At 41.9% G+C, this 144,179-nt stretch overlaps 9 protein-coding genes across 9 annotated transcripts; 4 read left to right on the top strand and 5 right to left on the bottom strand.

Moving 5' to 3' along the window:
• Positions 1-3,504: 3,504 nt before the first annotated feature.
• Positions 3,505-25,798, bottom strand: shdb (Src homology 2 domain containing transforming protein D, b; the record flags this gene model as incomplete). Its single annotated transcript, XM_083888414.1, is given in 8 exon segments — positions 3,505-3,707; positions 6,001-6,120; positions 7,432-7,606; positions 8,972-8,989; positions 8,992-9,042; positions 18,525-18,746; positions 23,280-23,430; positions 25,466-25,798. Coding segments are annotated over 8 exon segments (1,257 nt in total). The 3' UTR covers positions 3,505-3,520.
• Positions 25,799-30,871: 5,073 nt separating this feature from the next.
• Positions 30,872-44,508, top strand: ankrd24 (ankyrin repeat domain 24; the record flags this gene model as incomplete). Its single annotated transcript, XM_083888188.1, has 21 exons — positions 30,872-30,907; positions 32,947-33,077; positions 33,188-33,276; positions 33,375-33,439; positions 33,561-33,618; positions 34,141-34,211; positions 34,397-34,503; positions 35,254-35,426; positions 36,005-36,027; positions 36,568-36,690; positions 36,782-36,901; positions 37,025-37,154; positions 37,315-37,478; positions 38,203-38,363; positions 39,494-40,287; positions 40,375-40,691; positions 41,201-41,422; positions 42,579-42,755; positions 42,837-43,004; positions 44,021-44,086; positions 44,440-44,508. The coding sequence occupies 21 exons, from the start codon at positions 30,872-30,874 to the stop codon at positions 44,506-44,508; spliced, it is 3,264 nt and encodes a 1,087-aa protein (XP_083744314.1).
• A 2,617-nt stretch (positions 44,509-47,125) lies between these two features.
• shc2 (SHC (Src homology 2 domain containing) transforming protein 2) lies at positions 47,126-58,598 on the bottom strand (the record flags this gene model as incomplete). The annotated part of the gene is made up of 12 exons (XM_083887519.1): positions 47,126-47,254; positions 47,362-47,711; positions 47,812-47,991; positions 48,536-48,626; positions 49,440-49,617; positions 50,791-50,917; positions 51,049-51,100; positions 51,264-51,317; positions 51,730-51,849; positions 52,105-52,165; positions 54,031-54,101; positions 57,831-58,598. The coding sequence occupies 12 exons, from the start codon at positions 58,596-58,598 to the stop codon at positions 47,126-47,128; spliced, it is 2,181 nt and encodes a 726-aa protein (XP_083743645.1).
• Positions 58,599-62,519: 3,921 nt separating this feature from the next.
• Positions 62,520-64,387, top strand: cks2 (CDC28 protein kinase regulatory subunit 2; the record flags this gene model as incomplete). Its single annotated transcript, XM_083888415.1, has 3 exons — positions 62,520-62,578; positions 63,308-63,435; positions 64,251-64,387. The coding sequence occupies 3 exons, from the start codon at positions 62,520-62,522 to the stop codon at positions 64,292-64,294; spliced, it is 231 nt and encodes a 76-aa protein (XP_083744541.1). The 3' UTR covers positions 64,295-64,387.
• A 443-nt stretch (positions 64,388-64,830) lies between these two features.
• Positions 64,831-66,667, bottom strand: cimap1d (CIMAP1 family member D; the record flags this gene model as incomplete). The annotated part of the gene is made up of 4 exons (XM_083888149.1): positions 64,831-65,318; positions 65,570-65,683; positions 65,948-66,058; positions 66,628-66,667. 4 exons carry the CDS (start codon positions 66,665-66,667, stop codon positions 64,831-64,833), a joined length of 753 nt encoding a protein of 250 aa, XP_083744275.1.
• A 3,243-nt stretch (positions 66,668-69,910) lies between these two features.
• cpamd8 (C3 and PZP like alpha-2-macroglobulin domain containing 8) lies at positions 69,911-111,945 on the bottom strand (the record flags this gene model as incomplete). Its single annotated transcript, XM_083887618.1, is given in 46 exon segments — positions 69,911-70,468; positions 70,913-71,114; positions 74,188-74,262; positions 74,468-74,494; positions 74,497-74,562; positions 75,692-75,904; positions 75,988-76,098; positions 76,305-76,410; positions 76,530-76,604; positions 78,760-78,847; positions 78,929-79,191; positions 80,634-80,696; positions 81,275-81,430; positions 81,924-82,060; positions 82,156-82,242; positions 82,830-82,995; positions 84,231-84,305; positions 85,167-85,323; positions 92,776-92,857; positions 95,124-95,300; positions 95,404-95,560; positions 95,637-95,705; positions 96,362-96,660; positions 97,186-97,237; positions 97,391-97,518; positions 98,963-99,116; positions 100,597-100,828; positions 101,643-101,705; positions 102,252-102,394; positions 102,500-102,661; positions 103,438-103,587; positions 104,432-104,607; positions 104,705-104,903; positions 105,040-105,168; positions 105,261-105,431; positions 105,571-105,798; positions 105,901-106,009; positions 106,111-106,195; positions 106,525-106,638; positions 106,759-106,813; positions 107,276-107,293; positions 107,725-107,777; positions 108,017-108,182; positions 108,779-108,801; positions 109,353-109,504; positions 111,860-111,945. Coding segments are annotated over 46 exon segments (5,700 nt in total). The 3' UTR covers positions 69,911-70,467.
• Positions 111,946-114,244: 2,299 nt separating this feature from the next.
• sac3d1 (SAC3 domain containing 1) lies at positions 114,245-119,184 on the bottom strand (the record flags this gene model as incomplete). Its single annotated transcript, XM_083888187.1, has 9 exons — positions 119,087-119,184; positions 118,748-118,906; positions 118,436-118,577; positions 117,993-118,134; positions 117,658-117,780; positions 116,897-116,947; positions 115,746-116,157; positions 114,962-115,244; positions 114,245-114,711 (listed from the first exon to the last, which is right to left on the bottom strand). The coding sequence occupies exons 1-9, from the start codon at positions 119,120-119,122 to the stop codon at positions 114,245-114,247; spliced, it is 1,815 nt and encodes a 604-aa protein (XP_083744313.1). The 5' UTR covers positions 119,123-119,184.
• Positions 119,185-129,374: 10,190 nt separating this feature from the next.
• Positions 129,375-130,646, top strand: foxe3 (forkhead box E3; the record flags this gene model as incomplete). The annotated part of the gene is made up of 1 exon (XM_083888583.1): positions 129,375-130,646. The coding sequence occupies one exon, from the start codon at positions 129,375-129,377 to the stop codon at positions 130,644-130,646; it is 1,272 nt and encodes a 423-aa protein (XP_083744709.1).
• Positions 130,647-134,857: 4,211 nt separating this feature from the next.
• On the top strand, positions 134,858-136,689 carry foxd2 (forkhead box D2). The gene has a single exon (XM_083887533.1). It carries the CDS (start codon positions 135,275-135,277, stop codon positions 136,376-136,378), a length of 1,104 nt encoding a protein of 367 aa, XP_083743659.1. The 5' UTR covers positions 134,858-135,274; the 3' UTR covers positions 136,379-136,689.
• Positions 136,690-144,179: the final 7,490 nt, after the last annotated feature.

The raw sequence follows: 144,179 nt of genomic DNA, 5'->3' as shown, positions 1-144,179 counted from the left end.
CTGATCCTAATGAGGAAGAACCTCATTTCTGAGGAACTGGTTAAGTTTAGGGCTACGACTTGAATCGTGGTAAGGCTAAGCATTTACTGGTACATTTAAATTAGGGATAATGCTTTGTTTAGGCTGTCCAAATGAATGGAAGTCAATGCATGTCCTAAGAAGAATGGCTGCACAAAACTGTGTGTGTGTTGAAATATCACCTGGAAGTGGAGAATGATAGACGACTGGCCTTTCCCAAGTGTTCCAGGGAACTACAGTGGACTTCCCATTAAAGAAAAGACTGTTTACGTAGTGAGCTTCCACTTCAAAACGCAAAAACATACACTCTGGCAGGATTGTCCATTTGGGCAGTGTAAATGTACAAAAACATTCAAAGGCTATGGGAAAGGGTTAAGGCAAACTATTTGTATTTTAAAGTGATAATTCAGCAATGTCATGACTAACGGAGCAACAATAACAGATGTAATAGTTGGGCTGTGTAGGTGTGTAATTCGACTGTTCTGAGGGCAGAGGTCAACAAACACATCATCAGATTCTGCTTCAAATTCTGCTCAACTCTGACTCAGACGTGACTCTGATCTAATCTGGGACAAGCACAGATTTATAGACAACTCTCATGAAAAACACACAATTGTTCCACTTACGGAAAACTATGGTGTACTCGCAGGATCTCATCATTCAGAGAAAGAAGCTGATAGAGAATATATGGATATAGTTCCTTAAAAAGACCAACGTGTGTAATTGAACACCGTGTATTAAACACATTTGGAGGACAGTATTAAAGAGCCACTACGTTTTACACGTTGAGTGCTTGTATATGGACTTTGTCACTCTTCTATCTCTCCCTTTACTAACCAATGTGGCAAACTCCTTTACTGTGCTACAGCCCTTTTGTGGTCAAAATGAGTATTACAAAAACAAGAGTGGAATAAAAAATACTGCTGCAAAAGAATATAAATAGACCAAAAATGCCATTCATAACATAATGGATTATGTTTTCAAATGGAACTCAGGCCTGATTGAATTCATTATTTCCATATATAAGTGCAAACGTCCACCAAATGCCACTCAGTTTCATAAGATTTAAATATTGTCTCAGATCCGGATCACCACCAAAATAACCATGCTTTCCTTGAGCCATACCCTAGATTCCCATAATTTGTCATAAAAATCTAATCTTTTACTTTTTGAGTAATGCTGCTTCACAATCCGACAACAAAAATGCAGCCAAAAACATAACCACTGTGCTGGATGTTTCCTCTGGGAAAATGGCATGTATCCATTGCTCACCTTCATTTATATGTACTCCTCATACACATATGTATCATGACTCCGTCAGTCCATGTATGCGTGTTTGTGCATGTATGCGTGTGTGTTCTGTGGTTTCCGACACACTGGTTGGCTCAGTGCTGATCACAGGTGTTCATTCCTCAGAGCCTGTCTGGTGGATTAAAACCTGCCATCACTGAGTTATTGCCGACACCCTCCTCGTATGATTTTGCACACATTCTCAAGTGACAGCTGCGCACATGCACACATGCCACAATTAACACACAAAATGTGTGTAATGAAGCCATTTGTTTCAATATACACAGATGCGTGTACCAGGCAGGCATTTAGTGCTTTTATAGGAATGAGTGAATCAAAAATAGTGCCAACTTTTCATCAAAAAGTGAGCGGTAGACAACAGTCTGAGAGATGTGAGCACGGTATTTGTTTGATTTTTTTTTTTACACGTTGCAGTGCCGCAGACATTATTATTATTCATATCCCTCCCTGGGGAACCATGTTTGAAAAATGGGACGATAGCAGAACCCCCCCCCCCCCCCTATGTCATCTTCTCACTCACATACACACTTGTTTTTGGAGTCTTGTTGGGGAGGTAGTGCCTCGTCTTTTACTCTCCTCCCTTCCCTTTCCCCCCTCCTTTATTCACTCTTTCACTCCCAATAGAGCCTGATCCAGCTCGTCTTCTCTCCCCGTCACACGGGTAATCAGCCTGTGCTTTTTCATTTGGCCCAGTAATGAAAGCAATCCCTACGCTTCCACTGCAGCACAGGCCCATATAATGAGGGTTGCCTTAGCCCTCCTCAGCCACACCCCCCCCCCCCCCCCCCCCCCCCCCCCCCCTCAGTCCTCACCCTCTCCCTCCCAACCCTACTGTTGATGGATAGAGAGGAGCAAATGTGTGTTTGGATATGTGAAGCAGGCAATCTATCCAAGTCCTTTGTCTCCTTTCTTTTTTTCCTGACCAGCAATCCTTGCAATGGATATATTTCAGGTGGCTTTTTAACATATATTCCCAAACTTGTACTGCATGTGAGAAAAAAACTTGTTTTGGGTACATAGGAGATTCTACTGCTTCTACTGCTGACAGAAACTAGAATAACTAAACGTAACACAGGCAGTATAGTCTAGTTTGTTTTCCTTGTGGTCATAAATGCGTGTTTTGTGGAAACTGGCCATCATCTAAAATCAGTTTTCGCCACACAACGCTGCAACCAGGCAACAGACGTGGAAAGCCGTTCCAGATGGCAAACATTTAAGTCAAATACGACTCCGCAACCAAACAGCGTTCTGGCCAGCCAAAATATCTGCGATCATATCTGTGAAAATGTAGGAAGTGTGAGAATGAGTTTGTCGAGCATTCTCAATTCAGGATATCAGCTTCAAATGTAGCCTCCAGCTCAGCTCAGCTTCAAATGAGTGAAAAGACAATGAAAGCAGTGAGTCTTTTTTTAAACAAACATATAATTGTCTACCTAATGCAACGTAGGCAACCAGCAAGAGATACAAGTCAGTCCGGTCAGCACAAGAACCAACGCAACAAAGCAGCTTATGATAAACTATCAATTAACATGAAGACGTGCCAAGCAAATCATTGACATACAGCAGCATGACAGCACAGACGAGGCTGGATGAAAGTCTACAAGTGAGGCTTTGTGTAGAAAAGCATTTGACATAATATCACTGCTGTGGGTAAAAACCTTTTTTTTTTTTTTTTTTTTTTAAACCTTAAAAAATAGCTTCTTTTTTTTAACATTAATAAAAGGGTTTACTGACCCAATGGATGCTGGCATTTTCTCTCCCTAGTTATCGAATGGTATAAATATTAAAATGAAGCAATAATATAACTTAAAACAACAACGTTTTCACCTGACAACAGCAATATTTTTTTTTAACCAGTGTTAAAGGGGTGGTTTTTTTTTTGGTTTTTTTTACAGATTTTGTGTGCGAAATGTCATAAGAAAAGAGACAATATCCCATCAGTTTTAGCAAAAGATGTGGAGATATAACAAAAGTAGCAAACAAAGGTTTAGGTATTGCTTTTCATCTGAATCCATCCAGCACATGTTAGACACACAAGTACAACAGCAGTGTTGGGTGAGGGCATTTGTCTCTAAGTGTGTTTAGTGAGATCGGACCTTTGATGGAACTCCTGTCAAACATTCAAGCTTTAAGTGACCAAAACTCAATGAAAATCCTTGAGATCCAGTGGGGGAGCACTTCCAGGTGTGAGTCAGAGTGTCTGCACCAGCACAGGGAAGAGCAGTGACAGGTGCTCGGCACCACGGATGGGGAGTTTGTGCGTGGTGTAGAAGTTCACCACCTCTGGAATGGTGTCAAAGGGAGGGCTGTTCTGTCCCAGCACATACTTGCCGTCTTTATACTGAGTGAACTTTATGTGCATGAAACCCTGGCAGCTCCTGAGAGACGGGGGAAAACAGGAAGAATTTTTGTGAAAGAAAGAAGAGTGATCCCATATAAAAGAGTGTGGGGGAGGAAAAACAAAGAGGGGGGGGGTGACATGGATATAAAACAAGAAGCTTCCACAGGTTTCGTGACATAAAGACATGGCGGAAATGACAGTTGGGATTTATGTTTGTCTCTTTTTTCAGCACTTTGGGAACATGGTTCTCACTAAGATTTAACACCAAGTCACACATTAGGAGAAAGAGGGACGTGTTGATGGATGGATGGAAGGATGGATGGAAGGGTGGTGTATAGACAACACCAGAGTTCAGAGAAACAAGAGAAAGAAGCCAGAAGAACCACGTTAGTTCCTCCCCTTTAAAAATCCAGGCAGCCACAATTACTTCCCCTTTAAGAGCCAGCCACCCAGCCATGATGTCTGTCTAATTATAGAAACAGAGGGAAAGACAAGGGCTGAAACCTGTCACCATAACTGTCACTGTTCTATTCAACCATATCAAAATTGGGAGGAGGAGGAGAGAAACTCTGTGAACATTAACAGCCAAACAACAGGCAGTCCATGATCATCCCGTGGTCTCTGGAGCACAGAGATCGCGCTGCATGATCACATCAGTGCTCAGAGTTGGCAGCAGCATGCTTTCATCCAGTCCCGTTTGTTTAGAGGGAACTCATTGCATCTCATGCTACATTAGAACTTAGCAGTGCTCTTTCATAAATCTTCATGGTGGTTTAATTCAAGCAGGTCTTTTTCAGTGCACTTTTTGTCATTCCTCCCACTGTTGACATTCACAATGTAATCTTTAAATCTATATGGTAGATTATGGTTTCATAATCGATTGATCTGTTGATTATTTTCTCTATTAATCTATGAATTGTTTAGTCCATTACATGTCAAAAAACACTGATCAGTGTTTGTCAAACCTGGAAAATGACGATGTTCTCGAATGTCTTGTTCTGTCCACAAACCAAAATGATTCAGTTCTACTGATTCCTTTGTTATGTGGAGAAACGAAGAAAATATTCACATTTAAGGAGCTAAAACAATTAGAAATTTTGTTTTAATAATGAAAAAAGCTTCTAAATAGTTGACAATTCATTTAGTAATTGATTAATAATCAATGAATTGTTTCAGCTCTACTCTATGGTTTAATTAGTTTCAATGAGGCAGAGATTCTACCACACAGACAAACCAACCTCGGTCCTCCAGTGTTTCATTTACAACATTTAGCTGATAAGCGTTTGCTTTGGGGTGGATGGATGTTCTGAAGATTGGATTAGGTAAAAATGTGGAATATATTTAGCTAACTAGATTTCTTCCTGTATGCTCATCGCCTTCCTTTTTTTGCGATGTCATGTTCCAAGATCCAAATTAAACCCGTGAATATATTCAAATGATTACTGAAATGAAGAAAATCTCTGTTATTTTCATCTGAATTAAGGTCTTATCTATCCAACTTTAAACTTAGCTGTGGAAGCCGTTTTTTCTGAAAATCAACGAAGGTCAGCTGATCTGTCCAAACTATCTAGAGAATGTAATGTTGACAGACTCTGTAGTTTAATAAGGAACATTTTCTTCCCAAACTCTCATGTATTGGCTGGGAAAACAGTGTTAGTAGTGACCTTGTTGCTTCAGCGAATATGCAGACGTGCGTGCGAGCGTGCATGTGTGTGTGTGTGTGAGAATGTGTCAAAGCCACTCTACTCATGTAAATGAGTAATGCCCGAGATTGTTTATATGTCAGCACAACACGGTGACACTCTGTGCCTCCCCCTCCCCTCACTGATTTCCTCCTTGTGTGGCCCACAGAAGGTAATTCATATTCATTAGTGATTATGGTGAGGATGATGTGTGCGCTGAAGTGTGCTCTACCTGCCTGATTACCACTTAGAGGGCCCAATGGGGCCAAAGACTGGGGCCAAGGACAGAGGGATGGTGGGAAAACGGTTTGAGGCGGGGACAATGGATCGTGGTCGTAATTAAAAGGGAGAGATTTGACCAGATAAGCAGTATCATGCCCTACAGATGAGTATCGGGAAAGAAATCAGCATGGCAGTGATCTTAAATGGGGTTGATGGTGGAGGGGATGAGACAGATGGAGAGGTGTGGGTAAGCGTGATACGAGAATGGGAGCTCAGCTGGCTTCACAGATACTTCCCACACACTCGTCAGTCACAGAGTAGAAAATACGAGAAGTGTGCAATTAAACTGTGACGCTGAATATCCCATGAGCTCAAATATCTTAAAATCAACTGGAGTACGTCAGTGTGTCTGTGTGCCACTCTTACCGCAGGGAAAGGGAGAAGTCGGAGCGGTTGTTCTGACTGTTCCTCACGAGGTAGCTGCACTCTTTACACAGCGTCAGTAGTGACTCGGCCTCAGAACGAGAAAGAGATCCGTGGTACCACCTGACACGCACACAAACACACAAAATAAGCTCAGTGTAACATGTTGGAGTGTGTTGTACCATCTGGACTGGTTCTGGGAAAATGAACCAAATTCTAGGACAATCCAGCCAGGTGGTTCAATTCATGAGTGCCAGTAATTCATTTCATTATTCACGCTTGTGCTTTTCAGACTGTGTCACGCCAAAATGTCTGCCATGAAAAAAGACTGTGGACCATTTGCTAAAAGACCCAAATTTCCACTGCAAAATACAACATTTTGTCAAGTAGTAGTAGCATTACAGAATAATCAACCATCACAACCTGTAAGTAAATATATTCTTCTTTTCTGCCTCAATACGTAGATGATCTAGGTCGACAACAATGCTGTTTGTTTGTTTAAAACAAGGGGAAGCCACAAAACCTCGTGACACGCTCCTTCAGACACCACCAGGGAGTAATGGGGCATAATAATTAACTACCAACCTTCAGTGAATTTGTGCACATCTCTGCATTTGTGACGACCACATAGTGTGTCTTGTGTGTATGTGTGCTTAAACATGTGTCATGTGCTGGGATTTCATTAGCGAAACAGCCCTGAAAGAGCACATAATTTACACCAGTGATGTCTGAAATTACGAGACCAAAGTAAATGTGTGTTTTTTCAATGTTCTGACTTAATTAGCTCACATTCTAACCCTTCGCAGCTCTGTGAGCTCCAATAAGCGCTGCTTAGCCGAAACACACAACTGTTTCTTTGTCTCGGAAATGCACTAAATCCCATTTAACTACTTCATTTCATGACTGAGATTTGATAGATTAGACAGATTCAGACAGACCATGTGCTCATATTCAGGGGATGGAGATATTGCATTAAAAAAATTATTTGTATATATTGCAGAGGGAACAGGAGTCATATATAGTACAACTGATATATTTTCATGAATAAATATATCAAAATTAAGAGGGAAAAAAAAGATTGTCTGATATGATTTTGGAGTCATTAAATCCCTGAAGCACTGCAGAATTTCATCACTGTGATTATTTTGTGATTAACTGTGCAGCTCTAATTGTAGCTAATATTAATGTATCATGACTTCATAAGCTGCTTTTTTTTTTACTTCAATAACAGTCATTTCTCTATCCCTTATCATTTTCAAGGTGATAAAATTCATGGCAACGGGGGAAATTTGATCATTAACGAGCAAGGTCATTGAGTACTGAAGCATGAAAGCCTTTTAATCTGATTAAACCCTTAAAATTATGAATTACAGCATGTGATGTATGTTTATATATACACAGCTCCAAAGGGCTGAACAGACATTGCATACATACACCTGCTTCTCCAGAGGAACAGAAGGATCCACTCTCTCCCCCATCATCGTGAGGCCCTCTTGAGGCATTCGAAACTTCATTCCGCCTCCGGCCAGCGGGCTGGACCTGGGCCCCGGGGGACGCAACCGTTCCGTGGGCGAGGAAGAGCGGTCCCACTCTGCACCATCAAACTGCACTGTTGGCACACAGAGATAAGAAAAAGTGAGTCACCATATTTACACAGTGCTGTGATCATGAGGGATTAAACCGCACAGTCAGATTTGGGTAAACATCAAATACACGTCGATTGGAAAACCAACGCGCTCAGCAGGGAGTCCTCGTTACAGAGTACAGCAGGTCCCAGTCTAACAGACTGTATCAGCATCATCACGTTTCCTATCATCAACATTTTTATGACTCCCCCTGGAAGAGAGCGGCCTGAAGTTGGCTTCTTCTCTGTCTGACTCTGGCACACGGGTCTTTGTCTTCCTCTGCTTGACGGTTCAAATTACGAGATACTGACTATACTAATTCCACTCTGAGGCAAATTACATGTACAAATTGAAGTGTTATTTCTTTTGTGCCCGGGTTTTGGTGACATCCAATCTACAGTACTGGTAATTAAACATTAAGTGCACCGCGGCTCCACTGAGCTTGCTGATATGAACAAGGCAGACATTTCAATTTGCAGGGAGCCATTCGTGCACGGCTGATGGAAGGAGGAGAGAGGTGTGGTATGAAGGGGAAGCTTCAAACCCAGGCTGCACTCACACACATGTACTTATCGCTTTAACACTTGGCAGTGGCTGGATCTGATGCTTGGTGCTGGAGGTTGCTATCAAAGGTTAGCAGACCAGTGTTTGTCATTACTAACTGTGTAGCAAGAGTTGCTAATGTTAAGTGATGGTGATGTTTGCCATGTCTGTCAGTAGTTGCACAAAACATAAATATTACAATAAAAACTGGTAATGGAAACACCCAAATTTCATAAATATAACTAAAACATTTTTATGCTCTCATGAGGTGGTTTTCCAGACGTGTCAATATAAAAGTTTATTGCATAAGTGTAATGGAAATAGGGGAGTCACAAGGGGTGAGATGTTTATGAGAAAAATGGAATGTCGTGAGACTGGGATTATGGTTTATATGCCATTGTACATTGTTGAAATTTTAGAAATGTTATTTTATTATGGGAAAAAACTGTAATGGAAACACAACAACTGTTGGTTTGTCTGACAAAAAACATCGGCAGTGACCAAAACAACCTTGTGCGAGAGCTCCATTTGAGCCACTCAGCGTTTGCGCTAAACTAATCAAAGTGATGAGACTTGTGCTGCATGCCACTATGCACCAGGTCCATGTGGATCAGCAGTAAGGACTGCAACAGGCATGGACGGATACAGGTGGTGCAGATGAATGCTGCTGGGAGTCCAGGGTGGAGGAAGAGCAGATGTTGAACAGCTAGGGTCACGGAGGTCAGCGAGACTCCATATGTGTGCGTTTGGGGCGATAAAGGATGGCAAGGCAGGGGGTGGTGGTGGTGACCAGGGTTAAAGGTCACCTTGCTCTCTGACGGGGGCTCCAGCTGACCCACAGGGGCAGGCCAGGGCAAATCCGACAACTCCCTCATTTCTAATTGAGGGGGGAGAGTGGGGAGGAGGAAGGAGAAACCAGCAGATGGTTTGAACAAAGTTAAACAAAGAGAAGATATGTGAGAGACGTGGTGATGAGTAAGAGATGAGACAACTCGGGTGCAAGACTTAAATATGAGGACGAGAGAGTGACTGACAAGTGCAATGTGGAAAAGATGGAAGTCAGGGAAGCCCCTGCTGAGAGTGCGAGAGGCAGTGTGTGTGTGTGTGTGTGTGTGTGTATGTGTGTGTGAAGATGACAGGGAAGTGGTGTCACGAAATGTGGTTAACTATGCCTTCTGCCGCTGAGAGAAGTAATACACTCTGCCACCTGTCTGCTTGCTTCACCACACATGTGAAAAACACAATCTCCTGTGTTTCAGATCCTATATTTACAATAATGCATCATGTGACATGAGGTAGCCACGGTGTTCAGGTGCTTTGGGAAACAGACACACAGCTGTAGGTGCTTTAAAATCAGAACAGGACTTCATGTGGAACGCGACCCACAGCTCTGTGCGACAGCGGAACTGAGGATCTTGGGGGCAGAGAAGTGCTGCATTCACTGACCTGCCTACAGTAGGAGAGCAGCATTGTGAAAATAGCTCGTTTTCTACCATGGAAGGTCACCACCTACTGTAATACTCAATGGAGCAGCTAAACATGCACTCATGCACAAATATACAGCACATGGGGATTACAAAACAAATAAAGGCAAAACGGGGGTGAGGTCTTAATGAGCCGACAAGTCCAAAGACCCCCGAAGCCCACAGCATCAAAGGCCATTTGAATGGGTGTTTGGAGAGAGACCCAGGCTGTACATACATGCCTTTCTCTAGCCCTGGTTAATTATTGAGCAGGCAGACACTCTGCCACTTTCACTGGGTCTGCATGAATTATTGATACATGGCGCAGTACAATGGCCCCATCTGGAGCTTGGTGCACCTCTGCTGAAGCCAGGATTAAAGTGTAGCCTGGCATCCCTCAATGGCAAACATGCACGTAAAGGCACCAAGACACACACACACAATCGACACCCCGAAACACCATCACCGCCACACTCTGCTGCCTGTCCATTCATCACCACATCCCATTTCACACCTTTAATTCTCAAACAAAGCTGAGAAAGAAGCATGGGAAGAAAGAGGTGTAAATGAGGCACAAGAAAGGAGAAAGTGGAGAGAGCCCAGGCAATTTATCACAGATCAGAAATGTGCTCAGCCACCTACGGGAGAGATGTGTTCAGGTAGGGGAGAACTGAAGACTGAGAAAAACTCTTTTAAGATTAAGGGTAACTGGTGTGCCTCCTAACAAGTCACTTTGTATTGTACTCTTGAGTGAAACAAGGAAAAGAAAAAATCAACCAAGTCCCGATGTTTTTGGAATTAGAGTTAGATTTGAATTTGATTTTTTTATTTCATTTTTCTTTACAAAGTGAGAATAAAAAATCTGAGATAAAGGAAAAGGTCTAGAGATGTCGCTGTTCCGGCTTGAGCACTGCAAGAGAAACAATGCTATAAGTTTGTGTTTAGATGTAGAGTAAAGTCAGTTTTTGATCATCATAAGCAGCTTCATCTCAAAAATCTCAATCATCAACGCTGCTAACAATAATTGACTGACAGGTGATCACAGCAACGACACCAAAAGAGGTAAAGATTTAAACTCATTGCCCTTAATTGACTTAAGTCTATATGCGTTTACAGCACTCAGCGGCGTCTCCAGACCAATAAGAAAACCTAAGCCCAGCATCGGAGAGAATGAGTGACAGGACAGAGTATAGGACTATTACCTGGATCACAGTATTCTTTAAGCGACTGCTACACTACCTCCTGCTCTTCCTCTCAACTCCTGACACAAAATACAGCATCTCTCTGGGCAATGACAATACAACTCTCAGTCAGATGTTTGTCCATGTCTCAGTCTGAACAACTAGAGTAGGTTGGAGGTCAGACCTCAGTGTGAAGGACTTTCTATACCGAAGGCAGCTGTAGATCAACCTCTAAAGGCTTACAGTTCATGTAGTAGCTGTGTTCACAGCTCTTCCAGTGGATCCAGACAGATTGGACAGCAGGTCATTCCCACATTATACAGTATTATAATCAGACCTATAATATGCCGTCATATACACTGATAAGAAATACCAAGCTTTGTGACACCGATTCAAAAATATCTGTGTGAGCGAACGTCACACCGCGTCACTCATTCAATAAGGGAGTATCTGGTGTTTGCCATTACAAGACAGTGAGACGTGTTTTACAGCTTACATCGACAGTCAGTCTATTTTTTATTATTTCTTCTTGAAATGAAGTACCAATCATAAATTGGATCTGGGAAGAAATGTGTATTTTTCAATCGTGTTCAAGGGTGAGAAAACATTCTCAAGTGATGCAACTCAACTCAAGTGATGAAACAGACGAGAACAATTCAGTGGTTTCATGCGTCTCAACTGCCTGCTAACAATTATCAGAGGGGAAAGGCCAGACCAAGTTTTCCTCTCCGTGATGCAGAAAGCACCAACTTTTCAAGCACATCAGGTGATTTCCTCATAATATAGGAGGGGCAGACAGAAGAGATGAAAGAGCTTCATGAGCACCATTAATGAGAAAATCCGTTTTTGGAACTGCCCTGACGTCTTTTTTTCTTCGTGCACACAAAAGGATCTCTGCAAAAATGGCCTCCAATTAAGATCTTACGCCATTATGCCACGTAGTACAGCTACAGGGGAATAAAACACACATTTCCTCTTTCAAGTTCCAAGCAAGTCCCTCTATCAATACAAACTTTCACACCATTTTGATTTTAATTTGAATTCATTACATTCACTCCCTGGAGGCTTCAAGCTGCTCTCCGTGTCTCTCTCCCTGAATTGAACATCCTCCTTTCTTCACCTCCCCCTTTTCACCTACCTTCCTCTAAGTGGAGCGTTATCTCTCTTTTCATATTCCCCTACCTCGCTCCTTTGTAACCCTACTCTACTTCCATCATCTTTCCTCGCTGTCTCTCATATTGGTTGGTGAGTGGAAACCACAAAGGACATGGCTTTTCATTAATGTCAGCAAAGGCTCATGTTGAAGGAGGAAGAAAATCCGTGAAGAGGGAAGAAGCGCGCGAGAGAGAAAAGGTGACGCAATAAACGGAGACGAGAGAGAGGGAGAGAGAAAGAGAGGGAGCAAGAGTCCCTCCACTGTGCCTGTAAATTGATGAAGAGAGTGGTCAGATGCCCCCTGGGCCTGCTTAGAGCAACAGAGAACAGCATCACACCACAAATGGAAATTCCTTTTGCCTTCTTCTCTCTTGCATGTTTGTCTGCACACACACACACACACACACATACATTTATAAGGCTCCTAGTGGACTCTCAGAAGGAAGGAAACCTTATCGTGTAGCCAGACATCCAGATATAGCACAAACAATCTGTAAACCATCTGCCTGTGCAAGTTAACTGGACCAGGTTTGATGCTTTCAAGACATTTTTGAGAACGACTTAGCATCACGCTAACAGAGATTCTTTCACAAGAAGGAAATAAAGCATGGTCTGGATGGATAATCAAAATATCATGATATTATCTTCTCATTTGAGGACTGATAAAAAGACAGGCTTGAGTCTTTGTGAGGCTACTAAGGTACAGTTGTGCTTGGAGCAAAATATCAGCGCATGTTTATCATGTAGCACAGGGGTCACCAACGTGGTGCCCGCGGGCACCTGGTAGCCCGCAGGCAGCCAATACGGTGCCCGTGGGCTCACTTCACTTCACCTCACTTGCATGTATCCGTATGATCGCGCAGTAAAATATCTTTGATATTGTTTATAAAAACTGGTTATCGTTAGGAGTAAGCACTGGAATTAATGTGTATGCAGTTGAATGCATAATATTAATCATTTAAATGGTAAACAAAAAAAAAATGTTAATGTGGTAGCCCTCCATATTATTCTTTACCCTTAAGGTAGCTCTCTGTCTCAAAAAGGTTGGTGACCCCTGATGTAGCATCTTCAATGCTTGCATGTACCATTTAGCACAAACTAAAATATAAAGAGACATTTCAATATTCACCTGATGTTTCTACATGGAAGCTTTTGATCAGCACAGACGGAACTCAAAATTAATGTTAGGGTAGGCAAATGGATGTATCCACTCATGACCATTTAAAGAGGACATATTATGCAAAATCAACTTTTTATTCATTTTAATACTTATAATTAAACTCTGGAGGCCCTAGGCTAAAGGCCACATTATACTTCTCCGACTGCATATGCGTTATCCGTCTGCGTCACCACGGAGACGCCTCAAGCCTTTATACTTCTGTGTCGTGGTGACGGACACACGCTGCAATTTCCCGCCCCATCAGTAGGGGTCGATGCGCAAGGTTGTTCTGCTTCAGGCTACAGCGAGCAACGGCGTCCGAGAAAGAAAGAGAGAGAAAGACTGTTGTTGTTGAAACAGTAGCCGTTTCTCACTTTTCTGTGTGACGGAACGCAGTTTTAAGATCATTTGAGGCGAGAAATTGGCCATTTAGAGTCTAAACATGTGCTGTGTGTGTTAAGATATGACGCATTTATAGTTCGGCAGCGGCGTTATCGGCAGGGATCAGCTCAGCGTCTGTGGACGCTCGGTGCTCGCTGTGAGCCAGCACAGAGCAGCTTAGCTCGGCTTGTCCTGAGGACCAATCGCAGCTCTTGCCGTCTCCGTTGTCCCTTGACGGAGTGACGGACACTTAAAAAATATTTCGTGCAGTCGGAGACGACGCAGAGGCTCTTCGACAGGTTCTGCGTCGACGCAGAGTCTCTGCGTAACCTACGCAGAGCACTTTACGCAGAAGTATAAATTGGGCTTCAGTGTGAAAAAAAGATGACCGAGTCAAGTTTTTGTGGTCCACCTCAGTCTAAGTACAGGAGATAAAACATGTGATGTTGACTTCCGCACGCAATCTGATGTCAGACTAATAAATTCCTGGAATTGTTGTCTCGTGGAGCTCCGCTTTGTCCCTAAAAAACGCGAGAGTGAAGGCGAAGGCAATAGTATCCGGAAGAGTGGAAGCATGCAAAGTGTTCTATTCTTGGCTGCACAGTGCAGCAAATTATCACTTTTCCAAATGCTAACTGCTGTTAGTTGCCGGAGCCTCAGTGACGCTGATGTAGTTTCCTGTGTCTCATTTGCATTTAAAGAGACAGGCACTCAAAACCGAGTGTTCTGAACAGGGCTGTTTTGGCAGGGTGATTGAACTGCTGTGGTGCTTCATCCTTAAGGTATTTTGACCAAAGCATGTCACAGACATGTTCATTAGGACACCAGGGAACTAGGTTAACTTGTAGAAATAGGGTATAATATGAGTCCTTTAATATCTAAAAACTATGTTTTCAATAGCTTTTGAATAAAAAGAAGTGACAGAATTTCTTGAGCCGTTCCTTCAGCATCATGACTAAAAACAATGACGGCTCAAGCTGTTCAACACAACCTCTGCTTATACCTGCAGATGACAGCATCTTTCTGCAGCAATAAAGAATATAATACAAAATGAAAAGGAAAAACAGGATCAGATTTTTAAAATAATCCATACCTAAGTGTACACTTTTGTATTGCTATTTAGGATGAATTCACATTCACAGTCATTTGCTCTTACTTAAGGAGCAGCTGCACTGAGGTAAATGGAGAATAAGTGCTCAGCTCAATGGCACCATAATGGTAATTGGTGGAGGCGGAGGTTTTTTATTCATTCACCTTCCCCTTTCAAATTTCCAGCTGATTGCAGCTCTCTCATGTGTCCACTCTTACCGTATTTAAGTCTAGTTCTAACTCGAAGCTCCAGCTGTTGACTTTAAAACTATTTTATAAACACTACATACCTGAAACTGAGACATATAATTAATATGCAGGATTGGGCGTCTTCATTAATGAGATGCAGCCTTTCATTAGTACACTAGTTGCTGCTGAATGGCTACAAGGCCAGTCTTTCTCTCTCCCTCCCTGCGGGACTGTCTATTGACTTCCAGGAAATAATGACGGCTGCAATTCAAGATGGCGGTGAGAGGTGACAGCCTTTAAACTGTGTAATTAAAATCCACAGGGAGACCCAGTCACATTTAACCCCTTATGGATGCTTATGAAAACATGCAGCCATTTTATCATATTTAATAGCATCAGCTTGCTATCCGATTACCTGATGGATAATCTGAGAAGATTATAATCAGTCATTGTTACAGCGGCTGGCCTGTGCCCTCCCCATGGCTTTAACCCTCTGGGCTTGTTTGCGATGAGATGCAAAGTAAGCTCTGTGGTTCTATTGGACCCAGTGGAATCTTGGCGGAATCTTGGTGTGAAAAAGGACTGTGATTGGTGTGCAACACACCACACATCCCTGGGCCCTGGGGGCCTCTCAGAGTTGGAGCATCTCGTAAATCTGTGACATGGATTTGTGGCACTTGAATTTATGGCTTGGGAAATCGAGCACAGGGTTTTTTTGTTTTTTTGTTCGTTTCAAAAACTGATTCTGTGCATGCACCATGACAGGTTATTTTCTGTGTTAAGAAACATTAGGTGAGGAGGTGCTGTTCCTTTATGTATTTTGGTTTTCTTTAAAGTTGAATAGAGCTATTTTAGGCAGACAATGATAGCTTAGCTCTTTCTTCTGAATAGTGATTTTTTTTTGGTTTAACAGCATGCACTGCCCCGTTTTCCATTTTAAGCCACAGTTTATTTTTGTAATTCACACCATTCACTTCTTTGTTGAACACATTAATTTTACAAATTACCATCTTGCTACATACTCTGTATGTAATGTACACAAACCCAGATGTTCCAGCAGTTCTCCCTAAACCTCTAACACCCTCATTTATGCTAACATGCACACAATGTTTTCTCACCCTTGAATTAGGATTATCGTGACACGAGCATGTGGGTCTGTGGAGGTGACGATGAGGGGTTGCTGGCAGCTCGTGATGTCCCACTTTGCCCTCTGTCGCAGGTTATCTGCGTGAGCGTGTCACATCCGCGGGGAGGGAAGGAGGGCTGCGGGGGGGAAGCCCCGTCACCACTACTGTGTTGGTGTGTAGATGTGTGAGAGAGTGTGTGCTTGTGTTAGCAGATGACTGATGGCACCCTGCTACAATGGCCCTGACTCCCCCCCCCTCCTCTCAGTTCACCTCACCTCACAACAGCCCCCGACCATTAATTCTCCTCAACACCCTTCCACTCTGGGGCTCCGGGCCTCCGCAAACATCCACTGAGCTGCCACCAAATACACAATAACCTTGGACAGCCCTATTCTATTTCTCTACAGCATATCTATCCATTTACCATCTCTCTCTCCCTTCCTTTTTATCTCCTTTGCTCCACTGTCCATCTTTTCCACCCCCTTTATTGTTCTGCTCTGTCCTTGTCCTTCCCATCTCTTCCCTCCTCACTCATGTTGATTGTGCCTAGCAACGCTGAGAAGGCTTGGGAATATGGATTAAATGTGAGAATGAAAAACACTGTTTGTGTATTTACACTTCACCGCCCCGGCCTGCAAGACTGACAGCAAGCTGAGCTTATAGTGCCCACTGCGAATGGACAGAAAACAACACATGAGGTCAGAGGCACTGAGCCTCACAAGTGTTTTCCTCCACTGTGTTCACTAATGGTGCAGGTCCTGCAAGTCCTTTTTTACATACTGTATGAGCAGTATCCAATCCAATAAAAAACAGCCCAAACCACGTTGCCAGACACCCGTGTAAACCCGTAAAATCATAACACATGCAATAGAAAACAGAGCTTCATATCTGCATCAAATAACCACACATAAATGATAGATTAATAGGTTTTTCGCATATTGCAACCAACAAGAGCACAGTAAATCAACCATAGGCTACACAAATTGCAAAATGAACATCTGGAATCCTAGTGCCAGTCCCAGATTCGTAATAATGCCAGCTGCACGTAAAAAGGTGCACTTTTAAGTCACGTAGGCCTAACAAATTTTATTATTTACATCACAAATTACCTCTATGAGGACTACCGCCCAATGTCATTTTTGGGCGGAAAAGCGCCCAATCTGGTAACACTGTATGAGGCACAAAGAGGAGGAGTCTGATCACAAGATAACAATAGATAAAGGAGGAGTAAGTGCAAAGTAGGTTAGAGGTGATATTGACTTTTAAATTAACTGCCACGCACCTCATTTTTAAACACCTGAATAAGTTATGGTGCCTTTTTGCTGCTCCTGAGGTTGAAAGCGATTAATGATGAACGTGATGTTTATGTGTGTACGCGCTCACGTGCATGCGTGCATTCAGATAACCGAGTGCTGACCGTGACTCTTTTATTTGCACTGGGGCAGTTATGCACACGTAGGCATGTAATTAACTGAGAAAAAAAGGAGGAGTGGACGGACACAGGGAAGGAGAGAGGGGATGGAAGGGGGTGCACACAAAAGCAAGGGGTGATTTATTATCCCATCACCATGACCTTGGTGACTTGGAGATGCAGCTCAATTAAGCAGAGTTGGCCTGGCATGTCTTATACTGATCCACTACTAAATGACCTATCAGTCTCTTTCTGTTTCTCGTCCGTTACCTCTCTGCCTCTATTACTTCCACCTTGCTCTCTCCCTCCAATTATATTCAGAAGATGGAATGTAACAGGATGGGATCTGACATGTACTCCGAGTGCAACTTTAAAAATGATAACTATGCACTGTGAACTGAAAGTACTCCAGATTAAAGGTTTTTTGTGTTCTTCTCTCTGCCAACCTTCTCTTCATAACATCAACTATGTCTCGGCCACACCAAAACAAAACAAGACATCGGTGTTGACTCTGATGAGTATGTCAGTGGATGTTGTGAGTCGTGACAGTGGTTTAAAAAAAAAAAATCAATATTCACCAGAAGGTGTTGGTATTGATGTAAATAGTAAAAAAAGACAAGATATGTGTCGATCGTGCTGAGACTGTGAAGGTCACGTTAGTCACAATTTCCAGCACAAAAAAAGGGGCTTTAGAGATGTAATGATGAAGGGGAAGATGCTACAGTAAAGGTCAGGACAGTTAGCAGCACAGCTCTCCGAGTTAACTGGAAGGGCTTTGGCATATAAAAAGAACATGTCTGAGCCTGGTATTAACAATTTCCACAAATTCCATCAAGAGATTCCATTTCAAAAAGCTGCAATATGTGGAATACCTTAACATTTATGCTTTAGGTGCCAGGTGGTGCCTGACCATTTGCGCAGATTCATAGACAATCTGCACCAATGGATAATTGTCAGCATGGGGCTTTAAACGGAGTGTTGAACATGTTTCCTACACGCTGCTTAGCCCTTTTAAATGTCACATGCCAAATATGAAGCAGTTCACTGTGTTATAAAGATCATTAACTGCTAAATAAACACATTTTTGGAAAGCTTATAAATAATAAATGCACCCCTTTCATAAATTCGTAGTTCATGTTTGTCAAAACTATTCTACATCTCGATTCCTCACTCACTTGGTTATCACCACAGTAGCTCCGATTACCTGCAAAAGCTTTGGAGATGTTGTCCTTTTTCCATTCCCAGGGCTGGTCGTACTCGTCGGCTGGTCTCTCATCATCTTGTGGCAGCCTGCTGCTCTCCCTGCCCTCCTCCTGTGGTTCTCCGTACACAAAGCCCAGGTGCTTTCCTCTCTCATCTTCATAGGGGGTGTCGTAGAGCTGCACCCCGCCACGCACCCGTCCTCCTGCTGGTCCACGCTGCAGTTCTATGAGACCAGATGCAAAACAACACTGATTAATACGCAAACTCTCTTTTAACTACTCTGAAAGCAAAACAGACAACAAAAATAAAAACATTTGCCAGCCATCAACACAGCCCTGATATTTTTCCTGCACTACAAAAGAAACCAAAAATCCTGTTGAGCTCTGACATGACAAGAATTAGAGTAGGGAGACAAATGATGTTTGCACAGCTTGCCGTGGGCTCAGAATCTCATATGGAGAGGCTTAACGAGACCTGGGGCTATATGCTGAGTGGCAACATGGCAGCCCCCCCCCCCCATCTCGCATCCATCCTGAATCCCAGCAGCAAACTTACACGGCTCACAACATCATCCATGTTCCCTTGTTAACATTTTCATCACTTTCACAGTGGGTCACAACCGAGAAATGCTTCTCTGCACTCGAGTCTGTTTTACGGAGTCAAATATGGTCACGAGATAAAAGGATTTCAGATTATTGACGCCAGCGAGAAAATGAAATTAGATTTGTGAATGCATCAACAGGAGTCTGTAAGCTGCGGCAGCAATCAGCAGTAGTGCTTTGACACGCTGACCTTCAAAACATACCATCTAAAAAAAAAAAAAACAGGCATATTTTGTGTGTCCTCAGCCAGTAGCTCTACTCAAATGAGATTTTGAATAGGACTAAATGAAAAGATTCACTGGTTTAAAGCAGAGGAAAACTTTACCCTTCACACGACAAGACAATGCTATTTGGTGGCCTGGTAGTAACCATGGCGACCAAGCAGAGGCCCTGGGGAAAGTCCCGGAGGTTAGACGGTAGAGGGTGGAGGGGAAATGAAGAGAGAGGAGGAGCGTAGAACGGAGGAGGGAAAGAGGAGGAGACGGTGTGGTGAGGTGAGGAGCAGGTGGAGAAGAAGGAGAGAGATGCAGGGAGGAAAGAAGGGGAGAAGGAGGGGAAGGGAGGGCAAAGCCTGTCAGCGTTTGATGTTAAGCTATGGAGACGGAAGCACAGTGGGACTGAATGCTCCTCTACCTGGGAACCAAGAGTGTGTCAGCGGTAGCCCGGAGATGGAAAAGATGAAGGCAGAGAGATGAAAACAGGCCGAGACAGGAATAAAATGAGAAGCTCGGAAAACATAATGGAGGGAAAAACAGATGGGCAAACGTGAGCAGCTCGTGAGGTGTTAACATTCAAACACTCTCAAAATCACACAAGTGTCTTTTCAGGACAGTCAATTGTTATTCTGAGCTCACATTTGTCAAAGCAGGTCGACTGTGTTTATTAATGAGCAAAAACAGAGACGGGAAGAAGAGAGCATTGGCCATTGATTCATTGATGGAGCATTACCACATAGGACCATCAAAGTATTAACTACTATTTGTTAATCACTCTATTGTAGAGTTGAAACAATTAATTGATATTATATATCAACTATTTTGATAATCGATTAATCGTTTGAAGCATTTTTCATAATTAAAACAAGATTTCTGATTGTTTTAACTTCTTAAATATGAATATATTCTTCATTTCTTTGCTCCACATAACAAAGAAATCATTAAAACCGAATCATTTTGTTTTGTGGATAAAACAAGACATTCGACATCATAATTTCCAGGTTTGACAAACACCTATCAATGTTTTTTTTTTTTTACATTTTCTGACATTTTATGGACCAAACTATTAATCAAGAAAATAATCGACAGATTAATCGATGACGAAAATAATCATTAGTTACAGCTGTACTCTATTGCAAGGATGACAATTAAGAGTTATAAACTATTTCAAACATGTATGAATTCCTTTTTTTTTTTTTTTTTTAAATTGGCATAGATCATAGTAGAATAATAAACAAAAATGGTCTCATTAAAATGCAGGCTTGACAATTTGCTCATTATGTGGTTTCAAATTGCCATTTTCAATTTGAAAACCAGTGACTGCTCAGTCGCCCCTAGACTGACAGGCTCAATTCATAGTCAATGAGCGAACTGTGACAATGCCTTGCCAAACACTCTGGCATCGCCAGTGTGAATCTAATATTTCCAATGGATCCATCCAGCTGCGGCTAAAAAAAAATAATATTTTTTTTCTTCAAGGTTTCTCGGGTTGAGCAGAGGAAGAGGCGCTCCGCTCATTTATGCCTGAGATAATGGGCTTAACGTGACGTCCCGAACAGGTAGCACAAGCAACAACAGCGAGGGAACAGGACATAAAATTTGCTAAACGACAAATTAGCCAGACAGCTAGACTCCCCTCAGGGCCAAGGAGAGCCCTCCAGATGAAGAGAGACAGAGAGATGGAGAAGGGGGGGGGAGGCTTTTATACAAAATGATTGAGGCAGATTGGGGAGAGAATGAGGGGAAAGGGGGCAGACAGAGATGTTACAGCAGAAGAGACAAATGGAAAATGATAGATGTGGGCAAGATGATGTAGACAAAAATATCAAGGGAGGGTTTTAGTCTGGATAGGCTTTTCCAAAGGGCATATTCATCCGTGATGGACTACTCCATATAACACGGGGGGGGGGGGGCACACTTACAAGGCTCAACAGCAGGACTGGTGGCTAAAAATGAGGCAATTAAAAAAGGAAATAGTGGACAACACCTCATTCAGTATTGCAGTGTCTTTAGGACAAAGAAGTGGAAAATGAAGAAATGAAGACACCTACTGCAGAATTACGTCACAACAGTGAGGCACCCATCATCTCAGTGGTGCTTATTAAAAAAAGACTGCTGACAGATTATTGATCAACAGTGATATTACTTCATGCTACAATAACATGTGTAACTCATGATTTGGAGACTGAAATATAATAAAGGACCTAGCAGTGATATTACTGATGAAATGTGAATTTAATCCTTCCACCTAATCTAATAATACAAGGGCAATTTTGGTAATTATTGTGGAACTGTGAGTTCACTGCATGTGAAGATAAACGTCTGAATAAAAACGACTGATACTGAAACACAAAAAGGACACGATGAAAGGAAAAGGAATGAAAGTGTCTCAGGGAACGGCTTTCAGTGAAGTCCAGGCGTTCCTCAGAGATTTATTTAACCTTTATTTGATTATCATATGAGTCACACTGAGATTGGTATCTTTGACAATTGAGACCTGGTCTTCGTCACTGCATGTTATTGTTCAGTGGGCACACAGAGAGAACCCATGTGCGCAGGGGGGAGAATATGCAACATCCACACAGAAAGGCCTATAGTCACCTTCACGTGACAAGGCATGTGTACCAAATGTTGGTTTAGTCTACCTGGATTCAAACCGTTGACATTTTTACTGTGAGGCAATAATGCTTACCACCATTCCACTGTGTGGCCCAGATGGACCTAAGGGCCTGTATATGAGAATGCATATGTACGCAGAAGTCATAGTCCACACATTCTCATACAAATTATCCAGAAAACCACAGATAATACTGAGTGAGACTGTCCTGCCCTCTGCAAGCTCAAACCAAACATCACCCTCTGCACCTGAATAACTTGGATACCAAACTGTGTGCAACTGTGCTGTTTGCAAAAAGCACTGTTTGAATGGAAGCCAATGACAAAATGAGTCTACTTCTCACTTGCACATTTTTTAAATGATTTTCCTCTAAATTACCCATTTAGAGAAAAACGGATGATTAAGTATGGCACACACCAGCTTGACTGACAGCTGGCATTGTCCAATACGCGCCTAGTTCCAGGTGAAGACTGTGCTAAACATGGTTAACAAAAAAAACATGGTGCTCAGGGTATCTGCAGGTTTCTGCAAGTCAAATGTAAGATTTTTAAGCCCTTTTTAATGCCACCTTGAATGAAATTTAAGACCGCAAAAACAGTATAAATATAGGCGATAGTTAGACTTCTTTTACTTTCGAAAGCGGACGTCAACCAGCCAACTCTCAATAAATGTGCATTTACCCATAGTCGCAGACACACTCTTAGAAATAAGAGTTCCAAAAGGGTTCTTCTACAAGGGCTGAGGTTCCACCTGGAACCATTTACTTCTGAAAAACCCTTTCCCAAAAAAGGTTTTTTCAAGGGTTCTAAGAACCATTTTGATCCGTTAAAAACCCCTTTCCTGAATAAAGGGTTTTAAAAGGGTTCTTGGTGGAACCCTCCAAAAGGGTTCTCTTATGAGGACAAGCCGAAGAACCTTATATGGTTCTGCTTAGCATTTTTATTTCTAAGAGTGTAGCTAGCAAGCATGCAGATAACCATTAATGGCAGCACCTTTCTACATCTCCTTCTCGAAGTCCAGTGAGAAAAAGAAAAACATCAAATATAATATCAAATAATTCTGCCTCGAAAAATGTAAGACCTTTGAGTAATGTATTTAAGAGCAGCATATAACATGTTTAATGAATTTAAGACATGTCAAGGCCTTAATTTTAGATACATGACTTTTTTAAGGATGCGTGGACACCCTGGTGCTAGTCAAATTACAAATCTCAACGCATCAAAGAGTCTCCTGCTGCATTTGTCCTATGTGAATGGTGAACTCCAGAGAATGTCTGGACCCTATGGTCATAAGATACTGCGTGATGATGAGCAGTAACTGACCTGTTATGACCCTCTGGGCCTCATATGGTTCCATGTAGCCGTTGTTCTCACACGGAACAGGTCCATGATCCTGCTCTAGTCGGTGGTCTAACCGAACATCGAATGGGTCTGAATAGTCCGTGTCCCCTGCCAGCGGAGCAGAAGGCACCACCTGAAGGACAAACACACACATAAAGAAAAATTACTTCTGTTACAGAACATTAAACTTGTCCCCTCAGAGAAACAACGGCCATATTGACTTTTTCTCTTAATACAGAAATTACATTTAAAAAAAAAAAAAAAACATTAAAAAGGTTTTGCCTGGCAGGCACATGTCCATAAAAGAGCTGAAATCCCAGGCTACAACGACTTTCATCCAACATTTACATATCAACATTTGATAAAAGCTTTGGAATCAAACACTTGCATAAAAAACACCTTCGGGCAACGACTGGTTTTCTGATTATTTTGTATGAATTCGGAAAAAGGAGGGAGTGTTGCACAAACAATACCTCATCAAGACCTGAGATGTGGGGAAAGCAGCTTTTAACAAGCAATCAGATCCTCGCTGGAGTGGCACCTAAAATATACGTCTGGCTACAGAGAAAAAAATGCTTCTGGAGTTTCATCAAGATGCTAATTTGCACCTTTGGGAGCAAAAATCCCAGCGCCACACCAATACTGTGTATATTTAGAAGCTGCACAATGTGCACGTTGAGTCTTTTGCAGCCACATTTATAGAAAATGCAACACTCTGACCACAACTGTCCTGTCTGAGGATGATCCTGTTTTTAGGGTGGAGGAAGAGAGAGAGATGATTGGTTTGTCAGGAGCATTTGCTGTCAGTTGGCACACTGACAGCTACAAAGACAGCCATATGGTCTCTCTCTCTCTCGCACATGCACATACACACAAACACACACACATCCCTTGGCTCTCTTGTCCTTTTGCTCTCTCTCTCCCTCTCTGACAAAGACAAATCACAGTAGCAGGAGCTCACTTCTCAATTCCCTGCTAAAACACGCACGCTTGGTGAAATTACATCCTAATCCCAGGTTGATTCTGTAACAGGTTATCAGTCGATTCACGGGAATCTGCAATGTTAATTAGAGTGCGGATTTTCCCACAAAACCCTGGGAAATTAATGAGTGGAGAGTTGGGTAGAAAAGGAGAGATATTGACTGCAGTTACTTCAATCTACTTCAGGGCTTTTCACACTTGTAGCATTTTTCATGAGTGGATCTAACGGCAGGGATTTTAAAAAAAAAATAAAAAAAGAAGTGAAATACCCCTCAAGTTACTCAGCCTACAGTATGTGAACTGAATCAATCTGCAAACCATTTCCTTTTGAAACCTTAGCTTCTGCTCCTTGTGCTCTCTCAACATCTGTTGGCCTTTTGCTGTGTATGTTTTCTACAACATGCTTTGCTCTGCAGTTCCGACGACACAGGCGACATCAAAGCATAAATTACACTTCCCCACGGCCTGGGACAGGTCTGTATATATGACATACAGATGTATGGCGCTGTATCTGACCCCTAACATGTGCTCATGCGCGGTTCCCTCAGCGTGCAAAGCCAAACCCCATTTATTATTAATGGAAGGACATAAACTCAGGGGACTGTGACCCTCTCTCCACGACTCAATGGTCCACTCAAGCCATCAATTACACTTTGCCTCCGTCTATGGCAGCGAATTTATGTGGTGCTAGGGGATGTAATGTGATTTACGTAAACAAACGCGTGTTTGGGACACACATTTCCCGTCTCTTGATTATTAAATCTGATCAATACAGCCGTCACATTAATGGATATTGAATAAGTAGATATGTGGGTTTCTTTTCTGCCTTCCTTTCATCCCTCTCTCTCTCTCTCTCTCTCTACACTTTATCTGTTAATAATAAAAATCTTAATTCAAAATCGCTCTCCAATAGGACTAGGCAATAAAACAATAATATCAATATATTAATATATATTATATATTGCAATCTTCAATTGCAATGAAAGAAATGATCGATATATCGATATGCAGTAATGTTCATGTATTGTGTAAACAGATTGCTTTGGATGATTTACATCAGATGTGTGAAATATATCAGTGTTCAACAAGATATATAAGTATAAAATCACATTTATTCAACTTTCACTCAGGAGAAAAAAAAATATCTTTAATTATCAAGCAACAAAGACATGAAGAGAGGCTCTTACTGGCTCTTGCTGGTCTTCTATAGAGAGGGCACTGAGGAGGATTTTGGTACGCCCAAGCTCCTGTGAGTCCACTTTGATCAGTCTATGTTTAGGAGACCTCCCGTCCACACTGGATGACTTCATGGGAGACCCGTACACCGGTGTGGCAGGGTCAGAGGTTCCAGACTCGGCCCTGGACCTGCTCTCGGATTCCTCATAGGGGTCCTCAAAGTCCAGGTCCCTCTGGAGTCTGTACGCTTTGAGGATCTCACTCTCACTGTAGTCTGGCGTCGGTGGCTGTGGAGGCACTTTCCTGCTGCCAAAGCTCAGGTAGTCTTTCAGCCACTTGGCCATTGCAGCTCTGCTTCCAAAAGGTGCTGATGTGTGGCAGAGAGAGAGAAAGAGCAGGAGGCTGCAGGAGAGAAGACAGGGCCAAAAACAAAGGGGTTAAGACCAAACTGCATGACCTCCTTTCTGCTTTGACCTGTGGATTTGATTTGCTCTATGGGTTTGAATCCGTTTAAAGATTAAAAAAAACAATTATTTTTTGTTTCAAAAACAGATCCTGATCCTCTTATAATCTTTGTGTGAGACAACTTTTAGTGTGGCCACATAGCCACAATCAAAGGTGCCTCTGCAATGCATGCACACAAGTGACATTTAAGTGCAGCACCAACAGATGGGGCTTTATACGCACTCCTTTTGTTTTACACAGGCATCGTAACGTGGAGCATCTGGACTTTGCCCAAAGGCTGGCATTACATTTCACACCCCTGCAATAAAATCCGATTACACGTTGATAAAAACAAAAAGAACGCAGAGATTAAAAAGTAAAAGAGGGATTAAATGAATCAAATCTGTGATAATCTCAAATATGTGTCTTTGTTTTTAAATACATTTATAGTAGACGCAAATTGAACTTTGATATAAAGTGCATTTAAACACCAGAGTGATCTCTGCGCTCTGGTGCCACACTCACTCACCAAACCTACTGCCACTTTGGATGCTTTACTCCGCGTTTCTTCATGGCAATGACAAGAAAACCACACACGAGAGGAGACGAAACCTTCACCGTCGCGGTTTTTAATCCTCAAAAAAAACAAAACAGCAAGAAACAGAAAAAAGCACTTTTCCACGGACAACCACGAGAGCGCTAACACGCGCCCGAGATCCTCAACCCACTGACGGCGAATGTGCGAGTGAAGAGCGACAACAGCTCCAGCTCCAGCAGCAGCAGCAAGTCAACCGAGCGATTAAAGGGGAGGTGCTTCATTCCCACAGGATCATCCTTCTATTCCCTTTCGCAGTCAGCCGATCGTTCATTCACTGAAATATCTACACACACAGACACGCACACTCTGCTGGAATCAGAAGAAGTGCGTGGGGAAAACAAACTAAGAGCAGAAGAGGGTGGAGGAGGTGGTGACTGTGGGGGATGAGCTTCCACGAGTGTGCTCTAAAGATGTACATTATTTATTTGCATGACATCACTGGGTGACGGGTTTTATTTAGTAGCCTGAAAGTTTAAAATGTTATTTTCAAAGGGCCCTGAAGGTTGAACAAAATGGTTTTCTGCAACAACAAAAAAAGGGTTTTGGTGGAATTTGGACGTCCAATCCAGTACAGTGTTTTCTTGAATGCAGTCCTCATCACGTAATATATATATATATATATATATATAAACACCCTGGAGGCTGTCAACTCTGAACAGCATTCTGTTGAGTTTCATTCATGTTGCTTCATGCGCTCTCTCCGAGCGTCTATGATCCTGTTAGATGTGCCATAATCCAGGGTCCAGACTGACAAATGGATTATGTGCTACAGTGAGTGAGAGGCCCCATCTAAATCTGTTAAAAATACCGTAAATGCCTCTTTCTTTACAACACTCATGAGCTCACTTTCTCCCAGGGGTGGGGAGTGTCCGTCCGTCTGTCCGTCTGACCGGATGAGGTCATGCAGCTAGAATCCACCCATGTGTACACAGACCACCACGACCCATCAAGACCTTCACATGCGATCTTCTTCCTCTGCCATGAGCAAATGAGCAAATTAGTTACAGTGCTGGAGCAGTTAACTTGACGACAGGATCAATTTCATGACAGTGGGCCAATAAAAAAAGCATGTCAAATTACCTCTCTCTACAAGTGGGAAAGAATCTCTCAGCAGATGTGACAGACTTCTCACTTCATCAGTTCCCCCTTTCCGCCCATTAAATGTGTTTCTTTTTTAACCAGATGGAGTAATACGACTAACTCTTGCGGGAACCAGTCATTATCATGTGGTAACACGATCAATATGCGCTGATGAAGGTCTTATATTCTGGGAATGAGATCCATTCTTTCAGTGAGTTGATAGACATCTCGTTGGCAACAACACGCAGACCTTGATCACTCACGATATTCTGTTTGCACAATGGATTTCGATGATAACCTCAAATGACAAAATACCATCTTCCTCCATCCCTGCTTCCCTCTGCCGTTTTCCTTTTTTACCTTTGCATTTTTTATCTCCTCGGATCTCTGAATGTAATCTTTTCGCCTCCTCTTGCTCATCACAGCCATACATTCTCTCATTTTCATCTGCTCAGTCCAGCATCTCCCCTGAAAAAAGTGACAAACCAGTGACATATAGAAACAGACATTTCACTTTTCTTTCCATTCATATAGAGCAGGGTGAGAGCCAGAGTGGTATGGGAAGAAAGGCAGAGAAATGGGGGAAAAAAGAGAAGAAGAAACAGGTGAGTTGACAGAGGGATGCTTGAATAAAAGAGGAAAACTGAAATGTAAAATGGTGTTCTCTCAGTGACAGACAGCCATCAACAAAGCCATTATTTTTCTCCCAATTTTCATGCAAAATAATCACTGTTGTGTGGGAGCCTGAGATTTAATTGACTCCCACGGAAACAAGAAAGCACTGTAGAATAGTTAATTAAAAGAGACTAAATATGGACGTGAGATTTTTCTCTGAAATTCATTGCTTCACCCAGATGTTGTTTGTGTCCTGGCTCAATACAAATTTTAATTTTAAGAAGTGTACAAACAGACTCTTCTTTCTGGAGCATATCAGTAACTGTAGATAATCTTATGCAACCTGACAAACACACACACACCAACAGGGATTACCATCAAAAATCAGACTTAATCACAATGTAATTATCAGTCTTAGATGTTGATTAAATGACTGGAAAAGAGGCAACACAGGCCTGAATGAATAATTGTTTTTCCAAGTAATAATTTATTTTTGCCTTACATCTACTGCCCTCATCTGGTGCTTTGGGTGTACTGCACATCTCCGTTAGAAATGGACTCGATTTCACTTCATAGTCTGAAAAAAAACATCCATTCGTGACCAAAACCTTTGAAAAACAAATGTATTCATCTGTCACTGTTTGTACTTTTCATTTTCATTCACTTTACATGTTTTATCTAACTTTACCCACAAAAAGTCTGGCACTTTCTGAAATTAGCAATGAAATATGAACATAATGTACAAATTGACTGAGCACAAGTAAGTCATTCAATAGGTAATTGCAACTAAGGTAACTGTCAAATAAGTAAAGTATGTAAATAAGTAAGAAACTAAGTCAGTAAGTAAGTGATTAAGTCATAAAGAAATTAAGTTAGCACATAAGTGAGTAAGTTGTGGAAGAGGCTTAGGGCCACATGTGAAATAACATTTGGAAACAAAATAAATAAATAAAACAGCCAGACTTCTGAGACTGAAGTCATAATTCTGAGATTTCATTCTAACTTTAATCTCAGAAGTCTGAGATTTTACCTTTTTCTCACAATGAGAAATGGATGAGAAACACTCTTTTTCTTTAAAAAAAATAAATAATAATAATAATAATAATAATAATAATAATAAAGAAAGAAAAAACGGTTTTATTTCTATTTCATTTTGAATAATAATATCCACATGTGGCATGTTAGTAATTAAGAATTAAACAATTAGTTAAGTATGAGGTGAGCACGTGAGTAAGTACACAGCATGAGCTAGTATAAGCCTGTAAGTAAGTAGTAAGCACGTTAGTATGTCAGTAAGTGAGAAAATAAGTGAGTAAATGACGAAGTCCACAGGTAAAGTAGAGTGAGTATATAAGTGTTTTTGTTTTGTTTATGTATGTATCTAGGTAGTTAGCCTAAATAAGCAAGCACATTAATAAGTAGCTAAACGCCAGTATTATATGGCATAAAGAGTATATTTCGTACCTAAACAATGTCTATCTCATTCATGCATTAATTAACCCTCTTATATTGACATAATTTACAGAATTACTAAACTTACTTTTCTGTTAGTGTGGACTTCCGGGTTGAGCTCCTCCTGCATCGTCATTGGTCAAATGTGTTCAAACTTGCTTGTAGTAAAACAAACAAACACGAGCTGGAGTTAAAGCTGAGGTGAAGAACACTTTACAGCACATTAGCGCACATTTCCGTCAACACACAGCAGCTTGTTATTGACGAAAAATGTCCCACACACTGCGTAGGCTGCGCTGCACGCGACAAAACAAACACACAGACGTTAACGTTAACCGTCACTGCCAATCAAACGCTGATCCGGCGCTTTGCGCATTGCTGATTGGTTGATTTACGACGGAGGCGGGACCGTCGCCTGGTGTCCGCCAGGCAGCAGCAGTGACGAGAGTGTTTTCACTGTGTGTGAGCAGCAGCTAATGGACAGAGGAGACACTCACCTGGAGCAGGACTGTCCTCCACAGGTAGGCTGCAAGTCCCTCTTCTGTTTGTGTGTACACTCTATCAGCTGTGTAGTCCCTTTAGGAGACACGAGAGAACAGTGTTAAAGTTCAATAAATAACAGGTGACATTATATTGCCTTGATATGGTGAGGAAGGAAAGGAGACATCAAAGATGACAATCCTGGTTTTAAAGGCTGCTGTAGTGCTGATATTTAGTTATTTTTGTCAAAATATTATTCTATTTATGATATTTAATTAAATATGAATCAAAAATATACATGGAACTTGCAATTTAAATGATTCTTACACTTGTAAATACCCTCTATTCTAAAAACCAAAACATATACTGGATTGAAAATACAGTGTTTTTGAAAGGTAAACATTTTCTTTTATTAATTACAGCACTTAAAATGTAATGCCACTGTCCTGTTACCACAAACCTCTAAACATCTCAGAGACACAGCTTGTGTCAAACTTTATTGATATATATGTTGTATATTTGGAAAATTCCTTCATATATTGAGATATCATTAATAAGCCAAATTGTCCTAGCAACCATAATTAAAAGGATGTTCATGCCAGCATATTTACAAAGTGCATCCATAAGGGCATTGTTGCCAGAGTGAAGTGTCCATGTAAAGTGCAAACAGTGTGTGTGTGAGGCACAGGGGATAAACAATAATAATAATCTTATTTATTCCAGTGTATCTGCTGAGACTGAGGCTATCATGAAGAGTCTGAAGGCAAAGTTTAAAAAGAACGAGGTAAGAGACATCTGTTGAGCTGCACACTTCGGGGGATTTAAAAGCTAATACACCTGCTTTTTTTTGCGCCGTGTGCAAGTTATTTAGAGATATTTTGCCATACATGCTGTGTTTTAACCTAATTTTGAATGACTCAGGTGCTTCTTGCATAAAATAGGGTTAACGTGCACATGTTGTGGATGGAGGAAGGGACTGGTATACAGTGTCAATGAGCAGCAGGACAGCAGCTCTGTCTCCAGACTGCTGCTATGACCAGAGAGCTCAGGTAGCCTTCAATTATTCACATGTATGTGCACACACACACACATTAAATAGCCACTTTCCTGCTGTTATCGCTACTTTACCTTGAAGTGCTTTATAATGCAGGCTTGTTCTCTTATGTTGCTGCATTTTTATGATCCTACTCATCTGTCTGATGCTTTTTTTGCTGTCACTGACTGAGCTCACACACTCACAGCATGTGGGCACAACAACCAAATTAATTAGCAACTGCTGGCTCTACGATGCGGTCTGAGCATTTAAGACAGTTACCCAAAGGAGGAATTCTACCTCTCTGTCATCTTTGAGTGCACACACTTAAGTCCTCGCCACAACACAGGTCACAAAGCTGAGTGGTTTGGATGATGCTGATGAGGGATGGAGCTTGTTCCTCGTGTTAGGTTTTTATTTTATTTGAAGTTTTAATCCTATACGGCACCTTAGCACACCTTCAGCTTTGCAACCATTTATTTTTAAGGTTTTGATTTAGGGTTAGGGTTAAAACTTTGTAGTTTGAATGGAAATACTGCATTTCGGTTTTCTATGACGACATTAACACCTTGTTTATTGCAAGTCACATTGCATCACAATATTCTATATGTCTGTGGGTGTGCAGCCCTTGGATGGATGGATGGATGGATGGATGGATGGATGGATGGATGATAGATAGATAGATAGATAGATAGATAGATAGATAGATAGATAGATAGATAGATAGATAGATAGATAGATAGATAGATAGATAGATAGATAGATAGATAGATAGATAGATAGATAGAGTACAGTCAGATGCACAAATAGACTCTGTCCCATAAATGTCCATTTAAACCCAGCACAGCAGAATGCAGCTTATCCAGCTCTGCTCCCCTCATTTTGTTTTTTTGCTGAGTCGTCACATCACACAGGCCCTGCTCTGTAACTGCAGAGGAACACAGCCACAGTATGATGTTGCTGCCAGGAGGGGGGTACCGTGCAGGATGTGACACAAAACTTATGGAGAGGGAGAGAGAGAGAGAAAAGGGGGGGACTGCTGCTACAGAGAAGATGGCAGCAGCAGCAGAGGAATTATTTTAGAGTGGGGAGAACAGTGAAGAAACAAATGAGGAGGCAGAGTGTTTGTGTGTGTGTGTGTGTGTGTGTGTGTGTGTGTGTGTGTGTGTGTGTGTGTGTGTGTGTGTGTGTGTGTGAGCTGCAATGGTATAGGACTGTGTCACTGTTAGCAGCTGGAGCAGGACGAAAGGATGCTGTTTTGAATTGCGAGCAGGAAGGCTGATGCATAGGGAGACGTCACGAGGACAGAATAGCACTGTTAATGTTTGCTTATCAGAGTTAATTTGTGATGAGGTGAATCTCGTCTGCAATGCTGTCACCTCGATAGAGTATATCATAGAAACTTATGGATAACTTAGTTCTCTTGTGTTTAGTGCAATTCTGGTCTTGACTCACAGTCGTATAGCTTGGTGCACTGTAGCTGTATTTACGAGCTGCTAGCCCACATGGATCCCGAGCAGCCGGTTTTTAGCCTGATGAAGAGGTTTTGTACTTGTGTCAACCTGCTGCCGCTGCCAGTAGGTATCTTTTCTTGATATTCAATAAACCTAGAAGTAAGAGAGACAATTGATTGGCTTTTACACTCGGTCTTGTCATATTGTCTCGTAATGATCTCAGCTAGGATAGAGCATATCTCCGCAAGGGCTTCATCACTGGTTTTTGCAAAGATGTTTCAGTTTTCCTGTTCTCCTGACTTCCTGTTCTCTGGTTGGACCCCCCCCCCCTCCCAGAGTCAGGACTGGACTAAGAGTGATGAGAGACTCTTGCAGGCTGTGGAGCAGAATGAACCTGACAAAGTCTCTGCTCTCATCGTCAAAAAAGGTCTCTGTCCCACAAAGCTGGACACTGAGGGCAAGTCAGCGTGAGTTGATTTTTTTTTTACCTTTTATAGCTTCTTCTAAAATCTAAAAATGACTTTAATGACATTTGACGGCGCTATTACTCACCTCAAATCCTTTTCTCCTTTGGCAGTTTCCACCTCAGTGTATCCCGAGGCCGCCTAGAGTGTCTGGAGGCAATCATCTCTAATGGAGCAGATCTCAACATACCTGACGGTGCTGGTACGGTATTTCATGATGACTTTTTATCTCCTAAATCGGGGTTGTTGCATCGCTTGTGTCACGGTTAAATGTTTCATATTGTTGTTTATTTATGACAGGCTTCAGCGCCCTCCACCTCGCGGCCAAAAATGGTCAGTCAGAGTGTTTGAAGAGATTGCTACAGGTAAAAAACCAAGCGACAGGCTTGCACGGTTTGACGGTCAAGACTGGAAAATACATAATCTGTTGGCAAATAACGTCTGATGAATTTTAATATTGTGTTATTTTTGTTTTTCCTCACACAGGAGAGATTGGCAGTAGATTGCACCGACAGCATTGGCAGGACACCACTTCACCATGCTGGTACAGTTACTGCTTACATGACCTCAAACGTTTAGTTTGGATACGTTTCTTTGCATGTACACTGTGTTACTGGCATATGTCTCGAACCGAAGGTCCGATTGATTTCAAACTTGACAGGTGTCTTGCTACAGGCATGACCAAGTGTAGTGCCAAGTTCTGTGGATAAGTGATGCAAAATATAGCGGTAAAAGAAGCCCACACTAGCTTTCGCTGTTCTACTCCCTCTCACAGCACTGTGAGTGCGACACGGTGCCGTGAAGCTGAGGCAGATGACGAGCGCAACCGACGTTCGGGAAGTTATTCTGAGCGAACCGAGGTTCAGGAAGATAGAATTTGTTTCTGAGCCGAAGTCCTTTGAGCCGAGGTTTTCGGTTCCGGTTCAAAACAGTTACACCCCTAAACTGTACCACACATACTGTGTGAGCCTGAGCTTAATAAACAAACAAACTTTCAATAATATCAGTATCTGAGTACAGTATCATATCATATATCATATCATGTTTCTTAATGTTTCTTCTGCAGCAGTCAGTGGTTGTTTGTCCTGCACTGAGACGCTGTGGGATTTTAAAGCCAATCTGGACGTCCAAGACAGTGTAAGATGAAGATTACATCTTGTATTATCAGATTGTATAAATGTCATCAAATGTGTTGCTAGAGATGAAAAAAAGGGATTTATGTTTCATTTTCTCTCTGACAAGATGATTGTATATCGATGTGTGCTGTTGCTTCATGATGTTTTGAAAATGAAAATGTTCTCGTGTGTCTCTGTCTCTCTCAGGAAGGGTCCACCCCTCTGATCTTAGCAGCACAGATGAGCAGAGTAGAGCTTTGTGTGTTCCTGATGCAACGAGGTGCCAATGCAAACATCCAGGACAACCAGGGAAGGTAATGGACTGTGGAGAATAGATCAGCACTGGAGGTGGATTCTCCACTGATGTTGTCTGTGCAGCCTTGACAGATGTGATGACTGGAGTGTCAGATAAGCTGACAAGGAATTGATGCTGCTTCTTCAGATAAGCTGAAATCTTAAAACATCTTTGGGATTAGTTTCACAGCAGTAGGGGTTGTCTGGGTCAGGATGGAGGAGAAAGGATTCTAGTAATTTGTAGGATTTTGGAGAGATTTGGATGAATGCAGGTCAGGCCTTTGGTGGCAGTGGTCTTTTGTAAGTTTAATATATGATCTGCAGATTGATTCAGCTAAGTGTAGTGTGTGTACGTAGGCTGGTTGGATCAATACGCAATCATGAGCTAAGTTGAATTCTGCACACATCTTGGTGTCTGTCAGGCCGTCTTATCATGCCCTGTCCTTGAACATGGAATATGCAGACACTCAGAGTCTACATAACCTCACATGAGACAAAACACACATTTTCATCATTCGTTCAGCTTTACACTGTAATATAGCAGTGAGAATGGTCACTTTGACATAGATCGTCTGTTGGTGGTGATGATTAGATAATTACCCCTGATGGTTAACAGTAACAATGTTCTTTTTAGGATGTTTTAACACATTTTATGTTACTGGCTAATAATAATACTAATCAAATGATTTACTCTGTCTAAAATTGTTTGTTAAATTGAAGTTATGTTAATATTAGTAGTTTTGTGAATGATTTGTTGTCTTGAACCACAGATCTGCATTAATGCTGGCCTGTGAGAGTGACAGTGTTGAGACCGTAGCGGCTCTGCTGAGAGGCGGAGCTAACACGCAACTGGTTGACGCCCTTGGACACAAAGCCACCGACTACAGCGCAGCCATTGGCAACCAGCATGTGGTGCATATGCTGCGGGACGGAGTACCTCCAGGTACGGTATGAGGCCCTGCACGGGACCTTTTTGATTTGGAGAGATAGAATGGATTAAACGATTTGAAGTGGATGTTAAATCAAGTGGAAAACATGGCTGTGATGGCAACATCCAACAAATCACCAGCCCTAGAGTCCTGTATACAAGCTCTGGTTCACGGCTGTTATTGCTGTAATAAGACTCTAAAAAAGAGGAAGTGGATCAGGAGGACAGCTGGGTGTGATTGTAAAGTGGGGTTGGAAAAAAAAAGAAAAAGAAGGCGAAGGGCTTGTTCCACTTTTATCTCCTAACAAAGACTTCACTGTTGGATGAAAAACAGATGTGGAACTGGTTGGAAAAGGAGATTAAAGGATAATTAGGTTTATGCATATGATGTCTGACCACTTTGTTTTATTATATAATTGAAGCTTTTGTTGGCTATGCTACAAAGTCCATAAAACCATGACTATATACCGCCTTTTAAAGTCAATAGAGTGGAAGTGGTTGTGTGTGTACTCGTGTGTGTGCACATATTCACATGTTGTTTGCCAAAGCATAGTACTAGAGAGGTTAAAGTGTCTTTTCCTCTGCACACGTAGCTTCTGAGGGCTCCGGTGAGGAGGTAAGACTACACAGCTTTGTATTGTATCACTTACTTCATCAGTGAGATCATGGCCTGTTCTGGCCTATCATATTGTGCATGCTTTCCAATATGAGGTCATTGTTTTTTTTGTGTGTGCTGCCTTCCTTTTTGTTGCTGCCCATTCCTCTTTGTTGCGGACCCATGTTTTTTTTATCTTTAGTTTCATCCACTTTAAGTTAAACTTGACCTTCCGCTTGTTGATCCCCTTCCTAACCCGCACGCAGCCCCCTCACGCCCCCTCAGGCGCCTCATCAGTGCAAGGGGGGACTACCCCCCGCAAACGGAAAGCTCCTCCACCGCCCCGTTCTCCTCTACAGGTACTGAAAACCCATCCCAGTGGATGGGAAACACATTTTTAGCCACATTTAAAGGGCAGTCGTAGAGTATAGTCAGCATCTATTAGTGGGAGGAATGTTTACTACTACATAACGATGTATTCTTCTGCTTTACTTCTTGAGGTCAAATGTGTATACCTACCTTTAATGGTTAACAGAGGATAATTTTTTTCCTGTCTCAAAGATGCAGGGTTTTTCACCCTCTCCACAGCTACCGAGTCCTTCTCCCCGAGGCAAGTCCCCAGAACCTCAGCCCCAGTCTCTCTCCCCTTCTCCCCAGCCTCCAGAATCACAACTATCAGGCCAGGTTGGCAACACAAATCGTCACTACCTTACCTTTCATGTTCCTGCAAAGTTTACGAAGTCATCATATTTTTTTGTGTGCGTGGATGCCTCAGGTGGAAGACGAGGAGGTGTTTGAGGAGATCCGCCGCCTCCGTCTGGAAAGAGGCCGTCTGCTCCAGAAGATCAAAACCTTTGAGCAACAGCAGCAGAGCGCCATCTCTGCCTTGGAAGAGGTACTGCACTCCTAGAATTGCAAACTCAAGATCAGAAACATTTCATGTAAAGATCTTTGTATGACAATGTGACAACTGTTCTGTTTTATCCACATCTGTGTGTGTTTATTCTGTGCTATGCAGTTGTCCCACCTAAAGCAGCGTCTGAATGAGGCAGAGGCAGAGCGAGACAAGCTGCTGGAGGAGCTGAAGGGAGGTCACGGTTTAGGGGCCAGTGACTCTGAGGACATGGATGAAATGTTGGACTTCACTGGTATGTAACCTATGTCCTTCCCCAGCCCTGGCTAAAAAGCACGCTTTCTCCTCCCATGCATGTGCGTCTGCTACACCGCACGGACATTCCTTCATGTCTCAGTTCACAGGAAGTGCACTGACTCGTCGATGTTGTGGTCTCTCTTGAACTTTCTCACTAGAGAAGCTGCTCTCCAAGCGCTCCAGAGCCTCCCCTGGTCAGGACGAGGACACCGAGTCGGCCAGTTCCTCTCCTGCCCCTGCAAACCCAGGAACTGTCGCTGAGCTACGTAAACAAATAGAGAAACTCACCTCGCAGAACTCTGAGCTAGTACTCAAAGTGCAGGTAAAGTCAAATACACAATATATGAACATACACACACCAACAACTGATGTTCCACAATAAAAATAGTAAATTATAATCTCTCCTCACAAACACACCCCGTCTCAAGCCTCTTTAAGAGGTAGAAATGAATCAATTGTGATAGTGAAGGGATTATTAAACGGTTTCCCCACAGCAGATAAATACACATTTCACGAGTAACGTCCTGCCTGGAGCATTAGTACTGACCACTTAAACTTTATGACGCCGCACTCTGGTGCACTAATGCACTGAGGCAGTTGTGTTCATGCGAGTATAAATAGAACACATTGCTATTTTGTAGTCATCCCTCACTAACTGGGTCATGCTAGTGATGAAGTTTGTTAAAGTGTAAGGCCCAAGAAAGCAGGAAAATATTCAAAAACTCCTAATGATTCAAGCAGAATAAAGGAAGCTCCATAAAGTTTACACATAAAGGTTAGTTCATTAGTCACTGGGAGAATTATTCAGCCTGGTGGAACGGAGTCGTCTGTGGCTCTGCAGGAGTTTTGTTTTCGTGGGGTGATGTCACTAAGGATGTATAATATATAATTATGCATTTTAAATAGGAATTCTACCAACTGGGATTGTTGTGGTTTCAGAATTTTTTTGGGATTTAGCCATTTAATCAAATGTTTCATCATAGGAAATGTTTAAAGCTGTAAAACAACATAAAAACATCTACCGATTTTCTCCGTGTTGGCCACAGATGTTGGAAATGTTTGAGAAGGATGATACAGACATGCAGACCTCAAGCCCAGACTCCATCCCTTTGGTCCAGTATGAGACCCTGAGGAAGGAGTTTGAAACCCTGCAAGAGCGCTTCTCTCAGGCCAGAGCGTCAGTGGAGACTTCCAGTCTGGCAGAGAGGTAAGACTCACATTCACTTGAACTCTGCTGTGTTGAAGCATACCTTTATACTGGGATGTACTACACACCTATGCTATTTCAGCTCCAAAGCCTCAGCAGTATCTCATCACTGCCTCCGTCAGGGCCTTTTTTAAACATCCTGAGCATTTACATTTTCCTGCAGCATGCAGATTATGCAGCATACTCCAGCATTACCATTTACTCCACCATTTGTGTACTTTACTAGAGAATTATGAGGTGTTTTATGTATTAAATGACCTCAAGTTGCAGTGGTACACTGATCAATTGTTGTGTTCTATTGTGTATAATGTAAAGCTGAAATAATAGGAAATCAATTGTTAATGCATTAGCAAATAGCAAAATGCCCAGTACTTTTCTTTACCAGTGGGAACATTAGCTTATTATACTTTTTTTCCCCCATATGTAAATTCAGTATTCTAAGGGTTGGTTTTTGGCCTTTGTGGATTCTGACATTTTTCACTATGTTCCATACATAGTCAATATTACATCATGAATTGGTTATTTAAGAAATAACCTTAGTATACGATAGACATTTTACCATTATGTCAAACTACAAAGGTTTGAGAAACAGGTGAGTTGTCAAAAAAAGACACAGAATCCAAAAACTAATAGAGCAGAGGGTCAAACACAGAGTCATGCGCTATGAATTAAACATGTCAAGAGAATGTCAAGCCACTTACTGGGAACAAAGTGAAACACGGAAGAGACACAGACATCAAGGCACAGGTGAAAACAGTTAAGAACAGGTGTGTGTGATCAGGAAATACCACAGGGACAGGAAATAAAACAACTCCTCAAAGTAAAACAGGAAGTTAAGTTGATATGATACACAAGTATATATACTGCAATGAAAAACAGGAACAAGATGCACAAGGATATTTACAGAGACAAGAAATTCAAACAGAAACCATGCAAAGCACAGAGCAACTGAAAATCATACGTCCAAAGCAAAAAACTACATGCTTAGAGCACCACTGTAGACTAGTGTAGTGCTTAATATTGCATAGGATACACTGAATGTTCCTTTTAGTATGTCCATTTATGTGATTGATTTTTAAAAATACTTATTGCATAGCTTGAATGAGTGATAAACCTTGTCTGCTTTGCAGTGGTGATGACAAATCTCTGGGAGGAATCGCAAACACAGAGACTACAGACGCCTTAAAGGAGAAGCTGCGTGTGTTGCAAGAACAGTTGGCCTCCTCCCAGTCTGAGCTGGAGGAGCTGAAGGAGCATATGCGCCTCGGGGTGCTCTCCGTGGAGTGTGCTGACGGGGATACGGTCGTGGCAGGTGCTGGGTCTGGAGCTGCAGAGGAGGGTGCGAGTAAAGAGGCACAGCAGCTGAGAGCCAGGGTGACGGAGCTGGAGGAGGAGCTCGCTAAAACACAGGGCGAGGAAGGGGGTCAGAACAGCCAGGAGAGTGACACAATCAAACAGCTGACAGAAAAATTAAAGGAGCTCCAGGCTTCTCTGGCACAAAAAGAGTCTTTGAGAGAAGAGAGGGCGAAAGACGGTGAAAGAAAAGAGACAGAAATTGTGAAGTCCCTTCATTACAAAGTGGCTGAGTTGCAGGCAGCCCTGGCAGAGAGCAGGCTGTTGGGGAACGAGGGAGGAGGAGGAGGAGGAGCAGGAGATGGAGATCAGGTTCGTCGTCTTCAGGAGCGTTTGGGAGACTTGGAGGGGGAGCTGAGGAAGTGTGTGCCACGCACTGAGCTGGAGGAGGTGCAGGTGACTCTGGGCCTCCAGTGTGAGCAGCTGGCCAGGGAACGGGCAGACGTGGCGCGGAGGCTCAATGATGCTCTCCTGGAGCTGGAGAGAGTCAGGCCTCCTCCACGTGGCGATGATGATGAGGAGGAGGAAGACGAGGAGCACTCCGAGAGCTCAGAGCCCTCACTCATATCAGGTCTGTGGTGCAATTTGAAAAAATATATATAATTTAAGCAGTGATTACTGGATGATGTGAATGATGATGATGCCTCTCTCCAACTAGATCACTCGAGACGCACCTTGGCAGTGGTGAGAGAAGAACTGGAGGTGGCGCGACAGGAAGCAGCCCAGGCTCTGGATTGCCTGTGCGCAGAACGAGAGGGCAGGGCACAGGAGGCGCTGCACCTCCAAGATGCAGTGTCTCTCTCCAAACACAGGGAGGCGGTGTCTGCAGTGTCAGAACAGCTCGCCCAGACGTTACAGGAGCTCCAGGAGGAGAAAAGCGTCCGTAGAGAGGCGGAGGAGCAGGCTGCGTCACTGGAGGCCAAACTGGAGACCATACAGGATGCCATATCCAGAGAGGAGCATGAGAAAATAAAGGTCAGCAGTGAAATTAACTAATCTTATTGATAGAAACAGTTTTAATAGTCTCATCTTTTATTTAACTTCCAGTTTGTTGCTACCTTTAGTGTATTTTTTCCACCTCCTTATGTCACCTCATGAAAGCATTTGCTGAGGTCAGCATTTCCCTGGCAAACCCCTGAGACTGAGAGATGCACTAAACATTTCAATTATTTATTTCAGAAGACATAGAGCTATTTCACATGTATTTGTATTATTTATGATTTAAAATGACAGCTACTTTAATATTTTTCTCTCTGGGCTGCGTCACCAAACATGATCCGTCAGATTCTGGGATTGGAAGCAGCAGTTTATTTATTATTTGGAAATTGTTCATTTAAATAATAATAAAAATGTAAAATGGAGTAAAATGTGAATCCTAAATATAGTAATATGAAAAGGCACTGTGATCTCGTATTATATTATTTCATAAACATCAAATTTAAAGCAGTTCATTTGACCACCTTGCCTCACAGGCAGCGCTGCAGCACTCCCTGCAGGCCAGCGAGAGCAGTGCGAAAGCAATGCAGGATGCCGTGACGGAGAAAGAGATGGAGCTGAGGGAACTGAAGTCTCAGAAGGCGGCAGAACAGGGTCTGATCTCTAAGGAGGACCACGAGGCCCTGAGGCTCGCTCTGCAGGCCGAGATCAACGCCGCCGCGGCTCGTTTCAACGACCTCACTCGCAAACACGAGAAGACGTGCACTGAGGTGAAAGTGTGTGAATGTGTGTGTTATTGTTTCTGGCCTCTCCTCTGTCCTCCTTTCCTCATGATATCTAAAGCCACATTATGCTTTTACTGTGACAAAGTGAGCCATGTTCCATGAAGGCCTCTTTCCTGCTTGTACATTATTCATCAGTGTATTACTTTCTCTCTATTCAGTTCCATTATCTAATTAATTGATCTCTCTTTATATGTGCTTGTTAATGCACTGACGGTTTACTATAGGCTGATGAACCTTTCATTTCCCAGTATTCTCAATTTTCCAACTACTTTTGAAAAAAATGAGACTTATACAGAGGATCCAATAATTTTCTACCAGTTATCCTCCACATGAGGATCATAGGACAAAAGGCAGGGTACACCCTGGACTGGTCGCCAGTCCATCGCAACATACTGAGAAGAAAACCATTCATTCTCACTTTCAAACCTAACATCAGTTTAACTTCACACAGCAAAGCATTTGGTCAAACCGGGACCTGGTTACCAACAATGCTTGCTACTAAGTGTCATAACTGATTCCTTAAAATTAAATTTTCTTTGAAGAAAAACGTGGCACCCAAATATGTAATGCTTTGATCAATGGGAGAACTGTTACCAAGAGAAAATCCCCCAAGCAAAGTCTTACGATTTGGATAATACATCTTTTGTAACTCCCTTGAGGGTATATTCGATTAACCCTGACCAAAATCTGTCTGACATTGGGTGAGAGGCAGATTATCAGCCTATAATAAGACAAACAGCCATGTTGCACTCATATGTACACCTACAGATTGTAAACAGAGTCTCTATTTAACGCTACTGCAACAGTAGTCATTTGATAAAGCAAACTTTGCCAGTGGCTTCTTTAAAAGTATGTGTTGAAATTAAAAAAAGCAAATCATACTGCAAACGTTTAAGTTTTGTGTGAATTTCAAGTGTGAATGGGTAAATTTTAAAGATACAGTGTGCAAAATTTAGCAACCTTTTTAACCTTCAGTTAGTGTCAAAACTAAATTAATTTATTTAAAGTTTCTGCCAAATGAAAAACATTCACCTCCATTCTAGACGCTGGACATTTAAGAATGTCATTTTAAGTATTTGAAACTTGAAATAACCTGCATTTTTAAAGTGACAGGGTGCCAATGGTGGTTTCACGGGTCTAGGTGTTCCAGGTGCAGAGGGAGGCTCTCTTTAACAAGAGTGAGCGGCAGGTTGCAGAGACCCAACTGGCCACAGTGCAGCAGCAGCTCACTGAGCTAAAGGGACAATCCAACCACGTCCAGGACCTCCATAAGAACGTGCAGGAATCCCAGGGCTTGGTCAAGGAGAAGGACCGTAAGGTGAGAGACTACAGGGTCAGTTCAACTTACTGTTGTTAAGGCAACAATAGTACAAACTAAAATGTGTCTGTGTTTGTGCAGATAACAGAGCTGTCCAAGGAGGTGTTCCGGCTAAAGGAAGCCTTAGGAGCTCTCTCGCCTCCTCTCGGCATCACATCATCCTCCTCATCATCAGCCATTCATCCTGGCAACCCTGGGCAGCAAATGGCCCTGCAGAACAGAATCTCTATACTGAACCAGCAGCTCCAGGTGAGACGATACAAGATTATGTCATTATTTCTAAAAGGCATTTTGTCGTTATTGTATTTAAAGATATAATATGTAACGTTTCTGCCTTAGCCTTTCAATTACATCATTGGCTTTACCACCTCTGCAATAATTCACAGGAAAAATCCCCATGAAAAATCACAGTGAAGAAGAAAATATCCATTATTAATAGTCAGTGTAGTCTTTTTTTTCCCCCTGCCACTTTATCAGCCAACCGTCGACCGAAAACAAACCAGCAACAGACATCATTCACAGAAATGCTCGAGTAAAAGCCTTTACAACAAGGCAATCAGAGAAGGCAGACTTCACCCTGTTCATGCAACAAGCCTCTGAGGCCCTCTGCTGGTCATAGTGGCAAGTGCAAGTGGAAGTGTGGAAACACAAACAAACAAACAGACAGAGCCGCCAAAAACAATACTTCAAGTATCAATAGCAAACATTGAGGAAGTGCAAATACACATAATACATAGAGACAGAGCGTTTATCCCTGAACAGCAGGTCGGCATCTGTTTTGCATAATTCTGTGCTTTTTAGTTCTCACTATTTGGAAAAAGCCAGTGTGAGGTTTACATGCGAGTGACCCCTCGCTCGGTCAGAAAGTAATTTTATCTTCCTCGTTTCCTACAACAACGTTTTTTTCTGCTTGAAAGTCTAAAATTACGCTCTCGCTACCATGATCTTATACCTGGTACCTGGCTGGGAGGCACATGTTAGGGGTGGCAATCACAGTTAACCTCATCATATGAGACGATGCCTGGTCTACGGTAACCAATAATATCACAATACTAACAATTCTGTGATAATCGATATATATAAAACAATCATGTAGTGACACACCATGATACCTAACTGAACAAAACAAAACATCCGTGCAGGATTACTCTATTTATTCACAGAATTACAGAACAAAGTGCATAAAGTCTACGTGTCCCGCTGTAAACTCCCTCGTCTTGACAAAGATACATGTGTGTGTAATGATTTCTGTGTCTTCTCTGCAGGATTGGGAGAGAAAGCACAAACAGGTGGTCACTGTGTATCGTTCCCATCTACTGGCAGCTGTGCAGGTCAGTTTAATGCACGGGCTGGGCCACATGTATTAAGACCGGCTGGACAGCCACGAATAGTTGATACTGTGAATGACACTGATGACTCCGGTCCCCTTTGTGCACACAATAAAGGGAGGGCAGGCTTTAGTCCACGTCTCTGCTTACCAGACTTAGTGGATGAAATTTCAGAAGAGGTGTGGTGAAAGGGGGCTTGAGTCACTTCTATCCGTTTCATGAAGGTGAACGCATTAATTATGTCCCTTTGTGATGTTTGTTGTGATGAGGGCTCGTTCTGATTGTTAGCCTTTTCTTGCAGCGCATCTTTTTTTTGACTCTATTGTATTATTTCATAGTTGTCTGCTGTCCAACAGGGTCGAATGGATGAAGAAGTGCAGCAGCTGCTTCTCCAAATCCTGAGTATGACGCAGCAAGGACACTGAGGACCGAAGAAGCCTCTTGGATGAGAGGTGAAATGTCTTCAGCGTAACTCAAGCATGTCTAATTGCCTATATCTCTCTATGCATCCACTACATGATTCAGCAGCTGCGTCCAGAAAGCCAAATACAACTGATGTGTGATCACAGATCACAGCTGCATGCATATACAGTAACACAGTCACCTAAACAACAGAGATTTGACTGATGTGGAGTCGTTCTGCTCTATGTTCATTACATATCAGGGATTTGTGGGGAAAAAGTGAATGTGAATGTTGTTGGTGTTTTAGAAGATAGAAACAGAATGTGTGACAAGGTGATTGATTTTTATATAATATTGTTATAATAAAAAAAAAGAAAAAGAAACCGTTTTGCTTTATGATCCTGCACAATTGTTTTCTTCTACAGTGTGTCTCAGCTATTTTTGGGTGATGGAAATCTGAAGCGTGAATTAGGCTTTAGCATGTGTATTAAAGGAGTTTTACTGTGCAGCTGTTACACTAACATGCATAATGTAGTCACAAATGACAAGGCACTCGTTTGAGTTTCTTTAATCTCTAATTAAATCTTAAATTAAGTTTATTGAAATAGGCGAATAAACTTAATCAAAGCGAGAAACCAAGAAATTCCTGAGAACACAAAAGAGGACACCTGGTAAACGTACATAGATTATTTGGACATTAACAAAAACCATTGCAGCATCACCTAATCTCTGTGCATTCATGAGGCTGTAACTATGTGAGACTTAAAAGTATTACATTGGGGAATTGCTCTCAGTGTAGCCAAAGAACAGACATAAGACCAGCAAGTCACTGACATACAGGTAGGATAAGGACAATTAATAAACTGATATACTCACTTTAGTCTGACAAACAGTGAATTTAACCACAAGTCCTTTAGTCACCATCTATTGAGAGCTATCTATGGCTTGCTTCAAAGAAAAGCAAAAGATCCACCAGGTGGAACATTCTGAGGGACACATTGAAGACAACGACAATCATGAGCACATCATGGCAGTATTAAACATTATTTAACCCCCCCAAAAAACAAGAGCAGCATAGATTAATGTTCACACAAGTATAAGAGCTTAATCATCCTGAAGTTTGTTCAGTCAGTCATTCATTGGCATGGCAAGAAAACTAGTCTTTTGCATTAGTAGCACACAGTAAATGCACATTATATACACACTCTGACACAAATGCCTGTCACTGTCGTCGTTAAGGCACTAAAGTTGAGTAAGGGGGGCTGAGGAAATACAGGCATGGATATACTGAGTGGTGTCATTCCAGTCCAGGATGTAGTCTTCATCTGACCTTAAAGTACAGTCTGACCAATATTTGTCACAGGGCAACACAACACGTACAATATGTCTTTAGCAAAATATGAACAGCCCTTAAATACACAACACAAACAACTGATATTCATGGTAAATAATACGAATTATTTACCATGAATATCAGTTGTTTGTGTATTAGATATAATATGACTGCATGTTATTTTTTTGTAAATGGGATATATCGTGTAGAAACAAAGAAGACAATTCATATCCAGCAGTGAATCCTGTTGGGTGTGTTATTTCTATTGTGCCATCTCAGAGTCAGGTACTGCAGACCTGTGATCAATACAAAAAACACTCTTTACAGTCCGTGGAAACCCATGTTTCTTAAAATGTACCGCATGTTACAGTGTAACTACATTTGATTTCTTGCGTTCACAATGACATGAACTGACCTCCTTTGTTATTTTATATCGGCACCAAATATTCAGTAACAGTGTTCTTCTGGAGATTGGATCCTGATCCTGTGACAGATTTGTTGTGGGAAGACTTGGGGCCAAGCTACAGTGAACAGGAAGCACTTAACTATGACAGAACATTGCAGAACTTTTCTTCACTCTGCGTTAAATCCTTACGTGATTTTTTTTGTTTGTTTTTGAAGCTGGGTCCTCTCTGAGCAGTCACACTGGTTGACAATCATCCAGCTCAGCAGTCAAGACAAACTTCGACAGATTTCATAGCTTAATTGCTGCATGCTGAGGAGTTTATGACCGATGAGGGATAGTTTGGTTGATCCAACAGGCCGAGAAAGTACAAGGGCATGTTGGATGCCTTTTTTCTCTCCTTGGTAGAGGTGTTCATTGTAAGACAGTGTCAGTAAAATCCTTTTGTTCCAGATAAATATCCATCAGGGATGAATAATTCCCAGTTACAGTTGTTTTGTTTTCTGTGATTGTTCTGCACAGGCACACAAACATTCAGTGCTGGAATAAGGTAGGGAAAGATGAGATCATTTTAGACACATTATTATTTCAGTCACAAAAGATAAGGCCAAGGTCATTCTTACATGCAGGAAAATATGCTCACATTCAGCGAATAAAAGACTGATTGACTGATTTCTTCCCACATTAATAACAAATATTTACTTTTTAATTACAACAATGCTATAATCCATTCTTTGACCAATATACAGAGTAAAATACCACAAATGTATACCTTTTTAACATAGCACGACTTTATTATTGATATTATATCTTAAAAGGAGTTCTGCCTGATTATATGTTCTACCAATCATTAATCAGGTACATTAAACTTCATTCTTACCGTCCAGTTAAGGGGGCCGGTGGGTCACAGTTTCCGTCTGACCACCTGTTTAAGGTGCAGTTCACTCTCTGCGGCTACAATAGGCACCTCGTTCTTTAGATGATATGAGATAAGGTGACTTATGCTCTCAAATAACATGTCTTTGGTTCGGACCTGTGTAGAGGAAGAGATTGGGGATGTAAGTAATCAAATGAGGATGTTTTTTTTTATATATTTATACATGTATATATAATATATACTTTGCTTGATCTTTGACTCACCACTCCCTCAGGGTCTACTAGCAGCAAGTGTTTGGGCAAACCGCAGTGCATGCCTGTTAGCACGTACTGTCCCGGGTTAGTCGTACTTTCCCGGACGAGGAAGTCTCCGTCTCGCACCAGGAGTTTCTCTGCATCTCGTCGGCTCATGCGGCTGTGATACCAGGCCTCCCTGCGGAGCTGATCCTCATTTGGGGCAACGGGGGCTCGTCGGCGTGGGGGGCTCGGCCATTGGTCCTCTAGGATCCTAACTCCCCCACCTGCAGCCTGAGCACCTCCACCTGTAGCGGACACACCGGAGCCAAGGGCTCCACCACTGGCCTCATGGAGCTTCAGGGCATCCTCAAAGGGCCCTAAAGGGAAAATGATATTTAACAAGGACAAATATTTTCAGTTTAAAGATTTGAGACTGCCTTTATGTGTCAGAATATGTCATTAAATCTTAGGTCTTACTCATATCAAAGAGATCTTTCTTAGGACTGTCTGGCACCCTGCTTCCTCTGTGTCCACAGAGTCCATGTGCCATCGAATCCAGGTTTTCCAGGCTCTGGGTGTTGACATACTGATGCTCCTCATAGTCTCTGCTACCAGGTGGTTGACCGTCAGCACACAGGTAACCATCTGATGTCAGGCCTGAGATAGAAAGACAAACAGACAGTTGTATAACATTTGTATTTACTTTTTAAGCGAACAGTTCTTGTGAAAAATGAATAAATACAGACATAAAATGATCTATAGATCAACCATCCACCTTACATGTTTGCATGGCACAATTGGCATTTAGATTATGCATTCATATCTTTTACAAAGACTATCATAATAATTTCTCATGATTAAATGCTGTGCCAAATCCAAAGGGAATTCAGAGAATCATGAAACAAAGTTGACAACACTGCATGAACCACAAGGCTCAGCATTCTATCTGGAAGATCATCTTGATTAAAAGATTAAACGGATTCCAATTCTAGGAAGAGACTAAACACTGGGTCCGTCTATGCCAGATATACACATTTTTTAAGCAAAAATCCAGAGATCTAACAAAAACAGTTTCAGAGCATAGCAATACTGTAGCTTACTGGCTTTTCAAAATAAAAGAGCATAAACATCCCCACTATCTAAGGTTTCAAGCTACTCTTTTCTAGGTGTTATATCTGCATCCTGCCACAGGGTGTCTCACCTGAGCTGCTGGTCTCAGTGTCCCAGTGAAGCTCATAACACAGTTGACCAGGCGGATAAGATGTTGGCTCCCTCCTTACTGCAGAGCCCATCTGCAGACAGACATGAACATGAAAATACATGTGGATCTATAGTCTCTCATTTCCTTTCCCCACACAATTTGCAACGCATGTTTTTGAAACACTAGCCACTGCATTTCACCATGTTTCCTGCAAAGCTGCTTGGAGAGAACAGTGTTTTCTCTCACCTGTGGGCAACAGTGGGGCCAAGACTCATGTAACCATATCTCTCTGGCAATTATGGTGCAGGCACATCAAAACAAAGACAGTTATGGAGTTTATGTCTGTGCTCCCACTGTTGTGCTTATTAACAATGTGGAAAACAGGGAAGCAAACCACATTAGTCTGAGTTCAGCTGGAGTCTGCCTGTCATTGTTTATTCAGTCCAGGACAAAGAACAGATATTACTATATTGTTTTAAAATGACAACATTAGATGGTGGAGATGGACATTATTCTCTTAGGGGTGGTGATTAATCATATTTCTCTGAAATAAAAGCAATGGAAGAATATTCTTTACCTACATATCAGCAAAAATGTCATTTAAGAGTCAAAATTGATACAACTGGTTGCTCATTAAAATGTCCAAAATGTATTATTTTACTGTGGATGACATTATTACATTATCAGTGCATTATTTTCCTGTTCCTGCTTTATATATAATTTGGTAGCCTGAATTAAGATACTTAATTAGGTTATCTTGTAAAATACCAAGCTGCTAATGGCACTACTCTTGCATTTTGATGTAGCATGAGATACTGGTATTTCAACAGTATCGCAGTGTATTGCTGTATTGCATGTTTGGTACGATGACACAGTCAAACTCTACCTTGAACCTGACCCTCACCTGTGCTGCCGTCTTGCTCTGTGGCTGGGTGTGGATGTGGCCCAGCAGGGAGCCACTGGGCCTGAGTCTGGAATCCACGACACCCCCGAGTGGAGGCTCTTTCCCTGGGATACTATTGTAGTAATCATGCTCAAAGTCCTCATCTTCTCCCAACACTGGCTCCTCTGGCCTGACAGATCTGACGAATAACATACATGTAATATGGATGAAAGGAGCTTAATCTGTTATTTAAATCAAACACAAATAACAATGAATAATAAATACTTCAAAATGAAACATCTAATAATCTGATTAGCTTTTGTCATGATATTAATAGTAAAAAATAATGATCAGGAGATCAGGCCTCTCAGAGGGGTCAGGTCAGATCAGATGACATCTCTATATCTGAAAGTGATCTATATAAATCAGCTGGATATTTATATAGATCATCAGAACTGCTGCTGCTGCTGCTGCAGAAAGATGTTCATTTGAAACCAGAACAGAAGAAGACCAACAGTCTGCTGGACTTCCTCCTGTGCCCTGCAGCAGCATCACAACACCTTAAGATAAGTCACAGGGTGAGAATTTTGCAAAAGTGCAACTGCAAAATGGAAGCATCTGTGTAAAAGTAAATAGAGTATATATAAGATAAAACACACTGCAAACATGTATATGCATACAGTGTAACGTGTAAATTGCAAAGACAAATTGGATTTGGAGAGCAAAAAAAAAACCCTTCCTCACACACTTGCACACACACCTCTCTCCCACTACCTCCACCGGGTCAAGTGAGCATTCCCGGGGCTGTAAATCAGTCTGTTTATTCTGTCAGTAATTAAGATGATGCAGCTGAAGGTGGTTGATACCGACACAGGCTTATTAAAAGGTCTTTGAGAGCATCCCCTGCTCTATTTAAGACTTCATCTCCTCAGCAGGTGACGTCTGCTCTGGCCATCCCTATAAAGCTGATGAGTGAATAGTCCACTCCAGTGTATTGTACAAGTGAACACACAGGTATTTTGAGCTGAGCTTAATATGATAATGAGCAAACAGCCAGGGTCAATACTCGAGAGATTCCTGGCACGGCCGCTTACTGCCTATTTTATACATTTGTCAAGTAAACAGAGAACATATTGTAATTTAATCCAATTTATTTAATTTTATTGAAAAACCATGACAAATCCAGAACAATATGATTTGTCATGGTGTTGATATTATTAACTAGAAATAAGATATGCTTGTTATATCCAAGATTATTTATCTTTCTAACATATTCATTTATGTATTTGCAAATAAACAATCCGAGGCATCTGAGCAGTGTTTTTGTCTATTCATAGAGGTCATGATGGGTTTTTGTACAGCTGTGTGTTACCTTTCTACAGATGCCATAGTCTTGGGAGGGCTGTGCAGATACTGTTTGAACTGCAGCTCAAAAGCCTGGCCGATGGTGCTGATAACACTCTGGGCTAAACCGTCAGAGCACTCCAGGATATGACATGCTGAAGGGCAAAAAAAGAAGAGAAGGAGACCATTTTTAATATCATTTTTCAAAACCATGTGTGCTATTGGTGATGGTGGCATGATGTGGCATGATGTGGCATGTGGAAAAAGCAGTGCTTCTGGGATGTACCTCTCTGATTCACTGGATCCTTGGCCACATACGCTACATAATCAGGTGTATCCTGAAACAAACACGAGGAAAAATTCAATTAGACCACATAAATTAGATGTATGTAACTACATTAAAGTCGTCATTGACTCATGGGTCATGAGATGGGAACTAGTTAAATCCAGTCCAGTCCAACAACAACAACAACAATGTAGAGATCTAAATGCTGCACTCACTGTGTCTCCCCCAGAGGCAAATGAGATGGACTGCATAGGATGATGAGCTATCACCTGAAAGAGAAAACAGATAAATCACAGACTTGCCAACTTTCTGTTTTTAATGGATTAGTATGGATATAATAATAAAGCTAAATAAAAAGGGCTTTAGGGTTTAAACCATACAGGATATGAATTAGAGCAAACATTATATTTAGATATTTTTTCAGCTGGTGTTTTGTCTTGGTTGTTATTTAGCAATGAATTCTCTCATTAACCAACTTATTTTAATGTGTGTTAGGGTTAAGTTACTATTTCACACAGCTGAAAACATTTCTCCAATGATAACAAAAAGTCACAATCATCCAGTATTCAAGATTTTAATGTAGAGCCAGAGGATTTCCATGCAATAAAACATTCAATAAAATGATATGTGTCACTCTGAATCATTTGAGATGCACCAATCATAACTTAATGATGATCTAACCTGTCGTGTGGTAGGAATGAGCAGGCTGAGGCCATCTATGGAAATATTGACTGCGATGCTCATGCCTGCAAACCGTAGGTTACTCTTCCCCATAATAGACTGGAGAGCTTTATTCGGGGACTAAATAAAAAAAAAAAAAAAAAAAAAGGAAGTTATTATCACACATTTTAAACTGTGGTTATGTTTTATTTGTCCAGAGTAAAAAAGCTGCATGCAGTAGCAGGAGCAGTTCTGTTTTATCACATTATAACACAAGCTGTAGTGTGCACAATATTGATTATGGAAATCGTGTGATAAATCTTACACATCTGCCCTTCCAGCAACAATTTTAGCAAAGTGAAACATGCACAGAAGAATTATAAGTTTACTATTAACCTTCTTCCTCCAAGGGCCCTTTCCTCCTGGCACAGCTTCACAGAGTCTGTTGATGGCTTCCCTAATTAAGTAAATGAAGAAAGGTCAACGGTCAAAAATACAAGGATAAATTTGTAATCTAGACATCATGTGGATTTATGGTTCCTGTGCACTCACGTATATTATGACATATTTATCTCAGTAGGACTGTTTTGGCTAAATCAAGGGTAAATCAATAAAGTGGTAAGTATATTTGTGAGCATAACAAAAACATGTTTCACAAATGTTTAGTGCTTTAAGAATATGGTGCATCACAACGATGGAAAAACCTGAGGTTAAAAATGAACAGAAGCTTTGTATTTGCTCCCTCGGGCTAAAGTCATAGGTCACAGAGCCGACACAGTTCAAAGCTCAACAAAAGGTTTTTCAGCAGCACTGCTCACAGTGTAGTAAACCTGCTTTTACCACTGATTTACATGGATCTTACAAAAAACGTAAAAATCATCAACAATCAACGAAAAAAAATTAAGTTTACAATAATCAAGGACTATAATAACATATAGCATAAAATGTATGTGTAATTAGAGTTTTGAATTAAGGTTAATAATTGAAAATAATAGGCTGCACAGCAATAGGTTAAGAAGGAATGGCTGCTTTAGGGCATCACTCTATGCATTTACTTTGACAGAGCAGAACTGTTGCAACTCTGCAGTGATGCAGCTGTAACCTCTGGGAAGGTCTGACTAATGCCCATTTAAACCCGCTGTCCCCTGTGAGTCTGATGGCGGGAGCAAGGTATAATGTGGATTTGAGGCTGGAGCTGAACACTGTCTCTGCTGGGGGTAATGGGGACAGCAGTCAAGAGCCCAGCTGCCCCTATCAAATGGCTCGTAAATATTTAAAAAGCAGCATCCCGGGCATCATCTCGAGTAAAGGTCTTCTCAGGGATTTTTTACAAACACCACAATGTTCGAATGACTCATGCCGATGAGAAGGCAGAGCGAGGAGGAGGAGGAGGAGCAAGAGATCGGCTGATGTTGTTTTTGTCTGTAGCCTGGGTATCTGCCCTGCACTAAAATGCTGGTTGCTGTTTAATACTGTGACACAATAAAGACCTCAGTAAATTCTTGTAAAAATCAACCTTTGAATCACATGCAGTGACAATCCACACAAAACCCTGTGAATTGGTGAGTTCTGGCCTTGTTGATCAGCCAAAGCCCTGCAGGCCCTGTGTTAAGAGCATCACATGGGAATATTGACCTCTAAAAATGGTAGCAAACAAAAAAACAATGATGCAAAACACAAATCAGATTCATCTGCCAGGTCACACTAAAATGATGTAATGCAATAATTTGTATAACATAATGTAGTCAGTATGGTTCCTCCCATTGCTAATGTTTTGTTTTGAACACCACCTCTCTCCCTCCCTCCTCAAAAAGTTACAAACACACACATTATCCAGCCGGGTGTGTTCATGGGGACCACTGCAGCTTTCCATAGTCATTAGCGAACATCATCAATAATAAATCTCTCTCTCTCTCTTGCTCTCTCTCTTTATCACTCCATCTCTGCTCTCCACCCCTTGCACTTAAGCCTTGGATGCATTGTGGGCTCAGATTACAACCAATCGATTGTGAAAAGGAGGGGGGGGGCAGATAGGGTAAGAGGGGGGGAGTGCACCTCTCCCATGTGGTTGAGGATAGCAATGAGATTTGATAACAATAACACACTCAGAATGTGAGGCTTAGCTCTATACGTCAACTCTCAGCTGTGTTTGCCTTTAAAACTGGGAAAACACGACAAGGCTTTTCTGCTATCAGGCAAGAATCTTGTGACGTTGGTCCGACAACGTCTGAAGAAACATATGTTCCCCCAAACTGGTCAAATGTACCAGTCCAGCACCAATAAAACAGATATATTTTTTCTGACTGATGATGACCAACTTACCTCGTCACCTGAGTTCTTGTGTTGAAGTCCAAGGAGCGCATTGACTTCAACACCTCAAGGCAGCCCATGTACTGCAAAGAGAAGACCAAAATGGTTCAAATCAAAGAACTATTGTGTTTTGTCCCAACCTGCTTCTTTATACACAAACAATACTAATAATAATAATGTGAATTGCTGTGAGTACTGAAATAACCATTGTTATCAGTTGTACACAGTGAACAGGTCCTTGTATATCCTCCCATGATGCCACAATAATTTGTGATGTCAGACGACAGCAGTAAACTAGAGTGCATTTCTGGGGGAACTGCAGAGTGTGCTTCCTCGGCTGCATTTTGCTAATACGAGCAGCTAGTGGAATAGCGTGTGTTGATGCTTCAGCTGAGAATTTGATCAATACTTAATTTTTCATATCTTGTGCTTCGAGTCCCCGAGTTAATGTACAAAGTTTGGTTTCGATACGTGAAATCGTTCCTGATATATGAGCTAACTTCATGTTTGGCGGCTATGTCGCCGATTTCGTCTGGCTGTGAAGGGCAAATGCTTCCGAAAATCAAAAAATCCTTCTGGTAACTTTTATGAGGCTTGGTCCAAGGATCATGTACGTCAAGTTTCGTGAAGATCAGACAAAATTTGTGACCCGTGAAAGTTTAGTTTTGCTTTCTATTCAATCCAATATGGCTGAAGAACAACAAGGGTCAGTAACACTATCTTCAATTTCCACACTACACGGGTTCCGGCCAGACGTTCCAGAGTTGGACCGGTGGCGATATCTCAAAAGGTCTAGGAGCAGGAGCCTTTCAGCAAGCACACTAATTAAACAATATGTGATAGTGAAGGCGTACTTCATGTTACCAGTAGATGGCACAATAGTTGATTGGCCCTAAAAAGAAGATGAAAAAAGAATAGAGATGTGTTGGAAACCTGCAGTGTGCTATTCCTGCAAACATACTCTTTGGCCACTATCATGGTTGCAGTGGTAACCCACATACAGATCAGAAGAGGTGGAGGGCGGGATGAACACAAAATGTGAAAATGTGTTGGTTTTTTTTGATTGCGTGCATTGCAAGGCCCTCAAAAGTGTGCTTTAAGAGTAAGTGAAAGCATTAAAGTGAAATGCAGTGAAGAGGAGTCCAGCTGCAGCTTCCTAATGGCTGTCAGGTTGAGGTGCTAATGGCTCCTCAAATAGATTAGGAGCACTAAGAGCTCCAAATAGTGGACAAACTGTAGATTCCTGGTCCCCTAGAGGAGTGTGTTTGTGCACCGTATACTCACACGTGAGGATGCTCCACACTTGTGTCTGTGATGTTAACACAGAGTGTTCACATTGGTTCTTATTTGTATAATGATAATGATACTTTGCAGAAAAGAAACAATTGTTAACCTTAAGGTAAATATGTTGTGTGTTTGTTTATGAAGCTTATTTGTTGCTTCATAATATACGTCCTGACCACACTTCAGTCTTTGCATTACCCTGTATTTTCCTGAAGAGACAGAGACCAAAACAGAGGGCAAGCAACCCCTGAGCTTGAGAGCTTAATGAGCTTTCTAACCAGATTTGGAGAGGGGGTGAGGGTGGGGAGGGCTGGTTTTCATCAGGAAAATGGTCTGTCTTTTTTCTTTTCCCTCTCTCTTGCCAATGCCTCCATTGTCGCTCACTCTCCTTCTTCATCACACAGACCACACTGATATCCATTTTGCTAAATCAAATCACTTAAGTTACAAAATGTAAGTATTTATGCAGGAAATCAACTCTTTGAACAGTTTTGCCTTTCTGTTTGGACCAAATGTTCCAAACCAAATAGAGCTGCCGTTATTTTGGTGCTTACAAGTAAGAGGTTGGGAATTAAAGTGTGTTCATCCAGGTGTCATCTTTATATCAGTGCAACAGAGCTGCAGACAAAGTACCAGAGGCCATTCCAGAGTTAACAGAGTTAGACCGACAGTTGATTAACATATTCTTTCTTTCTTTCTTATGCAAAGCAAGACAAACGGATGAGATGCAGACAATGGGGACAGCCGCGGTTGTTTCTACTCAGTTCCTAATGCAGTAAAAGTGATTGTTCAATAACTTGTCTCGTTAGCAAAGTTGAAAATCACAACACACATGACACGTATATTAATAATTTGATTAGGAAACACTGTGCACCAGATTGTAAGGGCACAGTATGCGATGACAGCGGTCTGGTTTTTAGTACAGCTCTCTAAATGATAGCTACTCTGGCAGCTGTCGGGAGTTCTGTGTTTGATGGTTGCTGCAGTGTCCAGTGTGTCAGAGGCAGCAGGCCAGACACAAGAGTCTGAATAATGACCACGAGGACAGGGAAAGTGTAAAGAATCCTAAGTATTAAATATATGTCTCTTCCAGCAGAGGAGTGATTGAGTATAGGGTAGTGTGGCTATGTTTGAGAGTGATGGAGAGAACGGGGGAAAAAAAGGAGAGAGGGTTGTTCTCTAGCCGTGCTGAATAAAAATGGCACAGCACAGCAGAAATCTGCTGTCACTTTGACACTAATACATGCAGCAACTACTCCTCCCTGCATGGATTTTACAGCCACTTGCACATGGTATATACTACAACTGCTTTAACTGCCGTCTGTATATGAATTCACATTTTCAAACATCTACACATTCAGGCATTACAATAATAAACTATTAAAAGCTCGGCCTTATAATTAACCGAGTTACCAATAAACTACGAGAGCAGTACTTGTTATGAATCTAGGAAAGCTCTGTCTGCAGGGCTCATACAAACTCATCACTGGACCCCTCCCATACTGATCCAACCGTCTTTTTCCACATCACATGATGCAAATGACTGTGATTAAATGTAATTGAATATAGGAAGGAATGGTGCCTGTATAATGCAATTAGTAAGCATGCTTGGGCCCCAGACTGTGCTAATCAGAAGCATGTCATTAGTTTGGGGGGGTGGTAGAGATGAACAGGAGTAGCGGGAGGATTGCTTCTGGGAGATCATCGACACTGACGTCAAGCAGGCTGCATGGGATGGCAACCCTTTGTAAACACAACACACTGATGAATGTCTGTAATTCTAGATTATTATCCATTTCATTTCAAATCTAATCAAGCCAACATCTCCTTTTTTATGGCTCCTGATTTATTTTATTAAAGAACACATTGTGCAGTTTATGTACGACATTTAAAAGTATAATTCAAGATTTCGAGTATTGTATCACCTATAATAAAGACGAGGTTGACAGCAGTAGATAGCCCTTCACTCAGTCTCACTGTGCACACAAATGTAAACAAGTGCAGAGCCTCACAAAGAGCACCACTCCCACAAGCTCAGGCATGGGTAACACACACTGCAAATACACTACACATCATCTGAAGTGTAGTATATGATGCATATATTCTATGCTGCAGTAGAATATCAATCCTTTCCACAGTCTGCACACATAATTTCATGGCTTATCTTTGTCCACCCTGATGCCTGCATGCTATCCTGATGCAGTCTCCCACTCCCTACCTGCAACACCACGCATCTATGTGGATTCACTTATGTATTCACCAGCTATCGCCACATGAGCTGCATAAGAAACTGCCTGGCACTGTGATATCCTTTTGTTTCCCACCCAGACAGACACATGTGAACTGGGGACATCAATATTACGGCTTCCACTATTCTTGTAGAAATGTAGTTGTTTGTTAAGTATCTGAAGAAGGAAAGTTTAGCTTTTCTTTCACTTTCATACAAAATAACACAAATCATGAATTAGCTCCATGTTTAACTTCACCTGCAATGTATACATTTAAAAAAAAGGTGACCGGTTACTCACCCTGACAATATAAGAGGCTCCCGGTCCTGCAATCTTCTTGTCAGCGTGCAGCCAACCCTGAGAGGGTTTGTGAATGAAGCTGCCCTTTTGGTTGAAATCTTCTCCCCCCAGCCACATGCCTTCTACCCTTGTCCTGCGATTCAATCCTGACCTGGAGCTGCTGGAAAGACTTGGGCTTGCCACAGTCTCTGAAGCCCCAAACCCATGCCCCCCTGCACTGGCAGAGTTTGCTGCTGCGACTGCTCTCTGTCCCCGGAAGGCCTGTAGGGAACAGGGGGTGACACACACAGGGTCACAGGAGTTAAGAACTGCTGCAAGACTTGCCACTGGGCCACTGGCTGAGGTTACACCACTGGGTCTGTGTGATGTTGAAGAAGGGGACCCAGAGGCCTGGGAAAGAGCTGCTGCTGCCTTGCCCGAGTCCTTGCTAGAGCTGGAGCTGGAGCTGGAGTTGGACGGGCTCCGGCTGAGCAGGGAATTGGAGAACTTCCACTGGGGCATCTTAGGGATGAGCATGCAGAAGGTTGTGGTGCCATCCTGCTCCCCATCCATGCAAGGTGAGTCAGCCAGGGCTGTAGCCCCAGCAGAGGATGAGGTCCTGGTACTGGGATCCAGAGTTGGCAGGGGAGGCAGAGGAAGACTTGGGGTGGAGGAGGGGACTACTGGTGTGGACACAACTTTGCTGCTCATGGCTAAGCTCTGCATCAGGTCGTCGGAGGAGGTCACAGACTCGTTGCGAAAGCGGTCATACTTTGGCTTAAGGAGCATGCCCGGAGGAGCCGCCTGAAGCAGGAGCTGAGGAGGGATAACTGCCAGAGGATGAAGGAGGGGGAAAGGGGATAGGGGGAAGGGGAGGAGGGGAAGGTGCGACAGAAGAGGGGGAGAATCCTAGAGGAAAAAAATCTTCCAGACAGAGGTCTATATCCTTGCTGAAGTCAAATGAATGCAGTCTGGTCCTCTCCCGTTCACGCACACAAACTGTCCCACTCTCATGCTGCTCTCCTCTCTGTCTGTGCTGGCCAGCTTCCTTTTACTGCCTGAGGCAGCTCACTCCTATACTCACAGTATCTCTCTCTCTCTCTCTCTCTGCTTCTCTGGATGATGTCATTGGGTCTATTAGCCCTGCCCTGCCCAGCTGCTCTCACTCTCTATTAGCTAAAACACATCTGCCTGATCCACACTGCCCTCCTGCACGCACGCGCACGCGCACGCGCACACACACACACACACACACACACACACACACACACACACACACACAATCAACAAGGATGTCAATATATAAGCTGACTCAATAGAAGAAAGCGATGACAATGAGGTTATATTTGAGGGAACATTTTCTATGCGACTGTGTTAAAGCTGGCTCTTTTGTTGTCCAACTGTCAATATGATAAATATGTATACATAAAGAACGTTTCTCCTCTTGTGGAATGTGCACAACAACAAAAACAACATGTGCCGGCAATATCCACTGACATGGCTATATTCTAAACGCAAACAACAGACATTAAGAACCATTATCTTTTCTATAAAAAGGCATCAGCATTATTATATTTACATTAGATTGAATAAATACTGGCATTACCATGTTTCACTTAGTTTAAGGCTACGTTGTGAAATGGTATGTGAGCAATTCCATTTGTCAAGGCAGTACACAACACATTTAACAATGAGGAAATAAGGAAACAATGCAGCCACACACTCATGAGGGACTGTGTCTGAAAAAAGCCTGTTCCATCAGTCTGAATTCTCATCCCATCTTCCCTCCCCAAATGCCAGAGAGCAATTAGCCATCTCACCACAATCCTTTGGCCTCTCACTTGCAACCTCCATCATGTCTTTTTTCTAATTCTCTCTCAATTGTATTTTTCATCATACACAAAGGAAGTGTATTTGGAAGGAGCAAGAATTAAATGGGCACCTACTGAGCACCAGTGGAACAGGCAACACTAGTAATAAGGCAAGTGTGAACTGGGGCCAAAGGCTAAATGCAGCCCAGGCCATTGGGACTGAATTTCATATGGACCTCTACACATTACTTACTGTTTAATGAATTGCTATCACTGAGATGGGCATTTCCTATACAGCACTGAATATAATTAGAGTAAACCCTTTGGGACACTGTCATGTAGGGGGAGGAGGGAACTTCATAACAGCACCCTTTTTGATTGGAAGGTCACCCATAGGACACAAAGTTACAAGGGCATCTTAGAGCAACACTTTTCTCCACTAGAAAGGCACTCCCTTCAAAAATAATCCATATATTTAATCTACATTTTGCTTTAGAGGTCACATTTCAATGGCAGCTAGTAGGTTTACGTCCTTAATGTTTTTACCACTCTAGCGCCTTGTGACTCAAGAGGACACTTTAGCACACAGTGTTTATGCCCAGGGAGGAGGACAAAAACACTGTGCACGCAACTGCACACAAGTAACAGTGAATACAGGAGGTTGTAAAATAATGTGAAAACTAGGAATAATCCATGATGACCACAGAAGTTTCACAGTTTGCATGAAATTAAAGAAAGGAAAACAACAGTTAGACACAAACTAAATAATGCCTTCACAGACAGGAAAATGCTCATTATGTACTTGTCAAAAACTAAGATCATATATCAAATAGAACAATACATACAATATTTTCTCTGAAATTTGAGGATGGATCAGAGGAATAAAGCTTACCTTCATATCGAGGTCTGATGAAAAAATCATGCCACTATGATGACCCAACACAGAGCTCGTCCAATGACTTTTGTCAGGGACAAATACTCTTATATCACAGTAAACTCGCTGTGGTTGAATTTAAGAACAAGTTCATGTCGCTGCTCAGGAAACCGTATTACAGCAAAGCACACAAAAACCCAACACACACACACACAAACACCATCAGTGACACCACGTTCACTGCCTTCCCACCTTCCCCCTAAACAGCCAATCGCTTCTTGTTTGTGTGCGACCCTGCATATGAAGTTACTTATAAACCAGATGGAATCAATACTTGTTGACAGAAGCACCTGGCCTCTGTACATTTTGACCCTCTTTTCTGACAAATACCTGATCTAGGAACAGATTCAAAATAAAAACATATTAAATTCATTTATTAAAAATGAAGACCTAGACATAATAGAACTATTTAAAAGTACTTCCAGGTTTAAATGTACACTTTATACAACAATTTCAGTCACACAGTTAAAGAGTATAGTGAATTTCTCTGACCATGAAGAGTTAACATTTTTACCTCCTGACTTTAGTACTTTGCATAATATGAGTGGAACAAACCCTGCTGTGAATACACCACTGCTCATTAGCAGCCATTACCCCGAAAACAACAATTACATCTTAGAACAAGAGCATAAGTTAACTACAAGACAGAAACCTCAAACTATGGTGTTTGGTTAACATGTAAGAAGATAGTTTGCATTGTTAATAATTCACTAAAGATATTTACATAAGGCCTAAAGAAAATATATAAGTTCTTTAGTGTCAATGGGTCATGAACTTGGTCAAACCCAAACAGGTTGTGGACATGGATACTCCAGTTAACATCTAACCTTAAACTTAACCGACCCACGACATTAACACTAACCGCTGGGTCCGAAATTATGTTCTGGCTCATCGGGTAAGAGTTCTGAAGTGGACGCTTACTTTGCAAATGGAGAAAGACATTTTTCTGGCATGTGATGACCAATCCTCTATTTCAGTGGAAGTAACACCATTATCGCTAATGTTACAGTACAGAGTTATTCTCAATAGCTCTGTCATCATCCTCTTCTTCTTCACATACACTTCAGACACTGATAGAGTGAAATTAGATTAAGATGGAGCGAGCAATAAGGTGACTCTAATTATTATTATTTTATTTAAGTTGTTTGTTTCATTTCACACACCTGAGTCAACATTCCCCAGCTCCTGGTATATAAAGTATAACATTATTTCTGATTTTCCTCCAAGTACCACCAGAGGAAGCTTGCGTACCACTGGTGGTACACATACCACATTTTGAGAACCATGGCTCTATTTTTTACACTTTAGAAATGTTTTTTGTTTTTGTTTTACAAATGCAACGTTTGTATAATAACTGAGTAGCTTTCAATAAAATATCTGATTTATTTCCGTGTATAGTAACACGATCCAGCGTGTGTTACTGTTTAGAAACACATTTTGAGCAGCATTACTTCCTCCTCGACATCGAGGGCAGGTAAATAGACGAAGAGCTCTCACTCAGTCCGTTTTTAACGCTGTCAGAAAAGTTCGCGCAAATTATAAGCCCAGATACGTGTTATACAGCTGGGATTTTTAGTTTGAATGCCCACAATTACTGTGTGGCACATATCCACATTTTTAAACAGTAGCTGAAATATGGGTGTGGTTTTTTTATTAACCGCCTAAAAACGGTCAACTGTGACAAGCAACGTTTCCTGTTTGTGCCTCGTTTCATAACCGAGTGAATGACTCCGTTTTAGTTTTTTCCAACACAGATCTTTGTAGGAGGGCGGGCCCTTGGTCAGACCAATCCGCGGAAGGCGGGGAACCGTTGGGGTTTGAATCGTGGTGGTTTGTGAAAACAGCGGCAGATGACAGCAGCAGTAGCGGCTTAATACGACCCGAATTATTGAGAAGCAGTGCGCGACAATCGCCTCATACCACTCGCAAACTTCGGTATAGCCTCAGTGATACCATCGAGCGAAGATGTCAAAAAAACAGATTCACTATTCTGACAAGTACAACGACGAGAACTTCGAGTACAGGTCTGTGTCTTGGCTAACTTTTTGGCTAACATGCATTGGTCGTTGAAATTAGCTATGCTAACAGCGTCGCTCGACATAACGTAAACACGCCATGCTAACTTCTGACTAGTGTGGATAATGTATGAATGTATATAGGTATTGATGTGTATTTTCTCACTCAAAACTTATTTATTTCTTGATATAATGCTAACCGGGGTTTGTTGTTAATGCTATAGGCGTGTTTGCTTTGGGTTGAACGTTGTGGTTAACATACATGTGAAGGCTGAATGTGTATGAACAAAAAAAGGACATTGTTTTTTCATCGTTTTTACCGTTCTCAATTGGACATTGTGTATTAAGTTACTTACAAATGTCCTGTTATCGACGTGAAGTTGCTACTATATCGTCCTCTAGTGAAACGAAGATTGTTTGGGGGTCAGCCGTAATTGCGTCATTGCTTACAGGTGTGTGTGTGTGTGTGTGTGTGTGTGTGTGTGTGTGTGTGTGTGTGTGTGTGTGTGTGTGTGTGTGTGTGTGTGTGTGTGTGTGTGTGTGTGTGTGTGTGTGTGTGTGTGTGTGTGTGTGTGTGTGTGTGTGTGTGTGTGTGTGTGTGTGTGTGTGTGTGTGTGTGTGTGTGTGTGTGTGTGTGTGTGTGTGTGTGTGTGTGTGTGTGTGTGTGTGTGTGTGTGTGTGTGTGTGTGTGTGTGTGTGTGTGTGTGTGTGTGTGTGTGTGTGTGTGTCTTTACGCAGGCATGTCGTGCTTCCGAAGCAGCTGTCGAAACTGGTGCCTTCGTCCCACCTGATGTCAGAAGATGAGTGGAGGGGACTGGGCGTGCAACAAAGCCAGGGCTGGATACACTACATGATCCACAAACCAGGTGAGTGGGTGTGGACGGTAGATGTACATTCTGTACATTCTGTTCTCAGTCGGTCCAAAAACAAGCCTCATAAGCACACGTAATACACAGGAATAGCTGCAACCATAACTTAAGTTCAAAATCAAATGTCAACAAAACATTTTTCTCATTCTAAGAGTTTAGGTCATTTGAATTCCTGCATCACAACATAATGTCATCATAAGGTTGTTTTATCTATTAGGGACAGGACATACCACTTTTTTGTGCCCGATACCGATATAACACAAACTCAATACAGTAATTTTGTGACCATCAATGAACTATGAAGCCGTTAACAACACATTTGTGCTGAGTCATTTCAAAGACATAATTCTCTCAACTGTGTATGAAATATTGTTCCCCCCAAAAAGAACTAAACAGCCCAAATATATGATTTCATTCATCTGTACTTAGTCAGTCAGACCATTTTCAAAGTTAGAGTAAGTGTGAGTAATTAGGTCACCAAGACAAATGCTACAATCTAACCTATAGCAGCTTCTAGCATGCGTCTATAAACCGTTTCAACTTTGAACTAACCAAAAATATAAAAAAATATATAAATAACACGATAAAACACTTCAAGTTAGTTAGATATTGGTAATTATCACAATACATGCCAGATAGTTTAATAGTTTAATTTTTGCTCCCGAGCGACCTTGGAGGAAACCAGTTAATTGTGATTTTAAATATATTTAAGTGTAGAAAACAGCTGTGTTTTTGTCAATTTATCCACTGTATATTGTAGACACTGTACTGTAGATGATACTGATAAGGTTATTCTTTGTTTTCCTCTCCAGAGCCACACATACTGCTCTTCAGAAGGCCTCTCCCAAAGGAATAAATGGAAACCTGTAATCATCTTTGCCGTTTTGTTTCGTCTTTGGGCCATACTTCATTCTCTCGTACATCTCTACATTTGATGTAATGTATTGTGTAGAAACCCCTTAGTTTGTATTGTGCTTTTCTTGTTCTTTCCAAGTCCCTCAATTTTTTAGAGGTAATGAGAGGCAAATATCTCGATTCCACTGTGAATGTTAACCTTAAAATGAATATGGTGAAAAATTGCCTGTCAATTGTACACTTTAATGTTTTTGAATGTGTTTTGATTTCCACCTTTTCTTTCATAATTATTTACCGAGTGGTCATAGAGGCATAGGATTTAAATTTTTCTTAAGCTCATTATTTTTTCCTGAAGGGGTTTCTGTGTTTGAACATGTTTATGTTATGTACATATATATATTATTTCTAGGTATTATAAATATTATTGTCATGATTGATTGAAGTGCTTTGTTGCCGAATGAACAAAATTAAATGCTTTCTTTTATATGTTCCTGTCATTGCATTGTTATGTTTCTCTCATTTACTCCAAGTGATAGTTTAGTCCGAAACATTGACAACTAGTGGGGTGACAAATTCGGAGTGTCTGATGCCCAGAGAGAAAGCCGGGGCCCGGGCTTTGTGAACAGTTACTTTCTCTGGATTGTAAGTTCCAGGACCAGGTTTCTTGGTGGCATCTTTGGGTAAGTTGTGTCGTCCCAGCATGGAAAACGCTGGCTGTCGGTGCAAATACACTCCTGGGTCTGTAGTGTTGTACCTGCAAGGCCCAGGCGTCTTTGCTAAATCCACAGATGGTCCACCTGTGCTGTAACTACCTGATATTGTGTAGCTTGCACTGGCCGGCTTGTTTGGGACTTGAGGGCCCATGAGTGGAGGGAGAGAATACTTGTTAGGAGCAGGTACTGAGTCCATGCTGCGGTACTGAGTGCGGGAGCCCATTGTGTAGGACGGGGGTCTGCGCTGAAGGTTACATGGTGGGGCTTTCTCAGGACTGTATGCACCAGGTCCAGGTGTTTGGAATAACTCCTCTAGTGAAGAGAAAACAGTTGAATAATACAAAGCAACAAACTGGCACCATGTGGCAGAGCACACATGGGGTTGAGTTTAAGTTGCAGCAGCTGACAGAACTGTCAAAAACAAGTGTTTTTACTGTATATCGGCTTAAAGGGTTTGGTTTGAATAAAAAGACGTGTAAATTAGGCTGCAGTTTAAAATTAGATTTAAATGGCTCTCTAGAAAAATACAATAAAATATTTGCTTTTAATGGAATAGTACTTACTCTTTTCTTTGATTCTGCTCAACATGGAGTATGCAGGAGTGCCATCTCTTCCAAAGCGGGTGATTTTTGCATCAACATAATACTGAGGCCCTGGACTGCAGTTAACACCATACACTGTAAGGAATGTAGACATTTATTGTAAGTTTGATGTACTGTCTTCTGGCTGGCAAGGTTCCTATTATGTAATGTAAAAAATAACTAATGAAGCATTGTCTCCCCCTAGTGGTTCTACACAAGAACACCACTGAAAAAGCCTCTGCATTCTATATTCATGCAATACTTCTTGGCTATTTTATAAATGGTAATCACTGAAGTTTTGAGTTTCAAAGACATTAGCAAACTAATTATTTCAAAACGTAAGAAGAGAAAGTGACTCACGGTTGTTGCTCATTCTGCTGTGGAAAGAGTAGGCAGGGCTCGTCGGCTTGGTGAAGTCATGACCATTAAACCCGATGGTTGGAGGAAGCCCATAACGACCAGGACCTGGCCCTAGAGAAGGAGATATGTCACAATTACACATAAATAATGTGCTATAATTACATAGATTTGCAGAAGAATTTTCAGTTTCTTCAGCTGCTTCATGTGCCTGAATAAAATGAGGTTATATTGAAGACTTGTTATATTATAATATTTGTATTCATAACATTTTTTACGTAACTTTAAAGAATTGTCATTTGATTTATTCACGTGTCGGTCAATCAGCCCTGCAGCAATAATCTAAAAGACTGAATCTGATTTGGTCTGCTGTGCACACTAAAGTCAGACTACCAGAGCTGCAGGCGGCAGCAACACATCACACACACAGCGAAAAATGACATCAGCATTGAAATGTTGAACACACAGAGCTGAGCAGGTGGGAGCATTTTTTTTTTTACTGAACAGAGCGAGTCCTGGCAAGTCTGCACTCTGACAAATCCTCCACTCTGTTGGAGTCAGTGTTCCTCTTTAAAACGACCAGGTACCAAATTAACCACCAACAACACTCAAACACATGAGTTCACACAGTCAGTGAATAGATATATATTTTGCCCACAATTACATCCTTTCTCAATAGTTACCTTTTTCTCTTCCTGCAATTGCTGGATATCTTTTCTCCATTGACTTTGCAGATGCCCTTAAACGGTGAAAAATGCACACACTTTAATCAAAACAAGACACATCCCGAAGTCACGGGAAGAAAAAATACTTAAAGATATATAATAATTGTAACTTACCACAGGTAATTCCCTTTCAGCCTGAGCTGAGGCCGGAAATTCAAACATTTAACAGATTAATCCATGTCAACTTTTCTGGTCTGTCTTCAAATATATTTAAAAAAAGAAGTTTTGTTTAAGTGGGATCCAGCATCACCTATGCCTGGACTAATACTGCAACTCAGACCCCAGAATGATCCAGAATCAATCTCTAATTTCCTCTGGAACAATCAGGGAACCCGAGACCTATAATACATATCAAAGTGCCAACAGAAGAGCCGACTCAACACTGGATAGGCTTCTATCATTCTGCCTGTTTGTGCTTTTCTCCCCGTTGCTCTATCAGCGGTGGCTCAGACAGGTGAATGACCCCCGCCTTCCTCCACAGTGGCACATGTATAGGTTCACTCAGCGGCTTAGGGAACAATGTCATCACTCCGATTCACTCTCATGTAACGCTAGCTCTCCCCCCCTGCAAACCATGAAACCACAATCCATCCCCCCCTTTCTCTTTTCACTCTTTCTGCTCATCACAGTGTGGAGACCCAATATCATTCTTCAGCCAGGCATGCAGTTGCCGGGGAGACTGCTGTGGATACTCTGCTGCAGCCAGGTCCCCTGCACTGCTGGGCTATTATCATGACACAGGTATAAAGTTAGACTGGAACATAAAGCATGCTGAGCTTTGGAGCTGATTTTGTTTTTAATAATGTAAAACAGTGAACCACTGACAGGACCAGGTTTCTGTATTTCCCTTTTTAGGGAGGTCTGTGTAAGGGCTGGGGTCAGATGCAGTGCAGCACACCTGGAGCAGTTACAGCAGGCCCCAAATGTTCTAAGTCATAAATTGACAACATACAGCTGGACTACACTGCTGGAAATTAAACTTGCCACCCTCTGGTTTCTCATCTTTGATGTTGGGTCAAACCGATTACCCCAATGCAGTTTACAGTTTAGCGCTCTTTGATCTTCGCTAATCCCGGAGATAATTTGTAGTTGGGATTTGAAGGACTCGTTTAAAAAGGCCTGATCTGCCAGAGGCCACAGCAACTGAGAGGGGCTGACAACAAAACAAACATTAACAGGCTCTAACGCTCTCTCAAAGCTGCTGCTGCTGCTGCTGCTGCTGCTTTGGTAACCCTGAAACCTGGTGTAAGCACAAACACAAACAAAAAAACGATGCACATCCAAGCTTTGGCGTGTGAACAGTTTGCAGGAACTGAATCACACATGTGCACGCTGCTTTGTGTCTCCAAACGCAGCAGCTTGCCAGAGGTCAGGGAGTCGGCTATCAAAGCAAAGGGTCTTCTGAAGCAGCAGCAGCAGCAGAGATGTGTCACTGCTGCCAGGAAATCATCTCCAGACTTAACTAGCCTTTCAAATGAAACGGAGCAACACAGGCTTCATAAAGCGCTGCAGTGGAGCCGCATCAGCCCAGATGGTATAACAGTGAGGTTGGGGTATTTATTTCATGCAGGTTTACAAAGCACATTAAGCCGAGAAAAAGACTTAAAGACAACTCTAGTGCATAACTTTACGATAAACATTTTCAAATGAGTTCACACAATGTTGATTAAGCCTATGTGACATTCCTGTGATGCTGCACACAGGATAGGATTTGTTTTATGGCGAAACAGTCTCAGCACGGCACTGAAATAAAGCAAGACAGTTGCAAACAGGTCGAAGTATGACTGAAAACACAAAGCAGCTCCCACAAAAAGGGAATTCTACTAAAAAAAAAAAAAAGGGCCATTTAGACGTTTAATGGGATAAATGCTTCACACTTCCGCAACATGCTCACGGTCAGGTCTGCCGTTTTCAGATAAAGGACGCAGAATACGTATGATGTCGCATTGTTTTTGTTCACCAAGACTGAACAGAGGCAGAATAAACAAAAACAAGCTACGCACTGCAGCTTTAAAGGTCCCATGTTATACCCTATTTCTCCAAGTTAAACTAGTTCCCTGGTGTCCTAATGAACATGTCTGTGACATGCTTTGGTCAAAATACCATAAGGATGAAGCACTACAACAGTTCAATCACCCCTCAAGTAGAGTAAAACAGAACTTTAGGGACAGGAAATGACATCAACTGGGAGCTAACAGCAGTTAGCATTTGGAAAAGTGATAATTTTCAGGCTCTAGCAGGCACATTGCCGTCATATATAACATATCTCCACTGGACAGATAAATCCTCTGAGGCTAGAAGTTTGTGTAGGACTCTATGCTGCACTGTGGAGCCAAGAATCGGACTTTTCACAGACCTCTCCAGCACTCTCACGTGTTTCATGGACAAAGCGGAGCTCCACGAGACAACAATTCCAGGAATTTAGCGTATTGTGACGTCCCAGTGAGCGCGGAAGTCAACATTGCATGTTTTATCTCCTGTACTTAGACTGAGGAGGACCACAAAAACATGAGTGAGTCATCTTTGTGCACACTGATAGGGCCTCCAGAGTCCCAAATATAAGTATTTAAATGATTGAAAAGTTGATTTTGCATAATATGGGACCTATACATGTAGGAAACTTGTATACGAGACCAATGACAAAGTTTTGTTCACCTAATGACAACAAAACTACGACCCTGCCTTGTTTACAAACTTTATTCTTGTTTGTTATAGAAAGCACAATGTTTGATATGAATTTGGGCTTCGTTAAATCAAATTTGGTACATTTACACAAATTTAAAACTTCATTCTTGATTTTTTTTTTTTTTTAAATTTGATTGCTTCACAAATGAAAAAAAAAAATTAACAACCAAAAAAAAAGAAAGAAAAAAATACACAATAGCTTATGAACTGTACAATCAAATCTCAAGGTAGGTAAGGTGAAAAGGCGACTACTTTGAGAGTAAGTGATGTCCATGTCTTGATATAATAGTTTCATGTCAGCTGGTGCACCACTGGTGAAAAGACACACCTCTTGATCTTGAAACTGTAAATTCCATAGTTTGAGTCTTTGCTGCAGCTCTCACTCTGCATGTTTCCTGTCAATTTTCTGATGCGCTGTGTAATAATAATAAAAAAAAATCTCAAAAATGAAAAACATTTTCAGCTTATGTTTCTGTAAAGCATATGGTTTGCATATGTCTTCCTCCAGCAGGATACCAGCACCAGAATATCATCAAACATTTCAAGAATTGGGTTTTAAAGCTTGCTATGATAAAAAAAAAAAAGCCTTTGATAGCACGAAAGGTATCCTGTTGTTGAAACAAAAAATAACAAGGGCAAAAAAAAAAGGTTGAGTGAATGGCAGACAATGAAATATAAAATAATAATAATATGACTTCTAGCTACAAATAAATACCACAGATAGAAAATATAACAAAATATTTTGCTTTAAGTCAGGTGTAATTACAAATATAAATACTTGATTATTTCTTCTAGTGATTATAAAGGCAGTACAGTGAATAACAAGAGGATGCTATGGTGCCTATTGGTGACCAGGAGTCTGTAGAAGAAAAAGAAAAGTCTGGAGGACGGACACACACACTCTCTCACACACACACATACAGTATATAAATGCATCTGCTCTACCATTCAAAAACAACATACGCACACACACTCTGTCACTCCCCAGACCCCCACCATCTCTCCTCCTGTCAGGCTGAGTAACTCCACAGTCCCTCTTCTCTTTCCATTCACTAGCATATTCACAAATAATGTACAATTTGGAGGCGGGCCACACTTCACTCTGCGAAGGTTTCTGTGGACGACAGGGAAAAACAAAACAAGCATTTTAGTACAAGATGAGATCAGACACGGGGAAAACCTTAGAAACGTCATTACCAAGCTTTTAAGCAAGTCTACTAAGTGCTCTGAACATTTCATAAGATAAAAAAGATAACACACGCACGCACGTGGAGTTTTATAACATATGTATATATATATATATATATTTGTGACCCAACTTTATAGAGTTATGTCTCTACTTAAGAGGAATGGACTGTACCATTGTTGTTGCTGGTGTTTTCATTTGATTTCTCACAACCAGTTAACACAAGCAGACAAATAGATATTCACACATTATCTAATAGACCTGAGCCCCATTCTAAAAAAAAAAACCCCTCATAAGAATACTGTGGAATAAGACTAGAAACCCAGCCGCACAGAAAAGCAATCACAAACAACAACGACGGCGCTCTCGTACCATCGTTCAGGGGTGTTTTTTGTGTCCTGTGCGGGAAGCTGGGGATCTGCCGGCAAGAGCACTTTCTGCTGTACGTCCCCTCCACCTTCATGAAGGTCAAAGCGGCCCCCTGCGTCTGCATCGGCAGGGAAAGGATCAGAGTCTGGGTCGTATTCATAGGAGTAGTAGGACACTTCTGCCATGGAGCCCTGGTCCTCTTCACCTGGAGACATCAGTGATGACATTGAAGGCGTGAAGTGACGTGAGAAAATAGTGAGAAAAATATTTTCAGTGTTTGAAAACTAGGTAACACTTTAGATTAAGGTAACGCATATTCAGCATTAACTAGGTGCTTAATAACATGCATATCAGTAGCATACTAGCCCTTTATTAGTAATCATTAAGCATGTATTAACACCTTATTCTACATTCTACCTCTATTACGACACAAATTAAGATTTTTCCTACATAAGGTGTTAATACGTGCTTAATATTTACTAATAAAGGGCTAGTATGCTACTTATATGCATGTTAGTAAGCACCTAGTTAATGCTGAATATGTGTTACCTTAATCTAAAGTGTTATCTTTACACTTTAGATTAGGTTATCTTCTTAGATGCAAAGCTGCAACAATGAGTACCTACAATTCCCCAAATTATTAAAAGAGTGAAAATAAAGCAAGAGATCATGTGACCCAGAGGTAAACCTTTTTCTAAGTGAGTTGCAGACATCAATTTCTAAATCTGAAAACACTTAATTTAAGTACCTGTTTGAGTAAATTACAAACGACAGATTTCATTGCATTTACAGAACGCATCCCAAGTTTGTAAGTAAGTTTCTAGCTGCTAAAGGTTTAAATGTTAGGTGTCATCTTAAATTTTAAGTCTTCAGCAGCAATACCCTGCCAGTGACAGTAGGGGTCCTTCCATACTTAAAATTCAGTACAAGTTACTTCAAAATGACTTTATTTGCATGGAAGTTGTTGTTTTTTTTAAAAAGAAATGTTAATTTAAGATATGCATTTATTGCGAGCCCTCTACAATCATACATTGCTGATTTAATGGTTGTTGTTGTTAATGGTTATCAAACAAGATCATTTAAACATTAGATTCATAAAGTGGGGAATCTGAATTCAACATGAGCAGACGGAGAACACAAGCAGCTGAAATGAAGCCTGTGAGTCTGTGTGTGTGTATTATACTGAATCCTCTGGTTCACCGAAAAGACAAGTCTGCACATGGAAGCTAATACCAGCGCTTCCTCCCTGTTCCAGTGGAAATCGTCAGCTCCTTGGCACAACCCACTTTCACCTATCACACTCTCACTGCACTCAGTGCTGCGTGTTGACAACATTCTAATGGTTTACAATGACAGTGTTTTTACAGCTCTTATTCAGCCCAGTCATATTGTAGGAGAGTGTGTGTGTTTGAGTCATTATTTGTCTGTTTATACACGTGTGTGCACATTATATCAAACCTATACTGTATGTGTGTGTTTGTGTATGGGCATTCAAATACGTAACAGCATTCCTGTGGTACGTGTGTGTGTTTGTGTGTGTGTGTAGCCCTCGTTCAATGTACTAAGGAGATCTCTCTCTCTCTCTCTCTCTCTCTCTCTCTGTGAGCAGCTTTGTGAGCTGGAGGCTGGGAAACAAGTCAGTGCAGGCTGTGCCACATCTCTTTCTACCTCCCTCACAAACACACACACACATGTTGGTTTTGCATTCTTTGTGTGGACACTCATAGACATAATGCATTCCCAAGGCCCTTACCTTAACCCTAACCCCAATTCGGTAACACTTTAGATTAGGGAACACATATTCACCATTAACTAGGTGCTTACTAACCTATATAAATAGCATACTAACCCTTTATTAGTAATCATTAAGCATGTATTAACACCTATTCAACCTCTATTATGACATGAATTAAGATTTTTCCTACATAAGATGTTAAGACATGCTTAATAGTTACTAAAAAAGGGCTAGTATGCTACTTATATGTATGTTAGGAAGCACCTACTTAATTGTGAATAAGTGTTATCCCTAATTCTAACCCTACCCCTAAAACCAGGTCTTAATCCTCAAAAAGCCTGTTAAAGTTGTGTGGATCATGTACACATAATGCATGCCCACAGAGCGACACACTCTCCCCTACAATATGAAAACCCTCTGTGATTTTCAGCCTAAACAAAGCTTTATATCTAACCATATACACATATATGCATATATATACACACATAATATTAACGCATAACCTAAACACAATTTCCATTTTAGCCATACACTTCCATCAGTTCCTCAGTGTCTTTCTCATTATGACAAAGTTTTGGTCTCCATGGGGGTTACTGGCCCTGACAAGGTCAGTGTTTATGCCAGAAAAGGTCATTGAGAGGTAACAAAAACAAGTACACACACACACACACACACGTACTTAGTCTATACAAATACACATATGTGCAGCAAACACACTTGTGCAACCGGTGATTGACTGCAGTGCCTCCTCATGTTTTTATTGCCAAATGTAACACAGCTACATCCTCCCCTCCACATGCAGCCAAACATCCTCTCAGGAATTCTCTGGCAGAGTCTCTGGAAGTGACGACGGATCTAAGCTCATGGCACAGCAACAGTCAGGTCTGCAAGTGTGAAGCCTATCCACCTATTAATCACAGAGCCCCCGTAGACGTGATGTGGGGGGATTTCTCACCTACAGTGTGACCGACAATCCTGTGGCAAAGTCTCAGGCCACTATCAGATGTGTTACTTTAGAAATGTTATCATAACCATACAGTGTCATTATTGCTCGACCACTTTATTGGAACACATGTATGCAGATTTAAAATAACATTTTAAGGAAAAAGAACTGCTTCAGCACAACCCTCGCTCTCTTAAAGTAGAAACCTGTTTAATGCTATTTGTAACAAAAAGTATGAAAGGGAAATATTTGCTGTGAAAAAGGTCAATTACACTTATGCTTATTCAAGACATGCTTAAATATCACATACTCATGTTATATCACTTATGACAGACATATAGAGACTTTTACACTGTACTGTACATCTCTACTTTCCTCGTGTCATTACTTTACCCTTTGATTCTTTCTTGATCATCTTCTTTCTTTCAGCAGATGTCATATCCCCCCCCACCCCCAAATTTTCGTCTTCCCACCCTTTGTGCTCTGAGACTGTCTTTGTTGTGTTGGCACTTTTGGGGCTCAGCAGGCAGAAGAGTGAGTGAATTGAGGAGATGGGAGGTCATGCAACGTTATTTATAGTGTGGTGGAAGATGAGGTTACCTGTGTGCACAGGCACTGAAGGCAGCTCCGTCTCCTGGTTTGCTGTTGGTTGTCTGTCCTCTACCACGGTCTCCACTGGAAAGACAGACACACACGTTTAATGATACACATTTATGTGACAGCACTCAAATGCACTTAAGAAAATAATAATAAATATGAGAGTTTTTTGCATTAAATGAAATTAGTTTGCATTAAACAAATGATCTCTTTTTCAAAATGGTGGCAGGAAATATGAATCTTTTGATGATCTACACAGCGTGGCACAAACTGATTTAACTACCAAAGTTTTGTCTATGTCTTTTCCCAATCTGCTCCACAACATGAAGGCTCCTTTGTTGTTGGGCTGTGCGTCGGAAAGGAATGTGACGAGGATTTCAAAGGGCTGGACAAAAGCACTCTGTCATTTGGACAGAGCCCTGTAATACAGCAAAGGGAGCAGGAGAGGGTGGAGGGGGACGGTGGGTTAAGGGAGGGTTGAGAGGAGGAGGAGGAGGGAGGTGCGACGGGCAGAAAAGTCCTCCAGTAATGATCTCAACACCTGAACAGCTGTTTCCACAGCTCTGATCGTGGCGCACCCGGATGAGCAGAGACATGGACATGCATTTTTTAGATGCGTGCGCGAGAGGATCACACAGTGGCACAGATAGTAAAGCGAGGCTAGGAAAATACACAATGACACAAGAGCTGCTAAGAATGTACGGACACTTGTTCCTTTCCAAAAAAAAGAAAATCACAATTAAATATATTGTGATAAGTGTGAATAAACGATGAAACTGGAACATTGGTGGATTGAAATGGCAAAGGTCGACAAACTATGAACACTGAGATTGTGGCTGTGCTGAAGTCGACATCAAACATCAAAGAGATGAATCTCTTTCATCCAAGTCTCTCTGTGTTAGCATGATAATCAGACCAACTCATTCAGCTGATGCTCATGTTCTGTCCTTCCATAAACAATCGGTTGTGTGTGAGATGTGCTAGGGTCAGTTAAATGTATGTTTATTCAGACGATTTCCCCCTGCACAAGGGTTATTGTGCAGTTTTGTGTTACAGAGAGTACAGAGTGTGCTGACCGTGCTGTACAGAATGTAAAGCCCTGCAAGGCAAATTGTGTTTGTGACGCTATATAAATAAAATTTGACTTGACAGCGATGTTCCATTATACTCAGAAAAAGCAATTATTGGACGAAGATGTGGAGCTTTTCCAGTTTCTTAGTCACATTACAGTATGTAAAATTTGTACTTCTTAGTACTTCGAGAGTTTTAAATGCAGGAAGAAAGCATGTTCCTATATTCCTATATAAGCATGTTCCTAATATTTCATAATATGTGAGATGTGGTTTTTCATTCTTCAGAACTCCAACAACACTGTGGTCCTGTGCTGGACTGGCTACCTATCCAGAGTGTGAACGCCGCCTTTCGCCCCATGTCCGCTGAGATTGGGACCAATTATTGAGCCTGACCGAAGAAAGATTGTGAGGTATGTTGTGATGCGAGAGCTTACTGTGTGGACACTGGGACATTGGAACCTGCTTAATGCGAGTCCCATTTCGACAGGCAAACACCTCCATCTGACACTGGTTCTGGTAGAGCTGTCCATCCGATCCACACACTGGTTCCCCATCGTAACCGCAGTCCCTGTAGCAAGTGCAACGCTCAAAGTGCTCCTCCTCCAGGCAGCCAAACACGTTGTTGCACTGGTTTGCTTGCACGAAACCTGCGCAGAAAAAATAGAAGTGAATGGAAAGGGAATTGGGGGTGACTTTGCATCATCAACGGATCAAAAGAAGGAAGTCTCACCCGTCCACTGACTGGTTGAACTCTCCACCTCGTTGCAGGTCGGTCCATCACAGAGCTCCCGTGCTAGCGGACTGCTCTCGCTGACGTTGTAGAAGCGGGTTGCCTCGAAGGCTGCATGACAAGCAGTGACCCACAACAGCCCATTCACACATCCACACACACGCAAAACATTGGTGATGCTCACCATGACTAGGTCATGAACTTACAGATATACATGGAAAAGAAGCCCCTTCATAAATCATGATGAGGCAGACGTTTGTTCTCGCTTTGTAACTTTTTAAAAAGAGCTGTACTTTAAATATTCATCAAGGGCACACCTGGTTCGTAGTAGTCGTAGATCTTGACCGGAACAGGCGCCGTCTTGCCCACGATGTATTCCCGGATTGCTTGAAAGGCCACACACGTCACACACTGGCTGGGAATCTAAGAAGTGATGGCAGCGACAGATGAAAAACACTTCCAAAGCATCCATCAGCACACAGATATTAGGAAATATTCAAATATGGACATTAATAATAACAGCAATGAGGATTTAAACCCACCTCATCAAAGTAGAACAACACTTTTCTCCCGTTCAGCTCGTATCTCTTCAGACCCACTCTCTTATCCATGAGCAGCTATTAAAGGAAAACACAAGTAAGGTGAGATGCTGTTGAATAGAATACTTTATCATAGGTGTAGGTGTTAAAACTGTTTACACTGTACATCTATTTCTGTTTTTTTATTGTCTTAATATTTGATATATTTCTTTACCTTTTGCTTAATATTACTACCTTACCTTTTTATCATCTGTTTTCCATCATGGGACTAACACAGCTTAGCTTATCTTATCTTAACACAATTCAACAGTACCAACAAATGCAGCTTCCATAACATTCAAGTCAAACCTCTCAAAAACAGAACATTATACAGTATTTACTGTCGACCTGTTGTATCAGACAGCATCAGTTTTATCAGGCACACCCAATAAAATACATAAGTGCTAGCCACAGACATGGACATTAACACTAATCAGCACTACAGTGAACTGGACAGCTCCACATCCTAGTAATCAGTTTTTTTACAATCCCAAGATGAAATATAAATTATCATAAAACAAAACCACTAGACACCCCTAATGTCTCTTAATGGCCTCATAAGTCATTTGAGCGTACTAAAGAGAATCCTCATTTTTGCAGACTCTCAGTGGTCATAAATTATTGAAGTGGTGTACTTCCCTGTTGTCTACGTGTATTGTTCATGACTTCATACACTACGCCGTACAGGCTCTCACCACCCTGTCAGAATCCACATGGTCTACATTTGAAGGTGCTCCGTGAGCCACAACTGGAACGTAAACCATATGCAATCGACAATGGATAATAACTGTTCTTTAGTTGCTGGTATTTTGTTTTAAACTTTCGCTCAAATGCACAGATGTGCATGGTCTTTTTTTTACAAACATAAAATGTATGAATGAGTAATGAGGAAGCTGTTTACTGCACATTTGAATGTGTACACAGACAGCCAGCAGCATTAAATCCCCCTACAGGGTGGGGGGGGGGGGTTCATACTGTCAAAGGTGGCAGCCTTTGGACAGCAGGGGTTTACGAGGTGCTCAGCCTGAGCTGGCGCCACAGAGACACTTACACACACACACACGCAGACTCACACAGACACACACTACACAATTGGTCTCTGTTTACACAAGTATTGTTTGTCAATCTTGTAACAAAAAAAATGGCAATGAACTCCCCCAGCTCCAGTGTTCTACTCACAATGTTCCCTGACTCATTAAAGCTCATTACACACGGTGATAGGAAGCCATGGCTGTGGCAGCTCCCAGTCTGTCATCGACCTAATCATTCATGACTGCAGCATCCATGAAAGCAACTAGACATGACTGAAGTGGCCAAGCTTGCCAGCCATAAATTGAGGAATGTAAGTGGCAGTCGGGCAGGCAGCAGTAAAACTCCAAGGGAGGCCAGCAGGACCTGTAAACTGAGCTCGTTAGCCAGTGCAGCTCAGGTCAGCCTCGGCGGACATGCTCACAGCGGTATGTGTGTGCATGTAAGTGAGTGTGTGTTTAACATCTCCCCAGGTAGCCAGAGAGGTAGCTCGTGGTAGAAGCCTGCCAACTAAAGGCACTATAACTGTCGAGTAATGAGGGACAAGCTTCTGATGGGTGGCTGGGGAGCCGACCTGGATCTAGCCCTTAAAATGGCTTTGGCTTTCTCTTCATCAGTGTAGTCACTTGTACATTCTATCATTGTTCTTCTTTCTATTCAGTCCTGTGTTTAATACAATATGTCAATCAATGTCCACTGTCTTTTGTAAATGCTTTCTCTAGGCGAGTGTCTTATGAGGCCCGGTGAGGTGAGTGCGTTTAGTCTTGTGGGCCCATAAAGGGGACCGATGACCTCTGACCCTGAGACACTGTAGCTCATGGAGCTCAAGGTTATCTCCATGACCATGAACCTTTTGAACACATATAAACATGTGATATGTTTGAAATAAAACACATAGAAACACAAACACACAGAAAACACATCACTGGACAACAATGAAGGTAATACCTCAACGACTTTTTGTTCCTATATATTTTTTTGTATGTATAGGTTTGTTAAGTTAGTCCCAGGAAGTAAAATTTGAAAAAACATAAGACTACATTTATTTTTATATGAAGACAATGGCTGAAAAATAATGCTCGGTGCATACAAAAAAAACCCAATGGTGTCTGTTGATCTGTGTAACTTTAGAAAGTGTGCACTGAATGGTCGTGTGATTACCTACCCTCTCTAGACTTTCCACATCTGCTCTAAAACCAGAAATCATGGGGACTTCTATGACGGCCATGTTGGATGAGCCTGAATGGAGCCACCTAGAAAGAGAATTAGAATTAGAATTAGAAGATGTAAACTGAAGAGTCACTTTTAATGTGTGTTCTTTTTTTCCCCCATACCTAGCACAAACTTCTAGGGAGATGTGAAAGTCCATTTTGTCCTGATGTGCTGCTGGGTCATCATCGTCGATGGGCGCTCGCCTCTTTCGGTTGAGCTCAGAGCGATTGTCTGCACGGCTCCGGGAGCGTGAGGAAGAATGACGGGAATATGAGGAGACGGAGGGAGGCTGCAGGTGTCGCTCCTGAACAGGTTCTTTTAGGTCCACTTTGAGCTGGAATGCTGGCTTGGATACTGGGTCAGGTACATTGTAAGACACGTCAATCTGCAGACACACAGGGAGTGTGTAGTATTTAGCAACGTCATCCATGAAACCAAGACTTAAAATGCAGCAGCTTGACTTTATTGGAGGAAAAATAAACGGATGAAGAGGCATCATTCAGTGTTTTCCACATGTTACAGACTTATGTCTCGAATGCTTCCACACTGTAGCAGATACCAGGTTTATGAGATTCCTTTGATGGTTCTGGATTCGGAACACTGTAGTTCCTTTTAACCATAAATCAAGTCATAGTTTTTCTGCAAAACCCCCATCTTTTTACAGAAGAATAATAATAGAATGATGTTATTTTTCTAGTGTTTTATCAGCATCATTTTTAATATTGCATCTAAAAAGTGTATATAATATATATAAAAGTGTGAATAATCAATCATCTGCTTTAAAGGTTATTTCTAGTTTTCGTTATTTTCTTCTGCTTTGCGACTTCACTTTAAAAATACACTAATCTGACACAATATTTAAATCTGCTACCCTTTTTAATGTAGTGGCTAATAAGTGTATATACAGTATACAGTACATATGCTGTTGACAGCTTTAAGAAAAACAAGTTTTGGCTTCAAAGATTGGCAACAAAGCTCCTTTAAGTTCAAATATTTAGGGCCTTGAAAAGCTTAGTAAAGCGGGAAACTTAGGTAGCACTTTACAGCATAAACTACAAATCATATGCACTGGACACAAGACACGCATTCAGCAGACTATCCTTTGGGCCCGAGGACAACTCACTCCTTTGACGCCCTTTTTAATTTCACAGAAGATTATTACTGCCAGAGCTGTGCAAATTGTGAATAAATCACTCGGTGTGATTTGAGACTGTTGCAAAGCAACTAGATAATGAACCTGAGGCACAGGACATATACTTATCACTTATAGTGTGTCTACAAACATATACACAGGCAGATCCTCTTTGATAGCACCGCTCTTGTATTTTAATTAGAGCCCAGGTGCTGCTGCCCCCAAGGGGTTGTCAAAGAGGGGATGTTGATTGCAGAAAGGAGTGTTTGTTGCGAGAAAGTCGAGAGGGAGAAGAAAGTGTGTGAGAAACGTGCAGTTTGAAGACATTTTAGACACTGCACAGTAGGACACAACATCTGTGACACCTTTGAAAACAGGATCCAGCATTGATCATGCATATTTTTATTTTTAGTACTTATTGTGTTTTCTTTTTTGTTTTTTTAAATAGAACATCCTACAAAAAAAGAACATTATTTCAGTTGTTTATGAATCCACATGATCAACACTTTCCAAAACAACAGGCTAAACTCTACCAGATTACTCCAATTTACAGGGAGTAATTATTGGGGCGACACAAACTTACTGTCCCCTGCTGGGAGCTTCTTGTCGTGAGCCAGTGAAGTAAGTAAAGTATTACATATACTTTTGGTCGAAGGGACTAGAGTGTCAAATATGTCTGTTTGTTTCTACAATACCTGCATGAGACAGCAGCCTTCTCCTTTAGCACTCACAAAGAGGCCAGTGGGGATACTGGGGATCTGATAAAAAAAAAAAAAGAAGAAACAAAGAGAGTTATGGGGGGGGGCAGGGAGAGTTGAGTGAATCAATTATCAAGTGAATGAATGCTGGATGCTGCTGCTGCTGCACCACCACTAGTGGGTCTGTAGCGACGAAGCAGCAGGGCCTAATTGCCCCCAATTAAACTGACATCACACCACTCAGTGGAGAAATTAAGTGCGCGCGCACACACACACACACACACACGCGCACACACACACACACACACACACACACACACACACACACCGACTCACACTGGGTTTGTAATATGTGGGCATATGGGCCCATAAAGTGCAGCCATTAAAACTACAGATCCAATGTTGTTTTATTTGGCAGTGTGAACCAGTTCTGGATACACAGTCAAGCTTATGTAGCATACATGGAAACACAGACATGTGTCACGTAGTAGTAGCTTGTCACTCATGGTAATCAATATCAATGTGTTGCTCACAGTTGCAATGCTGATAACGTGCCGACAGACAAACAATGAGAGGAAGACGTAATCTGCATTCAAAAACTCTCTAAAATACATCACTGCTTCTGCTGATGTGATTACCTTAGCGCTCTGAAGGAGCTTCTTGTTGTCTCGGCGAAGTTCAAAGGTTTCCTGGAAGTCAAGGTTGGTGGAGGCCAGCGAGATGGTGAGGTTGACCCCTCCCACGTAAGACAGGATGGCATATTCGGACAGAGACTGCAGAGCCACACACGTGTCCTGGCACAATGGGGTTTAGAGAAAACGCTGTAACTTTAAATGCTTTAATAGAGTAGTTATCCAGTTAAAGAACAGATATGTCCAATCAAAACTGCTGAATGTGAGTGTAGGATTCCTCAGGGTTGCGTATTGGGACCATTGATGTTCATACTGTATTTATTTTCATTTGCCATGGAGATAATTTGGAGCAACTCAGAATTAGAAAAACTAAAGAGATGGTTTGATTTGCATTATATTAAGCAAAACAAATTATATACACATGCAGGAAAATGACAATAAACAATATAGAAAAAGAATGAATGATGGAATGAAACTAAATTCCTTGGAGTAACAATCAAAAAGTCACGGTAGGACTAGAAAAGTTCCTTACTTCATCCTACTTCTATTGTGAACAATGACTAGTTATTATTTTTACATTTAAAGGACCTTTGCTGTTATTTTTTTGGTAACTTGATTGTTACTAAGAGGGCTGAAGCCAGAAAAACAGTGCTACCTGAGTGGAGGAGAAGCCGCCCAGGGCATTCCTTTGTTGGGAAAGCCATTTGACTACAGGCAAGGCAGAGGCCACATCCCCCAAGAGGGTGTAGGTCAGAAGACCATAGGCTGTCATCTCCACCTCTGCTGACACCACTGGGGGAAGAAGAATACCCGATTACATCTGATTTAAAAGATTATTTTGTGCTTCGGATTTTGGAGAAGGTCATATTAATGGATTTAGAGTGTACCTGACTGAGAGAGGCCATCACTGAAGCCCATGAACGTGTCCTCATCTGTCATTGTGCTGCCTGTCAGACTCCAGTGGGTGAGTCCATCTACGGACAAAGTGAGATAAAGACACATAATTCTCCAAGAGGAAACTCCTGTATCATGACTCAATTTTTATAATTTTCCCAATTGTCTAATCTTTCAGCTATTACACAACCAGGCCCCATGCCTTCATTGTACTTGGCAAACAAAATTATTGTGATCAGCTAATAACATTTTTTTTTTTACATTTCCCTCAGGTCAGTCAATTCTGCAAAAACGTGCAGGAAGAAGAGGATAAGGAAATGGCTGGAGGAAATCAACGGTGAGATAAGGGGGGAAAAAGGGAAATGGAGGAGTGGATTGAACTACTGTTGAGGACTAAAGCAGTTATTTTCACTATTGTTTCGGCTGTATGTCATTTCTCTGGGACCTTGTCGAATAAAAAAGCCATATATCTCTACATTTCAGTTTATTCTCGCAGTGTTTTCCTTTCATGGTGCATCAATCTTCTTGTTCCAGGCCGTGTTCATTCAACATCTGGTCTTTGCTTGTACCTGTCCATACATCTGTGGATCCAGTACTTAGCAGCTAAATGAATGAGCCTCCGGTGTCTTGTTTATCATGTTGCTCACAGTGATGAATGTGGCAGTACCTTGAGTGATGGCCATGTGGTTGAGGCGGCGCAAGGCCAGTGGGGCGTAAGGGCTCCGCAGCAGAGCCAAGGCGTATGCTGACAGGGCGGTGGTGTAAGGATCATCGGCAGAGTAGGTGTTGCTTTCCAGAAAATTCTTGGCTTTGGCCACTGCCACCTTCTCTTCCTGGATCAGATGGAACAGCATGTAATACAAACACAGATGGACATGTGTGAGCAGCAACGACGGACTTTAGGCTCTGCAAAAGAGAGTTTTATGTTTTGGATGTGTTCTCTCACTTTCTTTATAGCCACAATATGGACATAGTCGACCAAATTTCTGCTAGTGTATTTATCATTCATAACAGTGGCTTTTGAGCATATTCTTCCAAATCTGTGAGTAAAATAGTGAAATGTCATAATAAGTTAATTCAATATTTATATACACACATTTGCAGCCATATAGTATTACTAACAAAATTTAGGTGAATAATCGAAATGTCAAAACAATGTTCAAAACAACTTTTGGAATGCATAGTTTGTGAAGTTCTCAGCATTATAACAGTCAACATTTGCAATACCTATAATTTATGGTTCACTGTACATACTGCAGATAAAGTATACACATCCTTTTATTACTTTTTTCACAGTTTCGAGGCCTCCCCTCTTCTGCTCAGATAGTTATTGATAAGCACTAATTTTGGGCACTAAAAAGGTTGAGGTTTTACTTTCATTTCATGCAGATGTGACGTTACAGATAAGTCTCCACAGCCACTCGCTGTAATTGCAGCAGTCATCTTTTAATTAAGTGAAATTGGAAGGTGGTGGAGGATCTGTCTTGATGTGACACCTTTTCCATTTTTATGAGTTGTTAAAGGACAGATTCTCTCAAGAAGTCATTTGGGATCAATAACAGAGGAAACTAGGAGAGACAGGAAATGATAAATAAAAAAGTAAACTGTTAGGACAAATTCAGAGCAAAGACAAAAACTGCCTCTTATGTTGCACGCATTTCCAGAAACTGCTCTTCTCATATATTTGAGTAACTGAAGCTGTACATGTGGTTAAACTGAATAACTGTAGAAAAAAAAAAAAAAAGCAACACTCAGTTGTCACCACACATGAGCCAAAACACGATTAAATATTAGATTAGCAGAACTGGAGCTAAACAAATATAAGTAGGCAGACTGCCAACACATCCATCTTCACAGCTATCAGGAATGCAGTGATACGTTCACACATGACCCAGGTTGGTAGGATGGGCTACAGGAGTAAGAGCAACTCAAATACTCTCCTTTAATAAACCCATTGTAATATCCAGTAAAATCACGCTGTTGGATCGATCAAAAGTCCAACTCTGGAGGTCACTGTGGTGTGAGAGACACAAACTGCAGGATGTACTTAACTCGTGTGACTGCTTACCTCTGTGGTTATCCCCGTCTCCAACAGAGCGGCAACCACATAAGCTGTAAGTGAGATCTTCCCGTGGATCCCTCCCTGTGGACAAAAGCATACGTTGACTTTCAGATCAAAATATCTCACATGACACGCTCTCCATCCTTAAATCACAGAGATTTAAAGGCATCTAGGGAGTGGATAGAGTTTGAAACCTCTAGTAATTCTGTGTATATATTTACTTGTTAGGTGTTTGGTGGGTTAGGCTATCACCTGACAAGCAAATACACTATTACATGTATAATCAGTAATTATGCAGAGGGCTGTACACTCACCAGCCACTATATTAGGTACACAGGACATCAAATAAAGTGGCTCCAGCTGTAGCTTCAGAGTTGTTCTGCATACCTTGGTTGTAACACTTTGTTATATATTTAAGTAACTACCGTCTTACTGCCTCATCTCTGACCTTGAGTATCAACAAGGCATTTTTGATCAGAACTACAGCTCACTGGATATTTGGATCACTCTGTGAATCCTAGATATGGTTGTGTGTGAAAATCACAGCGGAGTAAAGGTCGCTGTTCATTTGTGCCTGTACAGGATATGAATGGTATGACACTTCCTGTTCAACAAACATGTAGAGAAGAGACTTTCACCTGATTTGCTCCCACCTAATGTGTGCATGTGAGTCTGAGTCCAATGGAGGAATTCTGTCGTCTCCTTCTAATGCACACATATTTTTTTTATGTTCTCAGCCACATTTTTCTAATACACATTATATATATTATGTATATAATGTCCAAAGAGGAAAAACTCTCCATTTGCTTTACAGGAACTGCAAATAATGATTATTCTGTTGTTCTCAATTAATCAATTCATCGTTTTGTCCATAAAATGTCAGAAAATGTTAAAAAACATCGATCAGTGTTTGTCACATTTAACTAGACACAGGTCCTATACCTGCAGGTCTTTGTTGAGGATACGTCCCATGGCAGGGAAGGAGCCGTCCTCCCGTTGATGTTTGATGAGCCAGGACTTGGCTTCTCGAAGCTCCTCAGGGTCAATGAAGATGAAACCCCGAGATTGGGCGAAGGACTTGAGCACAAACGCTGTCAACCTAGAGGAAGGCGAGATGGAGATGGAGGGGGTGAGACCAATGAAGACAGGTGAGGATAAAGTAAAAGAGATAAGAAGGTCAAAGTAGCTGAGTATTCTTCAAAACATGTGCAGGCACATTCCAAAAAAAATACTTAACTATCAAGACAGAGGGGGATCACTTTTTCAACACACTGAGATTCTCAAGGGGTTGCACACCTTGTGTCTGTCAGCAGACTGGTGGAGGGAATGACAATGAGCAGTCTAGATGGAGGCATGTTTTTATCAAAAGGTCTGTAAGTATAGACAGATCAAATGAAACAGAAAAAAGAAAGGAAGCAAGGAGGGGGAAAAGATGGGTGCGGCAGGGTTTGATCATTGCTACAGGATGCGCCAGCTGTGCTCTTGAGAATGTGAAATCTCACACAGGCCGATCAAGTATGTTTCTGCATGTGCATCAGAGATTCCCCAAAAGGCCTTCGGCAACTTACACAAACACGGATCCCGGGAACAAAGATTGTGAATCTAACTGGACTGGGGAGGGCAACTGAAAGTTTATGAACCTTGGTTTTAGTGGGCCACAGTGGAGAAGGACCAGTAGAATCATTGAGGAAGACTGAGGCTGAGCTAATAAACACACACTCTTCCATAAACAACAGACCTCCTGGTAGTGGTCAAGACGTAGTTTTTCCAACAAATACTCCTTTGTGACACCAACACATTCTGATACATCACAAGATGGAAATGAAGAAATCAACTAACAGGTCAGGTTCTGGTTCCCCAATGCAGCTCATGAGTGAGAGGACGATCCAAGTGACAAATGAGGAAAATGAGGATAAGAACTTTGCTCTCATAAGGCAAAACAAAGTTGGATGTTATTCCTCCCCAGAGACTAAATGAATGAAGTCATTTGTCACAAGTTTAAATGTAGGGCCCTGGGGAAAGGTAGTGGAAATTGTGAATATTATTTAGTTTGTGGAAGGATGGTAGGAAGGAAGGAAACAAGGAAGCACCCGACAGACACACTTCCCCCACACAGCCCTTGGCGAGAGTCACCCTTTCCTGACCCCGCCCTTTCCACTTTTTCTTTCTCCTGTTTTCTCACATATTTCTCACTCCCAGAGATCCTCTCTCTGAGCCATCCTTATCCAACTCACACTTCAAAGGGTAACATGAAGTCCTTACACCGGAGAACAAATGACAAAGTGCTCCAGTTAAGTTTAACATCGTGGATTAAGAGCTACTGCTGCGACCACACTGGGGGAAATTGAATCCAGACACTTGTAAAAAAAAAAATGTCAGTGGCTGATGACTCTGCATTGAAAGTGATGTGTCTTAATTCTCAAATCTAAAAATGTGCTTTTATGCTTATATTTAGTGAGCATAAGAACCATTAAGGACTTAATTTTTTTTACAAACACACACCTCTACAGAGACATGAAAAATGGTATCTACAGCCTCTCTGCATACTGCTGAGAAAAGGGAGGTGCCTGGAGAGATATTCCGAATTGTTGGACTTGCATCTCATCCAGGGGAAATACTTGTTGTCACTTTGTGCTTTGTTGAAAAGCTGGAGATAAGCACAGGATAGAAGCTCCTTTATGGAGAGTTTGACTTAGTCATACAACAGACAACCTCTCTACACTTCCACAATGACAAAAAAACAACATTGGCATGCTTGTTTTCAACAGGACTGGAAATAGACATTGGTTTGATACAGCAGCCGATATCGGTTATTTCAATCTCTGGCATTCAGAGTCAGAGAAGTCTCTGGGCAGACACAAATGCCATGCCCGCCTCAACATGTAGAGCTGAGGACTGAGGCTTCAGAGGAAATTTAAAAAATATACTGCCCCACTCTCAATCATAACTCTGTAAGGGAGTTTGTTAGGGAGCATGTTTTTAGTTTAGTTGCAACTTTGGCATTCTCCCTGAGATAATGTGAGAGAACAACTTGTTGTTGTCTTTTAATTATGTTCGTGAGTTTAAAAAAGATTGAGACAATTAGACGATGGTTGTGTGTAAAAATGAGGATATCAAAATAATGAAAAATTGAAATTAAGATTGGGTTTACACTCCGGTATGCGGATAAGAATTATAGGTTAAGGGTCTTGGAATAAATAAATGTGTAATTAAAAAACTATAATAAAATGATGTTTCAATGAGTCTTGACTGTACTGACAAGATAGCCCAAAAAGGAGCAATGGGTTAAAATAAACTTCTTAACCCACATCATTGATTACATTACGTCTCTACATTAAGCTCTTGTCATCATGTTCAGTCTTTTCATCAGATCCTGTAAAATATCCACACATAATGTTCACAAGTTGGAATACATTAAAAGAACATTACAGGTGTTGCAAAGCAAGCAATTAATGCACTGCTCTACATGTGAACTCTGGAATCAAAGCGAAAGCCGGGTTTGTCTTGGATGCAGACACTTTTGCTGACAGATTCATAAGGTGTCTGATGCAGGTTTAGTGAAGGTTCACCTTTTGTGCCCACAGCCCACACCCCGGAGGCGCCAAGGAAAAAAAACTCCAAACCACTGCTTATTACATCCTCATTTCCTCTCACTGCCATCAGGGGAGTTCAAGGTTTCCATGTCAGTTTAACGTTACCAATTACACCCAGGTAGTGAGTCATTCAAAAGCATGCGCCATGTCAGAAAAAGGTGACGAGCCATTTGGTGAAGTGGCTCCAGACGACTTTTAACAGCGTCTCCAACGAGGGCATTGACAGTTCTATTTCATCCTTACTGACCGCGGTGCTTTAGCACTGAATGTCTCCATTTTGCGCATGCGCAGGTCGAGTGTTTATACCAACAAAGTCACACTTGACCCCTGATGACGCCGGCTAGCCTATATCTTCCGGTGACATCAGAGGATCTGTTCCTTTTCATCTTCTCGCTTTGCAGGCAGACGCATGTCAGCAAATTCTAGCTGAATTAAAGCGTTCATTGCCGCTTCGTCGCTGGTAGCCTTGCGACAATCTGTCGGAGCTGCGAGCTGCTCGCCCTCCAAGGGCTGCGACGAGCGGAGACGGAAGGTTAGTCGCGGTTCGCGGCGGACACTCTGAAACAGAAGTTTGGATCAGCCAACGCTACAACTGGCTGAGTATACTAGAGGATATCTTACTTTGTTAATAAAGTCGGTGAAGGCGTTGTACTCGCTCCCTCTCCCGACATTTTCTGTTATTGTGTTATTTGTTACGGGCGCTAGCGGTTAGCATTGCCTGCTTGAACTAGCGTCTGTATAACCGGTACACAGTTGGTGGTACCCGCTTTTTGTTGTAGTTATATGTTGGAGAGGCCAGTGAACTCGCTCCCTCTCCCGGCATCAGTACTTCTGCCATATCCGTGAGTAATCTTACAAGCGCGTATTGCTTTTTTGTTTACTTTTACCGGGTCGGTGAAGACAGTGTGCACTCTCTCTCCCGACATTAAGGCTTTACGGCACTAGAGGTTGATTGCCTGACTTATCGCCTGTGTAATCGGTACACCGCCGGGGGTACCCGTCTTCAGTTACGTACTACCGCTATCCGTGAGTAAACGTACAGTACTGGTGTGTTTTCTACTGTTTTGACCGTTAGCCTTGAACAATCTACCATAAGCTAACTGTATTAAACGCCTGTTGGTGAAGGCAGTGTGTTCGCTCCCTCTCCCATCACAGGTGTATACACTACCCTAAGAGAGAAAGAGCAGTAACAGCCGCATATCGAGCTGCGTCTGCTCGGTGGTGACAGTCTGTATTCGGCGCAGCAAGCTGACCTTTGCTGGTGAAGGCAGTGCTCTCGCTCCCGCTCCCAGCATAGGCGGACGCCGTTGGCCTCATAGTGCTGGTGTCCAGAGAGCTGGGGCGCATAATGTCCACACTAGTTCAGGCTCGCCGCCAGGTGTGGCTGGCACAGTCACCTCTCACTAAGGCGTGCTGGAGAACCCTCCGCAGCATCCCAGTGGAACCTGGTGAGGTCTTTGGGTCAGCTGCCGTACAGGCGCTTGAGCGTACAGTTCAGGCCAGGCAGACTCGACAGCAGCTCTCTGGGCTTCACAGAAGTATGCCTCCTCCAAGCAGGCCTAGGGTCTCTCCAGCTCCCCCCAGGCGCCACTCCTATCCACAGACTCTCCTCAGTGTCTACCCCAGGTCTCGGCGACCGGTTCAACAGCCAGCTCAACGAGGGCCTCAGGCCTTTCGAGCCCCCGAACGATTGCCCCCTAGACATTCTCAGACCTTGGACGCTGCCCGTCGTCCCCCCAGGGCCCCTAGAGGCCGGGGGACCAGGCGCTGAGAGTCTGGGGCCGGTCGTCGGCTCTCCCTTTCACCACGGGTGTTCACCAGTTGTGTGGCAGCAGCCCTCTCACCCCTGCAGTCGCGTGGCAGCAGCCCTCTCACCCCTGCAGTCGCAGGGCATGAAGATCCTGCCATATCTGGACGACTGGCTGGTCTGTGCACCATCCCGGTCTCAGGTGACCCGAGACACGGCGACTCTCCTCTCACATGTGGCCCAGCTCGGGCTCAGAGTGAACTTCACAAAGAGCTGCCTGGTTCCCTCACAGAGAACACTTTTTCTGGGGGTGACCATGGATGCCGTTGCCATGAGGGCCTATCCATCACCTCGGCGTGTAGACAATGTCCTCCACCTCCTTCTCCTCTTTCAGAAGGGCCGCCGCTTGCGCTACGTCCAGTATATGCGCCTCTTAGGCAAGCTGACCGCTGCTGCCACTGTGGTTCCCCTAGGGTTGCTGTCACTACGCCCCCTTCAGAGGTGGCTGAACAGTTTCCATTTAGACGCCAAGCGACACCGACACAGGAAACTCAGGGCGTCACGGCGCTTTCTCATCGCTCTGGCCCCATGGAGGGAAAGATAATTTCTCCTCCAGGGCATGCCCATGGGCTCCATTGCATCCCGTCGAGAGACTGTCACAACAGATGCCTCCCTCACAGGGTGGGGCGCTGTGTGGCAGAACAGGACAGCTCAAGGCCTGTGGAATGCACAGGACCGCTTGGACCATATCAATGTCCTGGAGCTACGGGCAGTGCACATGGCACTGCAGTTTTTTCCCCCGTTCCTAAGAGGGAGGCATGTGCTGGTGCGGTCAGACGTCTCAACCGTCTCTCACATAAACCACCAGGGGGGAACTAGGTCCGCACGGTTTCTGCAGGTGTCCCGGGACCTCCTGTCGTGGGCGGACCCCCGCCTAGCCAGCGTAAGGGCAATGTATTTGCCTGGGGAACGGAACTGGGCCGCAGACTCCCTATCACGCTGCAAGCCTCCACCGGGGGAGTGGCGGCTTCACCCAGAGGTTGTGCTCAATATCTGGGACGTGTTCGGCAGGGCAGAGGTGGATCTCTTTGCCACGGAAGAGTCGACCCACTGCCCCCTCTGGTTCTCACTGACGGAGGAAACCAGCCCTCTGGGTCAGGACGCTCTCGCCCACGATTGGCCAGAGAGTCTACTCTATGCTTTTCCGTCAGTGCCTCTGATCCTTCAAATATTGCAGAGGGTCCTCCAGCAGGGCCACAGGCTGCTACTGGTGGCCCCCTTCTGGCCAGGGAGGGCATGGTTTCCTCTGCTGCACAGGCTCTGCCATGGCTCACCGTGGCGTCTCCCCGACAGGTTGGATCTCCTGTCTCAGCTAGGGGGCCAGGTCTGGCATCCCAAACCTCATCGCCTCCAGCTCTTGGTTTGGCCACTGCAGGGCCCGACCCGCTGCTGGCAGAGTGTCCAGACACCGTCCAACACACCATACTGAATGCGAGTGCGCCTTCTACCCGAATACAGTATGAGAATAGGTGGAAACTGTTTTCTGCCTGGTGTTCAGACAGGGGTGAAGACCCTGTGCACTGTCCAATTACAAAAATTCTCGAGTTCCTACAGTCACTCCTGGACAGCGGACGGTGCCCCGCTACTCTGAGGGTCTACGTGGCGGCCATTTCCTCTAGACACACTCAAATCGATGACAACACCGTGGGGTGCCACAGACTTGTGTCCCTTTTCCTAAAGGGAGCCTTGAGGTTACAACCCGCAAGGGCACAGAGAATTCCAGCCTGGGATCTGCCCCTGGTGCTGGATGCCCTGTGCCTGCCCCCCTTTGAGCCCCTGGCGCAGGCGGAGTTGAAGTGGGTGTCTACTAAGACTGCCTTTCTCCTTGCTATTACTTCAGCAAAGCGTGTCGGGGAGCTACATGCTCTCTCTGTGAGCGACTCGTGTCTGAGGTGGAACCCAGATGGCTCAGGGGTCACTCTGTGGCCGAATACGGCTTTTCTTCCTAAGGTTCTGTCAGCGCCTTACTCGACCTATTCACCTGGCGCAGTTTATTCCCCCAGCAGGGGAGGAAAGGTCAGGACTTCTGTGTCCCGTCCGGGCCTTAAGAGTCCATATAGATCTGACCACAAGCATGAGAAGTTCAGAACAGCTGTTCCTCTGTTACGGAGGCCCTAAGAAAGGCCATGCTCTTTCCAAACAGCGACTCTCGCATTGGATTGTGGATGTCATCACCCAGGCGTATAAAAACAGTGGTCGCCCCCTGCCAGCTGGGGTGAGGTGCCACTCTACTAGGGCCGTTGCTACATCATGGCCGGCGCTGCACGGCGTGCCCCTGGGGGACATCTGTGATGCGGCATCGTGGGCATCACCAACTACCTTCTCCAGATTCTATCGGGTGAATGTGGCCACCCCCCACCCACTTGGTGTGGCCCTGCTGCCCGCCTCTACTGTTCCCTCCCACTGAGGTACGTACTGGCATTCCTCGTGACTTTGTTGTTATGGTCATCCAGTGCTAAAGCACCGCCTCTGGCGGTCAGTAAGGATGAAATAGAACGAAAGTTACGTATGTTACTACGGTTCTATGAATCCTGGATGACCGCCAGAGCGTTCAGTCACTCAGAATCCTCATGGTTTCGCGAGAAGATTCTACAGGAACAGATCCTCTGATGTCACCGGAAGATATAGGCTAGCTGGCGTCATCAGGGGTCAAGGGTGACTTTGTTGGTATAAACACTCGACCTGCGCATGCACGAGATGGAGACATTCAGTGCTAAAGCACCGCCTCTGGCGGTCATCCAGGATTCATAGAACCATAGTTACATACGTAACTTTGTTTTTCATCATGGGCCCACTCAGTGACGGATATGAAGAACTGATTAACTGCAAATAAATCTTGGCAGCTTTGGCTACCTGGAAGCATTTATATGCATGTTTGTTTACAGCAGTGGAGCTCAACGCTGAGAGCACTGTTTTCATTTTTAAAAATACCCTCAGGGAGTGTAAACATGAGAGAGATACGCATGGAACAGTTACTTAAACATACCAACAGGAATAGTTTAATTTCAGCACAGTGTGTGCTGGGATGTCTGATAAAGAACTTCATTAGTTGGCCGTAATCTATGTCCCTGTATAAACTGAAGAATGTAGCTACAGCTAAGTGCAGTTTGACTGCTGTAAACATTAAAAGGTTACCCCTACAATGACTTACCACATGCTGCCAGAGGAATCCCTCTCTCCGAAGGCACTGTAGGATCCATCCTGCCGTTTGTAGGTCAGTTGTCTCTGGTAGCCTAAATAAGAATAAAGAATGAGAGAGATGGGGGGAGAGCAGTTACAGCAGCAGTTCTTTAAAACCACTGAGAAATGTCCAAAGATTTTTTACAAAGCCTCTGTCAATCGCTACAGATGCACATAAAAATCCAACTTTAATCTTAAAACACCTCTTCACCCCAGGAGAAGTTGAGTTATTTCAGATTTATACCTCAGTGGAGTTTGGCATGTGTGTCTGAATGGCTGTTTGCTGTACACATATTTCAGATATTTCAGCCACACCCTTGAGTTAATGTGCCATAAGGATTGTGAGGATTGTGTCTGGCTATCAAACATGTTTTTTGTGGGGCGATCATCAACTTCACACTCGTCTATGTTCCGTCGTACACGAAGGACATGAACAGAAATACCAAGTGTGCTTGAACATGCCCTTGAAGCGCTCTGCACACGTCATTGTGATTATGCATTTACAACAGAGAATCTACTCTGTTGACAGGAAAAAGGCCTAAAGGTGAGATATACAGTAGGATATTTCCTCACATGACTGGGATGCAACATACACTGAGAATAAGAGATACTACAATACAATTACTAATACCAAGATACACCAGCTAGACTAGACTGCATCAGTTCCATGATATATGCAGTGTTTTTGATGCTATATTTAATTAATAATAAGCAAAGTGCTTTATATGACAAAAGTACAGTACAGTCTATTCTGAAAACAAAAAATGAGAACTTGACACAAAAAACAACTTAGTATATATATGTGTCAATTTAACCACACAGACTGATGAAAATAGTGACACGTTGTAAATGGGGAGGGTACAAATGATCATCGACAAATTTGTATAATAGACAAAATTAGCAAATGAAAGCATATTACGTGTATTAAATAAATATCAAAAAGGTACTATAGTATTGTAAGAATACTAAGTAAATCATTTATATTAAGAAAATAAATCACCTGAATAAAAAAACAAAAACAAATGCATGGTAATTTTGCATGTGATCAACTGTGGTACCTTTTTGTTGTTGTTGCATAGAATGAGTTGTTCAGCCTGACTTCAAAGTTCCCTAATTTTGACTCATCTTTGCCTTAATTATATATGGTTTATCAAGAAAATAATACAGACTAGCGCTGTCAACGTTTTGGCAATTAATTAAAATGATTTAACTCGTTAAAAATGTTTTAAGAAAAGTTAATGTTTGTTTACTTCCAGTGGCGACTGACCCAGTAGAGGGTGAAGGGATGAAAGAAGTCATTCACGTTGTGTCGGGAGATACCTCTTATACCCTCGAGAGGAACCATTGTGTCAAGAATAGACACTTTGTATGAGGATGAGAGAGCACGGCGGGGCTTGAGCGAAGAACATCGCTCTCACAGGAGACCACTGGGGCATCACAGTGCCTTTCAACTATAAAGACTGGACTGTGCAGTCTTTATCAATGAAACTGTACTCACCAACTGAGTAAAACATTGGAGTGACACTATGCCGAGGCATGTGCTAAACCATTTTCTGGATGTTGCAAACAAATGGAAAATCAAGGAATAATTAACCTGCCACTGACCCATGCTGTGACTGCAGAGGGTGCTTTGAGAAAACACTGACGTGGAGAAAACACTGCTCTGGGCAACTGAGTTAAAACATCCACCTTTATGTTCCAGTCCAGGATCCAGAGTATTAAGTGCCAAGCAGCCTAAGGCTCTTCTGTCAAGAAGTTCTCCCAACAAAAATCTATTGCCCAAGGTAAACTTCACTCCAATATTTCCCAGAAAACCCAGAAACGGTGTACGACAAGCCAGCAATTAGAAAAACCTTCCTTCCTCCCAACATGAAACTACTCTGTACACAGAGCGAAGCAAGAAAGGGTTCTTGTTGACCCCATGGCACACTTTAATTGATGCTCCTGTTTCCTCTGCTTAAACAGCTGTCAGCAAACTGCAGGTAGGTCAGCAGGGATTTGAGAATCTTTGGATAAACATGTTTTCTCACCACTGCTTTGTAAAGGCTCTCCAGAGGGAACCTCTTGTACGAAAGGTGATATAACTTGGCATCAACATGATGTTTGGATTCAGAACTATTAGTGCAACCGAAACCCAGCTAATAAATATTTCCACACATTAATGATTTGTGTCAACTGTTTCCAAACCACTTTTAAAAAGAACACAAAGTTCCAGAAGAGCTCAAACAATTAAACATGGGATCATTTTGTTGTTAAACTAAGCGCTTAGGATTCAGCATAAACCAGAAAGCAGAGAGCAGTTAGAAGCTGTTTGTTTACCTTGCAGCAGGTAGTCAGTTGCTTCATTTTCAACCTCGGAGCTGAGCTGCCTGGTCTTCTGTAGGTACTTGAGAACAAAGACATTGGGGGCAAAGTGGATCATGTTCTGCTCCCCACATCCAAACGGCAGCCTCAACAGCTTGTCCAGGTTGTTAAGTGTTGGCCCCATGACATCCCCTGATACAGATACACAATTTGATAGTATAATTTGATTGGTCTAGACAACAGAACGATGGAAATAATAAATCAAAATGTGCCTTGCACACAGTGGTGATAATACCAATCATATATGCAGTAGCCCTCTCAGATCCAGGCACCATGTTGTGAGGGACACCCAGCGTGAAAGCCTCATTGTGGTTCTCTTCAGAGTCCTCCTTCCTCCAGATCTTAAATTCTCCAACTGAGCCCCAGCCTGTTGAGAAGCCTATGTGCCGCACCTGGGTGGACAAATGTTTATTCAAATTATCTCCGAAGAGTAATGACTGCAAGGAGTGTACAAATGTCAATAAGTACCTGTCCAGGGAATTGGCCTGCCCAGTGGAGGATCACCGATTCATTGGAGGGATGTAAACCATGTCCAACCTGGAACAGGTGAAGCAAAGAAGCTTAAGGAAAAGGAAACCCTCTCCCCAAGAATAATTCAACTGGTGCTGTTTTTGGACATTCTCACACTCTAACAAAAGTGTTAGTGACTCCAGTGTGATTCACTCACCTCCCACACAGACACAAACACAGACCAAAGTTGAGAGCATTTCCTCCCTGGATCTAGAGTTTAACTCCCGTAATCACATTAAATCAAAGACCAGCCAAACCTCATGGTTCAGTCCCTTTAAAATGCCTTCATCCCATAGAAAACAAATGAATCCCATTAGACTGTAAAATGCCCTGCTCTTCTGCGGTCTTTTAATTGCTGCCTTTGGTGAACAGCGCAAAGCTCATCCCAGTGGCTGGAGCCTGGGAGCAGCGTGCCAGCCTTAGTGGGCCATAAAAGCACCAGACCACAGATCACGAAGTGTCCTCAGTGACATCGGCTCCGTTAAGCATGACCTTACTGAGGCCATGCCAGTAAAAGTGGCCCCCAGTTCTCATAACACAGCTAACCCATGGCCTGCTGGGTCTTTCATCCTCCTCTTTTTGTGTTGGAGCATCCACACATGATCTGAACACAACTCTTGCACCCAATGATACAGGACATTTAATGTAGGAGAGAGTTTTCTTCTTAAAGTATTTCATGGTACCTGTACAACGCCTCCCTTCCAGCTAATCCAGAAGCTGCGGAACTCGTCCCAGGAGAGGATGCCTGGTGTGGAGGCACTGACCAGGGGCTCGCCCATCTTGCCCAGGCAGATCCATGAGCGAGAGTTTTGCCTTCCCCCAAGTACAATCTCCAGCATCTCTGCGCTGTCATGGGGGCTGGCAGACAGGGCAAAGTGGGCATCGTTGTGGGTCTTCACTGCCACCTGGAACTGGTTCATCCTGGCCGGCTTTTTCACATACTGATACTCATACTTGTTGGGGGTGGAGATGTGGATCCTCTCTAACAAAAAAATATGTATTCAGGTACTTAAAACCTTTAAATATAAATCAACAAACCATTGTCAAACTAGTTCACACAATGCTAATTAAGCTCCATCAATCAGCTCCACACTCTGTTCCTCAGTATAGTGGGGCTTTCTCAACCTGATGATAATCCTGTGCTGCAAATTAATTCCACTGATCAAAAAACCTGAATATTCAGTGGTTTCATTCAATAAATGCTTCTTGAATCCGCCTGTCGTGCACTGCTGCTGTATAAACAAAAATGCTCCCTCAGTCAGGTCTGATAGTATTGTTTGACAGAGTTTGATTTCTGATGACAAAGGCAGAATACAAATATCATATTTTTGTCAGTTCATGAAGTCAACAGGCAGACTAAAACATCAAGACTGTTGGGAATCCATTGAACAGTGCCTGTGTTCTTAAATTGTGACTAGCTTTACAGTTAGTAAAAGGTATCAACATTATACATAATTATGAATATAATATATCAATAACTAATAAAAAACTCAGTAAAAAAACTGACCATTGGGACAAAAGAAGACACTGTAGGTGTATTCTCTGGGCAGACCTTCTGGCTGCAAGAATGATGAGGAGAGGAGAGAGAGAGAGATCACAGGAAAGAGAAAGAATAGTTGAATACATCCAGCAGACAGAAAAGGCAGACATAATAATTAAACTGAAAAAACGACAACATACAAAGCTAAAAAAAACAACATCAGCTCTCATACCTCTACCAGGACAGTCCTGCGAACATAATCCAGGCCAACAGGGACCCTTTCGTCCACATCGACGCCCACTTTCCCTGAGTGGAGTCCGTCTGAACAGCAGCTTGGTTCACTGTAGGCAATAGCCCGAGCTATTGGACATCACAAAACAAAACACAATCAGCTTCTGCCACAGACATCGACCATTTTAGTTGTCTATGTTAAGATTGTCCCCACAACCCAGTTGCGGGTCCAGTGCTGAAGATTTCAAAAAAATATACAGTATCTTGAAATCTACATTTGTAGTCATGTTTCCTCTTGTATTGCCATTATTGATCTCTATCCACACCCATCTGCGGTATTTGTAGTTAGGGGTGTTGACAATATTTGTTTCTAAGATGCATCGCAATGCAAACATTGGATGATTCTGCATTTGATGCACCGACTAAGTGACACCACATAACCGATTATAATGTTATAATACCATAATATCGGCTGTTGATTTTCCAGTGGCTAGATGCTGCAGCTCAATTGCAGAAACATACGTTTTCTTTATGGGGATAGAACATTTCAGTTTGATTTGTAAATAAATTAATATTTAGGATCATATTTTTCAGACTGCCTATATTTGTTGATAGAAAAGTAGCAATGCACATTATACAAAATAAAAATTGAGGATGCAATGCATCGTGTATCAATCTGCTGACATAATACTCATGATCAAATCATTTAATCAAACTTATGCTTTTTAGGAAAAAAGTCACACGTCTCTATTAGACTAATGAGGCCTTGCCTCGACTGTCTTTCATCCGCTTGTCTTCTCATTGCTCATAACATACATGACACAGGACAAACATATCTGTAAGATGACTCTCTTGCTGAGGAGTACACTAGAAATGTGGCCATTTGCCAATAGCATTGTGTGTGTGTACTGAGAGAGAAACACAAGGGGCCAAGGGACTAGGAGTGGGGCCATGGGGGGCCCATTGACCGCGAGTGACCTGAAAACTCATCAACATGCCACTGAGTGTCACAGCGAAGCTCCCCCACTGCTGGCCTGCTTTGTTCTCATATGAGCTCTGGAGGGAACTGTTTGCAAATCTGGGCGGGTGACAAGATCACACACCGCTCTGCTCCTTGACCAGCTCATCTCTCCTGAGCCAAAGGGCTTGCCTTTTTGTAATGCACCACACTGAGGCGACCGGCAGCCTGGCTAAAGTGACATATCAAAATCAAATGATGCAATTTTCAATATCCAGAATGAGCTAAACCGCACTGTAACTGTCTACATGAGCAGCACAAGCCACTCTTTCATAGCAGGCACTTCCTTCTTTTGAGACATGTGACAGAGGTATGGGAAATAAAATAACATATCCTGAATACATGTAATTTATGTCATATAGATGTATAAAGACAAAGTAGTGTTGCTGTGAATGGCATGCAGCAACAGAATTACAATAAAATAAACACTCATTGCTGCTGAGTAGTGTGCAGCCATGACCAGCTATCCTTCCACATTCAAGTATTTCAAATAATAACAGCAAAGTGAGACATTATTTAGAACCTCACAGTGAAAGTATTATTTGACATGGGTACCTGTGATGTTTGCAGACCCCAGCTCAGTGAAAGACAGTACGATGGATGTTGGAGTGGCCTCTCCGGGTGCGACACACTTCTTCCTGGTGAGATGGTGCCGTCCAGGATGGCCAACAAATTTAATGCCCTTTGGAACTGATACTTTAACATGAACCTGTGAGAGTGAGGAGGAGAGGGGAGGAGAGGAGTCAGATGTAATCAATCTACCATGACAGGGCTACAGTGACATCATTTCTGCCACACATACCCCTCCCTCATTTAGCGTGTTACCGTCAAAGCTCTGAAAGCGAGGGAGAATTTATAAAATCGCATTGTGAATTTTCCATGCCGTCTGACTCATGCAGCTTAAGATCCCTGAAGGATTAAGTTCCACTCATGGTCCAATTTTCACAGAGGGCTCAGTAACGCTGAGAGAGCTTTTAACTGTTATTTATCCACATGCCACAGGTTGTAAATAATGGAGCAAAAAAAAAATTCATGTGTTGCTGGGTGGACATCAAAAGACAGGATATTCTGGCTTGGGTAATCCCTTAACATGACATAAGGCGAGCACATGCAACAAGAGTTTAACAGGCTCATCATGATGCCATCTATGTGGAGTATATGATGGACATGTTTAAGGCCATTATATCACTGAGAAGGTTCTTCAAAGTGAGTGGTGAATCACACTTCTGGGAAACATCTTCTCGGCTAGCCCTAGTCATGCTTTAAGTTATCCTACAACAGTCCTCATGTGATTTCAGGCTGCGCTACCTACATTTGATCTACATTGATCTACATTTGCTATCTATCTAAAAATGCTAAGAATGTTTGTCTGTCTAGGTAGTCGAGAAATATTCATTCACGTCATTAATTTTTTTTTGTTATGAGCCCACCAGTGACACTTGGTCTGAGCCTTGGTCTGAGGCTTGAAACTGCAAAGCCAATTACGCACTTTCTAGACCCACCCATAGGGGAACCGGTCCTCATTCCCAGAATGTAAACAGTGTCCACCATCTTTGCTAACAGTTATGCTAACAGGACCAAGTGTCACTGGTGGGCTTAAACTTGTCAGTGTGTGCACTTCTGACTTTGATGTTGTTTGGAGAATAAATACAAGGAATGTCTGTCAGTCAGTGACCATTCAAACACCAAAATAAAATAATAAAAACAAAAACAGACACACATTAAAATGGTACAGTTGGTTCCCGGGAAGATGTTTGTGTTTATGTTTAAAATGAGTATGGATTTATCTATTTTGTCAACGGTCTTTGAAACCAATGTATAAATGGTGGTTTAGTACATTTCACAGCAATTTTTCCATGTGTTTGTGTAGGTTTTTTTTTCCCCCAGGAATGCTGGCCTTCACCCACAGTTCAAAAGACCATGCAGATTGGGGACATGTTAATTGGAATGTCTAAATTGGTGACCGGTTCAGGGTGTATGCTGCCTCTCACCCAGAGTCAGATGGGATTACAGCTCCCCCAACAACCCGCCAAAGAATGAGTGGGATAGACAACGGATGGATTAATCATACAGAAAAACACCCGCCAAGTTTGAACTGATAAGCCAATAGTGAACTTTTGCATTTAGGCAGCTATGGGGTCTTATCACACAGTTTTCTTTTTGTCTTTTTACCCTCCTCATTATCTTACCTCTGAACATACTGGCAGGTAGTTGTAGACACTGAGGGGAACTTTGGTCTGCTCCCCTCTGATTAAACTGTAGGGCAACGTAAAGTCCACAAAAAAGGGTTTGAAGGTCCGAAGTTCCGCTCTCTTTGCTAGGCCTAGCCCCTTGTGTTCGGACATGCCAATGGCTTCGGTCACCCATGTGGTGATTGAGTCTGGCACGTCCAGTCGAAGCTCGGCTTCCCCTCTTTCAGAGCTGTCAGTGACACATGTTTGAAACACAACTTCAGATGAGATTTTTACCATCTTTTCATGTTTTTCTGAGGCAACAGAAAGGCACAGAATACAAAGACGTGCTTGATGAAACACGGAAAGATTACTTTTATGTCAGTGGCACCTGTGTCAACACCAACACCTGCGCCCGTGTAACCACAGCAAACACTCTAAAGTGGATAGGTGTGAGGGGCAGTCAGGTGCTGACCCAGTTTGTTTCTTTGAATGAATTAACTGAGATCATTATTGGCAACACATTTAAAGTTGGTCTTGGCAAATGGTCACAGGGCATATTAAACCTGAAAAACTGCATGTACACCCTTCCTTTTGATCAAAGTTGCCCAAAATCTACTTTAATAGACCTTTAAGGGAAATCTGAGCTTCGGACTTCAAAGAAAATTGGGGCAGAGCTGAAGTTCCATCCAACGGAATCAAGCATATGGAAATCTATGGGCAACTCATTTATATTGGCTATAAATGAATGGAAGGAGCTGTTAAGAAAGTGACAGTCTGTTCCAAGGAGGCAAATTCACACCTAGAGGGAGAGAATTTTGGATCCTGCTTCACATTCGTCTTCTTGCTTGAACATTTACTAGCACCTTTCTTCTCCTCTCTCATTTTTTTTCCGACAAAAAATCTGCCATCTTATCTTCAGTTTTCCCTTTTCAGCATATATGTCATATCACCTTGTATTCCTCCAGGTTTCCCTTTCCATCTCTTGCACTTGATATATCGAGCCACAGGCATGTGTTGCACATATACACACAAGTGAAAAGGTTATATGACGATTTGAATACCTGATGTTGAGGCAGTGCCACACCCAAGTCTCCGGGAAAAATGTACGCCTCCGCTTCTCTGCTCTGCAACCGAGACGCAAGCTGACATCAATAAAAGGCTTCAGCTGCTCACAATAAAACAACACCATAATTGGACAGTGTATTATTCCACGGAATTCCATGCTGACATTCATGAGTCATTCATCGTGTGTTTAATGTTCATGACTTGAAGAAGACATATTTGTGGCACTGAGGAACGTTGACTTAAAACCAACAAAAACAATATTATATCTTTTACATCTTTTGTCCATTGTTCAATTCTGAGATCTGACTCAACCCAGGCATGACAACAGCTGAGAACTGTATTGCCAGTTTATAATTGGTGGGATCATGAAGTAATTATGAGCTTGGGTTTGAATGCAGTGAATTCAGAATAGTACATGCCTACATAACTGTGTGTAGTCCAGTAACAGATCATCGCAGTTTAAAATATATTAATGATTCAATCACAAAATTAATATCCAGTATGTTAATTATCTATTAAACAAACATTTCACAATCCACAACTAAGGCAGTTGGACTAAGATAATAATTGGAAGCATGTCTCTACTGTATGGTAAATTATTTTACCTGGTTGTGGGGCGAGAGAGCACGGCAGCCACTAAGGTTGAACTGTGAGGCTGAAATGCTGGAACGGCCTCGTCTGTGTACATTCCTCCGCTCTGCCGATGGTTCAAACTCACCATATCCGTCATCACGACCAGCCCCGATTCCTGTGATAAACATTAAGAGCCATAAACACGCAACAAAGACACAACAACGAACCATCTCTGAACCACTGCTGTGGCTCAGAATCTGACTAGAGTGTCTGTTCTCACGGTAAAAGCGAATCGCGCGTCCTTGGTGATATCCCAGTGCCACGGAAACACAGAGGAGCGTCTCCGTCTCTTTGACGACAGCCTGGGCCACCAGAAGTGTCCGTCATCTTTAGGTACACCGAAGGCGTCCGAAACATCGAAATTTGCCAGTTCCTTAAACACCTGAATGAAGGAAACACATTCATGCAAAGACACAAATACAGTCACATACACTACCATTCAAAAGTTTGGGGTCACCAATTTGTGTTTTTCATTAAAACCCACACTTTTATTCATCTAAAGAGTCGCAAGATGAATAGAAAATATAGTCAAGACATTGACAACATTAGAAATAATGTTTTTATTCAAAATAATAATTTTGCCCTTCAAACTTTGCTTGGTTGCTGGAAATGGGCCTCTATACACCTATGTACATATTCCATTAAAAACCAGATGTTTGCAGCTAGAATAGTCGTTTACCACATGAACAATGTATAGAGTGTATTTCTGATTCATTTAATGTTATATTCATTGAAAAAAAAAGTGCCATTCCTTCAAAAATAAGGATATTTCTAAGTGACCTCAAACTTTTGAACAGTAGTGTACTTGATTACCGGTTCATACCACAGTATCTCAATGTATTAGGTTAGGTGTGTAGACATGGTCAAGATGGCCGTATATCAAAATGGGGAAGAAAGATGATTTAGGTGACTTTTAAGATGGCAAGGAAATGAAATGATAGAAAGGCAACAGTAACTCAAATAACCACTCATTACAACTAAGTATGCAGAAGATCACACCAGGTGCCACTTTTGATCTCCAGTGTACCTAATAAAATGGCTGATGGGTGCATATATACAGTATAGTGCTGTAACATCTCATCTATCTTGTGCCAAAATTGACCATATATTGTAAGACACAAAAGGTACACATTATCACAAAGAAATTATACAACCAACCTTGTCAAGGCTGAGCTGGAAGTCGGGCTTTAGCAAGTAAAGACTTTTATCCACTGAGGCCACACAAACACACGAGCCCGGCTCTCCCCGCACATGCAGGGTCACTGGGTCTCCTGGCACTGAGTCATTTGTTGACAGAGAAACAGACACCTGCAAGCCAGCCAACCAAAGAGACTCAGATCACATGCATACAGTAATACAGTTTAATAAAAACACTTTCTCTAAGCCATAAAAATCATACAGGTTCTATTTTATGATTGTTATTTCACTGGAATTCAATTCATAGAGCTTGAGATGACACTATTTCAGCACTTATTAGTAGTGTTGCGAGAGACAAAGGTATTTTGAGTCATCTATCAGTTCAATGTTGTTTAGTAGATAGAAAAGATAAGATATAGTGGAAAACAACAGGAGAGGAGGGATGGTGAGAGTTAGGCCGTAAACTTTCACCCAACAATTTTTTCAGGAGGTGCGCAGTCACAAATTAGCACAGTTAATGGGTTCCACTGACCTCCTTCCACTACTACAGTATGTAACCTGTCATCCTCTCCTGTCACAACCCCACTCATCTGGCTGCGGCCCTGTCTCATCATGCCTCAACAGCCCCGCCTGCCCCACACACCTTCCCGCCCTCCCCTCCCCCGACACGCACATGGAGTGTCGTAATGGCATACCAGGGAGCTGTAAATACTTCAGGGAGTTAACTCCACCTAATGCAGGCAGGAACTGGGGATCTCTCCCAGGCTGACACAGCTGTTTGTTTACAGATGATATGATGTGGACTAAGATGGTGCAGGGATACATAAGCTCAGCTCCAACATATACAGAGAATGCCCCATTTTCCCCAGGTTTTGAATAAGAAAAAAAAATATCCTAAATTAACCATGTACCTTATACCATACATGTTTGAAAAGATTGCCTTCAGTTATCATAAGTTCAACAGATAAGATACTTCAGATACAAACAGAATCAATTTAATTTTTGTTTTCCAAACCTGGTTCTCAAAGTCAGGCTGTACAGGGATTTGCAGGCTGTCCGTGACACCCTCCCCATTCTCCCTCACGTAGTAAATGAGCAAACGAGTAAGAGGTGCCATGCTGTGACTGACTGGGAAACGTAGATAAGTAACACAGGTGTCCACCTCAGCCTGAGATGAGGAGCCTGAAACACCTGGTAGAAAGATGTGAGGACAGAAGAAAGGTGATTGTGGATCCTATAAATCCTATAAATAATGATGTTGTTGAACCTTTAATGTCCAAGTACTTACTGGAGTCAGATGGAGGCAAGTCAGTGGTGTGAATATTCTTGTCAAAGGTGACTGTGGCCCTTTTTCCTCGGTGTGAGGCTGTCAGGTTGGCTGGCTGATGGCCTGACAGGATGATGTTTCCCTTGGATGCCACTTCATAGTGCAGGGTGAAGTTACAGGGGCAGGTGGACTTGAGAGCCACCTCTGCTTCTTGGCCGACCTATACACACATAGAAAGATACAACAGCACTGTTTATTTTAAGGATGATGCTGAAAATTTTTGACGTATTTAGACTTTTGAAACTCGAGACCTTATTATTTAATATACGATAATAATTGCAAAACACATCACTTACCTTGAGAGTGGAACTAGGGCTTTGGATCTGAATGTGACACCTGCTGGGAGAGTACCAACTACTGATGGACAGGTAGCTGGGCAGGTACTGGTCTCCTACTGACTTCCCATCAATAGACGTCACCTTGGTCTACGCCAAACAAAGACACCACGCTGTAACACTTCATGCTGTTTCTATTACATTAATCTACAGACTACTGCTACAACGATCATATCACTGACCTCTAGCCAGACATACTGGGCAGCAGTAGGGATGGAGGGGATCTCAAAAGTGGCCTGGCCATCTTTGGAGATCAGTTCACTGGTATAGATGTTGTCTTTTGGCGTGAGCTCTGCCTTCACACGCACTCTCACCCCATCAGCAAAGCTGCCATCAGGGTAGGTAACCTCAATCTGCAACAAGAGATTAAGATTAACAAGAGGAAGTGTGGAAAAAAACAGATATTCAAGAATGATGTGATGTGTGTCTTTAAAGGTTGGGTTACACCAAATTAAAAGATGACACAACTTAAAGCAGCATTTCTCATCTCACCTTCCCTTTGTAAGGCAGACCAGGCTTGAACTGTTTGCGTGTGTCCTTGGAGTATTTGATGTCAATGAGCTGCTTATGGACGGGTGTGGAGTCGTCAAATGTGGTTTGCCTGCTTCCATCGACACTGGTCACCGATGCCCAAATGCTCACGGTGCCCCTGAAGTGATCTGCCACATCCAAGGGCATCATGTCCTTGACACACAGGCTGAAGTTTGCAGACCCTTTGATCTGAGGAAAGCACGATGGGCATGATAATTACAGAAATAAAACATGTCACTTATAAACAGGAGCATTTACAACATTGGTTGACGAAAAACTCGATAAACTGACCTCCATATTTTTAATCACAGGCTGACCCATTTCATGACGGTAGTAGCCAACTCCATTCACTGTCATGTTCACTGTCAACTTCCCGGTAACTGGTTTCCCAAAGGTATACCTGTATAACACAGACATGTTAGACATAGATTCAACAGCTGATTAAGAGCTATAGGTGCCATCATTTTGTAAATTTTTTGTAGACTCAAGTTTATGACTTACCTGGCCCTGACAGTGGCCTGCTCACACGAGTTCAAGTCACGGACATAGCGAGGCGGGTTTATCATCAGCTCAAACTTGGGCATCACTGTGACCAAAAAAATTGCAATAACACAATCAGCTCATTCATCGTTTTGTTTGCTGCATTATCCTTTCTTGTGATCCAGTAGCTCTTAATTAGCATATCACTCATGAAGTGAAATTATGTTTGCCCCTTAAGCACTTAACCTACATAAGGACAACAGATTCAACAGATGCAATGCCCTTATTCTAGATAAATAAATAAAAATATTAATAAAACATCACCAAGGATAACTGAAAGAACCCTAACCATAAAAAAATAAAAATAAAAAATACACAAAAAAGTATTATGTTCTTTGTTGTGCAAACAACTGTCTTCCACGTCCAGGTTCTCACCATATTTCTGCACTTCAAATGACTTGTTATAGGTGTGGCCCTGCACCTCTACAAAGATAAACCATTCTCCAAATACAGGCTGATCAGACAGAGGGAAACTGGTGTTCACAACCCCTAAATTAGAGAGAAAGAGAAAAGCTTTTGTAATAACATTACACACAGAGAGAGAGAACTATACAATGAAATGTGAGCATATAGGCTACACAACGATGTGTATCAGAAGACGTGGCTCACCACAGCAGACAGATTTAAGACTCGTCCACTGGATCATCCTGGATCCTCTTGGATCCTTGAAGAACAAATTGAGAGATCGACTTTTCAGATTGACAATTATACATTTTACATAAAGATTCTGAACTATGTTAAATCATGTGCTGTTATTGGGTCTAAAAATCAACTCCTAACTCCAGTCTTTAACCACTGTTGGAACACTACCACAGCTTTTCCTCAGGTTATATTTGCGTGTAGGTAAGAGGGTAGTAAAAAAACAAAAAAACATCCACAGTATGTGTTTGTCACTACAAATCATGCACCGACTCCCAAAAAAAAGCTACTTATGAAACAGCAGAGAAGAGAAGAAGCTAGAAAAGAGGAGATGTATCTTGTTTATCCTTGCACTGTTGCACAGAGCACCCTGTTATCTAGGTGAGCTGCCATGACTTCTGCTCTATAATCTCCAAGTCAAATTGCCACTATCCCTTCCCAGACACAGCTCTGCCAACCCTGGGTGGTCCTGCCAGTCTCCACTCACCAAAATATATGCTTCAATCTGCAAGAAAAAAACAAAAAAACAGAGAAAGACAAAGACAAGATGTTATGAATGACATTTTAAAGATCCAGTGCTTCTTCCCCAGTGATTTACCCTCACTCTTTCCTTATCCAACAATCATCCATCTGTGAAAGTGAGTACTGCACTTTACCAGAAGCAGACCTTCATAGCTGCAAACATCAATAAACCATCTGTCTGCACAGTTGCACGGTATATTTGGAGGAATTGCTAACATTCCAAGAGAGATCTGACTCTAGCTTCTGTAAATACATGACTGTAGGTTTCTCTGCACTCAGGCTCAGTTTATCCTCGTGATTTCACTCAATTAGAGACATAAAAAGTATATGTCAGTGTCATTTGACTGCTTACGGGGAAATTACAGATACTCCCAATTGTTATTAAATTCTTCATTGATGTATGTGCCGTGTTACCTTGTCATTTACTGGCCTCAGATCAGGGGTGACCGTGTAGACATTGATCAGCACTGTGGACAGAAAAGGAAACACAGCATTGTCAAATACAACAGGTTTACATCCATTCAACATGCACATCTTAAGGCTGTTGAGCCACTTTCACATTTTGGACCACCTATTTGCAATCAAACTGACATTACATCGCTTCTTTCCATATTAGTTGTTCAGTTTGAACACAGCATGAACACCTTTTCACTGCATTTCTGTATAGTTCTTAACTGATTAACTACCAGGTGCACAATAAGGGAACCTTTATTTTTGGGTTTGTAGACAGGCTTGTCAGTCTGAATGAAGACAGTGGTGCCCTTGCTCTCCACAGTGACGGTGGTGTAGTTGTGGAAGATGTATCCGCCCTCGGTGAGGTGACGGTTCCCCCACACCTTCAGATGCGCCTGGCCTCTTAAGCCATAGGGAACCTGGAGGAGGCACAGGGACAGGAAGGATCAAGACTGGATTTACAAAAAAAAGGTAATTTGGTCCGTGGGGAACGGATTAAACTAGTGCAGTCAATCAGATATTATTCACTCTGATTTAGCATTTCAATTTTCCTTGATAAAACAAGCTACAGAATAACAAAAGAGCGACATTTACACACCAGAGGAAGATGCCAAGCTATAACACTGCTCACTACACATGACTTTATTTCACGAGAATGAGGGTGGAGGTTACAGGGAGGGGAGACACACAGAGGGGAAGAATTGAGTCGTGCATACTAGATTATTTATTCCAGCCTTCGGGAGCGGCGGACCATACATGCACGTCAACAGCTGTTGCATATTACATCGAGGCTGTTACCTTATTCCCGATGAACGAGCAGAGACAGATGTTGCATTACAAATAATGTTAGTGTTGATTTGCATGTTGCCTGGGGAATGTGCACACAACAGACGAGAGGTTCTCACTACTGTGCAGCTGTCACCACTAAACAGCGCTGTGCATTGTAAACATGTCTGGAAAGCAGCATGCATGTACTCTGTACTGTAGGACACTGCTCAGAGAACAACCGACTCACCTTTATTTTGATGGTGCCTTTGTCTGAAAAAAAACCCAAAAAACAAACGGAACACAGATTATTTAATGTGGGATGTTTCATCAGCAACATCTCACTTTCCCCCCATATCTGTGTTATCATCTGAATAACACAATTAATATTGAGTAGTAATAGGAGCTACTATGCTGTGGTGGAATTTGCCTGTAGGGCTCTCACTCTGCATAACATCCAGCTGCAATCTGTCTCCATGCCACACCAAGGCAGAGCTTGCACCATCTATTAATGGTTCTGTCAAACAAATCACACACTGTGTACACAAAGTGGCCAGTGGGATGGGCTATACTGATGACTCCAGTCATAGATAATGTCCATGGAAATCCTGGCTGGTCAGGAGCACACATTTATAGTAAAGATGAATTAGGGCTCATTATGTGTGTGTGTGTTTGTTTTTGCCAACATGCCTGCCTGTGTGATCTCAAACAACCTTTGAATAAAGGATACAAAGAAGGTGTCTCATAGCTCAACTTGTTAGTGCAAGTTTTCTTTTCAAAACGTAATGCATTGTAGACTGCAGAACTGCAGAATATGTTCTCACCGAGCACCGAGCCGTGGCCGTGGGTGACCGTCTGCCCCTTCGCAGACAGCTGCACCTGGACGTGGGTTTCTGCTTTTGCATTGAAGATGGTTATGCTCACGCTCTCCTCTACGCCTGCTCGAAACACTGAGGGCGCAGCGACCAAATAACCCCTGTAAGTGAAGGGATGGAGAAAGAAAAATGGTGGGGAAAGCAAGGAAAGAAGGATGGTGAGACAAGAAGCGAGATGTTAGAGTTCGGGGAAAAAGTAGATGTGGAAAAGAAGAAGGAGTGATGGTGGTAAAATATATATTAGAGGTCATTGAAGTGGAACTGATGTGCCCACAAATTTCATTTTACCTCCGAGCCAGATGCATGTCCACATGCACGCAGTCATACAAAGTAAAAAAAAAATGCACTGAACAAAAATAACACGTACAAACAAGGCCAGGTTACCAGGGACACAGTATCTGTTGACCAATGAGCTTTTGACTTGAGTGTTTTCTTTGGGTGGTCTGGCACGGCCAGACAGAACCTGGGTGTCTGTTTAGAAAAATAACGACTGAGATTCCACACAGTCACTCTGACATTTAATTGAGGGGAAAAAGCCCATCACTGAGGTCACGGAGCAAAGGTCACCCCTTTGATGATTATTAAAAGTCGGGGGGAAGGCAACTTTAAGTTTTATTTGGGTGAAAGGACTTGCCATCTGGGACAGAGAGGCAGATTACTCAGGTAACGGGGTCTTGACAGTATGAGACTAATTTGGGAATGAATATTTGATTATTAATTTATATATTCAATAAAGGTAAGTTAGTTAATGTGACTATTCTATTAAAAAGATACAAACCTGAAAAATGTTTTGTCAATGATTGCACTGAGAAAAACAAAAACAAAAAAACATTGACTACCTAAACTGTGGTGCATATATTACCACAAGGTGGAAGCAGCAGAAATCATTTGGTTAGTGCATGTGTGTTTGCAGAAGTGATGAGGTTTCTTGAATGCATCTCATCAGCTGCATCATTTTCACTCGCTATCATGTGCTGGAGTTTGATTTTTGACTTCTTGGGAGTGGAGAATTTCCCTCTCACAAATGTGTCTGATGTTGAAATGAAATTTAAAGTCTGTTGTGAAGGTTTGGCTGGATCTTAAATGCTTCCCCTCCTCATAAAGATACAACAGTAAAGTTAGTTTGAAGAAAGCACACGCTGCTAGATCTGAAATAGTCAGTGTACAATAGCGAAGTTGAAACTTACTTCACATTCAAGTACTATGCTGTATTTTCCAAGTTTCTTTGTTTTTGTTTGTTTGTGTTTTTTTTTTTATATATTTGAAGGATAATCCAGTTAAATATTTGAATAGGATTATTGCTTGGGAAATAGATGGGGGTTATTTATGGTTATGTGGTGCAGATGATCCAATTGCTTGTTCATTCTGTCACCTCTACCTGTGAGCATGTGCTGATTTGAGAAACTCCAACACAAAACCAAATACCACCCACTTAAGGCAGGTGTAAGTGAACCAATCCAAGTCTAAATCTCAATCACTTCTGTCCCAGTCGCACACTGACTGTAGGTCTTAAGGCAAACGGGTCCAGATGAGTGAGTAAAGCCTTGAGCACAGACCCAGTTGCATGCCTGAATGATCAGGTGGTTGGCATTACAGCACTGCTGCATTACAGCCACAGGCAGCTGCTGTGGTTCCTGAGAGAGAAGGTCAGATGAAAAGCCCCCTGGAAAAGAAGGCTTTGTGAAAGGGAAGATAATGCGAGGAAATTGACGGTGTGCTTTTGATCTACAGTGAGTTTAACCAGCTCTTGGATGAGCGTGGATCAGGTGGAGGAGACCATGCTTATTGGAGTCACATGACCTGATGCACTCATTGTGTTTTTGCCCAACTTTTGTCCTCACTGCCTGAGAAGGATTTATGTTTTCATTTGTAGGTAAAGTCCAGAACAGTCTTTATAGTCACATGTTTGTTTGTTTTTTGGGTTCATGGAACTTAACTTTTTGCTCTTTTTTTTCCACAATCCACCCTCATAACAAAAATGTGACCTTTCTTTTGTAAATCAAGCATGCATTAATGAATAACTGGATACATTACATGTCCTGAACACCCCTTGATAGGCATCAGGAAGACTATTTTGCAACCCAGTTGTATTAATACAATTCTCAAAGTCAGGATTAATATATTTTCACCAAGAACCAAAGGTCACATCTGAAGAAAAATCTAAATAAAATCCCTTAAATATGAAAAACGTACTTATTATATGCGCAAGTCAAGGCAGACAAGTTGCTTTAGTTGTCGTTTCTGTGCAATGATGTGAAATCATCACATATACACTCACAGTAACTGTGACTAAGAGGCAGATAAACCTCACAGATCAACAACAGGATGCTCGCTGCACATAAAGGATAATGATACTGTAGCCGCAGGTCACACATTATCATGAGTAATCAAGTGTTGCTTAAGTAGTTAAGCAACAAAGCAGCACATGCAACCACATGCAACCACTGGCTACTTACTGTCTCTCTTGTGCAGAACTTGTGCTCACGTCGCAGAGGAACAAAGTCCACGAAAGGCTCAAAGCTGTCAACGACCAGCGCAACATTGTGACCGAGTCACTCGTGTGAATATCGGCTCTCTCTCTCTCCTCTCAAGGAAGTATGGATCTCCTGAGGAAAAAGTTAAATGAAAAATGAAGAGCGCGAGTCTTCACTTTCCTCAAGTCAACGTATCTGCGCGGAGCTTCGTCTGGAGACGAAGGATCAACTTTTTATGATCATCCCGCTTCGCTAAGTCCAAGCAACTCTCGTCTTCTTCTTCTTCCCCCCTTCCTCTTCTTTCAGAGCCCAGAGTACACGGACAGTCCTCTCCCATGTGCCTTCACCCGCCCCGGTTCCGTTCTCTCATATTTCAGCATTACACATAGTAAGCGTCCTCCCACCGCAGCGCGCAAAATGTGTGTCACGGTAAAGAATTGTTTGACATAAACGACCCGCTCCCCAGCTCCCCCTCTCTCCTCCCCGGACTGATCCTGCTGGATCCGTCTCAGGTCACTCGGTCTTCTTTCCGCGCGTCAGGGAGGGAGACGATGGTCCGCTCCAGGCTGCGGGTCACGCTCTTCCTTTGCCTCCTCGCAAGTCTTTGGGCGACGATCAGTTACCTGCACGTCAAAGATGTGTCTTCAGTAGGAAACTTAAATCCGTCTGCCTGCTACAGCGGGTTCCTTCTGCGAAGGGAAACATCACTGCCGCCGCGATGAGTGCGAACACGACACAAACACCTGGAAACAGGAAAATCTCTCGTTCCGTCTCTTATTTTCCTTCTGATTGGAGTGAGTTGATACCCCCAAAAAGAGATCTCCTGCCCCCAAGTGGTAAATGTGCTTAGGTGCAGTAATGTTTACCATAGATGTCAATTTTTGTCTTTTACATAACATTTTATTGAAGTTTCTGAGGTACTGCATCTGTCATATTAAATCAACACTGTTATACATTTAAGTATTTTTCATTAAAAATGAATTTTAAAAAAAGTCAGACATAAAAGCAAAACTATGCAATTTTATGATAGATATTGAATGTCCTACCCATTTTAATAATGCCTTTTAAATAGAAACAGTTTGGTTTTTATAGCCTTGAATTTAAATGTTTATGCTGTATGTACTTTGTGTAAGGATTTTGTTCTACACCAGCCTGGATTTTGTCTTTTGATGTTGAAGTTTACTATGCATATGGAAAATTATTGGAGATTTTCTGGGCTGAAAAGGCCACTGTAGTTCCCGCACAGTCTTGTGAAAGGGCAGAGTCAGTGTAAGAGTCCTCAATTTATTACAATCTCCAGCCCCGCCTTTAGAGGTCACTAAGGGTGCATTCTCACCAGCCTGGTTTAGTGTGTTTAAATCAAATCCTGGTGCATTGACCCCCTTAGTACAGTCCGTTTTGAACACTTGCAAGTGAACTCTGAAGTGTTTCACTGGAAACGATGGCTAGAGCCTCAGTGTTGTCATCTAAACCTGCAAACCGATGTCAGAGCAGCAGGGCAGATGAACATTAACCTACGGTCTCCACAAATTAGAGTGCGTTATTAGATTTGCCTTTGTGAATGTGAACCGAACCAGCTGAAAATTAAACAAGGTATCAATGACCAAACGAAACAGACTAATAATGTGCAAACAATTCTTACTCACTGGATCCACTGGCTTGCAATAGGGACAGTGGCACCACATTCATTCACTCAGCACCCTTCCGTCTCTAAACTGCCTTGAGATTGGTCAGCGTCTGCTGTCATGGGCCAGATTTTCCTGAGGCTGTAAATGGCATCTACAGTATAGAGGTGCAGAGGTTTCAGTCTGGGATCACTTGATATACATTGTGGTGAATTTATATAGTTATGGCTCAATAATGGCAAAAATCTGCCAGCAACCCTGGCTCTAAAAAGAAAAAAAAACTTTGGAACTCATCTAAAATGCATTTCCATCACAGCTGGTTTTCTACAGTGATAACATAACCTGCAAAGGTAACATAGTGTTGCTTTAAACATTTAAACAATAAGAATTTAACCTGAAAACAGTCATATCATTAAAAAAAACAATTCACATATTTGAGCATTTCAGACATAGAGTTAATGGGGAATTGGGGATTTAAGGACGCATCAAGAACCAATAGGGAACTTTTTCATCATTCAGCCTTTCCGAGTATGATAATCCCTTGACCCAACTATAACCTCTGACCCTAATGCTAGACTTGTAACATGTATAATCTGATAGTTTTCGTGGTAAAACATGGATGCTTTATGGCTCAAATTAAACAAGGTAAAGAACAGAATAACAGAACCGACAGAAGTCCACAATCAAATCCACGATGAAATTCAATATCAAAATTTGTATCAAAAATTATCTTCCATTCGTCTCAGGCAAAACCATTAACAATACTTCCAACAGTGAGGTCTTTGTTTTTCTCTGCTACTATGCTGTGATACAGTTTACAGGGCAGTTTGCCTTGTTCAGGCTCAGTGAAAGCAGCCTTTGAGAAAATCACATGATTGCCTTGGGAAACCTCCACTCCATAATCCAGACAGAGTTGGGCTGTAAGTGACTTGTCTAAGAACAGGAGCTGGGCGAGCCTGTCAAGAGGAAAGTGACAGTTGCGGCTGCTGAATCCATGGCTGAATATGTGCAGCAGATCTCTTCGACAGGTCTCCAGGTGTCGGTGGAGAGCGCAACACTGCAGGAAGTTCAACCTCTGAGTCAGTCGAAGCAAACGTACAGGGTTTCGCTCCAGAAAAGCCCGGTTGATGGAAAGTGCAAGCTTGATAGAGGGAGTGCTGCGGAGCTGCTTCGGGAGTGTCACGATGTGTTGTGTTGCAAGATTTGAACCTATAAAAAATGTGGAAAAACAAATACAAATAACAGCAGATAAAACAATTCATTTCATTAATAGTAACACCAGGAAATTAACAAATATGTGCAAAGTGTTCTTCAAAAGCAGGAAATATCCATCTATGTTGCATGAAAGCAACCACAATAATGCTACCGAGTGTGTGTTTTGCACTGGTTTGACAGGAATATTAATATGCAAATGCAAACAACCCTATAAAGCATTTAACTATTAAAGAAAGGAACCTACCCAAGTTGTACAGAAGACCAAGAGCTTGAAACTCTTCCTCATTGGGGTGCAATTCTGTTCTTGTTGCATAGCAATCAAACAGCCAGCTCAGATTTTCCTGCAGGTGTGTGTCATTAATACGTGGGTCATAGAGCCGCAGCGGTTCACCGCAAAGACGAAAAGAGGCGTAGATGAGGAAACGTATGGTCTTCTCCAAAATAGAAACACAGTCCAAACCAGACACCCTCTGGATGATCATGTCCTGCTTCACTCCACGCAGCCGATCAAAAACAAAGCTGTACACCTAAAAAATAAAAATAATTTGAATAAAGCATTAAGGCCTTTAGAAGTTGTATTGTTATGGATCTACGGTTGTAACATCGATATTATAATATTCTTACTATCTCTGCCAAAACCAGGGTCAGTTGTGCTAGCCACTACAATACATTTTAAAGCCACCAGTCAATCAATGGTTTACCACTTTCTATCCAATATCACATACAAATTATAATTCAGTCAAAGACAGTATGACAAAAAAATTTAATGTGAGTAATATGTTTTAAAGATACGCGATGTATTTTAAAGCCAGGTTTAAAGGGGGGCATATGAGCTGAGAACTCATCTCTAAAGTATTTGATTCTTTTGTACTTAAACTACCAGTAAAATCAATTTTCAACGGTTTTAATGGTCACAGTGTATGTGTGTGGATTACACCAAAAGTACAAGTAAAGTATGAGATGATAATAAAATCAAATGGGGCAGACCAAGACACATAATTAATACATATATATATAAAAATACTAGCCTCCGTCCAAGGACGCATGTTTGGGGAAGCAGCGATGTCATCAATAAGGAAACACACAGTTTTCCGCAAGACTACGGGTGGACGTAGCTCAATGGGGTTCGTTGCATCTTTCCCAGCCGCTGGTCTGGAATACTCCTTGACAGCTCGCAAGGGATCGCCAGTGGGCCGTTTATGTCTTTCAGTTCCTGCTAACGTCTCAAAGCGGTGAAGGCGACTCTGCTTCTCTCTGGCCTGCAGCTCATGAGCAGGACACATGGTCAGGCAGGTCCCTCTGGGCACTGCCCCTTTCTTCTGTTGTTCAGGAATCTCACCCTCCTCCTGTCTCACCGGTCCCCCGTCTTCTCCTCGCCATTGCTCCTGATTCCGTTGCCTCCACTCTCCTGCAGGTGCATGTCTCCTCTGTGAGTGAGAGCTGTTTGAGGAGATTATTGGCAGCTGAATATGTGATTTGACAGAAACCAGAGATACATAACAAAAAGGCAAGAGCAGCAGCATGTGAATTTCTCTGTGAGATGAATAAAGTATCTATCTATCTATCTATCTATCTATCTATCTATCTATCTATCTATCTATCTATCTATCTATCTATCCATCTCCAATTCTGGCCCCTAATAAGGACATGACAATCTTAAACATGTCACAAAAAATATGACGAGTTAATGTCAAAGAGCTCAACTCTTTCTTATGGCGTTTAACTAAACACGTTTCCATGCCTCTTTAGGGTATGCCTCACATTTAAACCTGTATAGGTTTTTGTTCAGTTCAGTTCAAAGCATTGTGCTCAACTCCGTTACATTTCAATGTCTGGTCACAACATGAGTCAAGACTCGCAAGACTCGCAAGACTCATGCTCTCATTGCGAGACTCCATATTGTGCAAATACCACGCTACTTTTTATTTATGACGTATAACTATACCGCTAACAGTGCAGTTGTGTAGTTGACAACAATGCTAACCACCCAGCGAAAGAAAGTTAGCTAGTTAGCTAACGACAAATAAAGCAACAGCGCCGCGTCCCCGAACAAACAATACGTACGTTTCATTATAGAACGTGTCTTTCTATAGGTATTGTGTGATAAAGTAACTGACTTTAAATAATGTTTCTAGCAAATGCCCAAATTATTTAAATAAAAATCCGTGTTTGTACTCACATGCGACGAGGCGTCCTTCTGCGGTGCATTGGTGCTTTGAACAGGTCGTCGCTTCACGGTATCATCCAATCAAATCAAATCAACTTTGAGGTTTGCTGTGACGCCACATCCGGTGCCGAGTTCAGGCAGTAAAGGTTCAGTCCCAAATGTCCACAGTTGTAAGACCCAAATCGTCACGTACTCAGCAGTGTCTCAAAATGCAGGCCACATCAAACTCATGTAGCATTGTTAGCAGTATGTGTTCCTGTATCCAATTTCCCTTTGCAATATATAGATCTTTAGATGTTGTAATTAAGTATACTGAATCTGGACACCATCTCCACTGATCGTATAATCGTATAACTTTTCACAACACAAAGTCATAAAGATACTCACCAGACTGGACATGCAGATTACCAAAACATTTTATACAAGAGAATGGGATGATTTTCTCACCTGCCATAACTTGTATCACCATCTGTAAAGCTCAGATGTTCCTCTAACCGGTGTTTTGTGCATGTATAAATATATGTGAAACACCAATCTTTGCTCTTGAAACACTTACAGGCCACAGTAACATTTTGATGTTTTTATTGTTAAATATTTATTAACATGGTTTCATCTGTAAAACAGCATCATTATACAATATTTACACAAAACAGCTGCAAAAAACAACAACAAATCTGTCAGTCCACAGAAATGACAGAAATGGCACAAATAATTCATGGAAGATTAAGGAGTTATCAAAGTGCATGTACTATGTATCCCATGCATTCTTTCACTGTTTGGGGCAGTAAAGCTCATGGGTTCTTGCTGTGCCGAGCAACTCTTCCTCCGCAGACTGATGGACGTGGGTGGTATGGCGGCAGACCAACGATGACAACTCCAGTAGTTCTGAAAATGTACTGGAGGAAAAAAATGGAGCGGAATCAATTGCAGTATTGATTTTTTTATCATGCTTGGTACTTGGCAGGGTTCGATTCTGTAAGAATATTCTTATTCATGATAAATCGGAGTCCACTCTAAACATTCAATTAATCCTCTTAGAATAAATCCAAGAGCAACAAATCAAACTGAAAAACAAATACCGTATGCAGCCCTCATTATATGTGCCTACCCTGAAAGCTGCTGACTGATCTCCTTCGATGTAATTTTCATGTTCCTCATGCACTCGAGAGAGACGCTGTTGTCCTTATGATCTCCCTCAGTGCATTCCTTCAGCAACGTCTCACTCTCCTTCAGGCAAGCTTCAGCTTTATCTGAAATGGGTAGACAGAGGTGGAGCCAATTATCATAAATTATCATCAGATCAAAAATAATTCAGTTGTACTTCCATTAGCTTGTGGAACACAACAGATTTCGGTTTATGTTTCGCTTATATCCCTGAACAAAACTATGTCCACGCTGAAAAAGAAACAAGGTATGACATTTACATGCAGTAAAAGAAATTTACAAATGTAGGAATAAATATTAGATTATTTTCTTTCCTCCAAGATAACAATTTTGTTTTGTATAGGTATTTTTATTAGTATATAAAAATGAAGTCATTAGTATTACAACCTAGAAATTCCCGTCTGTCCCCATCAATGTAGAAATTCTTGACGGGCAGCTCATGGCGAGTGGTGTCAATAGCTGTTGCAAAAGTCTTGTATTCTTTTGTGAACTGCTCAGCAGCTTCAGCCACAGGAGTCAGTGCAGCAATCTGGGAAGAAATATGATAACACAAGTAGGATTAAAATCACAGAATCTTGCTTCATCTTCATCCTACTGATTGGGAAATAATTATGACCATTACAGCATTGCTAAAACAACAAATCCAATGTTGGCTTTTTGCACAGTATTGTTCATACAGTGCAAACCAAGTGACCTGACCTGCAAATCCAGCAGCTCATTTACGAGACGGTCCTGTTCTTTAAGCAGATATTGGCACTTCTTCTCCTGGACCTCCGTATGCAGATCCTCATCTTCTTCCATCATCTGCAATAGATTTTCCTCTGCCTCAGCCTTGAGTGTTGCAGTATTGTGTTCCATCTTTGAACAAACAGAGAGATGAGTCGAATCAGTCAGAGCATGCAGGACTCTGGGTTGTTTATTTCAACTCAAGCATGTGAATAAGACAGTCAAACGTATTTTTAATCTCATCATGTACATTGCTTTCGGAGTATTGTATCTGCTAACCCTCTGTTATCAGCTTACACCTGATGAACTCACCTTAGCTGTGAGGTAAGCAAGTAGGAATGTTTGCATCTCAATCTCCCACTTCTCCTCTTCTGAGCTTCTCTCAGGTTCTGAAGCATTTTCTATCACTGTCTTTTCTGAGTTAAGAGAAATAAAAAAACATTTCAGGGTTGTCCCATCTGCATTAGGCTATAGACATTTTAAGCCATTTAAATAATTTTACCTTTGATGCCTGAAATATCAAAATCTGGTCGAAAGCTGTGTCCGTCAGAGAAAGTAGATTGTAGAATACTTTTCCCGAGCAGATGAGGATCTGTTTCACGTGATGTCTTGGCTGTAAGAAGGAAAATATTAAAACCCCAATTTCACCCTGACCCTAATCCTATGACTAACTTGAAGAATAAACAACTCAAGTACTAATATAAACATTACAGCTCTTCTGCAAAGTACTGTTAATCATTGCTTCAAGTGCATATTTCACTGAGCATACTTTTGTGAGTTAAATTAAAACAAAATAAAACAATAAATATTTTACATTAACATTAACTACTAGAGACTACTCTAGTAGACTAGGTAACAATGGAGACTACTACTCAGTGCACTTTCATAAGAAATTGCAGTGGGGTTGTTGCATTGAATTTTTCATTTATAAAGGTGGAAAAATCCAATCCAAAATACTTTGAATATTTTCAGAAATGAACACAATATTCAACATCGAAGAATATATGTAAGACTGTCCTAGCGTCTGTGCTGAAGTGTGTGCAACTAGTTAACTAGTAGACAAATTAATGGTGGAATATGAAGGAGAAAAAGAAAAGAAATGGCCACTGCAGAACCACAAATAGTGGGAGCAATCCCATGAATTATTACCACTTACATGTTGAAAAAGCCTGTGGAGCCATGGAGCGTCTTGGTGATGACCCCAACTTTGGTCTGACACCACAAGGTTTAGTTGAGGAAGGCTTCAGTGGCATGGCAATGGCATCATTGGTCAGCGAGTTACTCTGTTAACGGTTAGGAAATAAAATAAGGCACAGATTTTTACTATCAATTAATAGCAGTAACATAAGGTAAAAAAGTTATCTGAGGTTCACACAAACAAGGCAGACAGTTACAACTTGACGATGGTGATAGCATGGTAATACAGTACTCGTAATCGTTCTGTAGGGGGAGATCACTAATTACATCTTATTTCTAAAGCAATTTCCAGCTTGGTAATAACAATGTTACTTTCCCATGAGACTGTTATTATTACTACTACCACAATGTTACTGTACTGTAATGTGAACTGTAATGTGAAGTGTTACCAAAGACACAATACCTTTGACAATGATGTCTTCTCAGCAGACTGCATATATCGAGACTTGACTATAGTTCCACTGGCTAAAGATTGAAAATAGCATAGGTGCATGTTTCATGTAAAAACAGTCATTTACAGGAAACAAAATACTTTCTCTCATCTCAGGTATCGCACAAACAAAGGTAAATACTTACATTTAACAGCTTTCTTCCCAGTTCCACTGGTGCTAGCTTTATTAGCATCGTCCCCACTTTTGGAGCTGAAAACAACAACAAAATAGCAGAAACTGGAGTACAAGTGGACCTTTTAATGAAACATTATTTAGAAAACGCCCAAAGGAATAGTTATGTTAGTTGTTATGACGGGGCGTGCTGGCCTTGGATGGGGAGACCAGCCTATGATGTGGTCCAGGGCTAGTAGGAAGCAGAGGAAGGACCTTGTGATATCTGAGGTGACAAGATGGCTGAGGAAGAGTACACGGTCAAGGCAGTGGCGCAGGGGCAGCAGGGACACTGGACAACGTGGGAGGGGGTGGTGGGTTGGGAGGTGAGCTGGGCAGAATTTTGGAAACTGCCACAGGCCCTACTCAGTTTCCTCCTCAGGGCAACCTATGATACTCTGCCCTCCCCCCAAAACCTCCAGCAGTGGCTGGGCACCGAGCAGGCCTGCGACCTCTGTGGGACCATCAGTGCTTCCCTACAACACACCCTTTCAGGATGCAGACTGCGCTCTCTCAGGGCAGGTACAGATGGCGGCACGATCAGGTGTTGAGGAATGTGGCAGAGGTGGTAGAGAGGAAAAGGCAAGAGGCGAGCAATGGGAGCCAGCCGGGCATACAGCAGTGGACCCAGTTTCTTACGGAAGGGGAAGTGGGGGAAATTGCAAGTAGGAGACCAGCATCCATCCTCCTGTTGCCAGGCATGGTTTGGAAAATGGAGGTGGACTTGGGCAGACAGCTCCACTTCCCAGGAGAGATCTGCAGCACCACACTAAGGCCCGATATGGTGCTGTGGACCAAGGCGGAGAGGTCTGCGCTACTGGTAGAGCTGACTGTGCCATGGGAGGAGGGGATGGAGGGAGCCCATGAGAGGAAGAGGGCGAAGTATACCGAACTAGTAGCAGAATGCAGGGAGAATGGTTGGACCACACGAATCTTCCCAGTGGAAGTGGGCACCAGGGGATTTGTGGGAAGCTCAACAACTCGCCTACTTAAAGAGCTAGGGTTGAGGGGCAAGGAGCTACACAAAGCCACCAAGGAGCTGGCTGAGGAGGCAGAGAAGGCAAGTTTCTGGCTTTGGCTAAGGAGGCGGGACAAGGCGTGGGGAGTGAGCAACTCCTGAGAAAGGCTAGCTGCTGTTCAAACCAATAGCTTAGCTTAGCAACCCTAAAGTTACTCCAAGTTCACGAAACTATAGAGACGAGCTGCTTTGTCTGTTGATATGCAGGAATTTACTGGCGAATACAATAATAAAGCCCATCGTTTTAATTTGAACAGCTCATCCCGGCTGTGTTTTCTCTCCAACAACAAAATCTAAAACGCCGATAAATCAACGACACACAAGACACTTGCTTATGAAAAGGAGAAAAAAACAACTCTTAACTACCTCTTCGCATCAGTGGATGTGCATTTGAATCCGCTCGGCGCTATTGTTCTTCTTTTCGACGCCATAATGTTTTAAAGTGAGCCGCGTTCCAGTATGGGCGGGGTTATGTATGACACATTGTACGTCGGTTTTGAAGACCGCCAGAAACAAAAGCCTCGTGGTACATTGGTTCCGGGCTTCCTTCTTCTCTGTGGCGTTATTGAGCGAATGATGATGGTGAGTACGAGTTGGTGACATCCACTGTGCTCAAGTCTGACCATTCATAGTTTCATGGAACTACTGTTTTGTTTTATTGCTGATTACATGTACATTCAATTATGGTTTGATTTAAATCTAAAACCTAGTACATCACATTCCCCCAGGTTTTAAATAAGGTCCCTGCAGTGGGATGCGTGTCACTGGTTATGCTAGACTCAAGCATATGTAATAATATCACACACATTGTATGTAATATTCACACTATATATATATATACATATATATATATATATATATATATATATATATATATCGATAAACAATGTCATGATTTCAGCATCATGATTAGAAGAAAAGTCTACTGGAGACATTCAACATGTCTCATCATCAGAAGTCCTAAAATATACGCTATGTGAATGTAGGAAATTATATTTCTTTAAATCTTTAAAACTCTTGTATGTAAGTATGTGTGTCTAATATGAAAAATCTACTTCCCAAAACCTAGTTAATCTACAGTAGTCAACAACATAGTAACAAGGAGGTGCATTATATTGTCCGATTCATATGAGGTTTTATCAATATTAAAATTTGCTGCATGAGTAAAAAATAAAGTGTATGAAGGAAACATCTTCTCCACTTACTTCCAGTAACCACTAGATGGGTGTAAGGATCTGTATTCACTGTCAGAGTTAGCAGATTACAGCACAAGTGAATTATGAGAATGAACTCTTTGACAGAATGTGTAAACAGTCATGTGGTTACCAGCCATCATAAGAATAACAGTGATGATACTCAAGGTATCGTAGTAAAGTTTTAGTCAATACATTTTCATCTTTTCTTCATAACAAAAAACATAATTTTGGGTCAAATACTTTTTAACACCATCCATCCATCCATTATCTACCGCTTTTTCCTCCACCAGAGGGTCACGGGGGGTGCTGTGCCTATCTCAGCAGACATTGGGCGATAGGCGGGGTACGCCCTGGACAGTTCGCCAGTCCATCGCAGGGCCACATAGAGACAAACAACCATTCACTCACACACTCACACCTACGGTCAATTTAGAGTGACCAATTCACCTAATCCCCATATCGCATGTTTTTGGACTGTGGGAGGAAGCCGGAGAACCCGGAGAAAACCCACGCACACACGGGGAGAACATGCAAACTCCTTGCAGAAAGGCCCTTGTTCCGAAGTTGTCCCAAACGGGGCTCGAACCCAGGAACCCGGGTCTTCTTGCTGCAAAGGCAAGAGTGCTAACCACTACACCAACCGTGGGCCCCCTTTTTAACACATCTTAAATAATGATTAAATGTTATAATTACCTGACCAAAAAATACACTTGTTGAATACTTCAATTCAACTTTGGTCATGAGCGTGTACCTGCGTGTGTGTGTGTGTGTGTGTGTCTCCATCTCATCTGTGTGCATATCGACTTAATAAATTCTCTTAGCTAAATGTTGCAGTTTGTCTGTGTGTTAACAAGTCTTAAAGAACATAATGGGTGCTGATCCCACCTGTCTGAGCTGGTCTCAACAAATGGAAGGACAATAGGAAGAGAGCGGGCGTGGGACAGGGTGGTAAACACTGGTCTGCAGACATGGATGGATAAAGCACCGGTGATATAAAATGCTGTTTGCTCCCGAGTGGACAGCTAAAACTGGGGGAAAAAATGAGAAAGGAATAGCGAGTTTGACAGTTGCATGAGATAAGTAAATGTTTAACACCCAGGTATGGAAACTACTTTTATTCTGACCTTTTAGTTTTAATGAATTTTCATGAGAAAGGTTGAACAGTTGGTCTTGGCACAACAACAAATCTCCCACAAACACATGTCTGTATTTGTGTGTGTGTGTGTAAAGGCCGGGTCTTATCATTGCTCTTCTCTCTCTCAGTGTAATAAAGCCTTGGTTCAAGCTGCTTTGTGACCATGCATGGGCTGTCCATCTCTCACCACTAAGCAATGCCAGAGCCATAGCTGCTTTGAGGTGAACAACTAAGAATGATAGGAGTATCATCCACTTTTTTATGTTCATATTGCCATTTTTTTCTTTAAATTGTACATAAATGTCCCATTAGGACAGTAGATTCCTACTTAACTCCAGAGTAAAGGATGATATTCAGTCCACTGCTGAGAGGCTGAAGTGAAAGAGTGAGAAGTGCATGCTGAAAGACAGAAGTGTGAAAAGACATGGAGTCGCTGAATGAAAGTCCTTGTCTCTTCTCTGGACCCACCTCGAATGCCTCTCTCTCTCCCTCTCCCTCACTACTCCGAAACTGTGACGTCTAAAGAAGGATCCATGTATGTCACGGTGACCTCACTGATACTTGAGGACATTACAGATTGACAGATACAACGGGATGATGACACACCTGTATTTCATGTTTTGCATGGAGGGAAAGACAGTTAGCATTCAGCTGCGCTAACCCGTCGCGTACACGTGTACATTCACATTAACACAACACAGCCATGCAAGCCCACACATCAGACCCTCTTGCCTTTGCGGTAAACTGTTACTCATCACAAGCCAGTCTGCCAGTCTGGTCCACATAGCCTTCCAGGAATGCCTCGCATACACAGAAAAGTCAAAGTTTTTAATTTGGCATTCAACAACTGATTTGTCAAAGATATAATCTTATCTTATGGTTATCTGACCATGCATGATCGTATCGATCAAGATCTTAAAATGTCAAGCATCCACTTTTTTTCTCTCTCTCAGATTCAGCAGGGAGAGCATACCATCCATGTTAGTACATAAGTTCCTTTGTGGTTTTGTTGACCTCAGCGCCTGAGAGCAGGCGGGTGTATGATTTCATGTGTTTGCTTTGACTTGTAGTGGGTCTTGCTATGGTAAGTACCTAAGGAAGGACCTAACCAGCCAGACTGACGCTCCTGGTGTTAAGTCATTAAGCTTCTCTCTGTTAGCTCACTGTGGTAGCAGCTGACTATTATAGGATCATGCTTACATCTTAGCTTTGTAATATCTGCGGTGGCTTTACAGTTTTTAGTCAGTTTTTTTCATTTAAAAAGTCTTATTATGAGTGCTGAGGTTGTATCTCAATGTGGGTGAACTATTTTTTTATGAGAATGAACAAAATATACACACAATCTGGTCCACATAGCCTTCCAGAAATGCCAAGAAGTCAAAAACTATATTTGTACGATATAGCGGGGCATCTGATTATCCTGATTATTATGCACAACTACACACACAGAAATAACTATTATTGACAACAAATATAGTAGTTAGCACTCGGGTTCACGACCTGGTCTGAATAAGTGCCTTTCTGCATGGAGTTCTCCCCGCGTGTGCGTGGGTTTTCTCTGGGTTCTTCAGTTTTTGCCCACAGTCCAAAAACATGCAATATTATGGGTATTAGGTAAATTGGACACTCTAAAATTGACCATAGGTGTGAGTGTGAGAGTGGATGGTTGTTTGTTTCATTGTGCACCCTGCCTTTAGCCCCGTGACCCTCATGTGGAGGATGAAGCAGTAGAAGATGGATGGATGGATGGAGTTAGATGGGAAGACTTATGTCCTTACAGAGGTCTGAAAGCAGTCTCAAAGCAACACACGGCCATCCTGACCTGAGGCCTCGTCGTTCACCTCATCCATGTGTTGCTCACTTCCTAATTGGTTAATTACTGTGCTTAACTTCACGGGATGTGACCTCAGCTTGGTGTTCACTTTAGTGGATGAGCCCTGCAGCATGCCCTGCTGCAGGTGGTGGATACTGGGGGGGGGGGGGGGGGGGGGGTTGGAGGGGTTCATTTTCATTACATCAGCACAGTACAAATGCTCATGTTCTTCATTGAATGAAGAACTGAGATTTGAGTACCAGGTAGACGGCAATGCAGTGAATTCAGAAGATAACAATAAACAGAGGCACAAATTTACAATTGTTTCCATGATACGCAAACAACTTGTTTTGCGAGTGACTGTGCGAGATGGGGAATGGGAAAGTATATTATGTCTCCATGTTTATGTGTTAGCATGTGAGTTTTTGAGAATGAAAGATGAACACCATAAAGCAAGCATGACTGGCTCTGTGTGTGTGTTGTGTGTGTGTGTGAGAACCATGTCCAGTCCTTTAGCTGGTCAGTGTACCGTGCAGTGCAGGAGTGAGCAGAAGCAGCACAGGCCAGCACAGCTTGGTAATCCCTACGTTTTCAGGAGCCCTGGCCCGTACTTGATGAGCTTGAGCAAGAAAAAGGTTGCACTCTCTCATCTATTTCTCTCCCCCTCCCTCCCTCCATCTCTTCGTCTTTCTCTCTCTCTCTGTTTTATTCCCCCTCTCTTTCTCATGGACCATCAAACCCCCCCCCCCGTCCCTGTCCCCTAGAGCCACTTTGCAAATGACTGGATTCCAAGTGTTTACTCAGCAACTCCCAGTGTCCCAGTGCACCTTGTATATCTCAGGTTTTCAAGAGAAAGAGAACCTATGGGCCAACTATACCACCAGGTTATGCATGCACACATCTTTCATTTATACTTTCAATTCATTGAGCACTTCTACATTGTTTCTTGTAATGCTTAGGGACACACACACACTTATGCCTTTTGTATTCCCTTTTTTCCCCCCTGATTTTCAAGATTCTTTACAAATCAAAGTGTGACAAAAAACAACGTGTTTCTGTGAACCAAATATTTTTTTCCCCTTTTAATTTTGCTTTTTTGTCTCTCTGAAACAGCCTACAAAATGTAGACAATTGTGTTTTTGCATCTATTTTGGATAATAATTGAATAATACAGTCATTGTTGCTTAGTTACCATGATTCTCTAAGACGTTATATATATAACTGGGGTTCATTAATGGCATGCATTGCTGTATAAAGCTCTTTGAAGGTAGTAAAATTGGAGATATTTGACATTTCCTATCGTTTATCTTTATTTTATGACCCTGATGTGGTTCCCAGCAGCAGCAGCTGCATCCCACTATGTCATGGCCTTGGGGATCCAATATCAGCCAGTCCATAATCATAGTAGCTACTGGGTAGAAAGGAAATTTCACACTGAAATATTCCATTTTGGTGCACGGATGATCTGTCCAGCGTTATGACCAAAATCATAAACACATAGACTGACCATAGCGCAGGACAAGTGTGGAGGGAGCATTGAGACTCTGTTAGGGAGGTTGGGGAGAAGGGGGGATTAGGTAGAGGCCGCAGGCCCTGGGGCAGAGGGCCCGTTTCCTGGCCTGAGCCCCTGTTTGTCCTGCCTGACCTGACAGCTCTGGGGGCAGATCCTGCTCGGATACAGCTTCGCTCCCACGCCTGTCTGAAGCTGTTAGCCACTGGCTGTGAGTAGCTAGCCAGGCTTAGTGTTGTCTGAGCTGCGGCTGGGTCGGAGGGGTCCAGTCATCTCTGTGTGCACGGGGGTGGGGGGGTGCAGCAGCGACTTTGTGTTGGTGGAGAGAGGGTGACAAAGAGGCATCGAGTACAGTGGGTGGTTATGACTAATTTTTTTTTTTTTTTATGCTATAAGCCCTGTCAGAAGGACAAATATCCCTGACTATGTGCTGGATACTCCAAACACATTAAATTGCATTTAAATTACCAATGCCGTTCTTTTAAAAAATATAATTACTTTAGATTCTACAACACTGATATGAATTACAATATGTATTGTTTTGTATTCACTAGATGATCTAATGTTAATGTAACAAAGTCCATAATAATATTTAAACATTTGATGTTTTGTGGAGGTCAAACATGCCGAACAAATGAGTCCAAAATCTCAATTTGATTAAGATAGATGGAGACTGTGAGGGCCTTGGTATAGGATGTACATCATCATTCTAATCAGACTCTTCTCTAAGCCATTGTTTTCCACTCTTGACGTAATATTTCCACCATCAGTATGTCAGGCAAATAACTGTTACTTGGTGGGTTCAACCACACATATCATTCACAACATTCCATGACACTTTCACCTCCTTGTATATCTTACTAAATAATCAATTAGAAGGGCCATCATGTGCTTTGTGTTTACAGGGTGTTGTCTGCAATTGTGGCCAAAAGAGTGTTTTGACTTCAAAATCCATAAGATAACTGGTCTCCTCTCTGACCAGGGGACTGTTTGATTATCACTCTCCGAAAATGAAAATGAAATGAAGGGATATTTACTTTTCTTGCCCAAAAGCTTTGATAGCTCAATTGCTTGTTTTCAGTGGCTTGTTATTATTTTTCAATTGGTGGATTGGCTGTTTGGTTTGGAGTGGCACAGAGCGGCTCTGTACGTGTTGTTTCTGCCCTGGGTATACACGGCGCTGTGAGTGAAAGCAGAGCGACAGAGTCACAGAGATAGGGAGAGGGTCATCTGTGAATCTCTGTTGGAGTCGACACACAACAGTGCTGCACAATGACATTCCCACATCTCTAAATGATCAGGGCCAACCAATGAATTCTCTATGCGGACTTGCTATTACAAAAGGACTTAGTTTAAATCCAAAATTAAATCATGTTAGATTGGGGGTAAATATTTTCCAGTATTTGACAGGCTTACATTTCCCAATGACATACAATGTTTTTGTGTTGTATTGTGAAAGTCTATAAGTGTGGCTATTCCAGGAGTCTCCTCAAATGTGTTTTTATACTGGGAAGTTATAGTAAAATACTGCTAAAATACCAGAAACTGAAGTTAATGGTGATAAGATAAGATAAGATAGAACGTTATTAATCCCGAAGGAAATTCTTGTTCCAGGTTTCTCCAAAAATTACAATAATAACAAATGACACCATACCAATATAAGATCACATGAAAGAACATCAGAAGTGAAATATACAATAAGTGTCAAAAGAGTTGTGCAAATGGAATGACATGATGATGTTTCACTTAATGATAAAGTACAATATCTTTGAAGGAAATAATTTACTGTAAGTAAGTATAATGCGCTGGCCAATACTAATGTACCAAAACTCCATATTTGCAACATCATGTCATATTACAGGGCAACTTCATTTCTTATGGGTGAGAGAAAAATACATGTTCTTTTGGGATGTATCCTCCTGCCTCCATCGTCACTGTTGAGCCAGTGGCGTCATTCGTGCCCTGCCTTATAAAACTGTCAACGCCTGCCTCTCACCTGGACTTAGACGCACACACACACACTAGGGCAGGACAGGGGCTACTTTTGGCCAGAGCAGTGGACCAGCCACAGGTGAACACACACATTTTCTGATCATTTCCACAAAAGCAAGACCAAAATTGTTTCTTTTATGAATCTGGCAAACTACTCTTACTTCTCTGGCATGTGCAACATGACCGCAGAGACGCAGCACTCGCCTGCAGAGGCTAGTCCTGTTGTCTTGTCTCCAAGTATGAGCTTGGATTCTCCGCTGCCGCCGCTGATGCTGCAGCAGGCCCGGTCAAAGGACAACGTTCTGATCAAGTCTGAGCCTAGAGGAAACGGTCCCAGCGCGGAGGATGGAGCCGCTCTGGGCCAGACTGAGGAGCACCTGGCCATGGGCAGCCGCCGCAGGAAGAGGCCCGTGCAGAGGGGGAAACCTCCCTACAGCTACATCGCCCTCATCGCTATGTCCATCGCCAATTCCCCCGAGAGGAAGCTCACCCTGGGGGGCATCTACAAGTTCATCATGGAACGTTTCCCTTTCTACAGGGAGAACTCGAAGAAGTGGCAGAACTCCATCCGCCACAACCTCACCCTCAACGACTGCTTTGTGAAGATCCCCCGGGAGCCCGGCAGACCCGGCAAAGGCAACTACTGGACACTGGACCCCGCAGCTGAGGACATGTTTGACAACGGGAGCTTTTTAAGGAGGAGAAAGAGGTTCAAGCGCACAGATGTGAGCACGTACCCCGGGTACATGCAGAGCTCCAGCGCCTTTACGCCAACCCCAATGGGCAGGCCCTCGTACCCAAACACCCTTTACGCAGGAATAGGCTCTGGTTATGGGCCTCATCTGACAGCCACGTCGTCCCCGCACCATCCTGCCATGCTGCATCACTACCAGACATCAGCCGGGGTCGGACAAGGACAGCCACGCATGTTCAGCATCGACAACATCATCAGCCAGCAGACGGTGGTGCAGAGCGGCCCGGTGCCGGACCTCAGCTGTCAAGCGCTGCAGGGGCTGAGTGGCGGTGACCTGCAGGGCGCCATGACCTCCAGCTGCTCGGTGACCGGCGCAGACCCGTCTGCGTGCTTCCAGAGCCAGGGCGCAGTCAACCACTCAACGAACATGCAGAGTAGAAACAGTGGGAATATCACATCCAATCTGATGCCTGGGTACTCGTACTCGTCCGCGGCCTCTCCTCCAAATCTGCCCACGATGAGTCAGTCCGGGTTTTCCCCGGGGGGCTCTCAGGTTTACTGCCCGGGTAACCGGCTCTCTCTGCCCGCGCTGCGCCCAGGCTCCTGCGCCGAGCACACGGAGCAGCTGCTGGGCCTCTCCAGCCCCATCAATTCCTACAACAACACCTACATGAGACAAGCCAACTTTGCATCAGGATTAGACCGCTACATGTGAGACTAATACACACATGGAACAACTTACACAAATATCGGCTTCTAATCAGTCACATGTTTAAGAACTATGCGCACAAAGCAAATGCAAATGAAATATAAGAATATTTAGGTACTAATGACTCACTACTGTCACCACATGAGTCGCTGTAAGAATAGCTTTATTTTTTTTTGCCAAAACTAGAAACGAAATGACTAAAAAATTACTCATGCATTTAAAAGCTGCAAAGCCATGTAGATTCTGCACATTCCATGACTGTATGTGTTACTGTGACATGTTTCGTTCACATTCCTTTGTTTCATAGTTTAAGTTGTCGTGTAAATAGTTTGACATTATCTTTAATAAAATACATGTTTTAATGGCGAGAAAAGATGGTCTAAAATGAATGCATTGTCTTGGTAATTTAAATGGTTCTTCTTTTTTTTTTTTTTTTTTACTGTGTTTGTATTATAATTTGTTTTATTAAAGTTCTAACGAGTGAGTGAGTTATTCTTTTGGTTTTTATTTTCATAGTTCGTTTGTGTATTCATTTCTATGGCTGGATTTCTGGATTAAAAGGAACAATGTATATATTAAAACAAAAATGCTTTAATTTCTACATATTAGTTGTTGGGTACTACCATACACTTTAGATATTATAAATCTTAAAACACTGGTTTTGTAAAACAGTTTGAATGATTTTTTACATATTAAATATGTACAAACTAATGACCCAGCAAGAAAAGAAACATAATTCTCATGATATCTCATGTCAGGAACTGTTATTACTGAAAGACAAACATTAACTTTATAGGTTTCAAGGCTATACAGGTGTGACATCAAAACTAAGAGAGTAAAAACTAAAATGTCTGTCTTTAATTTGAATAAATCACATAAAATCATATTCTTAATAAATTTTAATAATTAAATTCCCTGCATGTCCATTACTTTTACAAAAAATATACTTTTACAAACTTGTTTTTATGCACATATAAAACATTTTTTATTTTCAGAAGTTAGAGATTAACATAATAATTTTAATGCTCACTGGTGTGTGTTTTTTTTTCATTAATAGCCATCACACATCTACTGATGATGTACTGGTTAATCAATTTTAAAAAAATAAAAATAAAACGTTCTCTTTGTGGAGATTTCAGCAAACTGTCAACAACTGAACACCATATTAGTGAAGGCGGCAGAGAGTTGCTTCTGTTGGATGAAGATTCATTTAACATTTTCCATGGTGGTCGACGGCTACACTGGGATACATCTAAAAGTTTAAAGTAAAACTTAACAAACACAAATACATTTTTTTTTTTAAAGTAATAAAAACGATGATTCTGGGGAAAACATACAACATAATCACTATTCTTATTCTATAATAAAACTAAGATGTCCAAGATGTCCAACAGGTGACTTGTTCTTCCCCTCAGTAATTCTCAAACATCCAGGTTGTCAAACATTTACAGGCTGTTGGTGGTCAGTCTGTTGCAATAAATATGATGATATTAAACTCCAGTGCCTTATCTAGTATGATATTACTAGATATTACTATTAGAGGAGGACTTGCAAGTAAACAGTGGCTCCATGTTTGACATGTTCACCACTAGAGGGAAGCAAAGTCAAGAGATGTTGGAATTCAGTGTGATGGAGTATCTGAATAGCAGAGTCACCATTAACCTTTTTAACAAGTATGTAACTCTAGAATGACTAATAGCCAACGGGTGTACTGTAGATCCAGTGTGTTTAGCAGTTGCGTAAGTATTAAATAAAACAGAGTATAGGTGAGAAACAGTATTTTTGGATTATTGTCTCACTGCCGCCACTTGTTTTGTAGAGTCTGATGATGCTATGATGCACTTTATTATGAGTCACTATGGAATAGTAAGGGTCAAAACATAGAACACTTTAATGAAATATAAAGATCATATTTTCATGGGATATAGGAACGATAAGGGGGGGGTGATAGTCACAATAGGTGTTCATCAATTTTTTATTTACAAATATGTTCAATATATTTTGTATGTTACTGAGTATCTATTTATTTATTGACATATGTTCAGTTTAAATTGTTGTCGTTTAGTCCATTTTGTATATATATGTGGCCTTTTCTATGTGATGATGTGATGAAGTATACATAATTACAATTATTAAAACTATTTTTAGTAGTATTAACACTAGTTATGAAGAAGTGTGGGATTAGATAAATCTAGACTTCTTCCCACTCCGTTTGAACGTGTCAACTTGTGTTAACTTAAATGTAGGTGTTTTTTCTTTCTTTTTCATTGATGTTTTGTTATTTCTTGTTGACCCAAATGCAAATAAACCCTCAATTGAAGCTCGTGTCGTGTATTTCACCCTTGTGTTGAGCATCTATATAACCCTGATGTCTGATTTAAACCGTTTGTTTGTTTTTGGTTTTTTTCATAAAACAAGTATACTTTTTTCCTCATTTACTAATTGTCATTACTCATAGACAACAGCAGAGGGCGCCTCGACACCACAGACGTCGCTAACAAAAAATAAACTCGTTTTAGGCAAATCACGGCTCATTTAACCCAAATGCGTAACCACTCAGTAACTTGAAAAACTTTTTTTTTTTAAAATAATAATTCCAAAATGGTTAAATAAAATAAACAACAGTGACTATTTAGCCACACGCCATAACACTAATTACACTCAACTGCTTGATCATAACGGACATATTATAATAATATTGATAATAATATATAATATATGAATACTAACACGCATAACATATTTGAATGGTTCATCTAGTTTTTGATTAACTGACTTTCAGATCAGATACAACGGTGAGATTTACAACAGCATGAATCAAGACTCGGCATTCAAATTATTATTGTTATTATTATTATTGTCTACATCAAATATATGTTCTCTGTTGTTTAAGGCAGAAGATAAACAAATTGTGTTTTAACCAAATGCTCAAGATCGTCATATATACATGAATAAAAGTAACAGAATAATTAATTAAATGAGATGTTTAATGGATGAAACCTGGGGAAAAGTAAAGTGCTTGATGTGAGGTGGTAGTGCAACATTCGTTTAAATATGGATTATACTGCACAAAACTGTAGTTATTTAACTATTATCTAATGATTTATTATTAGATAAAGTGTTACCCTCTCTACTCGACCTACAGAAGATGAATGAGGTGCTGATGTAAAGCCATTACAATCATTTGTTAATGAGGTGAAAATGTCAAAATAAGCTTCACAAATGACAGACACGTCGCATTGTTTCATTTTGCTGGCCTTTCAAAGACGAACTGGAGCAGGTGAATTAATCAGAGGAATAACCTAAAAACCTAGAGGAATAATATTGTGATTTCTTTACAAGGAAAACATAAAACGCGTCTGAATGAAAACAACTGAGGAAAAAAGATATATGGATGAATTTAAAACGGTCAAATAAATCAATTCATTGCACAATTTCAGTTCAATTACGAGTTTGAAGTGACAGAAATGACATCAATTAAACGTGAAACAAAAGTGTGGATAAGCCTATTTTTAGTGGATAATATGACCAAAAATTTTAAAACAACACGTCTTAGATTATAATAATGATAATTATTATTATTAGCATTATTATTATTATTTTTAATTGTCCTGCATTATTACTTATGTTTGTGACCTCAAACATTTGAACTACAATCTCGCATTGTGTTTTGGGGTGAAAAACAAAGACATCGGTCATCATCATCATCATCATCGTCATCGTGTAAGTTATACTTGTCGCTCACCCACACTGCAAATAAATAAACAAACAAATAAATAAATACATTTGTAATGTGTTCATAAATGAACGCATTTAAATGGAATAAAATGGCAATGCAATGTTTTATCATAGTCAGCGTTGACTGTCTTTAAGATACATTTATTTTTAAATACTTTACAATGAGATTATATTATTCCATATTATTCAAGTGCAAAAAAAAAGATTACCACCACTTTAATGTAAACTTGAAATTCTCAAACAATTTCATAAACGTCACAAAAATATACTGCGCGCATGTTTTCGTTATTTGTATTTATTTATTTGTGAGCTCGAGACTGAAGAGCAGACTCCTTTTTTTCTGCACGGTGATCTCGTCCAGTTTCTGGTAACAGTGACTCAAAGACCACGTGATCAGCGTGCTCCTATAAATACCTTTTGAGAGCTAAGAGGGATAGTGTGACAGCCTGGCCGGATACCTACCCAATCCCGTGCGTAAAAGACATTTTGGAGAGATACTTGGATATCCAAAAGTCGCTTTATAAATGACCCGCAACAGAAACTGATCGCGGGGGAAACAACTGAAGAGTATATCGGTACAAGATCGATGATCTGTGACTCTTTCTTTTACGCCTGAAAACCAGAAGTTGTCTGCTGGATCAGGAGCTCGCGCAGACCTGCTTGACCAACCTCGGACGATCCGGAGTCGCCAAAGCCACAGGTCAAAGTTATTTCTCCCTTTTAAAAAAAACCAAAAATAGATTATAGCTATGTGTGCATTCAATAGTTGGAGATAAAACTGCAGCAAAGGCTGGTGTGGTTGTTCGGGGGAGAGGGGGAGTTTCAGTGCGCGCCTCACCGGACCACAGGAGGAGGAAATCTGGGAGAAAAGGGGAAGAGAAGCAGCGTCTCCAAGGATGACTTTAGGGACGGATATGTCCGATAGCTCTGCATTGTCCGAAGATGTGGACATCGATGTAGTCGGGGGTGACATATCCGTTGGAAAGGACGGAAAGTATATTCACCACGAGTTCAACTTGGACAATGACTCCGACGACAATTACTCCCAGAACGCAGCAGAGAGGAGTTCCTCTCCCGGGCTCAGCAGCTCCGACTGCCCGTCAGAGCAGATGGGATCCGGCACAGAGGCGGGGACCGTGATTGGGGACAAACCCAGAAAAAGTGCACTTGTGAAGCCACCCTACTCTTACATCGCCCTGATCACAATGGCGATCCTGCAGAGCCCTAAGAAACGGCTCACTCTGAGTGAGATCTGCGAGTTCATCAGCAACAGATTCCCGTATTACAGGGAGAAATTCCCCGCGTGGCAAAACTCAATTCGTCACAATCTCTCCCTGAACGACTGCTTCGTGAAAATCCCACGGGAGCCTGGCAACCCCGGCAAGGGCAACTACTGGACCCTCGACCCGGATTCCGCAGACATGTTCGACAACGGCAGCTTCTTGCGCAGGAGAAAGCGCTTCAAGAGGCACCAAGCGAACGAAATCCTCAGGGAAGCCGGTGGTTTCTTACCCGGGTTTGGATACGGACCGTATGGATACAACTATGGACTTCAGCTGCAGAACTTTCACGCAGCTCACAACCCGTATCACCCACACCACGCAGGGGGTGCATTCCCGTTTTCGAACGCGCCCTGCACCTTGTCTTCATCAGCCGCGATATTCCCAGCGCCTCATCCGCTGCCTTCTCTTTTGGGCGCTGATTTAAGAAAGCCCTTTTACCCGCAACTCAGCCCTTCTCTGCCGCCTCTCAAGACGGACTCCAGCGCCCCGAACCGGCCTTCTTTCTCCATTGACAATATCATCGGTGCGGCCAACTCAGCCGCTTCCTCCTACAGCGTGCAGCCGGGCAGCCAGGCTCAGATCCTGGCCATGCTGACCCCAGCACTGGCCTCTGCTTCAGGTCATTTGAACCTGTCACAGGACAGCGTTTTACACCCTGGGCCACAGACTGAGACTTTTCCCAGCAAAACCCCGAACATGAACACTTGTCCTTTTTAAAAAAAAGAAAACACAATTTATTAAAAATAAAAGAGAAGCCAATTATGGCGCTGTCATATGTAAAGCTATAGGCTGAACACTCTCTCCCCGTTTGTTCACAATGTCAGTGGAGAGAAAAGGTTTATTTATGGTTTGTAAATATGCGTATTATAATAATATTGAGAAACAAAATGAGAAACTGCTCCTTTTCCCCCCTCAAACAATGCTGGCCTGAAATTTACCATGTGGCCTTCATTTGTCAGCGGAAAGAAAATACAAATGATCCTGTTATTTTATAAGTTAAATGTGTCACCCATGGTTGTGGGGAGGATTTTTTTTTTTTTTTTTAAATATAGATATAATTGAGAATTTAATTATGATTTATGTTGTTTTTAAATTCGTGCGTCGTGAGATACTGTTGTTGTTGACATGTACAGGCTAGAGACACGGCAAACTCAGGTTTTCTTAGAAAGCACATGGAGACTGGGGAGGTGGGTGTCTGACACAAACAACATTTCCCAAGGTGAATTTGTGTCAATATGGTTTCAGGTTGTTGGACAGTAAGGCTATGTGGTTTTTGGCATATACAAACAAACAGGAGCGCATTACCTCTCTCTCTCTCAACCTTTAATTGTTGTTCGTTCTTATCTATTTCACAACTGAAATCTGTGAAACATACAGTATGTCACGTGTTGCCAATATAGACAGAGAAAGAAAGAAACAGCTCAATGTTCATAGGTCATTTTGTTGTAATGACAAGAATAATAAATGTTTGTGAATTTGAAAAAAAAGAAACCCTATGAAAATCGTTAATTTTTCTTATTATTTTTGAATTATTTATTATTTTATAAAGTTGATGTGTCAGAGATGTTTACCCCCTTAAAATGCATTTAATCTAGATTTAAAAACAAACAAACAATGACTACACTTAAATCAGATTCTATTCTTGTTTCAAATATAATACAATATTATAAATCAGTTGGAATTGAAAATAATATATTTTAACGCCCTCTATTTTGACAATTAACACACATTTATGATTGCTCAAATAACATATAATAAATTAATTAATGCTAATTAATCAATCAAAGAGGATCACACGTTTTTTTTTTTAATCCTTTGACACAATTCAGTTTAGACATTTCAAACAGACAGATGCGTGTAACAGAATATCACGCCACAGTGGGCGAGAATTCCTCCCTGTGTGGCTCCAGCTCGCTTGTAAAGGACCATTTTCCATGCACTTTACAAAGGCCCTAAATGAATGGGGGACGTTAACGGGCCACGACGGTGCGTAATTGAAAGTGAACAAGGATATACCCACGCTCTTTTGGGGCTTTCGTTGCTAATTTGTAGCAGCATTTTTCACCAGGTTCCTAATCCACCATAATGCGTCTTTTGGGCCGTTTGTTGATGTTGTCAGTGGCGGAGCCTCAGGCCCGAGGGAGTGAATGTGCGCACAGTGAGCGGTCCCCCATGTGAGTCCGCAGCCACACACACACACACACACACGCACACGCGCGCGCACACACACACACACACACACACACACACACACACACACACACACACACACACACACACACACACACACACACACACACACACACACACACACACACACAGTCTGAAAAGCAATCTTCTCAAAGGGCCCTCGCTTTGCTCCGCTTTCATGTCGCCTGTGTTGTCTTGAGAAATATATAAAAGACGCAGTGGGACTCGCTCGGTCACAGAAAACAGACCTATTGGTCTTTTTTTCAGAGTTGCTGGAGCACATGTTTCCAGACAGAAAGGGTGTAAAGCCTTTTGAAAAAAAAAACAAAAAAAACAAAACAAAAACACCAGATCTGTGTGCAAACGGTTAAATTAGTTTGTGGGTCTTTTGACAGATGATTATTACAGATGAGGGGTGGGAGAGCTGACTCACTGAAAGTCTTTGAAACGAAAACGAACACTATACTTTCTTCACGCGCAGCCAGCCCTCTATCCCCCGCCGCCCCCAGTTAGTGCAAATTGGGCTATTGAGAAATATCGCATCAGGAGTTTGACAGACAATTTTGATTAGAGCTGCTGTATCCGTGACGTTAATTGATATACTGGACGCGTATATAATTAGCGCAGTAAACGAGGTAGAAAGAAGCATTAGGAGACTATTGAAGTTTTCTCTGCACAGCCGCTCCTGACAGGGAGTCATTACGCACCGCATCAGTCCATTAAAATCCACATGAAGCGTTTTGCCGAGCTGTTAAAAGAACCATTCAAGTAGCGGCAGGGACGAGAACTAAGCCAATAAAACATCACACGCACACACACACACACACGCACAATGTTCATGCCAGAGATTTTGCCTGAAGAGTTCCCAAATACAAGAAAACACTCACTCACACACGCATAATATTATTTGCCCAGCAGTAGTAGTGAGGACACTCATAGTGCATTCCTTCTTACCCCTAACCTTAACCACCATAACTAAATGCCTTACCCTGTCCTGTCCCTTAACCTAAACCCAATTCTAACCCTGACCCTAAAACCAAACTCTCAGAACGTGAGGACCGGCCACACACACATACCAGTGGCGTCAACAGACATTTCAGGAGCTGTAGGGCTCAAATAAAAAAAAAGGTGCCCCCCCCTCATCATTTTTATAAAAATAAATTAAACATTTTGCAGTTACACAGCTACAGATTAATTCATTCATCAATAATGATACACTTATGTTTTTATTTCACAGGATTCTGCAAATTATTGTAAACATTACCGTCTCTCATTACAAAACATGACATAATATATGGGTGATATGTGACTGTCTACTCAATGACAAGCTGGATAACTAACTAACTAGAACACCAATTACAACTTAAATACAAGTGTTGGGGTATTATTACACATATTTAATTGATCGAGAATAAATACAATGTAAAACTATAGAGGAAGACATGAATAAATAATATTTCAGATACACACGCACACACAGTAAACTATCCGTGTCTGCTGTTGTAAGATTACAGGCCTGTGGACCAGAATAGACCTGGGAAAACCTATGTCTTCAAACCACCACAGAGACACTGAACACGTGAGACATCCGGAGCGTCACTTTTCATCTAGTGCGCACAAGTCTTAATGAGATGTCATCATCATCATCATCACCGCTTATTGACTAGATTGATTAGAAAGCATTTCTGTCACTGACAGACCACACACACACACACAGAGTGTTGCAGCGTCTGCACAAAATGGCATCACGACATTTTTAAACTGACAGGTTATAGAGTAACAGTCACACGACTCAACAGTCAACAAAAACATGTATTTTTGCTGAAATCAAACAGGCATTTCCTATTACCCTATAAAACCCATGTTTTAAATCTCTATTATTTGCTCCCGCAATTTATAAACTTAGATGCTCAAAGTCATTTTAATTAAAATTAAAATTATGTATAATTATTCTGTTAGAATGCCCTGGAAAACTAGTGCTGCAATTATTATTTTTTGTTTTATTATTATTATTATTACTAGTACTTAACATCAATTTACTGCAAATAACACGACGACCGTGATCAATGCATCTTGTAACACTTTGTGTGTGTGTGTGTGTGTGCGTGCGTGCGTATTTGTCATGCTGGTTTTCAAGGTCACGCTCGTTTGCTGAAACGGTTGAGACATTCTTCATTAATATAATTGATTATAATATGATATAATATAATCAGATTAACCTTGTGGTCATGTGTCCCTGAATGTAACCAAATCAATTCATAATGCCTTTAAAGAAACTAGGATGTGGTCAGCAGACAAAGGGAAGGACAGGTGCGGCATATTCAAGTGGCCCTTTACAAAAGGACTCACAGGCTACAAGATAACAGCTTTTAGTTTTTTTTAAATTTTATTTTAATTTTCTGTTGATAACTTAAAATTACAAAAGTGTTTTTTTTAGTGGACTTATGTTTAATCTGAATATCAAAACAAAGGCAACACAAGGAAGGATAGTCTCACAGAAACGTGTCTCGCTGGTTGCTCGTGAAAAAGATACGGCTCAATTTAACAAACCGCTTTTGGCTTGGACATCAGATCTCTCTCTCTCTGTCTCTCTGTGAATCACACTGCGCGTTCCTTTTCAAGCAGTTTGCGTCAACGGTTATACACCTACAACGAGAAAAATAATGATATTACAATTTTTACAACACATGCCTTTGCTCTCGCTGTCTCTGTGTGTTTTTGTGCGCGCGGCAGACGAGCGTGATCACCCCCGCAGAGGAATGTTGGCCCGCGTGGCTCCCCGGCCTGGAGAGGAGAGGAGAGAAGGAGAGGAGGAGGAGAGAGCCGCGCGGCCCTGGCTGCACCGCGGCTATAAATCACAGCCTCCCTTCGCTGCTCGCCGTCTCCCTCCACAGCATCCGTGTTTTTGCAGCAGAGAGAAGAATCCGTCGCTTAATTAATTTAGAATGTGTAAATAAACCGAGGACAGTGAACTCCCCATCATCTCTGGAAACACAATATTAACTTTGGCCCATCTCAGCCTCGCCGTCTCTTAGCGCACTAAACGAACACCTGCTGCAGGAGAAAAATAGAGGGCGCGCGAACATACACACACGCGCGCAATGTATCACGATAGGATTATTAATGACTTCACATATCACCTTGCAAAGATCACCAGAATATTATTATAGGATTTGGTGATGCTTCTCTTGTCATTTCGAAGAGTTGAGTCCTCTTTTTATTGCAAAAGAGGACAAACTGCAAACTGGCTTTCTGATTTTAATTTGACAAATAAACTTCATATAATTTATGAAAAGTGATTTTAAGCTACACGTTATAAAACCTGACACATTTATAAAAACTTATTCAACGGACATCCAGCAAGAAATTCCACTTCCTTTTTTTTCCTCCAGTCAGACTATTCCGCAGTATGCGTACACGTCACTCTATGTGACAATGACAACATGCAGACATTCTCATGCACACGCGATCTCGTGCTCTAACTTTCAACACAAGCGGCGGCGCCTACAGATCAGACCGATTTGCCACATGATCACAATTACGCACAAATTACGCACAAAAACAGTGGGATCTGTCAGGCTCCAAAAGTATAGATGGGTTATAGAAATGTCGTGATCCATTAAACGAGACGAGCCGTACACATGCCAGGAGATAATAGGGAGAGCTGCAGGGAGCAGAACTGCATCAATTGTACTTGAAGACAGCGATGAAAGCTGGTGACAAGTCAGTAATGGCACAATTTAAAACCAAACTGTTACTGAAAATCACTCTTTATATGGACACAATCTCAGCTATATAATTGCATTTACTCAGTGCAACTGCTTTACAGCATTCCATTCCTTGGGCAACATATGTGCACGTGTTCATTTTTGTTCTTGTATTGTGTGCATTTTTATGTGTCTCACAGCATACATTTCCAATTAAAAGTGTGTAATAATGCACAAAAAATAGCATTTGATTTGTAATTTGTGTTTTGAAACAGCAGATACACTTTTACTGGAAGCATCTTGAATCAGCCTGTTAACTATTTGAATAAGTATGGTTATTGCAAATACAATATTTGCTACTGTATTTTACTTTTTAATTAATATAAGCTGGGGTGCCCCTTTTTTTTTTTTTACACTTGAGCCCCGCCCCTTAAAATGTCTGTGCACGCCACTGCTGGACACCAGGAGCGGCTTATCAACCTGTGTGCTGGTGTGGCTTCACTAAAAGAGGATCAGCGAGAAGCAGCGTTGCTCTGTTGCTTTGATAGAGTGGCGCAGCTGCAGTTGGTTGCTCTCACTAGCGTCATTTATGCGGGCTCTTTTAGCGCTTCTTCCATTTGACCTTTGATGCCAACGCATTATTAGACTCACAGCCAGGTTCAAATGCGATAAATAACAGCTAATTATTGATTATATAGCTATTCAAGCGTTAGTCCCTATAGCCACTTTAGAAAAAAAAAAACTGCTTTAAAACAAACAAACATTCGTGTGATATAATTAATTATTTACTCTCTGAGGCGGAAAAAGCAGAACTCGGTCCATTTGTTCGTTTGTAATAAGTAAACTTTCAAAGATATATAAAAACACAAAGGGGTTAAATAAAATATTTACACGAATTAAAAAAACTATTATAAATAATAAAAGCAAGTGTCAATAAATACTTCCACAGTGAAGTCCTTGAACCTGCATGTTATCTGTTCCAAACAAAAATTATTTACCCTTTTCAATTATTAAAATAATAATAATAATAATAATAATAATAATAATAAAAAACAAAAAAAAAAAACGCTTGAGCTGAGACCTAATATATATATATATACATATATATATATATATGTATATATATGTGTATATATGTGTATACATATATATATATATATGTATACACATATATACACATATATATACATATATATATGTGTGTATATATATATAGAGACCACTATTTATTTTTTAGAGTGTAATGTTTGGCTGTGTTCGTGAATCAGTGAAGCTGTGACATTAGAAACACCTCCAGCCTCGTGTCGCCCTAAAACAGGTGAAAATGAAACTTTGTTTATGTTGACATCTAATCTTATTTCAGCGTGAAAAGTGTGTTGTTGTTTTTTGAAAAGTAGTGGAAAACCTCGCGATAAAATTGAAGTTTACTATCCAGAGTGAAAGGCGATCACGCTGAGGTCGCGGGGCCAAACTTTTTAAGACTAATGTTTATTTAGAGAAGTGAGCGCTGTCTATGGGACTCCCCGTTCTCCCAGAATGCTGCACTAATGTCTTTACCAGGTCTGAGTAGACCACCAGCAGGACTGCAGCCCTTTAAAAACAGTATACATCACACAGAAGACACTGTCCCACTATGTCCAACACTAACACCTGGAGTGGATAGAGCAAGATTTACCTGAAAAATATTTGTCATACATGTCCCCCTTTTTAATAATAAAATAAAATAAAACAAAACAAATATGTGCTCCAGTGATTCTGGACAAAAAAAAGCACATTTGAGCTTTATTAATATCATTCACACATTATTCAATAGCCGTCACATTCAGTTTAAATGTGTTTTTCTTAAAAATAAAACAAAAAGTAATACAATTAAGATGGATTTTGGAGGATACTTAATCCACTTTATTTCCCTTGGATCCAAAATGATGACAAAAAAATTCTTATCAACCACCCTAAATTGCCCCGTGTCAATACACACCCACGGTTTTCACTAACTTGCAAAATATATTTGTTTGATTAGAAAGTGTAAAAACCACAAATTTGCTGCGCATTTCCTCAGTGTTTGGGGAGCAGCAGAGTGTTTTCTTACAGTTTGTAAAATTGAATTAGATACGGTGGGGAATCTGACCTCTCACCAGCCCCACAAATTTTTCACCCCTCAGGTTTTTAGTGTTCCTCTCGTATTTTTGTTTTCTCAGCTGGAACTGCCATTAGACATTATGTCCATTTTTCTATCTCCACCATCTCTCCTGTCTGACGCTTTGTACCCTCCCACCTCTGCACCAGGCTCCTACAACACTTTCTCCTGCGGCTGACACTGCCACCAACGTCGATCTGACTGACACGCTGACTTCGTCAAGCCTTCAACACAGCGCAGCAGATCAGGGGCATGCGCACCGTGCACACACACACACACACACACACACACACACACACACACACACACACACACACACACACACACACACACACACACACACACACACACACACACACACACACACACACACACACACACACACACACACACACACACACACACACAACTGTGCCCAGAGGAAGGCGCATGTATACACAGGAAATCGCATGTAGCCATAGGACCTTGTGTCAAGTGACAGGGC

Source organism: Microchirus variegatus (genome assembly GCF_963457635.1).
Source record: "Microchirus variegatus genome assembly, chromosome: 4".
Classification (NCBI taxonomy): domain Eukaryota; kingdom Metazoa; phylum Chordata; class Actinopteri; order Pleuronectiformes; family Soleidae; genus Microchirus; species Microchirus variegatus.
Note: the sequence above shows the minus strand (reverse complement) of the source record. Positions and strands in the feature narration are given on the sequence as shown.

Excerpts from the sequence above, each read along its gene's own strand:
- foxd2 (XM_083887533.1), top strand. The coding sequence starts at position 135,275 with ATGACTTTAGGGACGGATATGTCCGATAGCTCTGCATTGTCCGAAGAT.